This window comes from Poecilia reticulata, chromosome 20 (genome assembly GCF_904066995.2).
Source record: "Poecilia reticulata chromosome 20, P_reticulata-male-v2, whole genome shotgun sequence".
Lineage (NCBI taxonomy): Eukaryota > Metazoa > Chordata > Actinopteri > Cyprinodontiformes > Poeciliidae > Poecilia > Poecilia reticulata.
The window spans coordinates 1-136561 of record NC_088849.1 but is presented as its reverse complement, the minus strand read 5'-3'; the positions used below and the strand labels follow the sequence as shown (position 1 = coordinate 136561).

The 136561-nt window shown below is 41.1% G+C and overlaps 1 protein-coding gene, 3 long non-coding RNA genes and 1 pseudogene across 13 annotated transcripts; 3 read left to right on the top strand and 2 right to left on the bottom strand.

Annotated features, from left to right (window-relative positions):
• Positions 1–7173: 7173 nt before the first annotated feature.
• Positions 7174–14158, bottom strand: LOC145549400 (uncharacterized). 2 transcript variants are annotated; one of them, XR_014085360.1, is made up of 6 exons: positions 14030–14158; positions 13820–13855; positions 13591–13685; positions 13406–13489; positions 8286–8357; positions 7174–8202 (listed from the first exon to the last, which is right to left on the bottom strand). It is a non-coding gene; the product is annotated as an uncharacterized LOC145549400 (long non-coding RNA). The 2 variants fall into 2 exon arrangements; XR_014085359.1 differs by having other exon boundaries at positions 7174–8137.
• A 9687-nt stretch (positions 14159–23845) lies between these two features.
• On the top strand, positions 23846–111388 carry arhgef4 (Rho guanine nucleotide exchange factor (GEF) 4). Of its 9 annotated transcripts, XR_536409.3 has the most exons (13): positions 23848–23955; positions 24194–24463; positions 64752–64903; positions 87596–87775; positions 87953–88153; positions 88673–88852; positions 88969–89201; positions 90031–90160; positions 90271–90402; positions 103655–103898; positions 104080–104152; positions 104493–104570; positions 110696–110713. XR_536409.3 is itself a non-coding variant. In XM_008438224.3 (12 exons), the coding sequence occupies exons 1-12, from the start codon at positions 23868–23870 to the stop codon at positions 110845–110847; spliced, it is 2043 nt and encodes a 680-aa protein (XP_008436446.1). In that variant the 5' UTR covers positions 23846–23867; the 3' UTR covers positions 110848–111388. The 9 variants fall into 9 exon arrangements, 6 of the variants coding, with proteins under 6 accessions (XP_008436446.1, XP_008436447.1, XP_008436448.1 ...); XM_008438224.3 differs by lacking the exon at positions 104080–104152 and having other exon boundaries at positions 23846–23955; positions 110693–111388; XM_008438225.3 differs by lacking the exon at positions 104080–104152 and having other exon boundaries at positions 23849–23955; positions 110696–111388.
• On the top strand, positions 41443–43827 carry LOC145549500 (uncharacterized; annotated as a pseudogene).
• On the bottom strand, positions 67389–71046 carry LOC145549325 (uncharacterized). Its single transcript, XR_014085252.1, has 2 exons — positions 67909–71046; positions 67389–67497 (listed from the first exon to the last, which is right to left on the bottom strand). It is a non-coding gene; the product is annotated as an uncharacterized LOC145549325 (long non-coding RNA).
• An 18443-nt stretch (positions 111389–129831) lies between the features above and the next one.
• LOC145549468 (uncharacterized) lies at positions 129832–132090 on the top strand. The gene is made up of 2 exons (XR_014085460.1): positions 129832–130224; positions 130450–132090. It is a non-coding gene; the product is annotated as an uncharacterized LOC145549468 (long non-coding RNA).
• The last annotated feature ends 4471 nt before the right edge of the window (positions 132091–136561 follow it).

Genomic DNA, 136561 nt, shown 5'->3' with positions numbered 1-136561 from the left:
GAGATGATATGTGGAAATGTTTATTATTAAATCTAAAGGTCATTATTATGTTTATTCAGTTAAAAATGTTAAACTATGAAAATACATATTCACCTCCAAATCATGACTCCACAAACTATCACTATTGCTTCTACATCTTCATCCGTGTTTGGTTATTCTAAATTCCCGTTTGCTATGTTGGGGGTTTTACTGGATTATCCTCTGGAATCGGGATGTTCGTGACTGGAATCGGTTCGTGTTGCTCCTGCCTTGGACACACGAACCGATCGAACCTGTTGGACTTTTATCAGCTCTGTGGTCACAGAGGTTTGGAGAATCGGCCGACATTCTTAAATCTTTCCGTCTAAACCAGACTTAAGACTCACAACCGCAGCCCAAACGCTCTGACTCTGGTCGCTATGGTAACGTTTATATATCCCTTCAAAATAAGATACAGAAGCGCCACAAAAACGAACATTTTGCTTTCGTGAAAATTTTAACTCACGATAATGACTAACGGAGCCCTGAGCTTGTTTCTCTGCAACCAGACGGTCCTATCAGGGGGTGATGGGAGACAATGACACCTGAAGTGTTGCTGATATCCACAACCTGCTTGGTTTCTATGTGGTGAAGCAGCTTGAAGCTTCATTGCCTCATTAGCAGCCGGTCGCCGCATGTTACGCAGAGCGGCTTGTAATGTGGGACTCACCTGCCGGTCCGGGATAAATCCATTCTCCTGTCTCTTCTCTGGGCCTTTTCCCCTTTGCAAAGAAACTTTCCAAAGACATCTGATCTGTTTCTTACTCATTTTGCTGTTTGTGGGCTCAATGTTGGCACGCAAGTAACCAGACTTCCAATGATTCACTTCCTGGTTGAAGAAAAATCCACATATAAACGGCTTGTAGTCCAGAAAATACGGTAAATGAAAAAAAAAATCTAAATGCTCTCTGGTATTGTTCAGGGGGCCGGACCAAATGTGGAGGTGGGCCGGATCCGGTCCGCGGGCCGTAGTTTGGGGACCACTGCTTTAGAGCTTCCACTGCTCTAGAGTCCAGTGGCGGCATGCTTTTCCACCTCTGCATCTGACGCTTTGCATGACACTTGGTGATGTATGGCTTTGATGCAGCTTCTCCACCATGGAGAAGCTGCATGGTGGAGATTCTTAAGGATAGAGTAAATTTCACAACTGGATTTGTTGCACAGGTGGCATCCTATCACAGTTCCATGCTGGAATTCACTGAGATCCTGAGAGCGACCCATTCTTTCACAAATGTTTGTAAAGACAGTCTGCATATCTGGGTGCTTAATTTTATACACCTATGGCAATGGAAGTGATTGGAACACCTGATTACAATAATTTGTATTGGTGTACAAATACTTTTGGCAAAATAGTGTGTTACTGGATTGGACGTCGCCTGTTAGCCATTACAGCTAGTGATGAGCACCTATGCCATTACTATTGAGTCATGTCCTCAAAATTGTACTGGTGCAATGCAGGATGAGCAGGAATCTGCCACAAAAAATTAGATTTCTATAAAATGTGGCTCAAGTTAAAGCTGAGAATGTCATAATGGGAGCAACTCGCTTGACCCAGACAAATAAAGTTGATTTTAAATAGAACAATCTCACACTTCACTCGATGAAGTGTGAGATTCTTGTCCTGGAACCAACAGATCTTGATCGTAAGAGATCTGAGGGCAGGGAAGATGAGAAATAAGATGACGGTTTGTAACGAGACAGAGAAGTTGAGTGGATGATGCTTACTGGGATAACGGTAGTCAGCCAGGGAGGAGAGGTTATGTCACTGGAGTCAGGGTTGCTTGTGGGGGGAGATGGGGTGTGGTCTGAATACCGATTATCGGAGGAGAACTAGAGGTTGCTAAAGACTGCAGGAGGATGTAATGTTGGAGGGCGGACAGGTAACAGAGCACACCATGGGAAGAGAGCGGATCTTCACCAGTCAAGGATTGAGAAATCCGGAGACTCTTCTTGATATGTTACCGCCACCAACTGGTAAGGAGTGTGGACCACATGACAAAAAAAACAACAACTATATCCTATTAAACAACTTACACTGTTTAAGAAAATAAAATAAGGCCTCATATCCTCTACTTCCTGAATCTTTTTGTAATAAATCAACAATATCAAATTTCATTTTCATACTACTAAGGTTTCTAATTAACTTATTTCTTTGCATCAAATAATTCCTACAACTCAAAATAGCATGTTCCACTGTCTCATCTTCCCCGCAGTCACATTTCCCTGTCTGATGTTTCCTTATCAGAAATAATGACCTGTTTAGTCCAGTATGTCATAATCATCTCTTCTCTCCTGATTCTTTCTGTTCTTCTCATTTGTAAAATATTCTTTTGAATTTTATACAACCACCTTCCTTTCTTTTCTTCTTCCCATAACTTTTGCCACCTCTCTCTTGTTTTTTGTTTAATTATACTCTTTATTTCTGCTATACTAAAACATTAATATCTATCCTCACCCGATTATTAGTTCTCTCTTTAGCCATTCTGTCTGCCGTTTCATTCCCCTTAACCCCATGATGAGCTGGAACCCAAACAAAATTTACCGTTAGCCCCATCATATTGATTCTGTAAAGTGTTTGTCGTATTTCAATTAATATATCTGGTGTACTATCTGATTTATTATTTTGGAAACTGAATAACGAAGAACTAGAATCTGAGCAAATAATTGATTTTAATGCTCTGACCTCTTCCACCCATTGAACTGCTAACAGCAAAGCCAGCATTTCTCCTGTAGACACCGAGACGCCATCACTGATCCTTTTTCCTACTTTCATTTGAAACTGTGGCACAATAAATGCTATCCCTCCCTACCTTATTAGCTGTATGTTTTGATGCATCTGTGTAGATTTGTATATAGTTATAATATTCATTTAAGTATTCTTGTATTATATATCTATTCATATTGTTACATTTATCTTTGTTGTTCTTTTCTATAAAAGAAAAATCAACCTCAGCATCAGGAAGTATCCAAGGTGGAACTGCAGATAATGGAACTGCCTGACATATATATCCAACTGATTTAAATTAATTTCATTAACTTTAGAGTTATTATCTGTCCAAAGCTCTTTAATTGTTTCTTTTCCTTTTTCCAGCCATGTTTAAGTACTTCTAATGTTAGATGATCATTTCTTTGTCCCTGTAAATCTGACCAATAGTTTAAGGATAATTGATCCCTTCTAAGTTTAAGAGGCATTTCTCCCATTTCAACCTGTAAAGCTGCTGTTGAAGATGTTTTAAAAGCACCGGTACATAATCTTAAAGCCTGATGTTGAATAATATATAACTTATGGAGGTTTGAATCTGTGATGAGTGAAGATTACTGATGGTCAATGAACTATAAAATAAATCTATCAACAGCAAAGAAACTAAAGTGGACATAGCAATAAACCAAGAGAGGATAATACTAATCAAATGAAACTAAATGGAAATGAATGAAGAACAAAATGCAAGAATAAACTAAGAAACTAAAGTAAATACAGAGGAATAAACTGGTATGGCAAGACCTTTCGAGCAATAATTAATACAGAGACTGTATGGCAAGAATAAACAGACACTATTTCCACATAAAAGGTCAAATAATATTGTTGAAGTGCCATGGGTTTGTTGAGACCACATCTAGTACTGAGAATAAATATATCTTACAGACCATAACAGTAAAGAACTGATCACTTTTATGTTTTTAATTAGATTTGATATATTTATTTCTTCAATATCATTTTTCATGTCAGTGTTAATGTCATGAGGCTGATGACTCCATGACACTTTGACTCATTAGGATTTGATTAAGAACCAGATTTGTTCATTGTAATTTCTGTCCAGTAAAACTATTAATCTATAAATCAATAGACAGGTCTATATAAAGATATAATCCATGTTTCTGTCTCATATTTGTATGGCATTAAAAGGATCTGGAACTTTAGTTTTTCCACTGAAAGCTCTGGTTTGCACAATAAATGCCATGTGGGTGAAATTTTATGGATGATACTCTGATGTCCCATTCTCCTGAAGGCAGCACAGAGCTGCACCACCAGAAACTCACAGAAACACTGAAGAGAAGAAGAGCTATGATTAATGTAGTTACAGTTCTAACCATGTTTTAATGTTGCAGCTCAGTCGTTTGCAAATAGTTCAAAGTTTAAACTGGCATGTTGAACAACTTTTATCTGCTCATTTGTGGAATATTTAACAACTAGAAAATGGCAAAGAATAAGAATATATTCTCCACTCTGACTGGCTGCTGTTAGACCTACAGATTTTAACTTGAATGTTCATTACATTTTTCATGGACACCTGTGAAAATATTTTCTATTCCCAGGGCTCTTTTGTTCTCTGGGAAATTATTTTTAATGATAAATACAGAAACAAGAATAAAAATCAAAACATCTACAATAGTGATAGTAATATTAATGATAAAAAATGGTCAGTGTAAAGTAGCCTACAAATTCTTTGGTGGGGGCGGTGAGGGACCTGGATAAAGGCTGGGGGGGCGCTGGGCTGAAAAAGGTTGAGAAACACTGAGCTAGTTGGTAATGTTGCATGTTCTAAAACATTGACTGAAAGGCTCTTATTTAATGTTGAGGGGGTTTTGCCTGTAAGTCAAACCTTTAGGTCTCAGACATTTTACATTTTGTTTTGAGTTGAAATGTACTGAAGTCTTATTTAAGTTTGAGTGTTTAGCTTGTTAATTGTATTGTTGGAAGCCATTGTTTGCACTATTCAAAGACACTTTTTATTAAACTGTGGCAATAGCAACGCTATAGTAAATTTCTATCATAACTAAGTTTCAAGCTCAGGATTTTCTTTACTTTAAGCCCTGCTTTATATTCTCCACCTTGTACTTTGAACAATTTTATGCATATGGTATTGAAGAAAAATGTATTAATCATACTGCATTTTGTATTGCACAACTGATATGTCAGACTTTTTAATAAGCAATATGTGAGTGAAAGCGACATGTGAAACATGCACATTATTCCACGTTGTAAAATGTTTTGTAATTATAGTGCACGTTTTGAAATAAATGCATTTGAGAAAATCATTGCCTTTTTATTAAATGTTTATTTTCCAAATAATTTTTAAAAGTTCAAAACAATAAAGGACCTATTTAATATTAATTACAATTAACTCTTAAGAAGTTAAAGAAGTACTCTGTGAGAGTTAATATTAAGATCTAACACTGAATTAGTGTTAGTAAGTGTTAAATTATTAACTCCAGCAGGTTTGATATTTGACACTTTATAAGAGTTAAGGTACTAACTCTCTAAAGAGTTAACACTTTCTGGTGTGGACCCATATAGACACTTTAAAAGTGTTGAAATCAAATCTGACATAGTTAATTTGGGCCTCCTGGATTTGTTGTGTACGGTGTAATCTTTGTGTTTGAGCTGGGTTTGTTCACAAATACATCATAGCAAATAATAACCAATAATCAGTGGTTGAGTTTAAACTCAGCCATTTAACCTGTGCTCCCTATCACAGACTTCACTAAATCTACATTTAAACACTGTTAGTGATGCTGAGATTCTTAGTACGAGGGGGCCCTAAATCATGACTCTGTCTAAGGTCCCATATTACGTTGGGCCGGCCCTGCATGCACATCTCTGTGCTGGAATCTAACTGGAATCCCACGGTAGTCCTGTATGCCAGTTCACCCCTGCTTTTGGGACATTTTGATATATTTAATTGTAAGTAAGTAGGTAAAATCTATTTATATAGCACCTTTCACAGACATAAAAATCACAAAGTGCTTTACAAAAAAGGAAACACATTAACAATAAAAGAATATAAAATCAGTGAACAAAATTAACCAAAAGCCAGTCTGAAGAGATAAGTCGTGAGACATTTTTTAAATGCGTCAGTTGACTCGGAGCAGCGCATTGATAGAGGGAAAGCGTTCCAGAGCCTCGGGGCCTCCACCTGAAATGCTCTATCACCACGAGTTCTGGGAACCGACAGCAGCATCTGATTATAAGACCTCAGAGTCCTAGACGGACAGAGAGGCTTCAAAAGGTCCAATATATATTTGGGAGCCTCACCATGAAGTGCTTTAAAAGTTAAAACCAACATTTTAAAATGAGTCCTAAAATACACCGGGAGCCAGAGCACAGAGGCCAGAACAGGAGTTTTGTGATCTGTTCTGTGGTTCTAGTTAAAAGCTTGGCTGCAGCGTTGTGCACAGACTGAAGGGAAGCCATGGAGGATTTACTTATCCCCACTAAAAGGCCGTTGCAGTAGTCTGAACCAGAAAAAATAAAAGCATGGACAAACATTTCTAATTCCTTTTGTGATAAAACAGCCCGCAGCTTTGAAATATTTTTTAAATGGTAAAAACAGTTGCGAACCAACAGTTTGCAATGATTGTATAATGACAGAGAACTGTCGAAGAGAACGTCCAGATTTCTGAGGCTATTTTTATTCAAACGGTTTAAAAACTCACGATGCTTCCTGATTTCCGTGATTTTATCACCAGGAGCTACGATAAGCGTTTCAGTCCTGCCTGCATTTAACTGCAGCTGGTTGTCATTCAGCCAGATTTTAATGTCAGACAGTTCAGTCAATTTATACAATTCAGAGGATGGAAATGAACAATATATTTGAATATCGTCAGCATACACATGGTACGAGACGTTACTGTAGAGATTTAAAGTAAAGCCCAGTGGGCTTTAGTACAATAAAAAGAGGTGTGGGCCCAGAACTGAACCCTGGGGCCCCCCACAGGACAGCTGAGCAACATCAGAGTGAACATTGTTCATAAAAACAGGAAAAGGCCTGTTGTTGTTCTGTTGTTCTGGAGGTTGGGTCCAGAACAACAAACACAGTGAAGCTTCCAGAATCAGCTGCCATCAACACTTCACTAGAAACCGGAGATGTGCCGATCAGGTTTTTTCCTGCCGATACCGATCACCCATGAGGGCCGATCACCAATACGATCACATAATTATTATTGTTTTAATCATAAACACTACCGGTTACATTATGTGGAAAAAGGAACCATAAATTAACCTTAATTTAGACAAAAACTTGTTTATAATAACTCCCGGATGACCGAGCTTCTCACCCTATCTCTAAGGGAGAGCCCAGCCACCCTGCGGAGGAAACCCATGTGATGCCCACTGATGTGTGCCCACAAAAATGGAAATAAAAGGGCATGCGTTTCTTTAAATGTATATGGGTTAATGACGATGGGTGCAGTAACGGTGTTTCACCGGTAGGTGGCGCATGGGGATTCTGAGCTGCCTGTTGCTCGGCCGTTTTTCATAAGTTGAGAAATTGGCGTAACACACAGACTGCGTCTCCCGTGTGCTCATTTAAATACTGTTTTTCAGGTGAGGATAACCCTCAATATTTATGTTAAGAAAGTACTTTATTACTTGATACTGTTTGGGGAATGTTTGGGAAAATGTATTAACGTGTTGAGAGAGATAGGATGGGTTTTGTTGTGTTTCGGAGCCAGCAACGGCTGGAGGAGGTAGCCAACGAACCGTGATGCTAGTGGGTTAGCACACTGTAGCGGCAGGAAAGAGCGGGTTAGTGGGGATATGTATGTATGGAGTGAGTGTTGTGCTGTTTTCAGGTTCCATGATTTGTTTGTGTTCTGGACAGTTTTGAGAGGTTTAAGCAATGATTTAGTGCATTCACTTGGTTTGTGTTCAAAAGGTATTTATGCCAGTGCAGTAGCTTAATATACATACCCATGAAATGTCGCCATGTGTGATTAGATATGCATGTAGAGTGCGGTGAATTGAAGGTATATGTTACCATCCATGGAATTGTGACGAAATATGTTTATGATTGAATATGTCTAAATAGACTATAAATACAGTGAATTGCTGAACTCTGAAATGGGATGTATTGATGGTGGAATGAGCTGGTTTGTTAATAAATAAGTTGAGAAATTGGCGTAACACACAGACTGCGTCTCCCGTGTGCTCATTTAAATACTGTTTTTCAGCTTCATCTTCTGCTGCCAACGGGTCCGGAAACCTGGTACCCGTTACAGTTTTGGGGGCTCGTCCGGGATCCTACTCCCTGCCAGACTGGGATGTGGTTCCAGTGATACAGATGCTGTGGACCTCATACATTCCATCGTTCATCTCAGCGGATGAGGAAGGCGTCTTACCCTGTCCACCGGTGAAGGAAAAGACAAAGAGAGAAAGGGCTCCAGGACTTTGAATGGTGTAGTCAACTGTGGGAAAGAAGGAACAGCTATGGCAGACGGTGAGAGGAAAAGCTTGGTGTGGTCCATCAAGAAGGACTTGCTCAACCTACCTGCAGGTGAACTGTTCCAGATTGCCAGGTCAGTGGGTGCGGTTTCAGAGGTGGAGCCACTTCGTTCTGAGTCTGCAGATGAAGAGGATTGTTACGAGTACATCACCAGTTTTATGAGCAGTAAGACTTTGCTAGAGTCTGAGGACACTGGCATGGCTCATTTGTTAGAGCTAAGGGACCTTGTGGATGCAGCCATTCAGGGTCATGCATCTCAGCTACAAGTACAGCGTCCGGATGCCAGGATCACACAAGTTCCTTTTGTAAATCCACAAGGTCATGATGCTGAGTTGAAGGACAGTCAAGTTAAGGGTTTTATTGACCCTGTGGTAACATTTCAAAATGATCTTTTTACTGTAAGTGATGTAAATGCAGATAAACAGGGAATATTGATGGCTAGTGATGTGGGTAGCACTGACATACAGAAACTACTTGCTAGTTGTGAAGAGCTTAGCAAGCAGGTCAGACAGTACATACCCACCACCTCCTCACAGTCTGCATCACATCCACCAGAAAAGTCACAGAGTAAGTCGCAGAACACAGAGAGTAGAGACAAATTAAGCACACCTCTGGTTCAAGACGGTCTGATCTCATTAAGAGATCTCTCCTACCTTCATCGTAGAGAGTTTAAAATACAGGGAGGCCAAATTGGAGACCAGGGGTCGGACATCAACTACAACAACATTTGTCGCCAGATTGATGAAGGATTAAGGGATCAGTTCAGTGACACAGAAATTGTGAGGGCGGTCCTCAGAGTTATCAAACCTGGAAATTTTAAGGAGATGTTAATGAATAAGGACGATTTAACAGTAGTAGAACTTAAAGCCTTTCTACACTCCCATCTTGGTGAGCAAAGCAACACAGAGTTTTTCCAGGAGCTCATGTGTACCAAACAAAGGGACAATGAAACACCACAACAATTCCTGTACAGAGTCATTGGGCTTAAGCAAAAGATCTTATTGGCTTCAAAACACGCTGACACAGATGTTAAGTACAGTCCAAGCACAGTTCAAGACATTTTCATTCATACTGTGTACCAAGGCCTTGGGCACAAGCATGATGATGTTCGCAGAGAACTGAAACCCCTTCTAGCTGACTCATGTGTAACTGACGAAGCAATACTACGACAGATGAGGAAAATAATGAGTGATGAGAATGAAAGACAGAAACGTTTGGGGTCAGCTCATCGCCAGAGACCCACCAATTTACACAGTGTTCAGGCTGAGGCAAATGCCACCCAGTATCCAAGTGCAAAAGAGGGTCTAGGCAGAACACCACAAGTTGATGGGGTCCAACAACTAAAAGAAAAAGTTGAAAAACTCACCACGCTTGTTGAGTCATTACAAAAATTAACTCAACAACAAGCATCTGAACCAAATAATCAGCCACCAAGACATAACAGGGTCAAGCAAAAAGGAAGACGGTATGGCTGCATGAAGTGTCTTGAACAAAACCGTCCTGATTGTACCCATTGTTTTCACTGTGGTGAGGAAGGTCACAAAGCTGTGGGCTGCCTCCAGAAACCCACGCCGTGCCAGGGAAACTGGAGCCGGTCTCTGCCAGGGGACAGACAGTGACCGGGCCCCAACAGTCCCTACATGCAACAGACCAAACTGGTGAGTCTGAACAACAACATGCTGTACCCATCTGTGTACCCACACAAGACCAGGGACCAAAACACCACAAACACAGACAGTCAACCCACTTGACAAGTACAACCAGCCATAACTCATCAAACAGCAAAAGTGACTGTCTAGCCACGCTCATTGGGAGAAAAGCTTTAACCCAGTGTAGTTTAAATGGTTTTGCTGTCACTGCTTTACTAGATACAGGTGCTCAGGTGAGCATGATCGATAAAAGCTGGAAAGACAAATACTTACCAGAAATTATCGTCAAGCCACTCAGTGAAATACTGGATGATGAAGATGACCTAAAAATCTGTGCCATAGATGGGGGTGTTATCCCATATGATGGCTGGTTACCCATTACTGTTAACTTGATGGGAAACACAAATCCTGATCTGTCTATTAATGTTCCTTTCCTTGTCAGTAGTCTTGCCTTGGAAAGACCATTGCTAGGGTTCAATGTTTTGGAGGCAATGATACAAGAGCAGCCTCAGAATCTAGCTCCAACACTCACCAGCTTGGTGTGTAACGCCATTTCCATTCCAGTGGAGAAGGCCGAACTCCTGGTGAATTTTATCCAGACAGACAAGCTTACCATGCAATGGGGACAACTACGAACAGGCAAACAAGACACAGTCATTCCAGCTGGCCAAGTGGCCTGGGTCAAATGTCAGGTTCCATTTGACACCATTTTCCCTGACTCTGTTGTACTGTTTGAACCTGATGATGACAGTATACCCTTAGCTGAACTGGATGTGGGAGCAGGTGTTTTAGAGGTTCACAATCCAAACAGGCCCTATGTGGCTGTACCTGTTGGAAATAATACACAACATACTATCACTGTACCAAGAAAAACTGTTCTTGGCAACATTCATGACATTGATAAGGTGATCTCAGCAAGCTCAGCTGAAGCACCAAACTCAGTGGTGACTGTTAACAGTGCTACTCTAGCACCCACCAATCTCAGTCAGCCTTCATGGCAACCCCCTGTAGACCTCAGCCATCTAGATGAGGCTCAAAGGGCAGTGGTGAATGAGATGCTTTGTGAAGAAGCTGGAGCTTTTGCACGAGACAGCCATGATATTGGGTGTATACCCAGTTTACAAATGTCGATCACCCTCCAAGATCAGATTCCTGTAAGAGCCACCTACTCTTCTATTCCAAAACCTCTCTTTAGAGAAGTGAAAGAGTATGTACAGGAGCTGTTACTTAAAGGCTGGATAGTCAAATCCAAATCTCCGTATGCTGCACCGGTTGTGTGTGTTCGGAAGAAAGATGGCAGCCTGCGGCTATGTATTGATTATCGCCTCTTAAACAAAAAGACAGTGCCTGATCGACACCCACTACCCAGAATAAAAGACTTGACTGACACCCTTGGAGGAAATGCATGGTTTAGTATTCTAGACCAAGGCAAAGCTTACCACCAAGGTTTTGTTGCAGAGGGGTCGCGCCAATTCACCGCCTTTACCACCCCGTGGGGACTCTATGAGTGGGTTCGAATCCCATTTGGGCTTTCGAATGCCCCTGCAACATTTCAGCGGAGTATGGAGGAAATGTTAGGACCACTTCGAGATGAATGCTGCATTCCATATCTAGATGATGTACTCTGCTATTCCAAGTCGTTTATGGAACATGTCGAAGCACTCCGCCAGGTCCTACAGGCTCTCCAGCGTCATGGAGTGAAACTGAGGGGTGAAAAATGTAAACTGTTCAAGTCAGAAGTTCGATATGTGGGTCGTCTTGTGTCTGCAGAAGGGGTCAAAGTAGATCCCCATGATTTGGAAGCAATCCACACACTGACTAAAAAGCAACCAATGACAGTCGGAGAGGTTAGGAGGTTGGCTGGATTTCTCGGCTATTACCGCTCATATATCCAGGATTTTTCCCGGATTGCTAAACCGATCTATGAGCTGCTCCAGAATAAATTGGGTACAGCTCAGACTTCAGCCCGGAGTGGAAAGGCCAAACAACCCCAACTGCCTTCCAGAGCACCAGTTAGCTGGACCACCAAACACCAGGAAGCTCTTGAACAGCTAATTAGTGTCCTAACAAACCCACCTGTCCTGGCATATCCAGATTTTAGTCTACCATTTATCCTACATACCGATGCATCAGACCAGGGGTTGGGAGCCATTTTGTACCAACACCAGAATGAGAAACTGAGAGTGATTGGGTACGGTTCCAGGACACTCACACCAGCCGAACGCAATTACCATCTGCACAGTGGGAAACTGGAGTTTCTTGCTTTGAAATGGGCTGTGTGTGAGAAATTCCGTGATTACCTGTACTATGCCCCTCACTTTACGGTATACACAGACAACAACCCGTTGACCTACATTTTAAGTACAGCCAAACTTAATGCAGTTGGTCATAGGTGGGTGGGTGAACTCTCAGATTTTCGATTTGACATTAAATACCGGCCTGGGAAGTCTAATATCGATGCAGATACTCTGTCTCGTTTTCCTCTCGATATGGAGACGTATGGGAAAACTTGCACTGAAGATTTCCCAGCTGAGGCAGTATGTGCAACATGGGATGGGAGTCAAGCAGCTTGGCGCAAAGATGTAGCATGGGTGGCAGCACTCATTGCTTCTTCCAAAGGTTCTGACCAACAACACCATTCTGATCTCCCGACCATAAGCCACGAGGATCTTGTCAAGGCACAAAGGGAGGATTCAGCCGTAGGCCGGGTCAGAGAAATGAAAGCATCCAACATTACGTTAACCAATGGAATACGTAAAACAGTTGGCAGAGACACTCAGAAATTGCTGCATGAATGGAATAAACTGCGTTTGGAGAACGATCTCCTCTACAGATTTGTGGGAGAGAAAAAACAACTAGTCCTTCCTACCAAGTATCGACCATTAGCCCTGAAATATCTGCACAATGAGATGAGCCATGTGGGCACGGAGAAGGTGCTTCATCTGGCAAGGGACAGGTTTTACTGGCCCTTCATGGCTAGAGAAATAGAAGAACATGTCACTCAAAAGTGTTTGTGCATCAAATCCAAGAAACCTGTCACCTACGACCGGGCACCTATGTGTAGTATCACTTCCAGTTTTCCTCTAGAGCTGGTGTGTATTGATTATCTACACCTAGAAGCCAGCGTGGGAGGGTTTGAATATATATTAGTAGTGATTGATCATTTCACAAGATTTGCTCAAGCATATCCCACAAAAAATAAAAGTGGAAGGACAGCTGCTGAGCTAATGTTCAATGACTTCATTCCTCGGTTTGGATATCCATCAAAGTTGCATCACGACCAAGGTCGCGAATTTGAAAATAAGTTATTCCAAACTCTGCAGCTGTTGTCTGGGGTGAGCCACTCACGAACGACACCATATCATCCCCAAGGGAATCCAGTTGAGAGGCTAAATCGCACCATCCTTCAGATGTTACGGACTTTGACGGATAGTGAAAAACTGCGGTGGAAGGATCACCTTCCGCATGTTGTACATGCATACAATTGTACACGGCACGAGTCAACGGGCTACTCACCCTTTTTCCTTCTTTATGGCCGTCACCCACATCTTCCAGTTGACTTGCTGTTTGGTTTGGCTGGAGACAAAGAGTCAGAAACACCTACAGGATACGCAGAGAAATGGGCAGAGCGGATGTCACAAGCTTACCAGATTGCCAGTAAAAGTAGCTCAAAGGCTAGTGCAAAGGGGAAAGTGACGTACGACAAGAAGACAAAAGGAGTAACTTTGCATCCAGGAGACAGAGTTTTGGTCCGGAACTTCAGTGAACGTGGAGGACCAGGCAAATTGCGGACATACTGGGAGAAAACAGTTTACTTAGTCAAAAGGCAGCTAGCCAACAGCCCAGTGTATATTGTCTGTCCTGAATCAGGAGACCAGAAGAAGACCCGGACGTTGCATCGCAACCTCCTTATGCTGGTCAATGACCTACCTGTGGAAGAGACACTGCACCAAACAAGGTTGGTTCCTGCCAGAAAACAGACCCACAAACCAAGACAGAGAAATGACACAAGAACAGAGACTAAAGAGAGAAATGGTGAAACATCTGATTCAGATGATGACTCTCCCTCAGGATACTGGCTCAGGGCACCAGTACAACCGAGAGCCGAGCAAAGGTGTCTGTACGAGAAACCTTCCTTACCTACGACAACTTTGTCCCAAACTTCTGGGAGGAACCCTGAAACGGTGGGGGATGAAAATCAGACATTGATTGAATATTCACCTGAAGCCATATTGGAATCTCTAAATGATGCATCTGAACAAAACATGGATGAAACCATACCGGTCTCGACCAGACCTGCGGAAGAGGAGGAGATAAACCGATTCGTCGGGCCAGAGCCTGAAAATCAATTTATGATCCCTCCTGCTGGACTTGATCAGACAGAGGTCAGGAGGTCAACACGCAATAGAAGGCCCAGAAATTTCCTCACATATGACTCATTGGGAGAGCCATCAGTACAGTCACATGCAAATCTGAATGCAGTTTTTGCCCACCCAATGCAGTATTCATATTTACCTAGTCCACCACTTGGTACGCTGTATTCAAATTCATTTTTGTGTACTCAAGTTCCATGGCAACACCATACATACCACACACCAGTTATGAGCATAGTGTGCGGTTGAGAAAGCATAGCTAGTGAGATTGGGTTTAATGAGAATCTGTTTATTGTATTTTTTTTTTTTTTCATGTCAGAGCCATTTTATTTTTGCCGGGAGTGTGTGATGCCCACTGATGTGTGCCCACAAAAATGGAAATAAAAGGGCATGCGTTTCTTTAAATGTATATGGGGTTAATGACGATGGGTGCAGTAACGGTGTTTCACCGGTAGGTGGCGCATGGGGATTCTGAGCTGCCTGTTGCTCGGCCGTTTTTCATAAGTTGAGAAATTGGCGTAACACACAGACTGCGTCTCCCGTGTGCTCATTTAAATACTGTTTTTCAGGTGAGGATAACCCTCAATATTTATGTTAAGAAAGTACTTTATTACTTGATACTGTTTGGGGAATGTTTGGGAAAATGTATTAACGTGTTGAGAGAGATAGGATGGGTTTTGTTGTGTTTCGGAGCCAGCAACGGCTGGAGGAGGTAGCCAACGAACCGTGATGCTAGTGGGTTAGCACACTGTAGCGGCAGGAAAGAGCGGGTTAGTGGGGATATGTATGTATGGAGTGAGTGTTGTGCTGTTTTCAGGTTCCATGATTTGTTTGTGTTCTGGACAGTTTTGAGAGGTTTAAGCAATGATTTAGTGCATTCACTTGGTTTGTGTTCAAAAGGTATTTATGCCAGTGCAGTAGCTTAATATACATACCCATGAAATGTCGCCATGTGTGATTAGATATGCATGTAGAGTGCGGTGAATTGAAGGTATATGTTACCATCCATGGAATTGTGACGAAATATGTTTATGATTGAATATGTCTAAATAGACTATAAATACAGTGAATTGCTGAACTCTGAAATGGGATGTATTGATGGTGGAATGAGCTGGTTTGTTAATAAATAAGTTGAGAAATTGGCGTAACACACAGACTGCGTCTCCCGTGTGCTCATTTAAATGCTGTTTTTCAGCTTCATCTTCTGCTGCCAACGGGTCCGGAAACCTGGTACCCGTTACACCCATTTCGGCCGCTTGTACCCGTGATCTCGTTCTTTCGGTCATGACCCAAAGCTCATGACCATAGACGAGGGTGGGATCGTAGATCGACCGGTAAATCGAGAGCTTCGCTTTTTGGTTCAGCTTTCTCTTCACCACAACTGACCAGTACAACGCCCGCTTCATGGCAGACGCTGCCCCAATCCGCCTGTCGATCTCCCGCTCCCTTCTTCCCTCATTCGTGAACAAGATCCGCAGATACTTAAACTCCTCCAGTTGAGGCAGGACGACCCCCCTGACCCGGAGAAGGCACTCTACCCTTTTCCGGCTCAAGACCATGGCCTCGGATTTGGAGGCACTGAGCCTCATCCCGGCCGCTTCACACTCGACCGTGAACTGCTCCAGTGAGAGCTGCAGATCACGATCTGATGAAGCCAACAGGACCACATCATCCGCAAAAAGCAATAATGCGATCCTAAGGCCACCAAAACGGATCCCCTCAACACCTTGGCTGCACCTAGAAATTCTGTCCATGAAGGTAATTAACAGAATCGGTGACAAAGGGCAGCCTTGGCGGAGTCCAACTCTCACCAGAAACGAGCCTGACTTACTGTCGGCAATGCGGACCAGACTCTGACGCCGGTCATACAGGGACCTGACAGCCCGTATCAAAGGGCCCGGTACCCCATACTCCCGGAGTACCCCCCACAGGGCCCACCAAGGGACACGGTCGAACGCCTTCTCCAAGTCCACAAAACACATGTAGACTGGTTGGGCGAACTCCCAGAACCCTCCAGGACCCTGCTGAGGGTGTAGAGCTGGTCCAGTGTTCCTCGACCAGGACGAAAACCACACTGCTCTTCCTGAATCCGAGGTTCGACTATCCGACGGACCCTCCTCTCCAGGACCCCTGAGTAGACCTTACCAGGGAGGCTTAAGAGTGTGACCCCCCTGTAATTGGAGCACAACCTCCGGTCCCCCTTTTTAAACAGGGGGACCACCACCCCAGTCTGCCAATCCAGGGGAACTATGCCCGATGTCCATGTGATACTGCAGAGTCGTGGAAGCCAACACAACCCTGCAACATCCAGAGCCTTAAGGAACTCCGGGCAGATCTCATCCACCCCCGGGGCCCTGCCACTGAGGAGCTTTTTGACCACCTCAGCGACCTCGTCCCCAGAGATTGGAGAGCCCAGCCCAGAGTCCCCATGCTCAGCTTCCTCAACAGAAGGCATGTTGGTGGGATTGAGGAGGTCTTCGAAGTATTCCACCCACCGGCCCACAACGTCCCGAGTTGAGGTCAGCAGCACACCATCCCCACTATAAACAGTGTTGGTGCTGCACTGCTTCCCCCTCCTGAGACGCTGGATGGTGGACCAGAATCGCCTTGAAGCCGTGCGGAAGTCTTTCTCCATGGCCTCTCCAAACTCCTCCCATGCCCGAGTTTTTGCCTCAGCGACAACCCGAGCCGCATGCCGTTTCGCCCGCCGGTACCCATCAGCTGCTTCTGGAGTCCCACAGGAAAAAAAGGCCCGGTAGGACTCCTTCTTCAGCTTGACAGCATCCCTCACCGAAGGTGTCCACCAACGGGTTCGAGGGTTGCCGCCGTGACAGGCACCAACAACCTTGCGGCCGCAGCTCCGATAAGCCGCCTCGGCAATGGAGGCACGGAACATGGTCCACTCAGACTCAATGTCCCCCACCTCCCCTGGAACGTGTTTGAAGTTCTGCCGGAGATGAGAGTTAAAGCTCCGTCTCACAGGGGACTCCACCAGACATTCCCAGCCGACCCTCACTACATGTTTGGGCCTGCCAGGTCTGACCGGCTTCCTCCCCCACCACCGGAGCCAACTCACCACCAGGTAGTGGTCAGTGGACAGCTCCGCACCTCTCTTCACCCGAGTGTCCAAGACATACGGCCACAGATCAGATGAAACAACGACAAAATCGGTCATCGAACTGAGCTTTAAGCAGAGGTTCGGTGTGAGAGTCACTACCAGGTGGAGCAGAAGCAGCGCTCCATCTGTGAAATATTACTACCTGTAGCGCGTAGCAGCGGTTCAACAGCGAGAGCAGACCCAGTGTCTTACATGCAGTTTGAAGACTTAAATAATTTTCAATCCAATCCAATCCAACTTTATTTCTAAAGCACTTTAAAACAACCACAGCTGATACAAAGTGCTGTACAGTAAAACACAACATAACAATAAAAAATAAAAATAAAAAACCTCTTACAGTTTAAAAACAAACACATACAATTTAAAACTAGATCCTGTTGGAGTTGAAAGCCAAGTAAAATAAATGGGTTTTAAGACGAGCTTTAAAAGTGGACAGTGAAGGGGCCTCTCTGACCTGCAAAGGCAGGTCGTTCCATAACTTTGGGCCCATGACAGAGAAGCCCTGTCCCCTCTGAGCTTCCTCCTGGATCTCTGTACCTCCAGGAGCAGCTGATCTGCTGACCTGAGAGACCGATGAGGTATGTAGGGGTGAAGAAGCTCAGAGAGGTCAGCCGGGGCAAGATTATGTAGTGATTTAAAAACAATCATAAGAATTTTAAAATGAATCCTAAAATATACAGGCAGCCAGTGAAGTGAGGCCAGGTCAGGGGTCACATGCTCCCTCTGTCGAGTTCCTGTGAAAAGTGGTGCAGCAGCATCTGAACCAGCTGCAGACGACTGACTGACTCCCAGATGAAGGGAGTTACAGTAATCCAACCGAGTCGAAAAGCCTGGATCACTGTTTCAAAATGCTGCCTGGAAAGAAGAGATTTCACTGACGCCAATCGCCTTAAATGATAAAAGCTGGACTTAACCACGGCTCTGATTTGGCTGTCCAGTTTAAAATCACCGTCCACCTTAAAACCAAGATCTGTAATAACAGGTTTAAAATATGCCTCCAAAGGTCCCAGGTCAACAGAGGAGGACTCACAGGAGCCACTGGGTCCAAACACCATCACCTCTGTTTTGTTTTCATTAAAATTTAAAAAGTTCAAGGCCAACCAAGCTTTAATATCACTAAGACATGCCTGGAGATGTTTAATGGAATGGACATCCTTCTGCTTCAGGGGCAAATAAATCTGACAGTCATCAGCATAACAATGAAATGAAATCCCATGTTTCCTAAGTATAGAACCCAGAGGCAGTAAATAAAGTGAGAAAAGCAGAGGGCCCAGAATTGAGCCCTGCGGGACACCATAAGGCATTGAAGCAGCAGATGATTCAGAGTCACTAGTTTTTACTGAAATAGTTCTCTCCTCCAGGTAAGACCTGAACCATTTAAGAACAGTGCCATCAATACCTACAACGTGGTGTAATCGCGATATTAAAATGTGGTGGTCTACAGTATCAAAGGCAGCAGTTAGATCAAGTAGGATCAGAACAACATGGAGACCAGAATCACATGCAAGAAGGACGTCATTAAAAACTCTTATTAAAGCAGATTCTGTGCTATGAGGAGTTTTAAAACCTGACTGAAAAACCTCCAGAATGCCATTGTCATCTAAAAACTGTGTCAGCTGACAGTACACAATTTGTTCTAAAACCTTAGAAAGAAAAGGCAGCTTAGAAATCGGCCGATAATTAGCTAGAACAGTCGGATCAAGGCCAGGTTTTTTAAGCAATGGTTGCACTACTGCATGTTTAAAACTAGAGGGCACCACACCTGAGGACAGACTGCTATTTATAAGTGCAAGAACAGGCTGCAGTATGCTAGATAAAATATCTTTAAAAAAATGGTGGAGGGACAGGATCACGGGGGGAACCTGATGGCTTAATGTGGCCAACCACGTCCTCTAAAAGTGAGACAGTCACAGGCTCAAACTGATTGAAGGCAGCAGAGCAAGGGACTGAAACAGGGTCAGAGTCAGGAGTTGTGATAAGAGCCCTGGTTCTACCAACCTTTTCAATAAAGAAACGCAGATAATTATCACACATCAGGAGACGCTTCCAAACAGGCATTCTGTGGAATATGAAGCACAGAGTCAATGGTGTTAAATAAAACACGTGGGTTATGGCTGTTTGAGGAAATGATATTTGCCAAATATTCCGTTTTAGCCTCTTTAACTGTGCTTTGATAGAGACGCCAACAGTCTTTTAAAATCTGAAAAGTAACCTACAGTTTATCCTTTTTCCACCTTCGTTCAACAAGGCGACATTCCTTCCTTGCAGCACAAGTTCTGTCATTAAACCAAGGCTCAGGTTTAATCCTTGGCTGCCTGGTTTTTAATGGAGCAACCGAGTCCAGGATGGTTTCACAGGAAGAACAGAACCAGGACCAGAGCTCTTCTGTATCAGAGTGGAGGAAGTCAGATGATCCACAGAGCTGAAGAAAAGCAGTAGAGAACTGAGTGGCAGTGGAAGGGTTAATACTCCGACAGCGAGTTTTAACTGCAGTTGGTGTCAAAGTAACACTGAATAAAACAGGCAGGTGATCCGAGAACACAGAGTCACAGGTTTCCAGGTTAGTCACAGGCAGACTGCAGGAAATAACCAGGTCCAGTGTGTGTCCGTGCTCATGTGTAGGACCGGATACGGCCTGTACCAGGTTAAAAGAGTCCAGAAGGCTTAAAAAGTCCTTATATAGCACACGTGTATATTGAAGTCTCCAACAATAAGAACATGTTCATAGTTAGTTAAAATCCCAGATAAAAAGTCAGAGAAGTCGCTTATAAAATACTTATTATATTTGGGGGGCCGGTAGACGACAGCACAGAAAACTGGGTTTACGTGTCTCATCTCAAATGACGTAAACTCAAAGCTGGGGAAAGACGTCTGTAGAAAACACAGCTTACATTTGTAGTCCTGTTTTAAACAGTCACTGTGCCTCCTCCTCTCCCTGAAGCCCGTGGTGAATTAAAATAAGAACAGTCCGCCTGTAAAAGCTCAGATAGAGAACTGGACTCACCAACACTCAGCCACGTCTCAGTCACACACAAAAAATCCAGGTTTTAGTGACTAAAAAAGTCCCGAAGAATGAAAGTTTTATTCGCAAGCGACCTGGTGTTTACCAGGCCGATCCTGACAGGAACTGGATCCTGGGCTTGGACAGGTCGGGAAACCCGGTACAGCGGTCTGAGGGTTTGGAGACACCGTCGGTGAATGTTGATTCGGGAAGGGCAGCGATGTAGGCTTGAACGCCGACCACTGGCACCAAGCAGACATCGACGGGATCCAAGAAACGCCGAGGCACCCGAGAGCCCAGAAACGATCCATGTGACAGTCGGATAAAAGGAGAACAGTACGTCAGGTAAAACTTCAGCTTCACCAGCCGGCCACTTCATCTACCGCGACGACGATGACGTCTCCGCTGTAAAAGCAGTGCAGGAACCCGGAACAGGTGACTCGGAATCTCCGACAGAAGCGGGGGCAAGGATTGTTGGCCAGCAACATCGAATAACAGCATATCCTGGGCCACAGGTTGGAGGTCTAGTAATGTGTTGCGATCATACACCAGCAGGGACTCAGCTCTGCAGATGATACAGGTCAGAAACAGTACAAACACAACCAAACGAGAGAACGACAGACGAGCAGCCACCACACACACCGCCGCCATCTTGGTTCCCAAGATCCCAATATACACGTGTATATTTTGCGGGTTATTTGTTTAGCTTTCTGACCGTCATGCTAATCCGGGTGAGTGTTTGTAGCTGTGCGCTGCTTTACCTGCTATCTGATCCTCCATATGTCTTTTTTACTGCAGTGAGCCTCGATGTAGCCAAACTCCGTCAAGTATGGCATTGTTTTTATGTCGTATTAGCTTCATTGTGTTGATGCATTTTGACCTGCTTCAATTTTCTGCCGCAACACGCAAACTTCCCCATTGACTCAGTGCGTTATAGTTCCACATCGCTTAGGATTTGTTGCTGCGCGTTTGTGCAGAGTGAAGGAAAGAGGAGACCAGCTGCACAGGCAGGCTGAGAAATGAGATGCAGGTGATCGGTTTGTGTGATCGGCAACAAGAGACCGTGATTGCCGATCACCGATCATACACTTTTTCACGGAAATCGGCCGATTATGATCAGTGGCCGATCGATCAGCACACAGAGGAGAAACAATGTTCTTTATTGTGTCAAATAAGATTTTTGGATTTCGTCCTTTTGATTTGATGAGATTAGCAAAATAATTGGCTCTTGCATTCTTGATAATCTCATTTAAGGAACTGATCAGGTCTTTAAGGTGGAGCCTGTGAACCACCAGATCAGTAGGTTTCCATAAACGTTCAGTTTTCCGGCATACTCTCCTCAAGGTCACTATTTCCTTATTAATCCAAGGATGGTTGTACACTGAACATTGCTCTGTTTTAAAGGTGCAATTAAGTTCAAAATGTCCTTACAGTAAATGTTAAAACAAGAAACTGCTAAGTCCACATCCAAGGAGTTAAAAAGTAAGGAAGCAGGTGTGATCAGTTACGATCCTTTTTTGGATCGAACGACTAGGAGGAGCAGGATCAGGGCTGAAGGACACATTGAAATATATGCAACTGTGATCACTGAAGAAAATGTCCTCCACATGAACATGTTCCACATTGAGGCCTAAAGAGAAAACAAGGTCCAAATTATGGCCTTTACAGTGAGTGCATGTACATGTTGAGTGAAGTGGAAGGACTCAGTAATGGAAATAAGGTCAGCAGCCACCTTACAGGAATCATCATCAACTTGTAAATTAAAATTACCCAAAACTAAAATGTTCTCCAGCTTGATGATGGAGGACAGCAGCTCAGTGAATTCAGATAAAAACTCTCCAGCCGCGCCTGGAGGTCTGTATACTAAAATACAGTAAAATAAGTTAAAAGAGCCAACTTTCATTATTTGTAGCTCAAAAGTGGAGAAAGGTGGTGGATTAACCAGTCTGCACACGGCCCCTAGTCCACCGCCTCGCCGCCCTTCTCGGGGTGTTGCAAGCACCGAACAGTTTCCTGGACAGAGCTCCCACAAATGAACAAAATTTGTTAATTCGCTTCATTTTATGTTAAACACATAAAATGAAGCGATTCCTTCGTAAACAGTTCACTCACAGCAAAAGACTTGTTAGTGATGGAACGAACGCTGAGGAGGGCCGTAGCAGAGACGAGAGATTAGCATCTCCTGCATCCATAGTCAGCGGCACGCAGAGGAGTGTTTGTGACGAAGAGAACTCTGTTGGTGAGCATGTAGGCCTCCATCCATGCAAGGCGAGTCAAATGCCGATGATAGGCAGGTGGAGGACTCCACCAGCCCGGCTTCCTGTCACTTGTCCGACTCAAAGCTGGATGGCACAATCCGCAGACATCGAGGTGGACACCACTGACCAGCCAAAAATCTGCGCAATCATCTCAAACGAGCCTGGACTCCGGCTCTAGATCCCCTTTTTCGTTTCTTGCTTCTGGAGTATGGCAGCAAGCACTCAGGTGAGTAGCAAACAAACGTAGGTGGACAACTCCCTCTGCAACTGCTCCAGCTGTTACAACAAACCATTAGCATAAAGACAAAATTGTGGAATGTCTTTATGCTGCGGTTCAAATTATTGGTACAGTATTTTTGCTGATGTGTGTGTGATATTTTGTGACCTCCAAATGCTTTGAGCCGAGTCTTTCTTTAGCAGCTGAGGTTCTGCAGTAACTTCTATACACAGCTGCTCACCTCCAGCCCAGATCCCGTCAGCAGCTGGATCTGCTGACTGAAAACAGTCTGAGTAACATAGAAAACAAAGTTGGAATAAAACTGTTTAAGGTAACTCTCCTCTTTGGCTTCCAGATTTTAAAGATGAAAGGAAAATTAGATAGAAAAAGGACTTTTTACAACAGAGTGATATAGATATTTGTGGAGAAGGATATGTGCATGGACTTCATATACAAATAAAGGTAAGCTCATACACAGCTTACAATTTTAATTTGGAAAAAGAGTGGGGAGTCTAAACAAACATTTACATTTTCAGAAATCAAATCATTTTAATATATAATGTATAAGATTATATATTATGCATATATGTGCAAATTTAAAGTAAAGTAAGTAGTAATAATAAAACAATATACAATGTATTATACATCATATAATACATTGTATATTCTTTTCTCTTTCTTTTCTTTTTCTTCCTATCATGTTGTTGAATTATTAGTTAAAGCATAATTAAAAGCTTTAATCAGTTAAGGTCAAAACTGAAATATAAGCTTCTATGTTGGACTGTAGATTTGTACATCTGACTCTAGAGGAGTGATGCTTCACCAGCCATGAGCCCCACTGCACATCACTGGTCTGTGTATATCCTGCGTTTGTGAGCCAGTCTTTCTGTCACTATCAGGCAAGCAGTTCTGTCGAGCAACACGAATCCCCCTGCGGGACCCCTAATGATTTCAGCTTGTGTGAGAGAGGGAGTGTGCATGCGAGACAGAGCTTTGTGAGGAAATGAAGGCATGCAGATCAATTTGCACAGAGAAAAGGAGATGCAGCAACGGAGGGAAAGGGCGCAGCTGAAAGTGCAGGGAGTGACAGGGAGGAGAGGTATGCTGCTACGACTCTCCTGTTCTGTGTATAGGCGGAGAAATCAGCAGGTTGATCGCAGAGGCTTATCACAACAAATAGTGTAGCAGATCTCAGACCAGCCACCTCCCCATCCTCTTCCTCCTCCTCTGCTTCAATCTCTTTCTCTTGGGAAAGGGAAACCTCCTGCATCTTTTTATTTCCCCTAAGTTCTCATTGCGAACTTCTGTCCCCCCCTCTCTGTTGTGCATCCTCACAGGGATGCGGACACAGCAGGGCTTGGAAGGGGGCGAGCCCCTGCCTGGGGACAGCTGTGGAAGCATCGGCAGCGGCAGCTCTGGACTGTCACCAGGGTCCGAGTCTGACAGAGGGAGCCCAGTGAGCCCTGTAATGGATGGCATGGTGGACGGAGGTCTTGGTGTGGGTGCATGTATGGGTGGAGGCAGAGGAGGAGGAGACAGCTTGGGCAGCACTTTGAGGGGGGTCCTGTCTCGCTATTGGAGCCTGGAGAGTCTGCACTCCACCACAGGTAAGGGTCTTGCGTATGTCACGGTTATAATGCCCCTTTACTGCAGATAAGCAATTTGCAGATAACATTTTTCCTCTGATGGACGCTCTGCACTTAATTTGACCTCTGTATTAGAACGACAACCTTCTGAGACGTTGCCTTCATCATTTCATGGAGCGTGAGGTATCCTGTATGCTTTTTGCTCACTGCAAATGAAGGCAATGTGCTCATGTTTAGACTGTGTTGACTATAGAAAGAGCCAGAAAGTATCTCAAGCATCCCTTGTAAACACAGTGCTGATCTCTAGCTGCAGTTTCCTCCTCTGGGTGTTGTCAGTGAGGCTCCCCAGTCAGTTTGTCTCATTCCATTATTGCATCTTAGCTCACTTTATTTTACTAGTTTAGCAGGCATCAAAGACAAAGATTCACACACAGACTGTGGAGACTGTGCAGTCCAACAGACCTATAAGAAACATGAAGATCAATTACATTTTTATATTATTAATAAAAATAGGATTTCTCACAATACTTAATATAGTTCTCTTCAATTCAACACAAATCTTTTTCATACAATCAGATGTTCTCCTGTACAACAGCACTTTTTCACTTTGATATGATTTTTACTTTCAATAAAATTCTTCTTAAAATATCTTTGACATCAGAAAGGGAAATCAGAGCTGATCACAGCTCAGCTCTGGTTATAGTTCTCAGTTATTGACTTCAGGAGGGACAGAAGCAGTCCACGACCAGTTCTGATTGGAGAGGAGGAGGTAGAGTTTGTGCAGACTTATAAATATCTTGGTCTGTGGCTGGACAAGCTGGACTGGACAAGTAACACCAAGCAGCTTTATAAGAAGGCTCAGACCAGGATGTACAACCTGAGGAGGCTGAGATCCTTTAACATCTGAGGAAGCTGCTGGCGTTGTATAACCAGTCTGTTGTCGCCAGCGTCCTGTAATGCAGTGGTCCCCAACCTTTTTATTACCGCGGACCAGTCAAAACTTGGACAATTTTTCTGCGGCCTTGGAGGTGTTGGTGTTCCCGCTAAATCCTACCCAATTTGGGTTGTCTTGGAGTTTTTATCGCAGACTCACGACCGCAGCCCAAACGCTCTGACTCTGGTCGCTATGGTAATGTTTATATATCCCTTCAAAATAAGATACAGAAGCGCCACAAAAACGAACATTTTACTTTCGTGAAAATTTTAACTCACGATAATGACTAACGGAGCCCTGAGCTTGTTTCTCTGCAACCAGACGGTCCATCAGGGGGTGATGGGAGACAATGACACCTGAAGTGTTGCTGATATCCACAGCCTGCTTGGTCTCTATGTGGCGAAGCAGCTTGAAGCTTCATTGCCTCATTAGCAGCCGGTCGCCGCATGTTACGCAGAGCGGCTTGTAATGTGGGACTCACCTGCCGGTCCAGGATAAATCCATTCTCCTGTCTCTTCTCTGGGCCTTTTCCCCTTTGCAAAGAAGGGGAAAAGGCCCAAAAACATCTGATCTGTTTCTTGCTCATTTTGCTGCTTGTGGCCTCAGTGTTGGCGCGCAAGTAACCGAGAGAAGGATTTTCAAAATAAAAGATACTCCAGACTCAAATAATACATAAAACAGAAATATTTCACTATTTCTTGTGCGGCCCGGTACCAATTGGTCCACGGACCGGGGGTTGGGGACCACTGCTGTAATGTGCTGCCGTGGAAGCATCTCTAAGGTAGACCTTTCCAGGTTGGAGAAACAAGTCAGATGGGCTGGCTCAGTGTTTGCCACAAAACTGAACTCTCTGGCAACAGTGGCAAAGAGGAGAATCCTACAGAAACTCAAGGCTATGATGGACAACACCAGCCACCCTCTGCACACTGTCATCAGCAGCCAGGAAAGCAGGTTCAGTGGGAGACTGTTTCTTCCAAAGTACAAGACCAACACACAGGAACTCCTTTGTCCGTCACACAATGAAACTCTTCAACTCCTCACTGGAGGTTGGAAGGGCTAACAGGAGTACAATAGAAACAGAATGACTATTGTTGGGCTGTTAATGTATTAAAAACAAAAACAAAACCCCATTAATTTAAGTATTTCATGTACTGTTTTATGTGTTGGTGCTGTGTGGGAGATGGGAACTGCAATTTCCCTGAAGGTAACTCCCAAAGGGATTGAAACTCTTATATACAGTATACCATCAAAATCTCTCACGTATACCATTAAATTAGCTTACATATTCCAATATGCTCTCAAATATAAGCCTTTCACACTTCATGAAAATATGTTTGTCCCTGAAGGAAAGTCTATACTGTTAAAAAAGCAAACTTTTATAAATAAAACAGTTGATCAAAATGTAAACTCCACTAAATTGATTTTAATTTTATTAATTAAATTTTATAAACATGCTTTTTCATTTATTTATTTTTGTTTGCTGGCAGAAAAGGTGCTTAGATAAAACTGTTGTGAAATTATGAGATGTGGAGGCCGAAGAAACTTCTTGAGGACTTTGCAGTTTAGCTCTTGTGGTTCCATGGGGCCGGGTGGAACCGGTCGCAAGTTGTAATGTGAACACGGTCGAAACCGTTCCGTTCCGTGCGAAAGCGCCTTTATTGTCAATGCACAAAGAAGCATAAGTGAAATTGGCAATGAAATGTCATCACTTGGCCACCGGAGCACACACAGAAACACAAGTGTGCCTTTAATTACATAAAAAACAAATAATGTTTTGCTAAATATATATATCATAGTATTTTTTGAACAGTCTCAGACAGTCTTCATGATGGGATTGTTGAGCAATCTGGTAGTCAGTAGGAGACGACTATTTCTGAATCTGGCTGTTCTGCAGCGGATGCTACAGAATCTCCTGCCAGACGGCAACTGGATGAACAGACCATGGAGAGGATGGGTGGAATCAGAGAGGATCTGGTTTGCTCTGGCTAAGCAGCGTCTGTGTGCAATGTTCTGGATAGGAGGGAGTGGAGCTCCAATCAACCTCTTCGCAGAGACTTCTAGTCCTCAAGGACAGGTGTCCAAAAACACAAGTCCCTGAATCAACAATTATTTCCTCAGTATCAAAAGTTTAATAGTTGACTCAGGTTGAAGTGGAGATGCATATAGAAATTGCAGGACACTGGTCCTTCAGGACTGGAAGTGATGACCGATGCCGTACAGGCATCCAGACTTAAGGTCAATGTGCTATTAATTACTCTCTCGTCCCACTAAACCACAGCATTGACTAAGGTGCTGCTGCTGTTCCACTGACAGACTTATTCTAGACACAGACAGGTTTAAAATGCAGAGCAGTGCTTGAATGTGAGTGACAGGTGGTTTGCGTAAATAATAAATAAAAATGTGACTTTGAGCCAGCATCAGACTTATGTCTGTGACAGTTGACCCACACAGACCTGAATGGTAACTGTTAGTTTTTGTTCATCCTTAACATTAATTTAGACATTTATTAGTGAATAGTTTAGATTTTTATTTTTGAAAATTATTTTCATTAGCTTGACTTTTTAGTTAACTATTTGAAGTGCACACATTTAGTTAACTTTATTTGTCAGTTCTTTATATTTTTGCTAAAAGCAACAAATTAATTTATTTGTTTTGAGTTACCAGTTTCCTTTGGAGCTGCTGGAGGGTCACAGAAGAGCTCCAGCTAATTGACATCCATATATGGCTGGCAAACCTCCTCAGAGGGTCGTTCCATTTGTTTGCCAGGGGACGGGGAAATTTGGTTTTCTTTAGTTTAATTTGACCATTTCTTTAATGTTTCTTCTATTTGGTAGTTTCAGTCTAATGTTTGTTTAATTTAAAGATTTGGTGTTGTATTGATTAGTATTTGTTTAAGTTTTTGTATGTTTAATTACTCCTTGTGTGTCAGCAGTGATCTGATCAGCCACTATTTAAGTTCCCCTCATGTCTTGTTTGTTAGGTCAGTTTTGTGCTTGAGTTCTTTGTGTTACTACCTGAGTTGGAGTTTGTTATGTTGACCTCAGTTTTTGGGCCCAGTTCTTCATTGTTTAATTATTTTTTAACTTTTTTGTAATAAATTAAGATTATTTTTGGGTTCCATTCAGCATCTAACCCTAATTTACAGATAAGGCTTCTGCATGTTGGTGTTCCCGCTAAAGCCTGAATATACCCAATTTGGGTTGTCTTGGCACTTTTCTTGCAGCCTGTGGCATTTTTCCTGACTGGGAACAAGAATATAACCTGCTGAATGTGACAGGTAGCCAATCAGAAAGTGCGGTGACGTAAGAACAGAGGGGAATCTATGGAAGTAAATATGTGCCATCAGAATTTGAATAGAAAATGCATTTGAAACTTGAATGTTGTATATTTGCGCTTACTTTTTCAATTTCAAAATTAGTTCAGAATACAATTTTGACCTAAAAAAAAATTCAGTATCATTATTTGTACACGTTTGCAATTTTCATTTGTTAAAAAAATTCACATTCCTATTTCAAAGTGACGAAATTTTCAATATATATATTTTTCAGTGTTAAAAAAATTTAGCATATAAAAAAATTCAACTTTTAAACATTCAAATGCAATATTTTCACTGTCCTAAAAATTCAACTTGCTCAAATTTGCTGTCTCAAATTCAACATCTAAAAATTCGCTGTACAAAAATGGCGAGGTTACTTCAGGTCACAGACATTAGCAATCGATGTCAGATTTCAACACCCAGCCAATCACATGACCTAAGCGTCATATTGAAGAAATACCAGCATCACCGAGGTCAGCGACCATGGAGGCGAACCCAAACCCAACGGTGAGTCTATGCTTTCATATTTCTGTAGGATATTTTATTTTGCGCATGAACTTTGATACATGATATTAAAGCTTGATTTAAAACACGGGTTTGGGCCGTTGTTAATCTTACGCCATGTAATGCTGGCATATTAGTTCTCGCTACCTGCTAGACCTCCACCCCCTTCTCTTGGCTGTCCTACACACAATTTTCCCCTGTTTTATTTAAAAAAGGAATATCACTTGCGCCAAGTCTAGAATCAACATACAAACAACTTTCCGGGTTGTTTGTATGTGTCTTAGGTGAGACTGAGACAGGCAGTCTTAATAAAAGTCGTAATTTTCCAGGAGATGCTACCGCTAATGTAGAAGCTAACATGGCTGCCTTGTGTGCTTCAAGGAGGGGCTGTGAACTCTTCAGACATTAATTATAACCACAACCCCATTCTGTTCATCTACTGTGTTGTTCATGTGACTTCATTTATGAATAAATTAATACATTTATGGTCATTATAGCGTCATCCAAACTACTGCTTCTCTTATCTGACAAGTGTTGATATATATTAATTTACATTCTTTTTACTTTGCGGTACAAAACGTCGTTCTGTTACCTAGCAACATTAGAAACGACCTCCTTTGTTTTTTCATTTGATTTTAACTCATTTTGAGAAAAATATATGCTTGCAAGTACAGCTGTTAACTTATTAAAATCATTTTAATCCCCACTACTTTGTATCTCCAAAATATATCTTTGGTTACAAAGAATGTTTGAGCTATGCTAAAATTTGTGATTAATGTTGTAATTATAAGCAAATTCTGATTAAGTTACACACCATTCAATTCCTGAACCCCACACTGCCTTGACAGAGGTACATTTTAATTGGATAATTTAATGTGTAGCATGTATACTATCATTCATTTAATTTGTAACATAGCAATCTGCAGTCATCAAGTACATTTTGAGTTCTCTTGATCCCTTTGTGTTTTCCAGGGTGTACAGAGAGCGGGCTTCCTCTTCAGGAAGAGTCAAACGTCACAGTACCAAATTCAAGTTGTGCAACCGACTGACGAACAAATGGCCTTAAGAGACGCAGTAAACCCAAAAGGCACATCACTGTCTTTTGGTTGTGACATTTATAATGCTGCAGTTCTGTTTTGTGAACAGTTCTTCACTCTGTGAAACTTGTCCAGTTTCAAAATTCAGCATTTATGAAATGTAAAGCTAAGTGCTGATCATATTACCACAAAGGTCAAATTTGTGCTTTGGAAAAGTGAATCATAGTGTTTTTATGGTAGACATGTTAAAGAACTAAAATGTTCTACATTTGTGAGTTGATTGTTCTTTTCTCAAAAGGAACCTAGTAGGTACAGTTGTGTAGGACCTTCATTTTCTTGCATTATAAGAATGGGAAAGTTAAGTTTGTCTAATTTCATTTATTTTCTAATACTTCAAGCATAGATGAACATTCAATAAAATATTGCATAAAAACAGTTTCCGTTTCATATTTCCTGTACAAACAGTGCTGACTCAGAAACTCTGAACATAGTTACTCTAACATTTAAGATTTACAGGGATGCTTGACAAACATTTCAGCTACTTAGTCGTCACTTCAAAGAACAACTTAATGTCAAGACTGCGGTGAATGATGAACAGTATTTCTAAAAAAGAAGAAAAAAAAGCTAATAATAAAATGACTTTGCACTGAGTTCTCAAAGAAGACCGAAGACTGTGTCTCGGCTGGCCTGTGGATTCCCCCAGACAAGCTGTAACGAGTGGATGAGGAAAGGGAATTCTGGGCCTCCCTATTTAGGCTGCTACTCCTACAATCTGACTCCGGGTAAGCGGAAGAACACGGATAGATGATGGATGGATTTATGTGCAGCTCAAACACTAACCCTAATCATTAGCAGTGTATTCCTTAACCTTAACAAAAGTTACATTTTCCATGCATTAGATGAGCCTTATGACCTCCATAAGGCTCATCAAGCTTCAGAATGCTAGTGAAAATGCAGGAAAATGTATAAACACACGCTCGCACACACAGCCAACTGTCCTCATCTCTGAGGCAGGAAGCAGTGATGGGAAGAAGGAAAAGTGTCTAAAAGCATCTATCATAAAAAAACCACACACTGGGCTCTGCAGAAAGTGGGTTGCCTTTATATGGCATGCCAAGCCTGAGGCGTCTGTTTTCCTACTTAAGTTGGAGTTGAAGCTCAGACCACAAATACAAAAACTACACTAAGTTCCATCATACTGTATTTAATAAAACCATAGATATGCAGTCATCAATTGAGTTCTTTTGCACAAATGTTGGATAATATTCTGGAAAAGTGGGATGTCGTGGTGGTGCAGCAGCTGTAAAGCATATAACACATACACTGTACCTGTCAAGTCTCCTGTTTTGGCAGAAATTACCACATTTTACCTCTCTTTTCTGCTGTGCTTCCATATTTTTCCATAAATGTCTCATAACAATAACTACCCACACCCTTGAGTCAGTAGTCTTCCACAACTCCCCTCCCACTCCACTCCCATTTTCCCACCCATCTGATATCTAAAAATACATTTCAGTTACTTTTATATACAAAACTTAAGAGGTATGATTTACAGAGGCCTTAGTCCTCCACGCAGCTGTTACGGGGGAGTCCTAGCCGGATGACCTTTGCCACATGTCTCCCCCTCTCTCATAACCCACTCCCCTGCCTGGAGACTGAAATATAGGCAGTGGTGGGAAGTAACGAAGTACAAGTACTTCGTTACTGTACTTAAGTACAATTTTCGTGTATCTGTACTTTACTTAAGTAGATTTAATAATGGATACTTTCTACTTTTACTCCACTACATTTTACAGTAAGTATCTGTACTTTCTACTTCACTACATTTCTACTAAACTGTCGCGTTACTCGTTACATCCAAGTCGCATTTAGCTTTTTTTCCGTCAAAATGTGAAGTTCAGGTTCTTAAGGTGGCGCCGTAAAATCCCAGCAATAACGTGACGTAGTGTCTGTTGTCACCCATCGGCTCCACCTTTACTCGCACGCGGAGCTCCAGACATGCGCAGTGGTTTCCTCTGAGCGGGAGGAGATGTCTGTCTAATGTCAGTAATATAATAGCTCTGTATAAATTGATATGGCGACATGTAAAATCAGCAGCTTCGCTTTCACAGACGGTGGGACTTCGTCCAACTTTTAGCATCACTTGGAAGGAAAGCTTAAAGAAAGGTAAGCTATGTGGACGTGATGCTAGCAAAGCTAGCTGTACAGAGACACATGATGCATCTGCGATGAAAAAAAGTTGACACTCATGAGCTGAATTACTGTGTGGAGGTTTTGACTGAGGTGTCGCATATATGGGACAACACTGTGACCAAAGTCTGCATTGATATGACATTCAGGAACGATCCGATTCTTCTGGACGGATCTTCAGTCCTAAACGACTGAAACCTCACCGAGAGCCGTTCTTTGTTCTTCTGTACACTGCAGTAGCTATATGTGTGTCTGTGTGCGCGTGTGTGTATATATACACACACTGGAGGACTAAGGCCTCCAGGCACGTGCAGAGGGGGTAGCTGGGGGGGCTTGAGCACCTGCCCTTTTTGCTCCTTGCCCCCAAGTGCCCTTTTGGTCAATCTTTTTGTATTTTTTTATTTATTATTTTCTAAGCCCCCTTGTGACACATAACATGTACTAAAATTATTATTATTTTTTTGTACAACATAATAAGCCCTCTGGTCACCTTGTTACCTTTGACCTTTAGCCCGTGACGCATGATGCAGTTGCCTCTCGCGCAGTGAGATAAGGCGGCTAACTGGAGCTCAACGTAGCGAACGTTCCAGATTACAGAACAGTTTTTGGTGAATAAAGTGGAGTAACTTGCTTCTTGTCAGATGACGGAAACGTTGAAGTATCGTTTCTGCTTCAGCTCGGAGTCGCGGTTTAAGCAGAGAGGTAATGAAATACAACAGACACTGACAGGCCTCTGCGTCTGCCTTTCTCTGAAGAACTACTGAGGGGAGGAGACAGACTGGTGAGGAGAAACTGTTCTTATCTACCGATTCACTATTTTTATCATACAGACATTAGGCTGTTGTTGTTGTGCTGTTAGCTAGCTGCTAGCTAACGACTTTGCTAGCAAACCAAGATAACTAAAAGCTTCTCCCTTGTATCTTTAATGATATCAGTCATTCTTTAGTATATATTATGCAATAAGGCACATCGCCCGTCCAAAACCTGTCATCTCCATAATGGATATATGTCAGATCTTCTAATTTCCTTTGCTGCATAATGTACATTGCATTTATTCTGGCGTTAGGTAAATGTATCTTGAAGGAGAATAACACTTAAATAAAAGTCCAACAAGGATATTCATTTAGAATTAAAAATAACTCACCCTGAATTACTATGATAGATATAATGAATGTAATTAAAGTGACATTAATGAAGGGGAAAAAACTCAACCAGACTTTAAGTTTAGTTTCTGGTTCACAGAGTATGAAGTTAATTTTTTCCCCAATTATTCAATGGAAAAAAAACTAACCTCAGTTTAGTCAAATAAAATTGTAATCAAAACTTTTTGGAATTGTAATGATTTCTTTCTAAAAACTGTTTTGTTTAAAAAAAACTTTAATTAAATAACAATTTTTTGTCTTGTGAACGTAAAAAGTTATTTGCCAAACATAAACTTTTATTTGCACACATCAGAAATATTTTGTTGTGATTTTAGTTCCTGCTCACGACATCATGTGAGAATCACAAACAAAACTTTGACTCACAAACAAAACCTTAGAATAGCAAGAAAAGATTTATGACAAGCGCAAATAAGTTTGTTTTGCATGACACAAAAATGTGTGATTTAAATGTTTAAAAAAGGTTTTTAAGCAAAACTCAGTAGGCTTTTCTCATGGTGACATGCATTAACAATTCTTTTTTCTTTTTTCTGCAGTTCCACCTTAAAGTTTGCTGCAGCTCTGCTTTCCTGAATGGACCGTCTTCATCTCCACTGCAGCAAACAGGCAGCTCTGTTTTATAGATTACAGTCACTAAAAGGTTGCATTGTGCCCTTGTTTATATTTTTAATAGTGTAATTCTGTAAAGACAAAATATGTCTGGTGGTCCAGCTCTGATTTTCATATCTTGCTAAATTGCGGGTTTGAATATTGCAAAACTTTCCTATAACAAAATAGACCTGCAGAAAGAAATTACTAATAAAATATCTTACATATGCATAGTGTTATGCTCTATGTAGAGATTCTCCTTAGCTTTGATTGTATCTCTCAAAATGTTGTAATTTATCATTGTTTATTAAACTTTGAAAGCTGAGAGGCTGTTAATATTCTGTCCTAAAATACGGTTGGATGTGCCCTTTTTTTTTTTGGGCACGTTCCCCTTTAGTGGTCTCTGCACGGGCCTGAAGGCATATATATATAACACACACAGAGACATTTATTTATTTAATTGTGGAATAAGTAAAAGTTGAATGTATGAACGCAGAGCATGCTCATTGATTTTGTCACCTGTCATGGTGGCAAACATGGCAGCAGGAGGGAGGATGAGAACAGTCACGGTGCTCCTGCTTGGTTACTTCTTGCGCCATTGGACATTGTTCATAGTTGAACGTTGTTTACCGTTAATTGCTATGTTTCATGGTTTAATGGTGCAGACAGTTGTGGTTTCTGACATGGACAATATGGGCAACTGCCCAGGGCGTTATTTATATAGGGATGGCAGGAGACCTCTGCAGATTGTAGCACAGCGATGAAAGCAAAACAGAATGAAATGAGTTTTAAGTGATACTGGTCAGCTCTAAGTATTTAACATCTAGGTGTTTTTATGGGAATGTGGATCTTTCAGATCAATCTGGGAACCAATTTTGATAGGTAAACTTAATTTTATTGTCATTTAGCGCAGGGTGCTGGTCTTGGTCTCAGGTTCGGTGGTCTTGACTACAACTCTGCTGCGTGGCTCCTTGGTTGCCTCCCCTCACCTTCTTTCCATCCCCTTTCAGTTGGATTTGTTTCTAAATAAATGCCACTAATGAAGTTCATGTTATGTTAGGACAGGAGACGAGATGTTTCCATCCCTGAAATTATGATTCATAGAATCACATATCTAAGTCTAAACTGTTACAGAGAATAAACACAATAAGAACATGTTTAATCTGTGGCATTGTTTATTAAAATGGCACATTTCTGATGTATTAAAATTCGGTTCACTTAATGATATTAGCGATTAGGTTATGTATTCAGCAAGTACTTTTACTTTTAATACTCAAGTATTTCTAAAAGCCAGTACTTTTTTACTTTTACTTAAGTAAAATGTTAATGTGGTACTTTTACTTTTACTTAAGTACATTTTTGAGTACTTTCTCCATCACTGAATATAGGTGACTAGAGCTGGGAAATACCTTTAAAAAATGTAATAAATTTTAATCATCTCAATTTCAAAGATAAATAATACTTCATTTATAACAGTAATGCACAGCTGTTCAATTCAATTTAATCAAAAAATAATCCTAATGCAAAAATAAATATTGTTGTAACTGATATCAATTCAGATTATTCTAAGATGTTATGCTTGATGTTGTTAGACTAGTAGGTTTAGGCTTTAGTAGTGCGATGATATGTATGTTATTAATTCAGATTTTCCTCCATAACATCTCTTTCTATAGGATGGCCCACGAAAAAGTAGCCCTCGTTACTATAGTATTACTGGCGGCCTTCCACAAAGAAAGAAAGAACTTGAAATGCCAAAATCTTGACTCACTCTTTACAGAAAGTGCTGGAAATGATCCCCTTGTGCGTCAATGCAGTTTTGGGTGCGCCTTAACATATTGTCATATATGCAGGGGTGAAAGTAGTTTTAAATTCTTGGGGGTACTATGACAAAAGTGTGTTTGTGCGTAATATATATATATATATATATATATATATATATATATATATATATATATATATATATATATATATACTGTAGCTGATCTCTCAGGAAGTTTTGATTCAGTAACTCAAGATTGTCTACTTTGATGCAACCTGCATTTGACTCTGAATGAATATTTTTTTCTAGACGTTATTTGATATAGGCAGTGTTGTGAGGTTTATTTGACTTGTGCAAAATTTATGGTACTGAGAACCTTACTGTTAATTATTTTACTAATTTCAGGTTTTTCAGTTGTCCTTTTGACTGAATATCTGCTGTATTATGCCTGCAAATATTTTGTAATTTATGTCTAATTTAGGTGAATTTATTGCCAGATCATGTAGCAGTATTTATACCAAAACTGAAAAATTAACAGCCAATCCAGGTGATTGGCCTCATGAGTGATTGGTATCGGGATCGGCAGCAAAAAACCTGATTGGCCCATTCCTACTAGAGTGTGAGTTAAAATGCCTAAGCACAAATCTAAAAGCCCACTGCTGTTTTTACAACAGATTGTACAAAAGGCAGAAATGAATGAATCTGTGATTCCTCACCATTTTCTACTTTTTTGTTGCCATCCACACCTGGTGATCTGGAAGATGAAGTTCCAGCATCCCTCTCAGCTGAGACAATCTCTTCTTTGGTGTCCGATCCACTGTCCACAGACATTTTCTCTGGAAAATTAAGTATCAATAGCCATCAAATTAAACAATGAAGAATTGCATATGCTGCCAGCACAGTCTTAGAGATTTTCATTTGTTCTCTTACCATTCAAGTGAGCAATTTACAATGGGAAATTATGATTGAATTTCCCAAAGATTAAAACAAGCAAAAAACACTACAATTGGAATATGTAATATGGAAAAATGCTGGCTGAGCTATTTATTTATTTATTTGATGTACAAAAACATCAAAATAAAACATGCCATCCCAGTGGGTCAAATTAAATCTTCACTAATAAATCATGCCAATTTACCTTGTGGATCAATGCTGATTTCATCCAGATTTCTTCCTTTGTAGTTGGAGAGCTGTCCTCTTTCCAGTGCCAGCAATACTTTACTGATTTTTGCCAACTGCAATGTCCCTTCAGGCAATCTATAATACTGGCGGTGAATTCTAATGTCATGCCCAAGGAAGTCAGCTAGGTCGTCCATTTCATTGTCCTTTAGGTTAAGAACCTTTGACATGGTGGCCATGTGCTTCCTTAGTTTGGTTGAAGACAATGCTCCAGGGTGTTTTGCTCCACAGTTTTCAGCAATTTCACGAATAATATCCGATCCTCTGAAGTGACTGAGAGTCTGTGGCCTTCCAAACATGTATGGATTCCCATCCAACACGTCACAATTGCGCCGATTTTGGACAAGCAACTCCATTGATGATGCCATATCAGGAGTGAGGAGAATGGGAACCTTTCAGCCACGTTTGCCTTTAATCTCAATTCGCTGGAAGTGCTTACACAGCTTCTTTTCAAGTTCTGACAAAGCAAGCTCCACATCTGGATGGGTGACAGAGGTATCTCTCAAGGTGAAAGCATTCAGTGGCATCTTGGATACTTCTCCCTCTCTTCTCCGGTTGAATATTATCACCTCACAAAGCGTGATCTTGGCAAGTTCAGCCCAGTTCTTCTTTACAGTTTCTTCCTTCATATTCCTCTGGCACTCCATCCTTTTTGTGTCAAGATACTGGTGAATTTTCCTAACGTCTTCAGCAAAGGGAATAAGCTGAGGAGCATTCCACTTAGCCTCATTCAAACTCCTAAGGGCATGGGAAGAGACACACTCGCTCCATCTGGTCTCACAGATCTGTTTGAAAATTTGCACATTGTGCATGGTATTCTCATTGCCTGAGATGATAGCCTCACATTCAAGAACATTTGCCACTTTCTTGAGGTTGTGACCCAACTTGAGTGCTAAAGATGGCGTTTTGAAGACATTTGTTCTTTCATCCAAGCCAGCCACTTTCTTAACTGCATCTATAACATGAGGGGAGTTAGCTGGCACAAAGAAGTCTGACAGCGTCTTCAACTTGCCATCTTTCTTTCCTTGTAGAACAACTCGTGCGGTCTCACGCATCTTCTGTCGGATGTATTCGTGTCTTGTAACATCTTGACCATGTTTGTTGAACAAATGTTCTCCAAATTTCAAGATGCACTTCTCACTTTGGACAACTTTTGCTATGTCATCATGGTGCATATCAAGAACTAGTTTCCAAAACTGTGCATTGACATTGTCTGGCACTGGCTCTGCATATTTGCAAACGGCTTGGACTCTAGATGTTCCTGGCTTCAGTCCTTTTACTTTTTGACTGAGATAACACCTTTGCATGTGTCTCCATAAGGACCTCCTCTTGAGGTAACCCTCACAGTTGACACAATGTAAGTAGTCACCAGCTTTGGCGCATTTAGTGGATTGTTGGCGAGGAATAAGTATTCCTTTTCCGTCTTTAATGACTTTATTATTGTGTGCACGATTTCCTTTGTTTCTTATCAAGGACAGCTGCAGCCTTCGTTCTTTAGAACCTTTTGGGCATTTCAGTGCACTTTCCACTTCTGGCATATCACTGTGTTTTGCTTCTAAATGACGTGCCATTTTGCTGTAAGGTTTGCTACAAAATGCACAGTAGTATCTTTTATTATAAACCCTACTGCCATCTTTCTTCTTCTTTAAGGTCATTACTATAAGATCACCTGAAGAAGATTCTCCAGGATCTTTCTGATCAACTGAAGAAGATTCAGTTGGTTGGACTTTAAGAGAATTTTTTTTGTGGCCTCTTTTTTTCTTCTTGACCTGTGTAATGTCTGCTGAGCCGTCACTATTTTTAAGACTGTCAGTGTCATCTTCAGATTCTTCAGAATCAGGAACATATTCTTCTTCCGTGATATCTGAACTTGACAGAGAGTATTCTGAGTCGCCACTTTGTTTAGCTAAAATTTTTAAAAAAGAGAGAGATTACTTGATTATTTCTCAAACATACGTATAAACAAATTGGAAGAAGTTAAATATATGGAACTAGTTTTAAAAAATTAATTAAAAAGGAAATACTCCCAATACTAGTATGATTTCTTTTTAATTTTTTGGTGCTTATTAGCTCAAATGTTTTTCCAACATTTTTAAGCATTACCAACATAACAGAGCACCACAAGCTCCATCTGGGCCCAGCTCAGATGAAGCAACTACACCCACTGGAGTATGCTAGTCATATTCTACGCAGCACATACAAACCAAGAGGTGGCGCCCTGGAGCCCACCGCATACACCAACCATAAAAGATAGTCCCTGTTGCTCAAGGTGGTTCCTGATCTCGAGTGAGAGTGCATACACTTTGAGGTACCTAAATACGGGCAGGGAACCAATCATGGTGGGCCCGCTGCCTCAAAGAGTGAACCCACAAAACCCAAGAAGTGACAAATTTATCGGCACATGGCAACTAACAGTTCTTGGATAGTTTGTTTTTGAATACTAGAGAAAAACAAAAGAAATTTAAATCCAGAAAAAACAGAATGTCTTACCTAAGTGAGTCTTAACATTAGAAAAAATTGTGATACTGTAAAAAAAAAAAAAAAACAGAAACCAAATACTTCTTAGGTTATACTATGATATTTATAGATAAGTTTACAATCACACAGTCAGTTACTTCTGTTGGTGTTGGACCAACGCTCTCATCGGATGACTTTCAACTCCTAAAATTCACAAGTTTGACAGTTAAAATGCGTCTAGATGGGAGCGTATGTTGTTCTAGAACCTGAACATAGTTCTCTGCATTAATGGTCCTTTCCAGACATGCAAGCTGCCCAGGCCACCAGCACTCATGCAACCCCAGACCATCAGTGATGCAGCTTCTGAACGGAGCGTTGATAACAACTTGGGTTATCCTTGTCCTCTCTGGTCCGGATGACATGGCGTCCCAGTGTTCCATAAAGAACTTCAAATCGTGACTCATCTGACCACAGAACAGTCGTCCATTTTGCCTCAGTCCATTTTAAATGACTCCTGGACCAGTGCAAACGGCTGAGCTTGTGGAGCTTAGAAATGGCTTCCTCTTTGTACTGTAGAGTTTCAGCTGGCAGCGGCGGATGGCCCAGTGGATTGTGTTCACTGACGATGCTTTCTGGAAGTATTCCTGAACCCATGCTGTTATTTCCTAGACAGTGACATTCCTGTTTGAGGTGCAGTGACGTTTAAGGGCCCAGAGATCATGAGCATCCAGTAGAGTTTTACGGCCTTGACCCTTACGCACAGCAATTCTTCCAGATTCTCTGAATCTGTTGATGATGATAACTTAAAAGTCTTTGCTATTTTACGCTGGGTAACACCATTCTGGTATTGCTGCACTATCTTTCTGCGCAACAATGGGTGCGTTCACACTGCGGCCTGGGGTGACCCAATTCCGATTTTTTTGCCGGGGCCAGTAAATGCGACCTGTATGTCTTCTGTTAAGTGTTCAGTTTCCTTTTTCCAGCCACTTATTGCTACTTGTCCCAACTTTTTTGGGATTTGTAGACACTGTGAGGTTTTGAATCAACATATTTTTTCTTTAAAATGTTACATTTACTCAGATTAAACTTTTGATCTGCCATCTATGTATGCCATCTATCTATCTCCACATAATTACATTCAATTTTTATTCACAAATTGTTTAGTGTCACAACTTTTTTGAAATCTGGTTTGTATATATGTAGTATATATAGTATATACTACATATATAGTGTAGTATATATAGTAGTGTAGTATATATATATTTATATATATATATATATATTTATTTATAGATAGATATAGCGATAGAGAGGGAGAGGGCGAGATAGATGGAGATTATAGAAAAATTTGTATATAAATAAGATGATTGAGTTAAACCTGAAATGACGAGTGAGGCAGTTCTTCACTATATTTTCTAATTATTTTTTAATATAAAACTAAAAACGTCTTATTTTAATTAAATTTTAGGATTTAATTTTGATATTATATATATGTTTTTGATATTTTCTGGTTGTCTTCTAGAGGTCTCCCTCTGTCATCCAGAAGTGAGAGAAGTCACTGGAAACAGAGTTTTTCAGCAATGAGCACAGCAAATTAGTGGGGGAAAAAGAAAAATGTGATTTTTCATTAGGTTTTTATTGTTGAAATTATGCATCAGATCTGGTTGCCACTTTCTGGTTCTGTTCTAGAGGTGTCCCTCTGACACCCAGTTCTCTTACCTCACCGCTGTTCCCAGATATAGTGACAGCACAACTGCAGAGTAAGACACAGAGAGCTAGCCATGGAGCTAGCCACACAGTAAATAAGTAAAGTACAGCGATATATTTGTTTTCTTTCTTCCGACGTCATGAAGTGACGAGCTGAACTATAATTTAACTGGACACAGATTTTTTTAAGGATGACACAAAAAAAGTAAAATATTATACAGGACTTCCTTGCTTTGTCATTTTATTATCATTGTTTAACACTGTTAGGCCTTTTCTGTCAGTATCATTGTTTAACACTGTTAGGCCTTTTCTGTCAGTATCAAAAAAACTTCCACAGTTTCAAATGGTTGTACTCACACTAATGCGTCTAAGACTCGATCTACCTGTTCAGCATCTTTGCATCTTTTCAATGTCTCACATAAAACTCTGTCTTTGCTGACACCCTTGATGTGTTGTATGCACACCTTAAGCCTTAAGCCCATGGTAAACTGGCCTGAGAGGCTCAGTTTACAAGCCACAATGCCTCCTCAGTTTTTGGAAACATTTGGAAAACATGTAGCAATTATTGTTGACTGTTTTGAAATAGCCACAGAAAAACCCTCTAATTTAAAAGCACGTGCACAATCCTTCTCCCGGTACAAAGGCAGACACACTATGAAATATCTTATTGGAATAACACCACATGGGTCGATTTCTTTTATTTCTAAGGGATGGGGTGGACGTACTTCAGACAAGCACATTACAGAACTGTGGCCTTCTCTCCAATTTATTACCTGGAGACATTGTGTTAGCGGACAGAGGCTTTGATAATAGAGACAGCATAGGAATGATGTGTGCTGAGTTCAAAATGCCATCATTCACTAAAGGGAGATGTCAGCTGGATGCTAAAGATGTTAAAGACACGCGAGCTTTAGCTCACCTCACAATTCATGTGGAAAGAGTGATTGGCTGCATGAGGAACAAATACAAACTGTTACACAGAACTGTACCAATTAGGTTGCTGCTTACATTGAGGGTGAAGAGGTGACACTTCTTGACAAGATTGTGTGTGTGTGTGTGTGTGTGTGTGTGTGTGTGTGTGTGTGTGTGTGTGTGTGTGTGTGTGTGTGTGTGTGTGTGTGCTGCAGCTTGGTGAACATGTGTTCTAGTGTGGTTGTAAAACCTAAAGCAAATGAAATCTGAACATGTTGATATGAAACTCCAATGCTGCACTGATAATTAAAATGCAGATTGGAAAAAGATTTTCTGCACTCATTCTTTTGAAGTATTTGTAGTCAGGACTGTTTTACGTAAAATGTAGATAGAAAAAATAAAATTGTATTGTTCCATTCATGATTGTGTTGACATTTTTGTACAGTTAGCACTGGTTGAAATTAAACATTTCAGAGTAAACAATAAAGGTGACAAGTAAATATTATGAAATAAAACAAATATTTATCTAAAATGTGACTATTTGACATATTTCAGTTAAGAAGTGAACATGTAATGAAATAGATCCTGTCCTAGCATTTTATGTAAGTGAACATTACAGGTAACAAATGTGTCGACCATCTGAGGTAATAAATTTTATTGAAAAATTGCTACACAAAAAAGTGCAAATATTAGTCTAACAGTCTGATTTACATGCTTCTTGACAAGATTGCTAGACTATATCTCCCTTGAAGCTGGAGTACGGGTGAAATATCTACCTACAAGTTCTGGAAGGCAAATATTTTTAAAGAAGCTTTGTGCTTTTTGTAGACGTGGTTCCCAGAATTCCTGATCTGGAAAGACACGGACGACAGCCATGTCTTTCTGGGTCCATGCAACGAGGTCACAGTGGTTTGATTTTGTCACAAAAATCTCAGTTTGTATCTGTGTATAGTATGGATGATGTTTCTTCAGGTGAAGTTCATTGCTAGACAGCTGAAGGAAAACGTTTTTGTCGTTTGCATCCACGGCCTCCTGGACGAAGGATGTCCTGTATTTGTAAGGACACTTTATCTCATTACCACAGCAGTCACATGTTGTGAGTCCATCAGGAGAAGCTCCAAGTTCAGAGAAGTCAGTGTTTATGATGAAACCACTCGATTTAACTTTAAGATTTTTGTGACAAGCTCTAATTTTAATGTAGGCCTTTTGTGCATCACCCTCATGATTCACACCCCATTTTGTTTGTACTGTAGACACGGTGTTGCCTGGGTTGCACACCTGTTTTACAACTGTTAGTGCTGGGCTTTCCAAACTGGTGGCAAATACAGCATGCATAGAGGATGCTGTAATTCATCCAGCTCGACATTCATACCAGGCTTTTCAATAGCTTCTGCCTGCTCATCAGTCACTATTGCAGCATCTTTGTATTTTTCACAGAACAGCAAAAGAGCTGACAAATCATGGGAGTGGATGTTTTTGTTGTACAGAGATGCAAGTGACTGAGGTAACATAACTGACTGCTCTGCTGTGTGTGTGTCAAGTTTTCTTCCGGTTTGGTTTACTGTGTGATCCCCACTTGAAAGGGATCGTTTCCACTGTAATCTTTGAACTGGATTTCACTCAGAGACTTTAATTTCATTGACTCATCTTTATTTTTCATGATGGTCCACATAGCTCAAATCTCAATAGCTCAATAGCCCATAGGTGAAAAACCTCAAAAGAAACAGAAACACATCTATTACATTCTGAAATTAACAAGGTAAATACATTGTGAAATCAGATTTCTACCCTTTCAAACCGATTATTTCAAAATAATAATAAATAGAAAATATTTTAGAGTAAATTTAGCAGCAATAAATAAATTAGCATTTTTATCAATATTTGTTAAATACCCTCACAAACATTACAACCAGCATTTCCCTTTTTCTTTCTACTTTAACCAATAAACACCAAGTGTATTTTCCTTCTTTTTCTTTTTTTTCTTTTCAACCTAGTAACTTGACCTCAACTAGACTAAACAACTTAATACAACAAACAATTCAGCATGAGCAGCAGCATTGAGCCTTAGCTTAGCATTGAGACAGAGGGGAGTGGTTACCTAGCAGTTCACCGGAACAGTGTGTGAATAGTGTGTAATACTTCTCCATTCCTGACAAACCAACAGCCTTACTGTGCTCTAATAGCGTGTCGAGCAGAGGACCCAAATCTTCCAGATTTGCAGGTGGGATTTTTCTTTTTTGCGGACGGCTTCTTCTGGCTGGTGTTGAGACTTTAAGGATTTTTTTTGTCAAGTATCTTCTTTTGAGAAGCTGAAGTACTGTAGTCAATTTTATGGCCAACTTCTGTGTGAATCTTTGTCAGATTCCCAGGTAATATCCAGTATGGTGGCTCATCTGTAACAGTTTGTGTGCCTCGTATCCTCACTGTTGCTTCCACCTTAAAAAGTAGGGCACCTATATTGGTGCAGGTCTCTGCTCCCCCTGCCATGCAGGTGCAATGTGAACAGTCAGCAGTGCCAGAGTTGCTCAGGATGACCCATGGAGTTAATAGTGGCTCATTGGGTCTCTGAGTGCATAACCTGCAAACACACAACTGAAATGAATGAACAGACAGAAATATATATACACGTGAACCTAGAACTAATTGTACTATCTATTATTCCAATCAACATTTTACTATTGACGAATAACCATGACATTGTAATTTCAAAGAGGTTATGAGTTACAAAGCGAGAAGTGCTGGTGGATCTAGCAGCTGCATATTTAGGTTTATATTGTACATACTTCAGATGTTATTTGCCTTTTTATAACTGTATTTTCTTTAATTGTACATGTGTAAATGACAAGTTAGTTCTCTAGGTCTTTCTATCATATTAGACAAGCTGAAAGGAAGTAAAAATGCAGTGGAATTGCCGACATTTAATTCAAACTTGGAGCTTCGCAAATCAGTTAGTACTTTAATAATAACACATTTACACTTTTTAGTACTCATACCAAGAAACATTCTGATTGACTGTAAAATAATGTACTTTAAGAATGTATATAAAATTAAGCAGCTCAGAGCTTACCGTTGTTCGAACCACAACGTCGCAATCCGGGGGGTAAAAATGTCCAAATCAGGTACCCGCCATTCGTAAACTGGACATGTGCCTCAACTGATTCGCGGTGTAAGCACTGACACCACAGACCAGGTAAGCAAACATGTCTGGGAATGTCAAATGAGGTAAATGATCAGGGTTTCTGCTCCAACTTTTTTGATCTCAAATGGGTCGTCTTGTCCAATTTTCGCTATTTTTTCCGTGTAGCGTTTCTTGGCTTCTGGGAGACGTTTTTCGCGATATAGCCCACTTTGTTTCAAACTGCTTTTCAGCATTGTGGAAGAGGAGAATACAGCGCTAACTCGACGAAAACACCGGAAAAAATGTATTTTGGTCTGTGGACCCCAAAGATGGCGCCGAGCGACGTAAACGTCATACGCTGTGACGTCAGCTCCAAAGCTCTATTATGCCATCAACACATCAGTAATGCGTTACTAATTCTAACATGTTACTATTTGCAATCCAATAATCAGATTAAAGTTATGCATAGTATAATGACCATCATTCCAGGATGAACACTCACTTTAGAATTTGCCTCACAACTAGCAAGATAAATAATCTGGTAGCACAGACAGGCTACCAGATTCTGATATGTCTTATTGGTCAAAAGACATTTGATTATTGGTCAAAATGCATTGATATAAATTGACTGGTAATTGAATTGGTTCTACCTCTTTCTAAAACCAAAGTAGAAAACGGCTCATAAAATAGGACTCAGCAGTTTTAAACTCAATACATCAGTTTGACCAACAAAAATAAAATCTAAAAAACAAGTTTTGTTCTTCTTGAACATCTCTCTACATCAGTGCAACAGTTTGATCTACAAAATAAATAAAAATGATACTTTTCACATCTAACAGACCTTTAGCTCCTCACTGTTAACTCAGTCTCACTTCCAGCTCTGCATTCAGTAACTTACCAAACATGAGCCATAAAAACACTGAGGCAAAAACCTAAATGTTTGTTTTCCTGTCATTTTCAGCTGAAAACATTTAACTAAAATATCTACAGATATGTGTTTCTGTCTCTGCCTCCCTCTGACTCTCTGCAGCCTGATGTTCCTGCAGGGATTCATGGATTTACAACAGACACTACAGTCATGTACAGTGTCAGATTGTGAACTAAATGTAAAAAGAATGATCATACAGAATGAGAATTTAAACAACTTCATTTTCAGATATATATACATTATACATCTCAACTCTATTTACTGTGTAGCAAAAATTTTCACAGATTTATTTTTAAACCTCTCCTCAAGCACTTTTCTTATTGCCTCCTAACCATTACCCTTATAACAACCCCTGGCATAAAGTATGGAATCACCAGTCTTGGATGAGCATTCATTCATTCATTCAGACATTTCATGCTGTAAAACAAACTCGGATCAAAAACATGATACAATAATAAGGTCATTCCAAAGTGCAACTTGTTGGCTTTCAGGAACACTCAAAGAAATGAAGAGAAAACATTGTGGAAGTCAGTGAATGATACTTTTATTGACCAAGCACAGGGAAATAAATATGGAGTCACTCAATTCTGTGGAAAAAAGTGTGGAATCACTCAAATTGGAGGTAGAAATAAGAACACACCCACATCTATTTCCTTTCCCTAAATGGAGACCTGCTCCAGATGAGATGTGCCCGTTAGTCTGCAGTTAAAAACACCTGCAGTCATGACGCCTTGGAGGGCTGCTGGACAAAGTGGAGTGGCAAGAACCATGGCTCCAACAAGAGAAATGTCCCTTGAAACAAAAGAAAGGATTGTGAAACGTCCTGAAGAAGGTAACCCTTCACTCATGGTTGCTAAAGATGTGGGCTGTTCACAGTCAGCTGTATCCAAGATATGGACCAAATACAAACAGCATGGAATGGCTGTTAAAGTCAAGCGTACTGGTTGACCAAGAAAGACATCAAAGCGTCAAGACAAACAACTTAAGGCCATTTGTCTTGAAAACTGAAAAATTACAACTAAACAGATGAAGCATAAATGGGAGGAAGCTGGAGCCAATGTATGTGACCGAACCGTAAGAAATCGCCTAAAGGATATGAGATTTCAATACAGGAAAGATAAACGAAAACCAGCATTGACACCTAAACATAAAAGAACAAGACTGCAATGGGCTAAAGAGAGGCAGTCATGGACTGTGGATGACTGCATGAAAGTTATCTTCAGTGATGAGTCAAGAACCTCTATTGGACAAGGTGATGATGCTGGAACTTTTGCTTGGTGCCGTTCCAGTGAGATTTATGAAGAGGCCTGCCTGAAGAAAACAACCACATCTCCACAGTCCTTGATGATATGGGGCTGCATGTCAGGCAAAGGCACTGGGGAGATGACTGTGGTTAATTCTTCTATCAATGCACAAGTTTACATTGACATTTTGGACAGTTTTCTCATCCCTTCAATTGAACAGATGTTTGGAGATGATGACATAATTTTCCAAGATGACAATGCATCGTGCCATAGGGCAAAATCAGTGAAGGGATTCCTTGAAGAAAGACACATTCAGTCGATGCCATGGCCTGCAAATAGTCCAGATCCCAACCCCATTGAAAACCTGTAGTGGAGATTGAAAAAAAATGGTCCACAAGAAGCTGCAACGCTGATCTGGCAACTGCTATCAGAGAGTTGGCACCAAATTGATCCAGAATACAGTTTGTCACTCATCAGTTCATGCCTCAGAGACTGAAAGCCATTATAAAAGCCAAAGGTGGTGCAACTAAATACTAGTGATGTATTTTGAATGGTCTTTTGTTTATGTGTTTTTCATGATTCCACACTTTTTTCCTCAGAATTGAGTGACTCCATATTTATTTCCCTGTGCTTGGTCAATAAAAGTATCATTCACTGACTTCCACAATATTTTCTCTTCATTTCTTTGAGTGTTCCTGAAAGCCAACAAGTTGCACTTTGGAATGACCTTATTATTGTATCATATTTTTGATCTGAGTTTGTTTTACAGGGTGAAATGTCTGAATGAATGAATGCTCATCCAAGACTGGTGATTCCATACTTTATGCCAGTGTGGAAATAATGAAAGAAATATTGAAACGTTGAAATAAATCAACCTGACATCAGTCTTCACCTGTTCTCCTTTCTGATTTTATTGAAATTAATATAATTTTTATATCTTCACACTCTGAAACTCCACCTGGCTCTCCTATGTCTTCACTGACCTGCTCCTCATAATAAAATAGTTTAGTTTATTTAAAAATTAAAAACAGTTAATACATATTTCAATAAACTAAATGAAGATCTCACCAGAGCTTCTTCACCTTTCTTCATCATTCTAGCTCTGCTGTTCTCCTAAATACCTAAATAATATAATATATCATATCATATAAATACATGTTAAGTGGTCGAGTATGATCAGTTGTTGGTCACTTTAAAAAGTCTCATTTCGCTGCTGTTTCAGTCTCATTCTAAATCATTGTGACTAGACTAGTTAACTTTTAAACAGTTAGCAGTAAAATTTTGGACATGTAACTATTCAAGAATTAAAACCGCTTAACCAAAAAGATTTAGTTCTATGAAAGTAAACTGACAACAAGATGTTATAACCGAGTGATATCCATGGCAACATTCCCGACAGACAGTTCACCTCATTCAAACAGAGTTTCTCTGACTCCGTCTGCTGCTGCCTTTACTCTGAGCCGTTCAGAGGGGGGAGGGGGAGGAAGCGCTCTGCTGAATGCGCTGTTGTGCGCCTTCAAAGTAAAAGCACGCCAGTGGAAGATTTAAAAATTCTTCGCAACTGCGGTGAAATTATTGGGCAGGACGAATGTGACTCTCTCCAATATTGGGGGGGACATGTCCCCCCGACCCCCAGCTTCCTACGCCTATGCTGGTGAGAAGGCTGAATGGTTCAGAGCACTTTCTCATTGCTTGCAGACATGTTGCGCTAATGAAAATGCAACCATTACGCTTGAATTGGCCAGTCTCACACAAATCCATATCAGTCATTGTGAAATGCTCTCTGTGATGGCATGTCTTTTTCACTAACTGGGTGATTCATGACTACAATCCCAAATCAGGTTCACAGTTGAGTCAGCTACAGGATTTTTGTGGTCCACAAAATCTTTCAGGAGAGAAGGGGGAGATTCTTTTATTTATTAACTTATTGTACTTTTATTTCTTTGTGTTTTCATGTATATGTATTGAATAAGAAATGTGAAAATAACACTAATTCATATCCCAGTTTATATTGTGATGGGTGGCAGTAATAATATGATTTATGTAAAACTTAAAATAAAAAATAAAAATCACATACTAATTGAGTGGAATGTATATACTGTAATCTGCTGCTCTTTTCCCCACACTTTGAACACTGCAGCCTATGCTATGTCCTGGCAGTATGCTTTTTTTTTCATGCCCCCAAAAACATTAACAGGAGACTAATCAGATTTATGTGTGGTTCGCAGAGGTCCGATAAAAGGTAAGGTAAGGTAATCTTATTTATATAGCACATTTTCAACAACAAGGCAATTCAAAGTGCTTAAAACTATGTGACGAATCAAGAGCACTTTCACAATTCAATGACCGATGTTGTAAATCCATCATTTGTATTCACACTCATCATGGAAAACACTTGAAAAGCATATGATGGAGCTTTTAAGGTAAAGGTGATCAATCTAGCGGTTGATGAAGAAAATCGAGCTGCTGCACGTAATCTTGAAATAAATGAATTGATGGTGAGACGGTGAAGATGCCAGCCTGACAAACTGAGTCAATGCAAAAAGATGACGAAAGCTTTCAGAGGTAACCATATAAAGATGTCCTGAACTTGAAAACTTTCTTGAAGATTGGTTTGACACACAGACAGCAAGCTGCTGCTGTTTCCATCATGCAGATCCGACTGGAGGCTTAAAAAAATAAAAATAAAGCCACTGAAATGAAAATCAAAAGAATTTAGAGGTGGGACATCACGTTGTTTTAGATTTGTGAGATGAAAATGTCTGTCCTTTAGAGCACACACAGCTTTGTGTCAGCAGGAAAACAAAAATATAACTAAATATGCCTAAATGCTCCCCAACAAAAACACTCACAAACATCCCTGGTGAATACAACAAAGGAATAAAACTCCACTAGTCTCTTGAATCTAAATAAAAGCTTGGAACCCAGGGACAGCATAGGTCCCTTTTTAAAATGAGCCAGAGGGCTAGATTATAAGAGCTCCCCTTCCCTAAACAAAGCCCAAAACTACTTTTAATCAATAATAACTACCAAAAAGAAATCATTCTGAAACAAACAAAAAATGAAACAGTAGCAGGTAGAGATGTGCCGATCAGGTTTTTTCCTGCCGATACCGATCACCCCTGAGGGCCGATCACCGATACCGATCACATAATTTTTTTTATTTTTTATCATAAACACTACCGGTTACATTATGTGGAAAAAGGAACCATAAATTCATCTTAATTTAGACAAAAACTTGTTTTTAATAACTTTTTCCAAGAAGAAAACTAAACAAAACAGGCATTGTGCAAATTGTACTGCTATCAATAATACTATCTTTAACAGACTGATAACATATGGAGGCTCTGAAGAGGCTAAATAATGCAAAGAGTCAAAATAAAACCTCTCAACATTGCCAAAAAATTCAAGTATAAAAGGCAATACAGGATCCATTACAATAAACAATCCTGAGTTACTGAATGAAAACTTCCTGATAGCATGGCGGCTAGCTGATTACTGCTAGTTCTGAGTGGCTGTTTCTGACTGAGTGGAGTAATACGTATGTATAATGTATTTTTTAGGTTAGATGCTGCAGCTTTAAACAGAGGTTCGGTGTGAGAGTCACTACCAGGTGAGCAGAAGCGGCGCTCCGTCTGTGAAATATTACTACCTGTAGCGTAGCAACGGTTCAACAGCGAGAGCAGAACCAGCGTCTTACATCGCAGCTCCAAGACTTAAATAATTTTGCGGGTTATTTGTTTAGCTTTCTGACCGTCATGCTAATCCGGGTGAGTGTTTGTAGCTGTGCTGCTTTACCTGCTATCTGATTCTCCATATGTCTTTTTTACTGCAGTGAGCCTCGATGCAGCCAAACTCCGTCAAGTATGGCATTGTTTTTATGTCGTATTAGCTTCGTTGTGTTGATGCATTTTGACCTGCTTCAATTTTCTGCCGCAACACGCAAACTTCCCCATTCACTCAGTGCGTTATAGTTCCACATAGCTTAGGATTTGTTGCTCCACGTTTGCGCAGAGTGAAGGAAAGAGGAGACCAGCTGCACAGGCAGGCTGAGAAATGAGATGCAGGTGATCGGTATCGGCAACAAGAGCCAATGATCACCGATCACGCACTTTTTCACAAAAATCAGCCGATTATGATCGGTGACCGATCGATCGGCACACCTCTACTAGCAGGCCAACCTACACACAAAAGAGATAAGGTTAGGCAAGCACCTTAAGTAGCCAAACAATACTAATAATTGGCCTTTACCTCCTCTAAAGTGAAACCAGTCAACGGCGCTGTTTGTCGCTCCCTCTAAAACGAAGTCACCTTCAAAGATCAAGTGGAGGAATTAACAATAATTCTAATTCCTTTTATTCACATAGGTTCTAAACCCAGCTGATTAAAAGCATGTGGCTTTCAATCAGGTGCACTCTGTAATCCAGAATTTATGGCATTTGTATGTGTTAAGTCGTTTTTATGGATAGTATTTGTATATAATGTTTGTAACTTTTGTTTTATGTTGCTACTTATCATTGGGGGGGCTGTATAAGGGGGAAAGATTACGACAATTCCAAGGGCCCTTGACCGACAGAAGTTGATTGACAGCACTAAGACCCTCCTCCTGGTTCTGATTGGTTGCAAAGTGCTACCCCCTAGCACAGAGTAAAAATATTTGCGGGGTTCAAATGACCTTGGGCCCCATGTATAAAAGAGTGTGCAGTTTTCACACTAAAACTTGTACGGACAAATTTAGAAAGGTGCGGCGCACAAAAAAATCAACCTAAAACCTAAAGTCACGTGCACCTTTCCTTTATAAATCCTAATTTGTGGGAAATAGAGCGCAGCTGCTGGTCCGCCCTGTCGCCACCCATAAATACATATGTAAATTAGTATAAATACTCGGAAGTCTCCCACCACGTGAAGCAGTAACCATGGCAATGTCCTTGTTTGAAGCAGTATGAGTATTTATAATAATTATATATTTTTATTTAAAAGGTGCTTTGAGGGCACATAATATCACCTCACAAAAATTTAATAATACATTTTAAAGGAAAAAAAAATCATTTTTTTTCCATTTCAGATGGATAACTAACGACAACCGATGACACACCCTGAGCAGCTCCTTGTAAATTATTTCCACACTAAAAGAAGCCATAAGAAACACACACGTCACAGTCACTTCAGTTCAAATTGCAAGTGCCATTTGGCCAGTTCATCATGTCGATTGAACATGTGTGCCCGACATTTGTGGCAAGTAACAGAAATAACGAAACGTTCCCACATCCTCCCACCCCACTGCAACAGTGTTTGGTGTTCTCAGAAGCCCTGGGTTAGCAGTGCCTTTGTCTTTCAGTCTGTGATTTGTGTTGTTAGCTGGGCTAGAAGATGCCCATGAATGAAACTCCTCCCTCTTTGAAGACCAGCACACATCATCACTCAGGGTGTTATGTTGCCCTCATCAGGGCAGTTCCTGTAACATCTCTAGCCCTGATGATGTCTGTGATTGTGCAGTTAAATTATTAGGTGGTGTATTTATCTATTCACTCATATTGTAATGAGCCAGATAAAAAATGCTGTTCATTCTTAGAGATAGAACTAAATTCAAGTCTTGTTCATTTGTGCCCTTTATCACTAAAGGTTCTTACTTTTTGGAAAAAGCTGTTGAAAGGCAGATGACAGTGATGCCTCTGAAGTCTGGCAGCAGGAGTATTTTTAGCTCATCAGGCAGGTAGCTGCAAACACATCAAAGGATTATTCTGGGATTACAAGAAACCTAAAGCATGGGTTCTGTGGAAGCAGCCGGCAGTTTCAACATTATTTTTTATTTTTTTGTATTTTAAAAGAAAATGCCTCAAGTCTCTGGAATAGATGGCCATATTTTCAGAAACGGCATTGCTGCAATATATTGCATAAACTGTTATATTCGTCTACATGTGGAATGGTAGTAATAACAGCACAAGTGTGGTGTGTTCATATTTGAGTCAATGATAACATTGTTAGATTGTGAAAAATGGCCCTAAAATTGGACTGGTGATCCCCTTATGGGTAAGCAAGGTACTGCCAGAGCTGAAGTTGAGGTCATGGTGACTGACTACAAGATGTTACTCTACTAATGAAGATCGAACATTAAAAAAATGAAACCTTCGCATGATTAATAAATCAAAGAGGCACTGGAAGCATTGGCTCTCATCTTAGTGCTATTTGTTTTAATATCACTTGTCATTTAATGTAATGCATTTAATGTATGAAGACTGATTGAGGAAAATAAAAGGAGCTGGGGTGGAAGGAGGACGTGTACGGATTTGGTGGGCTACTGAGATAGCTGCGCTCCAGAGTGAGGAACGAACGCCCGGTGTAAAGTCCAGAAAGGTGGACAGAAGGCCCAGCACAGAGGATTAGCGCAGAGGGGAACCTCTGCCTGCGCCTGTGAGTAGCGCTCTTGTCTTTTTTAGCTGGATCGGGCTGAAAGGGGCAATGCCAGAGGAGCGAAGCAGTGCTGGAGCTTTTATAGAGTCAGCTGTATGCCGGCAAAGAGGAGTACACTGCAGATAGCTCACCTCCACCAGACACAGCACAGCAAGTGGAGCCCAATCTGTGGCTCCTGTTACTTTTTAAAGTCCTAAACTGGGGACTTTAAAAACAATTGTTAGATTCTGGATTTTAGCTGAAAAACGGGAAAAACTGTTTTACGGAGTCCGTCACAAAGGTGAAGGTTAAACAGCAAGTTAAAAACCCTTTTTAGCTTGGTGTTTCCTTGGGTATTTGAGTTGTTTGCTCCCCCTTGTATTTAGAACTGGGTTTGAGACCATTCCTGTCACAGTAGCACTGTTGCCTTCCAGCAAGAAGGTTTTGGGTTGAAAATCCTGTCCTTGGGTCTTTTTTTTTTAGTGGAGTTTGAATGTTCTCTCTCTGTATGCAGGAATTCTCTGTGTTGGATTCCATTTTGGTTCAAGGACTATCCATACACTACTAAGTAAGTGCATCTTCAAGCATTTCTTGTGCTGGAAACACCAATGCTGGAGACAATACTGCCAAATCGACACCCTGCGCTCCAGAGTGAGGAACTGATAGAACTGATCCCCACTATAAAAGCAAGACCTGAATCCCAAAGCCCTGTCTGGGGAGTAAGCCTCCAACAGAGACACAAGAGCTCTAAACTTATTTCTTTTAACCTGCTGGCCAGGAAGAACATTTGTTTCAAAAGCTTTTAAGACTTCACAGGATAACTTCTAGAAAGTGGTCTGCTTTCCCCATGTTTCTGCATTCCCATTGAGAAGCAAGAGGTGTTTTGACACTACGGTCTACAGAGGCCTGCTGTGGCACGAGGCTGGTTTGTACACATTTATTTTTTTACTTTCTGTTTTAATAGAATGGTGAGAGGACTCTTGCCTGGTCACCTGGATTTCCAGCTAAGTTACCAAACGACGATACTTCATCAGGATGAATAATATCACTTCTGACACTGTGGCCAGTAACATTGAAGCCCCGCAAAGAACGGTGCTGTCACCCATCTTCTTCACTCTGTACACCTCAGACTTCTGTTATAACTCTGAAATGTATCATATTCAGAAGTACACTGATGACACTGCCATCATGGGGTGCATCAAGGACAGTGAAGAGGAGTACAGGAGCCTGTTGAGGGACTTTGATGTCTGGTGCCATAGAAACGGCCTGCAGCTAAACACTTACAAGACCAAGGAACTGACCATTGACTTCAGGAGGGACAGAAGCAGTCCACGACAAGTTCTGATAGTTCTGATAGACTGAGGAACTCCTTTGTCCCTCGTACAATGAAACTCTTCACTCCTCACTGGAGGTTTGAAGGGGGTCTAACAGGAGTACAATAGAAACAGAGGAACTACAGGATTGGGCTGTTAATGTACTTTTAAAAAAATTAAAGTATTGATGTATTGTTTGATGTGTTGGTGCTGTGTGGGAGATGGGAACTACAGTTTCCCTGAGGGTAAATCCCAAAGGGATTAATAAAGTTTTTATCTATCCAATACTCACAATATTAAAAAATATTAATATATATAAATATATACAATATCACACAGTCTGTTAAATGTGTCAAGAAAACACTTATAGAATTAGAACTGCAAGGAGTTGTAATGGGCTCCTCACCCAAATGGGTTGGACTGGTGGTAATGCACATCTTTAGTTTTTTTGTCTATTTTTTTTAAGCACCATAAAAAAGAAAAACAGCCGTGAAGTCGGGGAACATATAGAGGGTAAGTACATATGCAGGGTGGGCCATAAGTGTCCATACACAGGAGAATGTAAAATGTATAATTTTTTATATTTCAGACACCCAAGAAGATGCGTTTGACAAAAAAGCAAAGAATTGAAATTATATTGATGGCTGGATTGAGAAGCCGTCGCATGGTTGCACAACAGAAAACATGGAACGAGTATCACACACGACGCTGTGGCAAAACTTATTTGCAAGTTTCAGAAAACTGGAAATGTTGCAGATCAACCACAAAGTGGTCGAAGGCCGATGAAGACACAACAGTTAGGATACTTGCAGCAATTACACAGAGTTCCACAAAAATAAAAATGGTTGTAAAATATAAAATGTTTTTTTATATGCATGGAAACTTATGGCCCACTCTGTATAAGCAAACTTACGTTGGTTCCAGAAATAGTTATTTTATCAATTTTATTGTGGTTTTTATGATTATTACTATAACAATCATTCAACTTCATGTTATAACTGCATGGAAGCTCTGTTTGTTGCGACTTAATTTAGTTTTCTTCATAAACTTAACCTGATTTTAATTAAGCTCCGTATGACAAAGACTTTGATATTGAGGCTGTTCTAACTCGTTTATTGTTTTTATCTTCCAACACATTTTTGCAGTCTAAGCAAATAAAGATAAAATAGGAAGCCAGAGAGATCAGGTGTTAGAAAACCTAAAGACTTTCCTGTCTACTTTTCAGGTAGTTTGTCTCCTTAAGTCCACACTTATAACAGCTTCATAGTTGATGCCAACATCAACTGATTCTATGATGTTGCTGACTATTTTTTTCCACTTCTAACAAACAGGCAAAGAAGACAACTATATACATGTTTTTTCACTCCAGGCATCCTGTCCCAATCATCATCATTTCTGATGATGTCACATATGAGTCGGCAACGTCTTAAAATTGTAAATCGTACTTTTTTCTTTGCCATTTTTCTGTACTCTTTAAACTAGAAATGCTTTCTCTGTTTAATTGCTCTATTGTTCTTTCTAAGCTTTTAAGTCTTCACAGGATAATTTATAGAAAGTTATCCTGTAAACCTGTAAAAGCAGGTTTACAGAAACTGCTTTTACAGGTTTCTATAAAGTACAGTGGTCCAGTGAATGGGAAAGTTCTGTCGTTGATCCTCACTGTTCTTAGGAAGGAGAAATGTCAGGCGGTCTGCAGTAATGCTGTGACATTGGATTAAAACAATACTTGGTGAAATATTTTTTCACATGTCCTCTAAATCGTACCTTTTGTTTTATTGTGCTGATTTTCATAAGCTTGTTTATAAACATTTAATATATTGACAATTTGTACAATTCTGTGACAGTATATTTGCAATGTACTCTTGAAAAATTTTAATATATTGAATACAGAATGTAATTTGTTTCACCTGGGAAGTGTGTAATTGATCTTTCTGTGTTCTGGTACCTGATGTGTTTGCAGTACTGTGGTGTGTATGAAGCATGCAGGGTTTCCCCCAGTGTATTATAGGCCTGGTGGCCGCCATGCTTTACTAAACCCGCCGCCAGGCTAAGTCTTTCTTGTTTATGTTTTTAGGAAAATAAGGGGGGGAAAAAAACGAAAAAAAATTTTTAAGTCTGATTGCAAGTGTCTCTATTGCTCTGAGCGTTTCACTGGCGGATCAGATTTATTTCTAAATTCCTAAAAGATATGTTCATCCACCTTAATCCTGGGAGGCTTACTGGGGAAACGATGATGGGTATTACTTCCGGTGCCCACTGGAAGTAGCAGTATTTTGGAGTTCCGAAATATTTGTTAAAAATATGAGGGTATTGGTATGCTCACCAGAATATGTCTGTAAAATGGGGAAACTCTGTATCATCTTCTTTTTATGTGGGTAATGGTGTGCGACAAGGCAGCATTTTATCTCCTTGCCTTTTTAACCTGTATATGGATGATTTATCTAAGCTGCTGAATCAATGTAGGACTGGCTGTCGGGTTGGTAATCGAACCATCAACCACCTGATGTACGCTGACGATCTTGTGATATTCTGTCCATATAGTGCTGGTCTGCAGCAACTGTTAAGGGTTTGCTCTCAGTATGGGTTACAGTGACATTAAATACAATGCAAAAAAGAGCAACATCATGATTTTCAAGAGCAAAGAAGACACTAAATTATCTTTTTCTGACTTCACCTTGTCTGGCAGCATCCTCCAGGTCACTAATGAGGTCAAATATTTGGGACATTACATCACCGCTGACTTGTCTGATGATAAAGACATTTACGGGCAGCGTTGTACTCAATATGTGCAAGCTAATATTCTTCTTCGGAGGTTCTCCATGTGCTCAGTATCTGTCAAAATTGCACTTTTTAAGGCATACTGTACTCCAATGTATACAGCCCACCTGTGGCGGCGTTACAGGAAAAGCAGTATGAATAAACTTCAGGTCGCTTATAATGAAGGCATGAGGGACCTGCTTATGGTGCCGCGATGGAGTAGAACCAGTCAGATGTTTGTGAAGGCCAATGTACCAACCTGCGCTGCTGTGCTTCGAAACATTATGCACAGATGTATGTGTAGATTAACAGACTCTGCAAACAGCATCATTCAGACTTTGACCAATCCTGTTCAAAGCTCAGTGAGATTCTTCTCGCTTGTGAAATCACTGGCACATTAGTTTATATGTCAGTGATTAATTATTTCATTATATATTTTTTCATTTTATTGTTCTTGTTTTGTCTGTTCATGGACCATAATTGTGTCTAAATAAAGAAGATTGATTGATTAATTTGCAGAGTTTTTGGCTAATCTATATTCATGATGGAAGTTACATCTCTCTTTTCGGTTATTGTACAATATTTAGTAAAACTTGTTCACGGACACACTGTCTGCTATCAAAGAGCTGCACAGTACAGAGGGTTGTAATTGAGTTTAATCACGGGGGGCGACAGGAACGTTTTACGTTTTTTAACGGAATGACCGTGAATTAGCAGCGCTGCTAGCAGCTCGTTTCTCTGAAGAACTGACAGTAATAAAGACGAGAAAAGCAGAGAAGCTAGTCAGACTTCTGAGCTACCGTTCTGCGCCGACAGTGTAAAACACCAGAACTACATAAGATTAGCTTGGTGAGCTGTGAATTTTTTTTTAAAATAAAAAGTTCATAATTTGAGTCTTTATCATAATGCCAGGAATATTTTTTTTATAAGAACATAAAATATCTGGAAGAAAGCCCACATCTGCATCTGAAGCAACTGAGTCAGTGAAGTAGCTGACTATGCTAGTGCGGGTTATTTGTGGCCATTTCTTCAAGTCACCATCCCTCCCTGCATTAGCTGTAGGTAGCGGTAAAACAATATTGCCACATGTAAACTGTGTTCCCACATATTTTATAGCCTAAACCCTCTGTGGAAAGCCGGTCAGCGAGTTGCTAACATGTAAACAAATGGCGGTTCCAGGTTGCAGCAGAAGTCACACCCATTTATCATGTAAAGCCTCATGGAGGTCAGGAATAAGGTGGATATAAGGTATGCATTTAAAGCCGGACCAATCACAACACTGGCGGCGCTGCGCGTTGCCTCACGCGTTTTCTCACGCGCTGCATCAACTGGATGTCTTAAGTTTATCTCAGCGTGGATCGTGTGCACCTCCTTTCATTCAAACTGAACACAGGCTGACTTGTATGGATATTTACATCAACCCCCTGTGAGGAATTATGTTTCCTTCCAGAGTTTTTGATCAAGGTAGGAGTTTAAACCCCACCGCGTTAGCTCTGGCTGTGCAGTTTAGGTAAAGCTAGCCACGTCGTCAAAAATGACAGTAAAGCCAGCCCGCATTCAATTTTCACGTGCACCACAGCGCAGGACGTTACGGCACCCTAATTTACCAGCTCCTGTCAGAGTAAAAGCTCACATCCAGTTCATGTTTGATCTACTGCATGTAGATTTCCAGAAGCTTCAAGTTTAGACTTTGTATTTATGCAGTTGCAAAAACAAAGAATGTATCGGAAATAATTGGGGACATTAAGCAATGCTGAAAAATTCTCTGCGTTCAGCAACTTCTCTCATTTCTGGGTGGCAGAGGGACACCTCTAGAACAAAACCAGCAAATGTTTAATTTCAAAATAAAAGCCTATAAAAATAAGACGTTTTTATTTTCCCCCCTAAGTTGCTGTGCTTTTACTTTGAAATTAAACATCAGATTGGCTCATCATGCTCTGCTTACACGTCAACAGCTATTATGTTTAATTAAAAAATGTTAAATTATTTAAACACAATAAATAAATTGATAGAAATGGGTTGATTATTTGTATATTTATTGGTACAGAAAATGATTGTTTTGAAATGCAAAAGTTTTTGTTAAAGAGACTCAAGTCAATTTTTCTTTAATTGTGCTTCTAAATCACAACTAGCCCTCAATATTATTAATGCACCTAACACTTGTTAGAAAATAACTTTTTTATTTCCATGTGTTTGACATCATTAGAAAGCTTATGCAATAAGTGAGTTAAGAGACTAATATTTTAATTCCAGGTTGCATCATATATAAAGATGTGTTGTTACAGGGGCAACTTCAGGGTAGGTGGTCCCTGACTGTTAAATAGGTTAATTGGTCCTCAGCCTGAAAATGTTTGAGAAACACTGGCATAAGTCCTAAGTTGCCACTTTAGTCCAATCACTCAAAGAATGTTATGCAATGATAATATTTAACATTAACACAACCCGCTATTTTTCGGTTCGTAAACATGACGGTAGCAGTTTTAGACACGTAGCACCGACAGAAATAGCCATCTATTTGTATTAAGGGTAGGGAAATCACAGTATCACAGACAGTCACAACACCATCGTCTTGCTAGGTTTAGTCGATGACTCTTTGCTAGCCATTTCTTGGCACCTTAGTATGAGTTTTTGTTGGTGGCTTGGCATTGCAAACGTATGTACGTAATCTTTATAAGTTCTTAAAACTAGTTAGTACTTTTTGCGTGGTGAGCGGCATATAGCTCTGATTTCAAAGTAAATTAGCTGCCTCAAGGGCGGAGCTCCCCATTCAAGCTGCCGTCTTGATCGCCTTCATCACTGGACTCCTATTTGATGGTATTCAAAGTTCTGATTTGTACTTAACTCTGAAGAATGACTACGGCTGATGTGTTCCACTAATGCAAGAAATTTCTTTAGGATTGTGGAAGATAGACTTTTGTGTTAAAATCAAACTTTAGAAAAACAGTGAGGCATATGAAAACATCACCATACATACAGTGCATGACATGTCCAGAACAATTAAAAAAAAGGATCCTGAAAACTTGAGCTCATTTGGATGAATGTGTGATTTTCTTGGATGAACCTGTGATTTTTTTTAATATACATCAGTGATTCTTGAGAATAGGGACAAAACAGGTCCTATGGATAAAGCACAAAATTTGAATAAAATATACACAAAATATAATTTTTTTAAATATCTGACTAAACTAACCTGGGTCATGTGAGCACAACAATGTATATTTTCCTGGTGTTTGCGGAATATTTTTTTTATTTCAATCTGAAAAGACTCAGATGAGAAAAGGGAACAATTAAAAGATTTAATGACAGGAATGAATAACAGTTCTTTGGCGCTCGGACCCCGGTAGCTGATTTGAGCTGAGATTTGATGTGAATTAGGGATGCTCTCCCCTGGGACCTGACACTGGTAGTGGTGGTCAGGAAAGGGTGTTATCCTAGAGAGCCGAAGGATGTGGGAGGAGAAGGGGTGGTGGTGGGTTGAACACAGCTGGGAGGCGGCTGACGGCTTGGGTGTGGATCCTTTTATGCAGAGCCTGATTGCTGATTGGACGCGTCGGGTGAGGTCCAGTGCTGAGGTTGGAGAATGAGCTTGACGCAGATGGGCAAACGGAGGGGGCGGAGTCTTCCAGCCTGAACTTAACTATTGGCTACATTTTATACATTGTAGTCGGTGGATGATGCCTGTAAAATCCCTTGTCCAGGAGCAGAACTCAATACATTATAATAGCTTAAAACAATTAAAGAAATACTAAAATTATATATTATGACAAGTATAAATAGTCATATACATAATTATAAAAGTATCAATAAATTGAATTAATAATTTTTATATATTTTCCAACTCAATTGAAATTTGTCCCTAGTTTTTGTCAACACCGTCAGAAATGAAAAGAATGTAAAAAAAAATCAGGCATTATTGGGGGCACCAGAACATGTGAGGACCCCATGACCACTTCCCTTCTCTTCCTTTGCTAAGAGGGCTAGTTAGCTCTGGTTAGCTTATGTTATTCTTTAGTTTTTTCTTCTTTTTATTCCTACGTTGTTTGTCACAACCATGATGTGTCAACACCATAACTGACAATTTACAAAACTTTGATGAAATTTTGTGAAATAAAAGCTTAATTTTGGTATAATGTAAAGATTTCATGGACCTGATGAGCTACAATACAATGACAGTCTTCAGAATAACATCATATTAATTGAGGTAGTTTGGCATTTCATCAACTCCGTCAAATGTCAACTCCATCAGAGTTTTTGTGACTCTTTCAGTGAAATTGTTGTCAAATTTCACTTAAATGTGCAGTTAATTAATTTTAATGTATTTCACATAAATTGCATTACTTTATATGTATCATGTATTTTATTTTAGGGATTTTAAAAATCATTTCATATTTATTTTTGTCAGATGGTGATGACAAAGTTCTGGGTCAGGTCAATTAAAAATGTAATTTTTAAAAAAAAATTGCAACTGGGAGCCTGTACCTTAGCATCTTCACATTTCCAAAACATTATTTGTCATATAATGTTGAGAAATAATTAAAAAAAATATATGGGAGAATTAAAACCCATTTTGTCCCTATTCTCAAGAATCACAGATATATTTTTTGATGTTTGGAGGTCAGATGAAGCATTTTTTCCTTTTTTGTAAATAACGCCCCCTAGTTCAACCAAGGTCAGTATAAGGTAAAGTCTTTGTGCAACGTTTAGGGTTGGGGTCACCTGTTTTTGTAACAAATTTAGCAATTTTACAGTGTCACATAGTGATGGATGATGACAAAAACAAACGAGACATGGTTAATATTGTGTTTGTACTTCCCAGTACAAAGAAAATAGCAACATTTTATGGTTTCAAAATGATGGAAAATTGAGTAGCAATGTATAATTAGTATTATGTTATAATTTTTAAAAAAGTGCCACTATAACCTTTATATGTCTTCTTGTGATAGGTTTTGGCTAATTCATTCTTAATGGCTGTCTGCTGAAAAAAAATCCCACCAAAAATCTTTTGAACAGTGGCTCATCTGCTGGAGAATCTTTCTAAGAAATTTAATTTTTCCCACATCAGTTTTCCACATCTTCAAGTTTTGCAGTTATAAGCTGAGACATGTATAACTGAGTAGAAGTGTGAGTACTGAACCTGGATACCAAATAAAAGTTTTAAGTTTCAGGGGGCTATGAGTTTCAGAGGAGAAACATAAGAATGTAAAAACTAAGTAAAAACAACAATAGGGTTCTCTGCTCCACTGGCAGCAGGCAAATGGCCATGCCTTGCATGGGCCGTGCGCTCGCTTCCGCGGTCTCAGAACCCTGATAATAACAATAATGGAAATGTATACAAAAAAAAAAGGGTTCCCTGTTCTGCTGGTAGCAGGGTAACAGCCATGCCTTTCATTGACCGTCTGCTCATTCTGCAGGCTTGGAACCCTAATGAACCTTTTAATCAATTGTATCTATGTTAAATTAATGTTTTTTGGTCATAGTATGATTTGTATACTGCTTTGTATTCCATAATATGATTTGAATATATTTTTCTGTGTTTTGTGTCGTTTCACTTTCACACTTTTTTGCATTAAATCCTCTTCAGTTGCAGCAGCAGCCTGTTCCCGGAAGAAAGTGGTGCAAGACACAGATTAGCTAACTTAGCAACAGTACATATGCCCACAATGTGCAAATGTACATTGATGCAGGACTGTCATGCATTTGAAAGCTCTTGGAGCAGAAAAAAATCCTGAAAAATTGCCTACTCAGTCATTGTGCACAGTGGTCTGGTGAAGCCCAGGTCAAGAGAAGTGCAGGAGTGGGGAGATTTGATGGAGGGAAGGTGCCAGGGGGCAAAGAACCCATTAGAAGTGACTGCAGTTTTAGTATCTCTTGTTTTTTTCTACATGTACAAAAATAGAAAAGATCCCTAAAATTTGCCAGTTTGTGCTAAAATTCTCAAAATAACGCCAAATAACCAAACTTGCTTCTGCTTTATAATGGATTTTTTTTCATGCTGTTCTATTGAACTATACATGTGGAAAACAACATTAAACATTAAGAGCACATATTTTCTACCATAGTGCCACCTACTTGTGTATGTGCCTGAATATTTATACTTAAGTATTAATGTCGGTATTGAAGCTGGATACCTAATAAACGTTGTAATGAGTTACAGTTGGTAGGCTGTAGTAGTAGTTTCAGAGGATAATAATAATAATAATAATAATAATAATAATAATAATAAAGAAGACCAAAAGCAATAGGGTTTCCTGGTCTGGGCTTCTGTGGGCTCAGAACCCCATAGAATGGAAAAATGGAGTAAAATCAACAGGGTTCCCTTCTCCACTGGGAGCAGGTAAACAGTCACACCCTCAACTGGTCGCCACTCGCTCACATACACTAATAATGCAAAATAAACTCATAACAAAATCAAACGCTTTTCCCTTTGTTTGCTTGATTGAAAGAGAAATTAATGGTTATTTTGTTGTTTAGTATAACTTGCATTGTAAAAAAGCTCAATACTTTTTTATCTATACAGTTTTTAAATTTATTAATAAATTTATAAATTCTCAAATTTGTTTGGATAATTTCCAGTGATCTTAGTAGTTACTGGGATAATTTATTCAAATAAATTATCCAAAGTTATTTGGATACTTTGCTGCGTGAGGCAACAAAGGCTTTGTGGGTGAACATTTCTACATTAAAAAAAAACAGTTTTGCTCATGACTGTAAGTTGATCTACTTTGTGTTGGCTTGTTAAAATGTGGAAACCACTACTTTTACTTTCCCTGTTTTGATTTTTTTTTCACTCATCACTCCTTTCCTTCCCTATATCAGCATTGGTTGTTCCTGATGGGCCACTTGAAAAGGTCGGGCATGGAGACCAATTGGGCAGTGAGGAGGATTTCTTGTACGAGGAGTTTTATTCTTCTGGACATCGATTTGGACACCCAGGAGGAGGTGGAGGAGAGCAGCTGGCCATTAATGAGGTACTTATTTGGAGATAATTCCCTAACTGGTAAATTATGGGTTTTCACCAGTATCAAGATCAACCCTCTGCAACTCACAAAAGCCATTTACATTTTATCTCCATAATACAGAACAAGTTACCAGGAAAATTCCTCCAATTTCAAAATGATAAGTTCCACAAGGGTCTGTTCTTGAGTAAGTTATTGGGTAACTATGTGCGTATGCTGAGTTTTTGATTTCAGAAAGTCAGATAGCCATTATGCTGAATTAACTTACTCTGTGAAAAAACCCAGTTTGTCCTGTAGATGCTGGAGAGTAAATACTCTGGAGAAATATCCATCGGCAGAGGGTGATCAAACCGGGATTAGTTTTATCATTCCCAGATTAATATGTTTTTGAGCTTTACTGTTTGTTCTTCACCACAGTCAATTTAGCTCAATGAAATTTCAGGCTGCACTAACTTATGTAATTACAGTCTTTGTTTTACACTTTGTTTGAATGCCAATCATTGTGACTTGAACATTTGTAAGTAACTATCTGAAAACTGGGCTGTACTGCTGTACTGTGCGTCTTTATGGGTCTTTTCAGGAATCGAAAAAAGCCAAGCTTTTGGAGTTGAACTTTTGTGTCTTGGCTCCCAAACGGCTAATAATTTTTTATCGCCTCAACCCCCATAACCCCAAACATTAACATAACTTTTCATATAGGAACGTTTTATATGATACATCTTTTTGTTTTCAATGTCCCCTATATGAGAAGCCTTATACTTAATTTTATGTATTGTTCTGTTATGAAAACAGACATTCTTACTTTTCCATATTTTAATCAAACTTATTTTTTAACAAAAACAAATGGTTAACTTATTTGGCATGTTAATAAACTATATCTGCAACCAAATCCACCAAACAAACACATAATAATGATATATTATTATGATATCTTTAATCTTCACCCAGATGCTGCTTCTCTTTTATTGCTGTCAGTTTATATTTATGGGTTTTGCACCACACTCTCCTTGTCATGAAGTTGAGGTGAGGTGGTGAGAGAGAACGCAGACGGAGCCCAGGGTGCAGATGAATGATGATGAATATTTAATGATGAGAAGCTCACAACAGTCCAAGAACTGGCAACACGGCAGAAACGGAGGCTAAGCTCATACATACAGAGCAGCTGGAACTAGAGCCAACATCGACTCAGGGCAAACAGTTCAACTGACGACGACTAATAGTACAGACTCTTAGGACTTAACAGTTCAACTGAATAGACTAAAGGTCAACAATGAACGACATACGACAAGGATCTGATAAAGAACAGAGACAACAGGTGGGCTTAAATACACACAGGGTAATTAGAGAGACTAGACATATCTGGGAACAATCAAGACGGCACAGAGACTCAGGGGAAAACAGATCAAAACAAAGAAAAACCTCAAAACTAAATACACAGAAAAACACAGATCCTTACACTCCTCTTCACCAATTTCTGTTTACTGAGGAAATACGCTCAACTAACTTGTGAGCTCGGTATAGGGGGGTTAAAGTTATGACAATTCTAAGGGCCCTTGACGACCGGGGTCCTCCACAAAAAACAAAAACAAAAAAAAAATTAAAAAAAAAGTTGGGGCCCTGTCAATTACTGTTATTGTGTTTTTTAAAAATTGTTTTTAGCAGTAAAAATTAAATGTTACCCCTCCCAGACCAACAAAAAGCACACATATATATTTACACTGAACTCCCCCCTGGATCAGCATGAAATGGTTTGTTCCTGCTTGGCGCACTTGACGTGACGTTTTCAACAGCAGTCAGTAGAAGACAAGAACCACTGTGGCAGTTACTATCATAGACATAAACACGTAGACGCCTCATGGAGGGTCGGCCCGTTGCTGCGAGACGTCACAGCGTCCGCCATATTGAATGTGGAATATGTGCCAGTAGCTAATACAAGTGAATGGACCGAACTTTCTACAAAGTGTTTTAAGTTGATTCCTGCCATTGACACATTTTCTCACACATGAATATATTTGGCAATCAAAGAAATCACTAAAGAAAGTTTCTAACTTTTGATGTGATTATTGAATTGTTTTGGGGCATTTCTGAATAAAGAGAACAATGTTTTATTAGATAGAAATGATTCTGATCATTTTTATATTGAAATTGATAAACAGACACACTTTTACAGTGTTTTATTAAAGAATATATTTACATAATTCCATAATTTAATGTGCATTTAACATTTCAAGACAAGAAACAAATAATTTTCCTGTATTTATTTTTTATACATTATTGAGAAATGACTTTTGATTTATAAATCAGTCATTGTCAAACATTAAACTACATATTTTTCTTACTTTTTTCCAGATAATAAATATTTATTACAGTTTGTCAACTCTGCTATTGACAGCAGAGTGAAAATAATTCTAACAGAGTTAATTATTTTTATTTCATTACAAAAGCTACATTAATACACTAACACTTCAGATTGAGATCTTTAAAAATACACAAAAAGTGAAAGAATAAAACATTTATTTATTATACTGGGAACACTGGTCACAGGCTTCAGTCTGCTGGTCACACTGGGAGAACTCAATGACTTCTGAGACGTCCTGGTTCACAGGCTAAAGCCAAGTATAAAAGAGAAATTATCCAAAAGTGAAATAGAAAATACATACACGTTTCCTTCATATTCAGAAAAAGACATTTTCAGCACTTTGGGCTCTGACTCGTAGCATCTTTATAGCTAAACACCGACATGGTGAAGCTGAGCTGGAAACAGACTGAAGACCAGCAGCTCCAGCTCTGATCCTGACTGATCTTTACTCACTAAATCCTCTGGTTTTTAATGAACTTCTCCTCTAACAGCAGTTTTTCCATCAGTTCTCATTAGAAAACAGTATGAAAACGTTAGCTGCTACGCTAACAATCAGCGATTACTTCGGGCCAATTTAGTTACATAGGAAATATTTCTTGGTTGTTTAGAAGCGAATTTCTGGCTGCAAAGTCAAGTAATTCTGATCTTTCATCCTTACCTGTGGAAGGTAATGCCAATGAATCCAGTTTGTTTCGTAAAACGGTTGAAACACACAGCAAAGGACTTAAGGAGCTCCGATCGCCCTGCTGCCACATAGAAGATGGCGACGCTGTTACGTATGACTCAGCGCTCCATGAGGGGTCTAGTATTCATGTCTATGGTTTCTATGCTGCCTAGAAAAATAATGAAGTCAAGTTTTCAAAAAAATAGAGATAAGAGAGAGAAAAAGACAAGAGTGTGAATTTGTAACCCAGTTTTTCTCTAAGAGAGGTGAGTAGACTGTGTGAGATTATCAACCATTCAGCAAAGTTAGCCCAGCTACAGACTACTGTTTGCTTCCATAGCACCACCATACCATCATAAGCCCTCTTCCTCCCTCTGTCCTAGTGTAAAAGATGAGCAACACTGTGTCCTATGACAACGTAGTTAGCATCATTCCAGGGAATCCATAGGGATTTCTCTGTCTTTGCTCTTTTTACAATTACACAACAAAACATTATATTTGTTGCTGACAGAAATTCAAACAATCTTTATAAAATGATAAGAAAAAACATCCTCCTGTCTGGACTCCAGCCAGACCACATAGTTTTACCTTGGCTTACGTTTAAATTACAGATATACGTTGCCATGTTCCTCCTTAGTGAGATTAAAGCTGCAGTATGTAACTTTTATTAAAAAAAAAATTCACATATTTGTTAAAACTGTCATTGGGTTGTGACAGTATGGCATGAGAGATAATTTGTGAAAAAAATATTTCCTCTACCTTCTCCCAGTACTCTCTTGAAACAACCAATCAGAGGCAGGAGGCGGGTTTTAGCGCTGTCGATCACAATCTCGTGACTGCTCATCCTTCTTTCCCCTCGCTGTGTGCCATGCTGCAGCTAGCATAGCACAGAGCTGTGCAGATTCAAACTGTGAATGCTCAGTTTAGTTAGCATAGCTACCAATGACAGCAGATAAACAGTTTTCCTGTAACAATAGGTTGTTTCTCTGCCATTAGCACATTTAGCAGTGAGTGAATGAGGTTGATTAACAACACTAAGACGCTCCTTCTGGTTCTGATTGGTTGTTTTTGGATAGTAGTGCAGGGAGGAGGTGAAGGAGATAGTTTTTTTTCCCACAGATTATCTGTCTCATAGCAAACCGTCATAACATGGTGACAGCTTTAACAAATATGGAGATAGACTCAAGAAACTTTAACAGTCGTTGCGGAGGGGGGGGCCCAATTAAATTTTTTGTCATGGGGCCCAAGATTCCTGGCGGCGCCGCTGCTTGTGTCTGTCTCCCTCTCTATTTTCACATAATAGTATGATCTCATATCCTCGCATGTGATTTACTACAAGGCTGCCATGCGAATTAAAACAAAGTTCCGCCGTGAGCAGAGATGACTCCATTCATCTGAACCACCGAAGGAAGGAATTAAGCAGAAAAAGAGGAAAAAAGTATGGAGACGTTGCTCTCCATCTTCCACTCTCTGTCTCTATAGACAGACAGAGAGTGGTGTGGGTGTTGCACTTTTTTCCCTTCGGAAATGTTTATTGATACTCAAACAGTTAATTACAGCACCAACTTTCAGAATAAAATTTAAAAAAAATTCCCATTAAATTAGACTAAAAAAAGAAAGGTGGGACATTTAAAAAAAGTTTGTGTGTTTAAAGTTGAGCAGGAACAGGGTGACTCCCAACGAAGCTGGGAGCTGTCCCGCTCTTCCAAACAGCTGGTGATGAGAGGGGATCCCGCTCTGATGCTCCTTCCTGCCTGTGGTAGTCCTTATAATAGGGACAATTGTAAGAGAAAAAATGATCATGAGATGAAATCACTGCTCTTTCACTTGCACTTGTATTGAGCGTGGAGAAGAGAGCACCAGTCCCCCTAGTGGACTCTTTTGGTTGTGGCACTAACTCACCCCTCTTCCAGACAAAGGATTTAATGAAATATTTTGCACATTTTAAATCAAACTAAGTAATGCAGATAATGAAAATAATTGAATCTAATATTAATCAGGTCAAATTAATCAATATTATACCTTCCAAAACTTGGCTCACCTGGAGAGTCAGGCCGCCACTGCTGGGACTTCTGATCTTTGTCCAAATGAGCGCAGAGGTAATGCTTCATTGTGGCTGTGTCCTTGGCGCACCACCTGCAGCTGATGTTATTGCTGCTGCCGTTCGGATGCACGGACGTCCTTGCCAGCAAGTTTCCGGAGGTTCCTATGTGGGGTCTTTAATGGTGGCTAGGGTGATAACATGCTGTGGGACTCCATAACCGCTCTGACATGGACAATCCCATGAGCCACCATCCATGACAGGTCCTGGAGTCTGTTTGGAAAGACGGGACGGCTCATATTTGCACCAAACTAGGGTTTCTCCATACGGGAGGCTACACAACTGAATCACTGGCTCCTGGCCCTGAACAACAGGAATAAAAAAGTGATAGTTAAATAAAAAAATTACATCTGTCCAGACTACAACTATAAATAAAACCATGTGTGCCAATTTTAAAAGTTTAAAAACAGCCAGTTCAGATGTTGTCTTGTGAACTGAGTTCTTCCTCAACCTCCCACGGTGGTGGAAGTCGGGACTGAGCTCTGTTCCCCCTTCAGGTTCTCGGATTCGGCCGTTTTTCTACAGCCAAATCCTTCATTGAGTCCTTCGAGGTTGAGTGCTGAGCTATATTCAAGAAAAGGACCTCATTGGGTGAACAGGAGGGGAAAATCCTGGATTCCTCCCCAGATGATCCATCTGAGATTTCCTCCAGTGTTCCCCTTTTCTCCATTATGATGGTTGCGTTTTAGGACAGGGCTGATGCCGGCCTCTTTGCCAGCTGGGCATCAAGGACGGGGGAATCATCGCGACTCTCTGATCGTATTTCCTCATAATCCAAACTAGCTCTGCCATCAGTTTGTAGATCCCCTACCTCACTGGATGTTTCGGTGTGGGGGACCACTTCCTTCCCCTCTTCTTTTCCCGCCTCTGCTCCTCCAATCAGAAGACTTGGCGTGAAGTTTGAATTTTCTGGCCCTGCAGCATCAATTAGTTCATTTATCGGCTCACCTTGGCCTGCCTCCTTCTTTTGTTCCATTTCTTTTCTGCTCTTTAATTTGTTTCCAAATGATTTGGGGCAGTCTTTGAACAAATGGTCTGTTCCCACACAGATAACATTTACAACTATTTGTACACTGTTCAAAAGTGTGTCCTACTTCCCTACAATTTCCAAAAAAGATCTTATCACATGCTACAGCCAATGCATGCAAATGACCATGATCCATGCATTTGCGGGACAATTTCCCATTGCTTAATGGGGACCCGCCAAGCGCAGTTCCAGATGCCATCCGCATCCCACACCTTCATAGCCTGGCCTTTCAGAGTGCAGTATCTACCCAGCCACATACAAATGTCTTCAGCAAAACAATGTCGCAACAAAGGACATATTCTTTGGGGACAGAGAAAATAAAGAGGAAGAAGAGAAAAAAAATCTAAGATCAAGGTATGTTCGCAATTTTCTTGGTACGGAACCCCCTAAGGGACATGGAGGATATTTTTTCTCTTGCGTTGCGATCCCTCGCAATACTTTTGCGTTACTTTGCAATAGGTTTTACATTCTCTCGCAATAATGCATCAGTTCATGCGGCATAACTGAATACTGAAAGTCTTTCTTACGGTGGCCACCGTACCTTCTGGTACAATATAAGGTTTCTATAAAGATTGTCCATGTATGTTAATATTCTGTTTTATACCTGGGATATCTAAAGTTTTATACCTTTTTCTTTTTGATAGAAATGCACCACACACATATAAACAGAAAGTTCCCATAAGAAGCAAAGAAAGAAAAAATACATCCAAACTATTTGGATTTCTGAGTTATTTTCAAGGGGTAATAAAGTTATCTAACAGTTTTGATTGTGTCTTTTTTGTGTTGGTAGTCTGAATGGTTAATATAAACCCGTTTTCATGTGTAGATCCATCTCTACCTTATACAAATAGACAAACATGCAGTGAATTCAATGATTTTCAATCAATTTTTTGCACCTAGGAGATAAGAATATATAAACACGTTTTCACTGAGGCTCTTTAAATGTGTATGTATTTGAAATTTTAAACTGACATTTGTGAGAAACCTAACGGTCCGTTTTAACAGCCACACATTTATGCTGGCATCTTTGTATTTGTGTGAAACTGAGTTTTAACTTTTAAACAAGTTGATTCTCGTGGTTGATCTGAGATGGTAGTTGTTAAACAGACCATAGGAGAGAAGGTCGCTGGTTATGAAGTTTGTTATAAAGTAAACAAATTTGTTGCTATTTTACTAAGTAAACCCTAATTAAATCTGACTGTTTAACCTCCATAGCAACTTGGCTGGAAACTGCTTTGGAGATCAGAAAAGCTCAGAGGGGTTAACTTTACATCATTTTTTTTATGTTGACACCTCTGAGAGATCTAGAATTGTAAGGTTGTTTAATATCAAGGTGAAGAAAACTCAGTAGATGCTGGTCAGCCCTTAGACATCCAGAGACCCCATAAATGATTTAATTGTAACACAGACCATAGATCTAAAACTTTAGCAGTCATTTATTGACAATGACAATGCTATTAAATTTGATTTAATGCATTCAGCAGAAATAAAATAAAAAACTTAATTGTACATTTAAGAAGTTTACTTTGTAAAAGTGCCAAGAATCATCTTGGTAGTTTGATTGTTGACCATGGCTACCATATGGTCAAGGTTTCCCCCCAAAAAACTTGCTAAGCCTGGTGGTTGGGCGCAAGGGCAGTCATTCATCCACCAGCCCGTCATGTTTTTGAGTTAAAAATTTTTTTAAATTGACAGGAAATTTGAAATATCACTTGATAATTGAGTTATTGAGCTACTGAAAGATTGGGAGATTAATACCTAAACACCAACTATAAAGCCTTAAAAAATGCAACAAATTTAAAGAGATTTAAAAAAGTAAAAATTGCTTATCGCCTGTTGTAGGCACAAATAAAGCCTGATGGCCCGCCATGCTTAAAATACATTGGGGGAAACCCTGATGGTGCTATTTGTAACCTTTGTGTTTGAGCTCAGTTTGTTCACAGATACAGTAGAGTAAATAATAGCCAATAATCAGTGGTTGATTTTAAGCCTGGCCAATTAACCTCGGTCCCCTCTCACAGCACAGACTTCACTAAATCCATATTTAAACACTGATGTTCTTCGTAAAAGGGAGGGCTAAATCTAGATTCTGCCTAAAGCCACATGCCTCCTTGGAGCAAAGCTGCATGAAGACCTAGCCGATGCGATATGATGCGCATCTCTGCGCTGGAATCTATCAGTTAGGCATGTGCAGAGGAGGGCAGAAGGTGTGGGCGGAGGGGGGTTGAACCCATGCCCCTTTTATCTTTGATGCCCCTAGTGCAGTTTAATGATTTTTTTCTTTTGATTTATTGATTTATTTACTTATTTATTTTAAATCTGCCAGGAAGCCTGTTTGCTGCCCTGGCTCCAGACGAGTTTAACGCGGGGGCCATTAGTTTATTGTGGGGGGGCAAAATGAATTTACGTAGAAATAATAATATTACTCAAGTAAAAGAAAAAGGTACAGTGCAGTAAAACTACTCACATAAGTAAGTTTTTTTCCAAAAAAGTTAATGTAACAAGTACTACCCACTTTTGAACATAGACAAAAAAACGCTAGTAGCGTACAGGCTACTTGTTAACAAGCTTAATGTGCTGTATTGATATTAGCTAGTCATCTTTTAGCTAACATTACCTGTATCCAACAGCTTTACTCAATTCAGCCGATTAGTTTGGGGGAAAAAACTGCAAAAGTCTTTGCATTTGCTGGTTTACTGCCATGATTCTAACACACACCTGAGTAGCTCTGCCCAGCAGCAGCAGGTCTCCTTCGCTGCCCCATAGGCGTAAACCCAGTATGAGCCTCTTAACGCTCATGTTGCGTTAAAAGGCAGCTCAGAAAAACAGGTCATGACTTGTTAACAATGATTAAACTGTTGTAACGGCTGAAAAAAGGCTCAGTTATGGGAAGTGTGGAAGCCCCTACTGTATCAAATTGATATAGGAATTACAGAGTTGGCCACTTTAAGGTAAAAACAACAAACAGTTTCCAGTCCAGGGGGGACACGTCTGACTCTGTGCCGCCGGGTCTGCCTGTTCGTGCCCCTCAACGACAGTACTTAGCCAAAAAAACAGTTTATAAAAATAAATTAATCTGCCTTCCCTCTGTCTAATAATGCCTTTGAACAGATTCTCATGTATTGAGAATGATGGGGTGACATACTTGTGCCATAAAATTAGCATATGACAATAAAAAAAGTTTCCCGGGCAAGTTTTTTTCTTAGTATTATGCTGAATGATATAATATAGCCCAGCTTTACACAGAACATGTCCCAAGGAATTACCTGTGTTAGTGACACCCATGACTGTAACAAATTTTACAGCACTGCTGAAGTTCATTCATTTTTGTCTCTGTGCACCACCCACGTTCGTTAACCCAGTTTCAGGACCCGACCAGAACCCCTCAGTGTAAATTAGCTTGAGAAAGTATGAGATTTGGTTATATAAAAACAGGCTTTAATGCCGATAAATGATCAAATGTTACAAGTCATATATGTCATAGAAATGGCACAGATACAGTGTTGCATTCACCATCCAGGGCTGGACCACACGTAGCTCTCCTTAGGGCTTAGCTCACCAAGTGAGACATGGACTGTAGCACGAGTTTAGCTTTTAATTCTTCTCTGCAATCTGTACCCTCCAACGGCAGTTTAATCAGTTTCTGTCTGTTTACATATGACTGGCTGCAGTCACACATAAACATGGTTTTGTAAGCTGCAGCGTGTGCGTGTAAGCAGAAGAGGAGAAAAGGAGGAAAGAGGAAAACTCATACTCATGACAGCACATATCAAAAATGTTTTTGCAAAACAGAATAAAAGGCAAGTATTAAAGTTTAGCGTCACTCATGCCTCATCTTGTGGGCTTGGCTTTCAAGAGACGTTGTGAAACATGTTAAATTAGGATGATCAAAATTCTGCTGAGTTGCAAAGAACGTTCAGCCAAAACTGAAGAAAATACAGAAAACATTAATATATTTGGTCAGATTTACGGACAACTTTCGATTACTGGTGAAACTTGCAAGTTTGTGCAAAATTTCTGCTAATAGCTGTGGTTGCAACATCACAACTCTCTGAAGGGACTGATTAAACTCAAATCCATCTATACACACATGCACATGCAGGCACTCACACACATATTCTGAATTGTATAATGTCACTACTGTCACTTCACAGATAGTTAGATTCTTATTACAAAAAGAAGTCTATGTTTTTTCCTTGCACTTAGATTCACACGTCAAATGCGCAAGTCCACTTGAAAAATGTGGTTTAGACGTTCTTGATCTCGAGTGAGAGTTCATACCCTTTGAGGTACCTAAAGAGGCTGAGAACCATTCGTGGGGAGCCCACAGCCTCAAAGAGTGAATCACCAACCTAAGAACTTGTGCGTTAACAGCTTAATCTTTTCATTATGTTATACAGCAGATAATTACTAACACTGAGTATTATATTCCCAGCAACTATGCAGTTACAAAACAGCACACACTTTTGTTTTAGATCAGTTTTTTATCCTGCATGGCCTCCTCTAGACCCTGCCCCTCTTCCTGTCAGCTCCTTACCCTACCCCCACTCTGCTTGAATCCCTCCCATGGGTTGTTATGCCCTTGTCTCAACCAGTCCGGTATCCAGGATGTGTTGACACACTGCACATTCTGATTGGCTGCCAGTGATGCAGGGGTGGGCACAGTTAAAAAGGAGGAAAAAAGACTCCCGATTCTGGTTGTTAGATGGATGGTTGAGGTAGCACAGATTCACGCAGCACTGAGCTCCATTTTAGAGTGAGCTCATAACAGAGATAGAAGGTACCGAGATTGAGAGATAGGAAAAAGCTTCAGAGAGAAAAATGTTCAGCCAGCCTAGAGCACTAGCAGGACAGAGTGAAAGAAGAATGTGCTAGAAAAGCATCGGACTGATACTAAGAAAAAGAAGAGAACAGAAACCAGGAGGCATGATCATGTATCGAGGAGAAGGAGTATCCCATCCCCCAGTTTTCATCCTCACATCCTGACCAAAGGGAGATTGAGACGAGGAGCTCAAAGGACAAGAAATCCTAAACTGGCTGCCGAGCGAAGAAAACAAGAGGGGAGTTTCCTGAACCCTAAAAGAAGAAAGAATCATTAAAGGAATGAATGGTGCTGAACACACATAAATAGCTTTGCAGATTCACACACAGATATAGATAGGCACATAGCCTCCACTGGCAGGCCGGGGCAACGCTGAGCATCGGCAAAGTGGCAGGAGAAGAAGGGGAGGTGACTGTCGGAGCCGAGCGGAGGTGGCTATCTGTTTTAGAAGACGACAAAGGTAGTCAAGGAGTGGGACAAGCTGACGCGGTGTGGTGTGGAGGCTCAGTGCTCAGAGAAAGGCGACAGGGAACAGGCGGTGGTGCTGAGGAGGAAGAGGAGGAAACCAGGGGACTGATGGCTCGTGGCAATGGCTCTGGGAGGTGGAACAGGCAGAAGATGGGATTCTTTAACACCCTTCTGCGCTGTAACCTACCCCCAGACACCCAAAAGGTGGTTGTGTTTGTCATCATGATGTTGCTTATTATCATTAATGTAGTGCTCATGTTCCTACTCGCCTTCCAGTAGACTGCACACACACCTATCCACTTTCTCTCTCTGAAACACATGCTCAGATAGAGACACATAGACTGTTACACCTAGATGGGTGAGGAGGCGAGCAGATAAACTGAGACACAAGAAGAATCACCGTATTATGAGAACACTGCGTGGATCGATGTGGGTGTCCTGTGGTGTCCATCATGCCAGCAAATCACAGGTACAACTGGAGGAATGGAAGATCATGTAGAGTAAGAATGCATGACGTTTCTTCATATGTATTATCCAAAATAACTGGATTCTGGTAATAACCTCAGCTTGTTGGTTGGCTGCTCTGAATTACACTGTCTCAAATCCTCAGTTATGATGATGGTGATGATGATGCAGTGTGTTTTCATCTCAGCTGAACTGTTTTTGTATTAGCTTATTGTATTTTTATATTCTGTCTTACAGCTCCCTTGAAAACAGTACAAAAACTTACACCTCCATATGAGGTTGAAGTGCTGAACCAATAATCTGTAAAACACACATTTTGCATGTAGTTACGGTTCCGACAAAGTTTGGTTCAAATGCAGATATTCAGTTTATGAATGAAATTAAATTCTCAAACAATAGTTACTATTAAGTAATTTGCTCTTGCTCTGAAGCACTGTTGCACAGAAGATCAGCAAGATAATAGCTATTCAACAATATAGCTCCTCATTAAATGTTGTAAAAGCATACAACTTTACTGCATACTTTTATGTAATCCACTGAGATCAATTGGTGACTTGAAAACTGCAGCGTTGATCTGAACTGTGAGCTCTCTGTCCTTATTGCTGTGCTTTAAATGTAAGCAAAGTTGTGCACTTTTATCAACAGTTGCTCAGACCTTAGTTGCTGAGCAACTGAAGGCACTTTTCCTCTAGACTGCCTCTTGCTGATATTAGTCCCAGTCCACCCTGATCAGATTTATTTCCATTAGCAGATCCAGCGCAGCTCTGCCTGGCTTTTCTCTGATTTTTGTACCTACTTCAGAGGTAGTACTAGCAGAACCATGCCAAGAGCTGCACCGAGGCGATTTGATTGACAGCTGAAGCTATTCGTGAATTGGCTCATGATTACCTCATGGCAAACTTTAAACGATATTATAGTTTAGCTGTGGAACGCAGACTGTCTGCTATCAGAGAGCTGCTCAGTACGGAGGAGTGTAATTAGGAGTATTACTATGAGCAGCGCCAGGAACATGTGTTAAATTTTGCAGCAGAATGACCATGGTTTAGCAGCGCAGCAAGCTGCTTGTTTCTCTGAAGAATGGGCAAAAATAAAAAAAAGAGAAATGTTGCAGCTGTGGTCATTTTCTATCGGAGCTGCGGTTTTGCTCTGGCAGTGTGAAACACCGGAACTACATAATACTACCTTGAGATGTGAATTTTACTTTCCCTCTGGATTAAAAAATTAAATACATTTCATGTATAGCTATTGGCTTACATCTTTTAACTTCACTACCCAAATCCAGAAGGTTGCACAAAAATAAAGCGGCAGAATATAATTATAATTCTATGCTTAGTGAAATAATCAGCTGATCTGAGTCTTCATCATTATGTTTGCGTCAACAATGAATTTCTAAAAGACAAAATGAAACCTGGGTTTATTTCAGTGCATCAGAACCACAACCTCGAGATTCTCCATTGCTGAGTGTGGGTGCTAACATCAGCAAAGAGTTGAGCTCAGCTGTTGCATGCTCATGGTTCGCCCACAATAGTGAGGAATAGACCTTATAATGGTTCTGGGGTCGAACGAAACCACACACTTAGTGTTAGTGTCCGACTTGCTATTGGAAAAGCACCCACATTTTTCAGACCAGATATGGTGAAGTGACTTCACACCCTATTCAGTTGATAGTAGGGTGTAAACGTTCTGTGTGTAGATCACAGAACGAAAAAATAATCTGAAAGGAACCTTTGTGAAAAAACCTGAACCTGTGCTAGTTTCACATTTTCAAAGAAAATTGAAATTTCTCCCTATTTTCTTCAATTTTTTTATATTTTACATTCGAATGTGTTGAACCAGAGTGCTGTTCAGTCAGTTATTGCTGGTCATTGACTCTTAGGTAACTATTGCATAATGAAAATAATATTGGATTTTCATCTTTTATCCATCAATCCATACATCCATTTTCTGCCGCTTATCCGGGGTCGGGTCGCGGGGGTATAGGGCAGCCTTGGCGTAGTCCAACTCTCACCGGAAACGAGCCTGACTTAGTGCCAGCAATGCGGACCAGATTCTGACACCGGTCATACAGGGACCTGACAGCCTGAATCAAAGGGCCCGGTACCCCGTACTCCCGGAGTACCCCCCACAGGGCCCCCCTGGGGACACGGTCGAACGCCTTCTCCAAGTCCACAAAACACATGTACACTGGTTGGGCGAACTCCCATGCACCCTCCAGGACCCTGCTGAGGGTGTAGAGCTGGTCCAGTGTTCCACAACCAGGACGAAAACCACACTGCTCTTCCTGAATCCGAGGTTCGACTATCCGACGGACCCTCCTCTCCAGGACCCCTGAATACACCTTACCAGGGAGGCTTAAGAGTGTGACCCTCTGTAATTGGAGCACACCCTCCGATCCCCCTTTTTAAACAGGAGGACCACCACCCCAGTCTGCCAATCCAGGGGAACTGCCCCCGATGTCCATGCGATATTGCAGATTCGTGTGAGCCAACACAACCCTACAACATCCAGAGCCTTAAGGAACTCCGGGCGGATCTCCTCCACCCCCGGGGCCCTGCCACCGAGGAGCTTTTTGACCACCTCAGCGACCTCGTCCCCAGAGATTGGAGAGCCCAACCCAGAGTCCCCATGCTCAGCTTCCTCAACAGAGGGCATGTTGGTGGGATTGAGGAGGTCTTCGAAGTATTCCACCCACCAGCCCACAACGTCCCGAGTTGAGGTCAGCAGCGCACCATCCCCACTATAAACAGTGTTGGTGCTGCACTGCTTCCCCCTCCTGAGACGCCAGATGGTGGACCAGAATCGCCTCGAAGCCGTACGGAAGTCTGTCTCCATGGCCTATCCAAACTCCTCCCACGCCCGAGTTTTTGCCTCAGCGACAACCCGAGCTGCATGCCACTTCACCCGCCAGTACCCATCAGCTGCTTCTGGAGTCCGACAGGAAAAAAAGGCCCAGTAGGACTCCTTCTTCAGCTTGACAGCATCCCTCACCGAAGGTGTCCACCAACGGGTTCGAGGGTTGCCGCCGCGACAGGCACCAACAACCTTGCGGCCGCAGCTCCGATAAGCCGCCTCGGCAATGGAGGCACGGAACATGGTCCACTCAGACTCAATGTCCCCCACCTCCCCCGGAACGTGTTCGAAGTTCTGCCGGAGATGAGAGTTGAAGCTCCGTCTCACAGGGGACTCCGCCAGACATTCCCAGCAGACCCTCACTACATGTTTGGGCCTGCCAGGTCTGACCGGCTTCCTCCCCCACCACCCGAGTCAACTCACCACCAGGTAGTGGTCAGTGGACAGCTCTGCACCTCTCTTCACCCGAGTGTCCAAGACATACGGCCGCAGATCCGATGAAACGATGACAAAGTCAATCATCGAACTGTGTCCTGGTGCCAAGTGCACATATGGACACCCTTATGCTTGAACATGGTGTTCGTGATGGACAATTCGTGACGAGCACAGAAGTCCAACAACAGAACACCACTCGAGTTCAGATCGGGGGGACCGTCCCTCCCAACCACGCCCCTCCAGGTCTCACCGTCATTGCCCACGTGAGCGTTGAAGTCCCCCAGTAGAACAAGGGAGTCGCCAGGAGGGGCCCTCTCCAGTACCCCCTCTAAGGACTCCAAAAAGGGTGGGTAATCTGAACTGCTGTTCGGCCCGTAAGCACAGACAACAGGCCCTTCCGACAGGTGGTGAGCCCATTGGAAGGGGACCCACGTCTCCTCTTCGGGCTGAGCCCTGCCGGGCTCCGTGGGTAAAAGCCCGGCTACCAGGCACTCGCCATCATGCCCCATCTCCAGGCCTGGCTCCAGAGTGGGGCCCCGGTGACCTGCGTCCGGGCGAGGGAAAACCAAGTCCAATGTTTGTCTCCATCATAAGGGGTCTTCAGGCTGCGCTTCGTCTGGTTCTTCACCTAGGACCTGTCTGCCTTGGGTGACCCTACCAGGGGCATAAAGCCCCAGACAGCATAGCTCCTAGGATCATTGGGACACTCAAACCCCTCCACCACGATAAGGTGGCAGCCCAAGGAGGAGGGTCTCATCTTCTAAATATACCTTCATTTGTATTCAACAATAGGACAGCCTATTTTTAAATTTATATTTATGAACTGTTTTTCCTTTATATGACTTGGACGTTGCTCAGCAACTAAAGTCTGAGCAACTGTTAATAACAGTGCACAACTTTGCTTACATTTAAAGCACAAACATATAAATTTTTCAAAATGTGCATCAATATTGATTAAGACAAAATTACACCTTACAAAGATATATCTTAAATGTACATAACATGAAATTATTCTTGTATGAGGTCTTGAACCGTGACTCAGTTGCTTTAACTGAGTTTCTTTTAAACAGAGCAGTTAAACATTGACTGCTCTGCTTAAAAGTGCTGATGTTTTTAGGGACGTATTTCCTAAAAACATTTTGCTCATCTGCTTCCCCATCCCTTGATGTTGTGTCCATGAAATGGCTGTCAACATGGAGTTGGAGTCTGAAACCCTGATCTAGTAGGTGCAAGTCAAGTAAATACTGAACAGCAGAATGTGCAAAATAGTATAAAGCATTTCAAATATTTATCTATGCCAAATATTCATCTATAATTGAATACAATAATCGTCTTATGAAAATAATACAGAGTAAACTAAAGATGGATGTCTGAGCATCAGGCTGCAAAAATATACCAATTCTTGCTTTTTTTGTTTTTTAAATGAAATTAATATTTTATAATTATGCGTTCTAAAAAAGACCCATTGCTGCTTCTGTTGGCTCCATATGTCAGATCATGGGGGTAGGTGACTGGGTAGCAGTTGTGTGTGTGTTTGGGTGTGTGTGTATTTTAATGCAATAAGACTGACATATTGAGATTTCTTTGCACAAGCCGTGTGCAGCTGTTTAGCATAGCAGCATAATGTCTACCAAAGAGACTGTGATGTCATGTAATGATACTGGAGATTTTTTGGCAAGGCTTTAGTGGCTAGATGGTGTGTATATGTTACTTAGCTACAGCCACATGACCTGTTTTTCTCATTGGTATGAAGGATTAGTGTAGCTGAAAATTAGATCATACGGAAATAATGTCTGGTAGTGTGAGGAACATTTACAGGGTGTCTTTTCAGCCCCGAAAGAGCTGAAGTTCTGATCTGAACCATCATTAGGAACTGTGTATTTGCAGGAAGAAAGGTTGGCCAGCATTACAAAGCAGTTTGTTAAGCCTGCAATGAATCTGTTAGGTGTGCATAGACAATTTGAGATTTAACGACTGCAGGACTTTCATCACCAACATTATCTTCTTTTTCCATTTACTTAATTTTTCTGTCATACTTCTTCCTCCCATCAATATTATCCTGTCTAAAGTTTTGTTCCCATTGCCTATTGATCTTTCATCATGTAATGTTACCATAATGAGATAAAATCAGAGTTTTCCAGATCTGACACAGCACATGTAATTGCAAGGTACACAATTCTGGTCAGAGATTTACATTCACTTATCCAAGCATGGGATTTAAATAGTTCTCTAAAACTGCAATGAAATAAAGAAAACAAGAATTGGACAAACACATTCTAATTTGATATGAATTTTATCCAATACAGAGTTTTCCTGTGACGTCACACTTCCATGAACGTTGTAACTGACAGCTATCTTGACAGGCTATGGAGTTTCTATGACAACAATAAACAAGCCAGAGCTCACCTGGTTCCTATTTAACCTAATATAAACAATATAAGTTCATTACAACTACTTGAGTACTCTACCCACCTGTGACAAATATCAATAATATTTACTGTAGTTCTTACTGCCAAACTAGCTAAACAAGCTTAGTTAATATAACTGGGTGCACTATGCATTGTGCATGGGGTTATGCATAGCGTGCATCTTACCAGGTGTGAGTAGAGGGAGCTTAAGGCAGACTTACCATAGTAAGATGACACAATCATTCTGGTTCAGACTTGTGGGAACTATGTATAGAGGGATTATTTATTTGTAAAAAAAACAACAGCTGTGTGTGCAACTTGACTGCAGAAAGAGGAGACTGGCTTTTACACTCCCACTGGTTGCCATGGTTACCCACATTTATCTTGCTGTTTTAACATTAGGTAGCATGTCAGCATACTACAGTTGCTGGTCACAGCATGACAAGTTATGCTACCTAATTGACATTAGTGACCCATTAATGACCTCACACATTACATCGGTGTTTCTCAATTATTTTCTGTTATATCCCTTCTAGGGATCATAATTTTTTTTTGCGTGCTTTATTGTTAATTTTCCATTAACAATAAAAAGATAGGTTTCGTTTATTTCCTGGCCTTTTCCTGTGAGCTACAGTTACTTGCTTATGATTGAATATTAGGACCAGGCTCTGAGTTTTTGATTTGGGTTTTGAATATGAGTAAAGTTGGATGAGAATAAAGTCGTAATTTTATAACTTTTCACCATACTGCACTAAATTGCAGAATACTAGGGGTCTTGTACGGTTATAGTTGGCACTGGTTTAACTAATTAGTAAATGCTAAATCTTTTAGCAAATCAGAAGCAAATTTTCAGCCCCAGGACTTTAAAACAACTGCTTAAACAACTTGTTATTTAATAGAACAAGACCTGCTGGTTACTGTTGGATTTAGAGGAATAAAATGTTCAACTTTTTTACTCGTTGTTTTCCTCTAGTCTTCCGAATCCAGAGTTCTTCATGTACACAGTGAAAAACACACAAAGAACAACAATTCACCATTCAACTTCAGACATATCCTCCTGACTACCAGTAGTTTATTTTTGTCCTCTGTAGAGGACATTTCTAAACTTGAATATCTCCCACCCCCTGTATTCTACTGAATTAATTCCTTTTGGTATCTAGAGACATTTAGGGCTTTTCAATGCTACCACATGTGACGGGGTGGGACTTTTGTACGTACCTTTTTCTCATTCATTTTATGGGAAGAGACAAAGTAAGTGCATAAAACTTTTTATCGTGCAAATTACTAGTGAGTAAAAAGAAGAACTTGATACATGTGAAGTAATGCAATTTATGTAAAATAGATTAAAATGAATGAATGAGGGCACATTTAAGTGAGATTTGACAACAATTTCACTGAAAGAGTCTCAAAAACTCTGATGGAGTTGACAAAAATCCAAACTACCTCAATTTATATGATGTTATTCTGAAGGAGGCCATATTGTAGCTCATCAGGTCCATGAAATCTTTATAATATACCAAAATTAAGCTTTTATTTCACAAAATTTCATCAAAGTTTTGTAAATTGTCAGTTATGGTGTTGACACATCATGGTTGTGACAAACAACGTAGGAATAAAAAGAAGAAAAAACTAAAGAATAACATAAGCTAACCAGAGCTAACTAGCCCTCTTAGCAAAGGAAGAGAAGGGAAGTGGTCATGGGGTCCTCACATGTTCTGGTGCCCCCAATAATGCCTGATTTTTTTTTACATTCTTTTCATTTCTGACGGTGTTGACAAAAACTAGGGACAAATTTCAATTGAGTTGGAAAATATATAAAAATTGTTTTTAATTCAATTTATTGATACCTTTATAATTATTTAGATGACTACTTATACTTAATTGTCATAATATATAATTTTAGTATTTCTTTAATTGTTTTAAACTATTATAATGTATTGAGTTCTGCTCCTGGACAAGGGATTTTACAGGCAGCATCCACCGACTACAATGTTTAAAATAAAAAAATATTCAGCAAATACTTGGAAAATATACATTGTTGTGATCACATGACCCAGGTTAGTTTAGTCAGATATTTGAAAAAATTACATTTTATGTGTATTTTATTCAAATTTTGCGCTTTATCCATAGGACCTGTTTTGTCCCTATTCTCAAGAATCACTGAGATAGACTGAGGAGAGGGAGAAATAATGATTAAAAACCTTAATAGTATAGAAGAGATAGTTCATAATTTTAATAAATATTTTGTAAGTGTGGGGCCTAAGTTGGCTGAAGAAATCCCAGAGCCCACATTAAATAACACATTAGTTAGAAATCCAGACTCCATGTTTCTCACAGCGGTGAAAGGAAAAGAGATTATAGATATAGTGAATAAATGTAATAATAAAAGGTCAACTGACTGTGATGGTACTGACATGATAATAAAAAAGTTGATTGTGGACATTATTCAGCAGCTAACATATCTGTAATCTGTCAATTCAAACTGGTATATTTCCACAAAAAGTGAAAATTGCAAAAGTCATCCCACTATATAAATCTGGGAATAGACATCATTTTAGAAATTACAGGCCTGTTTCATTACTTCCACAATTCTATAAACTTTTGGAAAAAATATTTGTTACTAGAATGGATAGATTTGTTAGTAAACACCAACTACTCGCTGAGGGTCATTTAGGTCACAAAGATCCACAGCGATGGCAGTTCTTCAATTAACAGAAGAGGTGACCAGTGCATTAGATAAAAAGAAACCTGCTGTTGGGGTATTGACTTAAAAAAGCATTTGATATGATTGATCATGAAATACTCATAAAAAAACTCGTGCGTTGTGGTCTAAGAGAAGTAGTTTTGCACTAGCTGAAAAGTTATCTCAGCAACAGGCAACAATTTGTGCAATTGGGTGATTTCCAGTTTGTGGTGTTCCCCAGGGCTCAGTATTGGGCCCACAGTTGTTTCTCTTATACATAAATGATATATGTAAGGTTTTCAAAACACCTAATTTTGTTTTATTTGTACAGATGAAAATTTACAGCAGCTTTTGCTAGAAATTAATTTAGAGTTATGTAAACTGAAAAGTGGTTTGATATTAACAAATTACCACTAAATTTAGATAAAACCAAGTTTTAAAGGGCATAGCGATTTACAAATAATAATTGATAATGTGACTGTGAAGAGAGAGACTGAAATTCTGTTTTTGGGAGTATTGATTCATAATAAGATCTGTTGGAAACCTCATATTAAATATATTCAATCTAAAATAGCTAGAAGTATTGCAGTTCTCTCTGATGCTAGAACATTTCTAAACTCCCCTGCGCTTCAGATTTTTTACTGTTCACTTATTTTACCATATCTAAGTTACTGTGTGGAAATTTGAGGCAACACTTACAAAACTTCACTTCAACCACTGTGCACATTACAGAAAAGAGCCATTGGAATAATTCACAAGGTTGATTTTTATTGTCATACCAACAATTTATTCATAGATTCTTATTTCCTGAAACTCACAGATTTGGTAGAGTTTCAAACTGCACAGTTTATGTATAAAGTTAAAAACAAACTATTACCAGAAAATATTCAAAAATTATTTACTGATAGAGTGGAAGGATATGATTACAGAGAAAACCTCAACTTCAGAACTTTGAATGTTCGAGCAACAATGAAAAGAATGTGCATTTCTGTCATTGGTGTGAAAATCTGGAATAAACTCACTAAAGAGCTAAAGCAAAGTCCAAGCATGAGGTATTTTAAGAAAAGACTCTAAATGGTTATTAATCTTTTGATTAAGGATGATCTTTTGTATAAGGATGAACATCTATGATGAATTTGGCTGGGAATTAATGCGTTGTGGATGACTTGGTCAGTTGGGTGTAGGTCTGTGTATGTGTGTGTAAATATATGTGGGTGTGTAAATAGGTATATATTATTTATGTATATATGCAGATAGATGCATATGTACATATATGTGTGTAAAGAATTACTTTCATCTGGTTCAGGAAATATTACTATAGTTATTATTATTTAATTTTTTTGTTGGAAAGGATACTTGAAACAGGAAGACTATGCTATGAATGAATGGAAAAGGGGTATAATTATATAAATTAAACTTCATCATACTCCTTTTCAGACTCAGTCACCAAATAAGTGCTGTATTTCCATGTACACAACTTATTTGTATTATTGTATGTATATTTGATAGTAAGGTATTGTATTTATTTATTTACACTTTGTTGATGAAATGTCTGAAATAAATTAAGCGAACAAATTAATATTAACCTAAACTACATAAAAAATGCATCTGAATAGCCTATGCTAATATGATTATAGTTTTACAGGTAAAATTAGTAAGTGACAGATTTATTTTTAGTGCTGTCAGTCAAAAAAAAGTCCAGCGCAACCTCTGGTCCTTATTTCTTTACAAAACCTAATAAAAAGCATTTTGCATACTACACTGAAATTTGACCAGTTTCTGTTTCCTGTTGAGAGATGCATCCTTCACTATCTGTTTCTCTTACTACTGGCTCCACTTAAAGATGAACAGCAGCGCTCTCTTCTGGATGGTATTAAAACTACAGTACTGAAAGAAGATCAAAGACACGTTATTAGTCGATTTAAATTAGTTTTAATCTACCAAACCATTATTCAACAATTAATTGTAAGTTGATTAATTGCTTGCATGGTTAGACAAGTACTAGGGATGCAAACAATCCCTGTCACTATGTCACAACATAGTAACAGTTTTAACAAATACATGTAATTTTTTTTTCTTTATAAACGTTACATAGTGTGTAACTTTATATCCTGCTCGCATAATGTACCATGTTTAAGTTCAGTACTTTTAATTGACCCTGAAGTATAAATTCATCATATTTATGATAATTCTGTAATATCTGCGACAAGGAAAGTTTCCACTAACTTATAATTTCACAGATGGGGAGTACCCCTTAACTTTTTCAGCTAGCTGGTTTTAGAGTCACTGATCACAAGAGAGATCCTTCTGGACTGTTTTTGTTTTACGTTTTTGCTTTATTGGCCTGAGCAGTTTTCATGTGGTTTTGTCTCATTGAATGAATTCCTACATAATCACAGTTTTTTCTGTTCTGAATTTGCAGCTGATCAGTGATGGCAGTGTAGTGTATGCTGAGGGCCTTTGGGACCATGTTACCATGGACATCCAGGAACTTGGCTTCAAGGCTGGTGATGCCATCGAAGTGATTGATGCCACAAACAAGGAGTGGTGGTGGGGCCGCATCATGGACAGTGAGGGCTGGTTTCCTGCTAGCTTTGTACGGGTGAGGTCATCTCTGCTGGCAGTACTATTTCATTGTGATTGCTAAGACCAACACATATGGAGTCTCAGCTTATTACCAATATATCAATTGTTTGTTCAGCATGTTTGATACAAGTAAAAACATATAAGGTAAGTTATATATTTTGCCCATTAAGGATTTTAACTGTATTCTCTCAAGCTGCGTGTGAACCAGGATGAACCTATGGAGCAACTTTCAACCCATCTGGAGGAGTCCCAATGTGGAGATGGGGATGGAGCGGATTTAGGTTTGTCATTAGGCCCTGGGTTACCCTGCAAAGAACAGATGAGAGCCAACGTCATCAATGAGATCATGATCACAGAGCGAGACTACATCACGCACCTGAAAGACATCTGTGAGGTCTGAAACTAGACCAACTTGAATTACTTTTGGATTTGCACTCATTTCATTTAGTTACATTTTTTATATAATAACTAATTTCTACAATTATGCAAATTACATTGTTGCTTATTGATTTCAAATATTTTTCTACATTTAAGAGAATCATGTTAAGTAACTTAAATGTGTTCTACATATGTTATTTCTGAGCTTTTCTTTAATTTATTTTTATAGTACAAAATTCTGTCATTAGTGAAAAGAGATCATTTAACATGCTAAAATCTGAATAAAATAAAACCCAACACTTTTTAAAATGGTACTTCCTGTGGATAGACATAACGTCCTGGGTCATAGCAATAGAGTCCAAGCCGAGTGTATGTTTCAGCAATAGAGAAAATGGGCTTTAAATTTAGAGCACTGTCATGGCAGGCAGTTTAATTATTTCTTCCTGTTCTCAGATTATGTTTTTTACTTTTTATTTTCGGAGCAAAAAGCTCAGTCCAGTCCAGCCATCTCTGATCCTTATTATGTTTTTCTCAGGGTTACATCAAACAGTGCCGTAAGAGGACAGACATGTTTACTGAAGAGCAGATTAGAACCATCTATGGAAACATTGAGGAGATATACAGATTCCAGAGAAAGTTCCTGAAGGGCCTGGAGAAAGAATTCAACAAGGGGCAGCCCCATCTTAGTGAGATAGGCTGCTGTTTTCTTGAACATGTAAGATAGATGTTCTAATTTACTTTTAAAGCAGGTTGAAATCTCTTTTGACTTATTCCATTAGGATATGTATTTAAGATTTGTCTTGAATCATGTCTTCATGTCTTGATGTCCAGCAAACAGATTTCCAGATTTATTCAGAGTATTGTAATAATCACCCCAACGCCTGTGTCCAACTCTCCAAGCTGATGAAAGTCAACAAGTACGTGTATTTCTTTGAGGCCTGTCGATTGCTGCAGAAGATGATTGATATTTCTTTAGACGGCTTCCTACTCACTCCAGTGCAGAAGATCTGCAAGTATCCATTACAGCTGGCTGAGCTCATCAAATACACCAATCCTCAGCACAGGTGACTGGTTTTAATTGCTGTTTACAATGAGCCAATATTCTACATCACAAACATTAACTTTTATGTGTGTCATCAGAAAAATCTAAAAACCTTGAAGTTTAGATTGGAGTTTGCTTCTTAATGTTAACTAAAATACACTATAGCTACACTTGATATTTACAGTAATTATTTACATGAACTGTTCCACAGTACTTCATATATGCCTTTGGAAAAATGTATTTGCTCCAAATTACCTGAGTACGATGGAAGAATATTTGTGTTTGAGGGAGATATTTCTTAGGGACGCACCATATTGGGCTGATATTTGATATGCCCTTTGTACAGCTCTCACCTACCAACATAGATTTTAGCTGACTTTGATTTCTCTTTGAAAACCAGAATAACTGAATAATTATACTGATACTTTCTGGGGAACTAGAAAATTGAAGTGGGTTAATATGAAATATAGTATTCAAGGTTTCTCCCCAGTGCAGTGGTTTCAAACTTAAATCCTCGTGGACCAATCTCCTGCAACTTTTAGATGTCTCTGCGCTTCAACACAGCTGGTTCCAATTTTAACTCATTTGATTTATTTTTGCACTCCCACAAAGTAAACTTGCCAACTCATTTAAATTTTAAATGAACAGTTAACTATTTTAGCCTATATGGTGGACTGCCTATGCTTCCCTACCACTGGTTTTAACAAGTTTTGTGGTGGAAAACCTCTATGGTCATTATTCAATGTTTTCCTGGTGAGTCTTCAACAATAATTACCTTTAAGTAGGTACTTTTCATTAACTTCACACTTCTGTTCCCTAGTATTTTTTTTACATTCCTCTTGGATTTGTAGGGACTACAAGGATGTGGAGGCAGCCTTAAAAGCCATGAAAAATGTCGCCAGGATGATCAATGAGAGAAAACGGCGCCTTGAGAACATTGACAAAATTGCCCAGTGGCAGAGTTCCATAGAAGACTGGGAGGTTTGAAGTGATGAATTGTTCTGAAATCTGTTGCATGATACTGTAAAGTGTACCTCTGACAGGTATGAGAAGCAATTAGCAGCCGTGTAAGTCTGTTCTGATCCATGCAGGGTGAAGATGTTCTGGTCAGAAGCTCTGAACTTATCTTTTCTGGGGAGATAAGTAAACTATCCCAGCCACAAACTAAGAGCCAGCAGAGAATGTTTTTTCTCTTCGACCATCAGATGGTTTATTGCAAGAAGGTACTTTTGTAATTTTCTTTTTCTTAGCATATGATTAATAAATGAGGAACATCGCTTTCTTGGCCTTGTGTGTATAAAATTCAGTATCAAATATAATCTTCGCTCCCAGGAGCTCAACAAAAGTTATTTTCCTATGGTACATGCCACCAGTTGCAAAATGTCTTCAAAGACTTTTGAGAAGTCAACTATTCAAGTAAAAAGCGGTTTCATAAAGTAGAATCAGCCAGGTAGGACAACAACTCATTGCATTACATTAATGGCATGTTAAATCACAAAGTAGGGTAAGCAGTTAATGAGGCACACGATGCACAGAGGTCACCAACCTTCTGCAAAGTCAATAACAACCTTCTAATTTCATGTGGCCTTATGAATGAAGTTGAGACATTGCGGAAAAAATAAATGTGATTTGCAAATGCTTTCAACCTATATTTAATTGAAATTCACTACAAAGACAAGATATTTAATGTTCAAGTGGATAAACTTTTTTTTTCTTCCAAATAATCACTCATTTGTGAATGCCTATGTCTGAAACACATTCCCAAAAAGTTAGGACATGGCAACGAAAGAAAGCTTAGGAATGCTAAAAAATATATTTGTTTGGAATATTCTACAGGTGAATATGTTAATTGGAAACAAGTGAGGGTCATGACTAGAGTATAAGTTTCCTCTGGGCTGATGTGTCCACTCTTCAAATTGTTTTTGGAAAACATGGGCGTTGTGTCCTCAGAGTCAGGGAGGAAAAGAAAAGGAAAATATCAGCATCTGTGATGGTGTCTAAGATCATAGTATGTTAGTGTTGATGGTATAGGTACATTGCAAATCTGTGAAGGCACCATCAATGCTGAAGCGTACATTGAGGTTTGGAAAAAGATATGATTCCCATCCAACCAACATCTTTTTGAGGGAGTTCTAGGATGACAAAGCGAAGCCACATTCTGCACGTTACAAAATTCTGGCTTCAAAGTAAAAGAGTGTGTGTACACCATAAAGTTGGAGAATTTAATCATCACTTGTTGATAGTCACAAAAATCTGTTTAATATAAGCCAGCACATAAATTATTAGTATTGCAATGTATTATATATGTTGTTTATATACTGAAATTGACCAAAATACCCTGTTAAATCAAAAGAGAGAGAAAAAAAGGAAACCAAAATTCGGACAGCGTTTTACCAGGGGGCCTAAAGTGAGGAGCCCCGCCCCCTTGCTCTTCAGACAGAATTTGGGGAAGAAGACGGCGGTCGTTCTTTTTTTTCTCACTGTAGCTGTTCATCTTTACAGGTTAGTGATATGAAGCTGGTGAAAACTGTCCCCCTCTAAAATGTAAAGTAACAAGTTAATTCGGAACTTATTTTGTAATCACATGCAAAGACGTGCTTAAGCATTAAAAAAGAGTGATTTCTGCTGGGATCGCAGTTAGCTTTAACGGTCATATAACGGCCGTTTTAAAGATCGCTACATGTATCAATAAGCTCCGTTCCACTCCCCGATCCAACAATGGTGTCCTGACATGCATTGTGTTTGTTATCTGTTCAAAGGAAATATTTATTATAGATGTTACAACTTTCCCCCTGCTGTGTAATCAATTCCACTGTACAGTCAGTTATATAATTATTCAAAGCCCATTAGAATTTAAAGTATATTTGATCATCTTAATATGTCCATGTTAAATTATTTAACCAAGAACAACATCATTAATTCTTTCATAATTATTACAACTCAAAGAAATTAGTGCCCTTAAAATTTAGCTGCAATTGAGAAATTGGTGTTTTTTAATGTAAATCTGTGAGCTTTAAATTGATTGGTGAATTGTTTTGATTTGGCGTTTTGATGTTCTCACAGTTGGTGGGAGCTGATGCTATTCACTGAGGTGAATGCTATGTGGTTGTTTGAGAACAACAGGACACAAGGACATGATTACACAAAGAAATGTTCATGATTTCAAGAATTTGTAATAAAGAGACAGAGTTTGGGGAAGAAGACGGCGATCGTTTTTTTTTCTCACTGTAGCTGTTCATCTTTACAGAGAACAAAGGAGAAGCGGAGAGACATCAGACGAACAAAAAAAACATCATTTGTTACAATTGTCCACTATGAGCTGAGCCGAGACGTGTAACAAACTGTGGGGGCTCATCCGGCATCTCTCCTCATCAAAACCATTCGGAGAAGATCCAGAGATACCAGAACCACGTGACCAAGGTGACAGTACACAGCTGAAGACCAGGAGTCAACCCGTGGGTGTCCTTGGTGAGAGATCAGAGTAGGAAGGAACCGCAATCCTCCACCGGAACTGCGCTGCTGATCCTGAGGTCAACGTATGCTGATCACCGAGGAGCCACATCGCCGATCCAGAAGACAACTCACTCTAGCTGCAGCTGAGCCATTTTGCTGCAGTGGCTCAGCAAAATGGCTTCATCTCTAGTTGAAGCTGAGCCAAGTTGTTGATCCAGAGGACAACGTACGCTATCTCCAGAGGAGTCAACTCATTGATTTGGATCACACCATCACGTAATTTCTCAGAGGACTGAACTGGAGGACTGATCTGTAGTAGAACCAGATACCATGGCAAAAGTTTGCAAAGAGTTAATATGGAACATCAAGAAACAACTTTTCAAACTCTCAAGCGACAATGTTTATCAGGTGGCAAAAGACATTGCTATTAATAGCCAGCATGGAGATGAACTGGACCCAAACGATGAAGAAAGCTGCGTGGACTTTGTCACCTCCTTTTTGCAGTCTGATGCCTTTCTCAAGTGGGAAGACAAAGGTATGGGTTGGTTGCTGGATTTGAATGATGTGATATATAAGCTAATTAACGCTGATGCTACTGATAATTCTGGAACGGGTGTGTTAAATGATGTTTGTGTACTTCTTGCACCTAGTCACACTCAGTCTGTAGCAATCAAAACACTCCACATCTCAACCCCAAGCTCACTGTAACAGTACAGTCATGCAGTCCCAACCTGACTCTATTACCCAACCCAACAAAAAAATTTGGTCGGTAGAAGGACTGAGACAGGTGTATGAAGAACTGGGCAAGAAACTCCGACAGTATGAATCTATTGTGACCCCACCAATTCCAGTTTCTCTCCACCAAGTTGAGTCATAACAGGCCATAAATGACCCCAGATCAACCCGTGTGTCTGAAGGACCTCTCCTACCTGCAGTGCAAAGATTTCAAAGTACATGGTGGTCAGGTAGGATATCAGAGCTCTGACTTAAGCTACAACAACATCAGTAAACAAATCAATGAGGGAGTAAAAGAGGGTTTCACAAAGGCAGAAGTGGTCAGGGGGGTGTAGAGGATCATAAAAAAGGAGCCTTTAAAGACATGCTCGTGAACAAAGACTCAATCACTGTATCTGAGCTCAAAGGCTTCCTCAGGTCCCACCTTGGTGAGAAAGCATCGACTGAGATGTTCCAGGAATTGATGCGTGCCAGGCAATTAGACCAAGAACCACCTCAACAGTTCCTGTACCGCATGATTGGGCTAAAACAGAAACTCCTTTTTCAAACTCGGCACACCAGTACAGACGTCACATATGACCCCAAGACCATCCAAATTGTCTTTCTCCATACCATATACAAGGGTTTAGGAATGAAACATGCAGACCTCTGACAGAGATTGAGGCCCCTGATTGCAAAACAGCCAAGTTACAAATGAGGAAATCCTCAGTCAAGTCATGAAAATCATGAGTGATGAGAATGAGCACCAACGTAGACTGTGCCAATTCCCTAGACAAAAGACGACACAAGCACACAGTACCAAAGTTGAAACAGGAGGTGATTACAACGAGTCACAAGACGCAGCAGCAGACAGTAAGAATCTCCAGACAATAGGACAGCTCACTGCTCAAGTTGAGGCTTTGACTCAGATGGTGGCTTCATTGATGGATCTGCATGCAGCTAACCCACAAGTGTCTCAGCCTCTAACTAGGTCAGCCCATATGCAACCACACCCTCCCTACCAACCATCCTCAAGAAGCGGCCACAACCTCTGTTGAGGCAACCTGCAGCTCAGATGAGGGGCAGGGTGGCTCGTTGCCCTGTGTGTACTGAGCAGAACTCACATGAGTGTAACCACTGCTTTACATGTGGAGAAGCAGGCCACAGGGTGATTGGTTGTTTGAAGCGAGTCAAGCCACAGGGACTCAGTCTCTGATGAGGGGCACTCAGAGACCGGTGAGCAATTCCAGTCCTGAGCAGTAGATCAAGCGTCAAGTCAAATAGCAAGATGCCTCCAACAAAGACAATGTCAGGAGCCTCATACACCTCTCAGCCAGAGAACAGTCGCCTGTAAAGCACCCCTGGAAAGAAAAGCCTGCTGAAATGCCTGCTTGATGGCTACCCGAATACAGCCTTATTTGATTCAGGGTTGCAAGTGAGTATAATCGACCAAGAATGGTCAATTATACTCGACCATCTCTCACTGTCTCACTGTACAATCTCAAATTGTACAGTGAGACCCCTTTCTGAGCTATTAGAGGAGGAACTCAGTGAGTTTCACCCATCCACTGTACAGCACTGAATGGCCTGTAACTGCTTAGACACTGTCAACTTAGCAGGAAACGATGACTCCAACCTGACCATACAGGCTCTTTATCTTGTCAGTCAGCTACCCCTGCCCCAGCCCTTCTTGGAGATCATTAAAAGGAAGGAGTCCTCAGGTGAGGCTGTTGCCACTGTGATCAGTCTCCATCATGAGGCATTTGGGATAGAGGAGGAGCAGGTGGAGGCCATTGTGAGTTTCATCCAGGTGCTGCTCAGGGCATATGATGATCTAGTCACAATAAGAGTGGGTAGAGACCACACTATTATTCCCCCTGGCAGAACAGCTCATGTGTGGTGCAGGGTACCCCCGAATTTTAACATCTCTGACCATTTTGTCATATATGAGCCTGCAGAGGGGAGAACTGCTTTAGGACACTTGGGTGTGGGGGAGGGCCTCTTAAAAGTCAATGAGGTCAGGCGACCATATGTTAAAGTGCCCATCTCCAATCACTCAAAACATGAGGTCACCCTACCCAAAAGAACTCCCCTGGGAACCATCCAAAATGGCATAAAGGTTCTGGAGACCAACACTCCAGGGTCCCACTAAAAAAATGGCTGCAGTTAAGGTCAATGGAGTTACATCCTCCAGCTGCTCTCCAACTGACTCCTGGCTCCCTCCTGTCAAGATCAGTCACTTAAGCCTCGAACAACAACAGGTGTTAAAGGAAGTACTCTGTGAGGAGTGTGGCACCTTCTCCCATGACGGTGATGACATTGGATGCATCCCTTCTCTGCAGATGGAAATTAGGACTAAGGATTTTATCCCAGTCCAAAGAGTCTATGCATCCATTCCAAAGCCATTCTACAAAGAAGTGAAGGAGTATATCCAGGAACTTCTGATTAAAGGTTAAATTGTGAAGTTTCAGTCTCCATACACAGCCCGTCATATGTATCAGGAAGAAAGATGGATCCTTACAACTTTGTGTTGACTACCGGCTCCTCAACAACAAAACTACCCGACCGCCACCCCCTATCTAAGACCTCACTGACTACCTGGGTGGATATGCTTGGTTCTCGATTCTGGATCAAGGGAAAGCGTACCATCAAGGCTTTATTGCCGAAGGATCAAGGTACCTGACCACGTTCACAACCCCATGGGGTCTGTACGAGTGGGTCCGAATACCGTTTGGGCTGTTGAACGCACTGGCAGCTATTCAAAGGAGCATGGAGGGGACACTTGATGAGCTGAGAGATGAGTGCTGCATTCCATACCTCGATGATGTTTTGTGCTTCTCCAGATATTTGAAGAGCATGTGCAGGTGTTATGCAGAATCCTCCAAGCCTTGCAGTGCCATGGTGTAAAGTTGAAGCCAGAAAAATGCGAGCTCTTTCGCAAGGAGGTCAGGTACATTAGCCGGTTGGTGTCGGCGGATGGAGTAAGGATGAACCCCAAAGATCTTGAAGCAGTACAAGCACTGAAACACAAGACACCACAAACAGTTGGGGACATCAGGCAAATGCTCGGGTTCCTGAGCTATTACAGAACATACATGCAGGATTTTTCACGTATAGCCAAGCCCCTGTATGACCTGCTTCAGTCAAAGGCCGACACCTCTCAGCTTAAGTTGCCACGGGGGAAAACAAAAGGCCACCAGCAGTCCTCTCGAACCCCAATAAAGTGGACCAAAGAACATCAATAGGTGCTTGAGCAGCTCATTGTCCGACTGACCAAACCCCCAGTGCTGGCATACCCCGATTTCGACCGCCCTTTCACACTTCACACTGATGCCTCCCAAAAAGGCTTGGGTGCGGTTCTCTATCAAGTCCAGGATGGAAAAAATGAGGGTGATGGATATGGGTCACGCACACTGATGCCAGTGGAACAGAATTATCACCTACACAGTGACAAACTCGAATTCCTGGCATTGAAGTGGGCAATGTGTGACAAGTTTCGTGATTATCTGTTCTATGCCCACATTTTACAGTCTTCATGGACAACAACCCACTCACATACATCTTGAGCACTGCCAAGCTTAACGCAGTCAGTCACCGGTGGGTGGGGCAGTTGGCCGACTTCCACTTTGACGTCAAATACCTACTAGTTAAAACTGCCATTGATATCGACACCTTGTTGCGATGGCCCCTGGATATAGACACCTTTATGGCTGAATGCTCTGAAGAACTATCAGAGGACACTGTTTGTGCTGCATGGGAAGGAAGCCAGAGAGCTCAACAGAGAGATGTGGCCTGGGTGGCAGCCCTCAACTTATCACCTCCTAGCCAACCCCAGTTTGAGGGTCTGCAGACAGTCGGTCACGATGAGCTGGTGAGGGAACAAAGGAAAGACCCCGCCATTAGAAAAGTTGTGGAGTTGAAACAAGCCAAGCCACTAACAGAGGATGAAAGAAATAAAGTTGTTGGACACACAAGGAGGCTGCTGAGAGAGTGGGGCAAATCATACCTGGAGGATGACCTGCTCTACAGAAAAACTGCGAGTCGACAACAACTGGTTCTGCCCATCACATATAAACAGTTCTGACTCACCTCCACAACAATATGAGTCATGTCGACGTTGAAAAAGTGCTGAGCTTGGCAAGGGAGCGATTCTACTGGCCTTTCATGAAAAGCAATATAGAGGAATACATCACCAGGAAATGCTTTTGCATCAAACAGAAGAAACCAGTCACAAATGAAAGAGCTGCAATGGGAAGTATTACATTGACTTCACTTCTCGAGCTGTTATGCATCGATTTCCTTCACTTGGAAGCCAGCAAGGGTGGGTATGAGTACATCCGGGTCATGACTGACCACTTTACCAGATTTTCCCAAGCCTATCCCACCAAGAACAAGGCTGGTAAGAATGCAGCCAACTGAATTTTCAATTATTTCATCCCAAGATTTGGGTACCCGGCCAAACTCCATTATGACCAGGGTGAGGAGTTCGAGAATGAGCTCTTTAAAAATCTCAGATGATTAGCTAGTGTGGCCCATTCAAGAACCTCCCCATATGACCCCCAGGGCAATCCGGTCGAACAACTAAATTGTACCTTACTGGAGATGCTCCGGACTCTGGGGGAGAAAGAGAACTGGAAAGATCACCTACCTCATGTGCTTCATGAATACAACTGTACAAAACATGAGGCCACAGGGTTCTCCCCGTACTATCTGTTGTATGGTTGATGTCCTCGCCTCCCTGCTGACATCCTCTTTGGCCTCATAACAGACCAGGAGGCCGAAATCAAAGAATCAAGTGGGTATGCCGAGAGGTGGGCTGGAAAAATTACAGAGGCATATCGGATAGCCAATGCAAACAGCCAACAATCCTGCTTAAAGGGAAAGACATACTATGACAAGAAGAGCAGAATTGTCATCCTTCAGCCTGGGGACAGAGTCCTGGTACGCAATCTCAGTGAACGTGGGGGCCCTGGAAAGCTGAGAAACTACTGGGAGCAGCAGATCTTCATCGTCAGAGAGCAGATGGGTGACAACCCCGTCTACAAAGTCAGCCTGAGGGAGGAGGTCGGCCAGTTTGCACTCTGCACCGAAACCTACTGCTACAAGTAAACAATTTATCATAGCCGGTCCAGAACCTGACTACAAGAACAACAGGGTCACAAAGGAAAGCCAAAAAGAGTTCAAATGACCTTCAGACCAGACATGCTGTATTGCACTCAAACACAGATGACTCTGACAAAGAGGAGGATGAGGAAGCACCTCGTTACTGGCTTCGAATACCTGTGGAGAGACCCAGACCAAATATTCACCCACCTGACCAAAATTCTACCGATGCTTTCCAAGAGATAGCTGAAGAGAATGAAATCAGTTTGATGGAAGCAATCCCGACCGAACCTGGACAGGAAGGAGAGTGTGTCAGAAGTGGAAGGCAGGGGTCAAGCAGAGGAGATGAACAACATGTTGAGGAGCTTCAGCCCACATTCCTGGAGGACATACAGTCTGCCCCTCAAGAAGACAATACTCCTACACATTGACACGGAACATCCAGTCCCCCTGAGACAGTCTACAAGAGAAAGACGGCCAAGATATATGTTTACTCTGGGTCAACCAGCTTACCAGCCACGCCCCACTGTGAATACAATTGGAATCCAACCAATGCAGTGTATGCACCAGTGTTCCCCCCCCCCCATATTTCCATCTTATCCAACCACCACCCATTAGCCCCTACCCTTACCTACCTGTTATGTATCAAACACACTGTAGATAGAACACCTGGGAAAGATAGTTGAATACCTGAACCATACATACATCATACATTACATATCCATCTACTGCAAAACATACATCATACACTGCATACTCACCTGGTGTGACCTCCAACATACAACACTACACTTTTTTGTGCAGTTTTGAAAAATTTATGTTCAGTCAAGTTATTTTGGAGACAGTCAGGAGCCACCTTTGTTTGTTGGGAAGTGTGTGATACACCATAAAGTGGGAGAATTTAATCATAACTTGTTGATAGTCAAAAAAAATCTGTTTAAGAATATAAGCCACCACATAAAATGGTTAGTATTGCACTATTGCACCTTATCGTGGGGGAGGGGTTTGAGTGTCCCAATAATCCTAGGAGCTATGCTGTCTGGGGCTTTATGCCCCTGGTAGGGTCACCCAAGGCAGACAGGTCCTAGGTGAGGAACCACACAAAGCGCAGTCCGAAGACCCCTTATGATGAATACAAATTTTGGACTTCGTTTTCCCTCGCCCGGACGCGGGTCACCGGGGCCCCACTCTGGAGCCAGGCCTGGAGGTGGGGCACGATGGCAAGCACCTGGTGGCCGGGCTTTTACCCACGGAGCCCGGATTGTCCATTACGAACACCATGTTCAGGCATAAGGGCGTTCATATGTGCACTTGGCACCAGGACGCCCTAGGCCGCAGTTCGATGATTGACTTTGTCATCGTCTCATCGGATTTGCGGCCGTATGTCTTGGACACTCGGGTGAAGAGAGGTGCGTAGCTGTCCACTGACCACTACCTGGTGACGAGTTGGCTCTGGTGGTGGGGGAGGAAGCCAGTCAGACCTGGCAGGTCCAAACGTGTAGTGAGGGTCTGCTGGGAACGTCTGGCGGAGTCCCCTGTGAGACAGAGCTTCAGCTCTCATCTCCGGCAGAACTTCGAACACGTTCCGGGGGAGGTGGGGGACATTGAGTCTGAGTGGACCATGTTCCATACCTCCATTGCTGAGGCGGCCTATCGGAGCTGCGGCCGCAAGGTTGTTGGTGCCTGTCGTGCTGGCAACCCTCGAACCCGTTGGTGGACACCTTCGGTGTGGGATGCTGTCACGCTGAAGAAGGAGTCCTACCGGGTCTTTTTGGCCTTTGGGACTCCTGAAGCAGCTGATGGGTACCGGCGGGCGAAACGGCATGCGGCTTGGGTTGTCGCTCAGGCAAAAACCCGGGCGTGGGAGGAGTTTGGAGAGGCCATGGAGACAGACTTCCGTACGGCTTCGAGGCAATTCTGGTCCACCATCCGGCGTCTCAGGAGGGGGAAGCAGTGCAGCACCAACACTGTTTATAGTGGGGATGGTGCGCTGCTGACCTCAACTCGGGACGTTGTGGGCCGGTGGGCGGAATACTTCGAAGACCTCCTCAATCCCACCGACATGCCTTCTGTTGAGGAAGCTGAGCATGGGGACTCTGGGTTGGGCTCTCCAATCTCTGGGGACGAGGTCGCCGAGGTGGTCAAAAAGCTCCTCGGTGGCAGGGCCCCGGGGGTGGATGAGATCCACCCGGAGTTCCTTAAGGCTCTGGATGTTGCAGGGTTGTGTTGGCTCACACGACTCTGCAATATCGCATGGACATCAGGGGCAGTTCCCCTGGACTGGCAGACTGGGGTTGTGGTCCCCCTGTTTAAAAAAGGGGACCGGAGGGTGTGCTCCAATTACAGGGGGATCACACTCTTAAGCCTCCCTGGTAAGGTCTATTCAGGGGTCCTGGAGAGGAGGGTCCGTCGGATAGTCGAACCTCGGATTCAGGAAGAGCAGTGTGGTTTTTGTCCTGGTCGTGGGACACTGGACCAGCTCTACACCCTCAGCAGGGTCCTGGAGGGTGCATGGGAGTTCGCCCAACCAGTCTACATGTGTTTTGTGGACTTGGAGAATGCGTTCGACCATGTCCCTCCGAGGCCATGGTCTTGAGCCGGAAAAGGGTAGAGTGCCTTCTCCGGGTCAGGGGGGTCGTCCTGCCTCAAGTGGAGGAGTTTAAGTATCTGGGGATCTTGTTCACGAATGAGGGAAGAAGGGAGCGGGAGATCGACAGGCGGATTGGTGCAGCATCTGTACCGGTCCATCGTGGTGAAGAGAGAGCTGAGCCAAAAAGCGAAGCTCTCGATTTACCGGTCGATCTACGTTCCCACCCTCATCTATGGTCATGAGCTTTGGGTCATGACCGAAAGAACGAGGTCACGGGTACAAGCGGCCGAAATGGGCTTCCTCCGCAGGGTGGCTGGGCTCTCCCTTAGAGATAGGGTGAGAAGCTCGGTCTTTCGGGAGGGACTCAGAGTAGAGCCGCTGCTCCTCCACGTCGAGAGGAGCCAGTTGAGGCTCGGGCATCTGGTAAGGATGCCTCCTGGACGCCTCCCTGGTTAGGTGTTCTGGGCACGTCCCACCGGGAGGAGGCCTCGGGGAAGACCCAGGACACGCTGGAGGGATTACGTCTCTCGGCTGGCCTGGGAACGCCTTGGGATTCCCCTGGAGGAGCTGGAAGAAGTGGCTGGGGAGAGGGAAGTCTGGGCCTCCCTTCTGAAGCTGCTGCCCCCGCGACCCGACCCCGGATAAGCGGAAGAAAATAGATGGATGGATGGAATTTATTATATATGTGTTTTTTTATATACTGAAATTGACCAAAAATACCCTGTTAAATCAAAAGAGAGAAAAAAAAGGAAACTAAAATTCGGACAGCGTTTTACCAGGGGTCCTAAAGTGAAGAGCCCCGCCCCCTTGCTCTTCAGACAGTTTGGGGAAGAAGATGGCGGTTGTTCTTTTTTTTCTTACTGTAGCTGTTCATCTTTACAGAGAACAAAGGTGAATTGGAGAGACATCAGACAAGAAAACAACAACATAATTTGTTACAATTGTCCACTTCCAGCTGAGACGTGTAACAAGTGCAGATACTAGAATGCCTTGATAATAATCCAGGCCCGTCTCCCATTGAAATGGTGTGGTGCATGATGAAGCTTAGGCATAAATTCAACCTGTGAGACTCTCTTCAGCCTTCCGGCATCATTAATTACCACACCTGCGCCTCAGCCAACCAGCACCGGATCGCAGCTCTGCCCCAGCCAATCACCTTGCAAGAGCTCCTTCAAAAGGCCAATCCACTAGGTACAGCCGTGCTTCGACCCACCTACTCCCTGTCTCCACCCTCATCCTCCCGGGAATCTTTCAGGCTCCCTCCAGGCTCTTTCCTCTCAAGACTCCTTCCTCTCCAGGCTCCACTCCACCACCAGTGTCTGGGCCCAGGGGAAGACTACCCTTAGCTTCGCCTCAAGCTCGCGGTGATTCTCAGCACGCATGTCTTCTGCCGGTGTCTGAGCACCAAACGTTTGGGCCAATAAAACTTTCTAACTACTGTTTTTCTCTGTGTGAGTCTCTACATATTGAAATGAAGTGCAAATTATGACAATAGAAACCCTGGACTGTTGAGCAACTGAAGTTGTTCATCAAGTAAGAATGGGAAAGAATTCTACCTACAGAGCTTTGTGTGCTCAGTTTGCACACAAGAAAAATTATGTTAAACAATGATAAGCAAGTCCCTGTCCCAACTTCTTTGGCTCGTGCTGCAGGCATCTAAGACCAAATAAGAGAGTATTTAAAAAAAACAAAAAAACAATTAAGTTTATCTATTTGAACATTGCATATCTTGTCTTTGTAGTTTATGCAATTGAATATAGATTGTAAAGTATTTGTAAATCACCATATTCTGTTTTATTTATGTTTGAGTGACCATCTGCCACAACCGGCTGGGAGTTTGAAAATATAAAGGATACACACTGATCCAGGTGTACTTTCTATATTCAGCAAACAGCAAAGAGCAAATAACAGCAACTTCTTTAGTGGTTTATTTAGGAGACAAGTATAGCTAAACAGATGGGCTCTGAGGCAGTTTTCAAGTCAATCGGGTGGTAGACAGCAGTTATCTACCGTCTTATCCACAGCAATATTTCATTCAATTACTTTGTCTGCTACGGAGGCAAGATTAAATACTGAAAGACACGAAGTTACAGTGGCTCAGCCAATTCCCCCCCTCCTGGAAGGTGTGGCAGCTAAATAGAAGGCCAAACTAGGTGTGTTGCTTTGATGAAAAGAAAAAACATACAGCTCTGGAAAAAATTAAGAGTCCACTGCACTGAACCCCATTGAAAACCTCATGGTTATTCCACCAAATATTGATTTCTGAACTCTTAAAACATTTGTATTATTGTTTCTAAATTAATATAAATTGTTTTCTTTGCATTATTTGAGGTCTCAAAGCACTACATCTTTTGTTTTTGGAAAACATGGGCGTTATTTTGTTATTTTGACCGTCTCTTATTTTCTGCAAATAAATATTAACTTTTTGCTTGGAATTTCAGAAACATATCAGTAGTTCATAGAATAAAAGTACACTGTTCATTTTACTCAAATATGTATCTATGAAAAGTAATATCAGAAAAACTGATAATTTTAAGTTGTCTCTTAATCTTTTTCCAGAGCTTTTTAACGTTCCCATTTCTAACAATTGGTTGCTAAACATTTTGTCATTTTAGGATCTTCTTCGCAGGGACATACTGTACTACAAGGGGCGCATGAATATGGATTTAATGGAGGTGACAGATTTGGAAGATGGCAAGGAAAAAGATTTTAATATTACCGTAAAGAATGCACTAAAGCTTTGGGCAAGGAGTGGCAATGAAGTCCACCTCCTGTGTACCAAAAAACCAGAACAGAAACAACGTTGGCTTCGAGCTTTTGCTGATGAGAGGAAGCAGGTCCATAATGATCGTGAAACAGGTTTGATAGTTTATGTCAATGCTTATGTTGTCTAAGAAATTTGAAATTGGAGGTCCATGTATAAAATTAAAAGTAATGTGGAATTGTGAAGTTGAAGGAAAATTGAAAAAACACAGCTCTGTCAGATGTTCAAACCTTGGAATATTGCTGTAGAACTTAACCCTGCTTTAAACTTTCACAGAATGTTCTCCCTGAAAACTGCTGAGTTTCTTGATGCTGGATGTTCTCTAACAAACTTCTGAGAAACAGAACAGGTGCATTTCTACTGAGACAAAGTTTTTTTAAATCAGGCATCGTTTTCCTTGTACTTCACTATTCTCATTATTGTCACTATTGAGTTAAATGCATTTATTATAGAATTATTAGACACTTTTTATCCATGTTTTAAGTGTCTGCTGTAAAAAGTGATGACCAGTTGTCAGGGGATTGTTATGGGGCGATTCTGTCAGATTGATCTAATATGATTAAAAATACCACAATAAAACAATGTGTGAAACTATTTTTCATGGATAATTAGAATGTAGACGGCTGTGAGAAATATGTTCTTCAGCATGGAAACATTTTTTCTTACAGGAACCTTTTTTTTCTTTTAAGGCTTCTCTCTTACTGAAGTCCAGAAGAAACAAGCTATGCTGAATGCCTTCAAAAGCCACCCAGCTGGGAAATCTAAAGGTATGCATTTAGGAGTTTTAACACACTACTAATTTTCATTTGATTTCACTGGTTAGGTGCCCCCCAGAGGGTATGAATATTCGAACTACAACTGGATAGATTGTGTTAGTACCCTGCCAGCATGCCTAGGTGGGCCCCATATGGGGGAAAGGTGGGCAGACATATGGGTTCTAACTTATGTTTCCACTCCCCTTTTGAGGCCAAACAGTTATGATCAGACCAGTCCTCCTACCAATATGTAACACAGCTGTAGCAGGTATAAGTTGCTCCTCATTTCTCATGTACAATTCAGTTGTCATGGTGTGTAGATATGGAGCTAAAACTGTCTCATAATTCACAAATGCACAGACTAAGATTCACAAATGCACAGGACATTTGCACAGGATGACATTCACACTTACAGCTCCCTCTGGCCTGTGAGTTGCGCTGTGTGAATTTTGAGACTCCCCTGACGTCTCAAAATTCACAGTATTTTTTTTAAATAAATGGTCTATCTGATTGGGTGATCAGCAACCAATCAGATAGCTTCCTTGATTCAGCCAGTCATATGAACAGAGCCCCACAGTAACTTATTTTTCAGCCAATCACATTAACCCATTCCAACAGCGCTGTAGCTTTGACAAAGCACCGACAGTTTAGTCCTCAGCTTGGCTTCTGGCAGCGACAGAGGAGCGGTAAGTGAAATATCTAATGTGTTAGCTATTTATCTCCATGTTATCGTTATTAATGTCAATCGATTTAATTGTGCAACTATCATCACAAGTTAGCAATCTTCAGCACACCTAACTCCTATATTAGCGCATCAGCAGAGCTCTGAGTAAGCTATGCTACCGAGCTATGTGAGCACTGCTAATAGCATCAGACTGACATCTTTCTACATAGCTGAAAAGGCTTTGTATATTATGAATTCTTATAAAGCCCTGATACTTAAATGATAAATTATCATAGCAGTGTAATAATTCACTTACGTCACGCTTAGGGTAGTTTGTGGATGGACCAAAATGCAGACAAGAGCAGGGAGCATGGATTATGTTGAATGTTTTAGGAATAAAACTAATAGCTTATAAAAGTCACTGGGAATGCATGGAGCCAGAGCAAACATGGACAAAGCAGGATTAGACGAGATTTTACTGGAGGAACCAGCAAGTAGTGTGAGCAGGAGAAGGGTTTAAATAATGCGAGTGTCCTAGAACAAAAGACCTGGGGTGATTAGCAAGACGATTGCAGACATGAGGGGAGAGAGTAGAAGACAGAATGAGGAGAAAGATGAAGAGAAAGTGGCACGGGGGTGAGGAGAGATCACCAAGGGGACTAGGAAATGAATGCAACAGTAAAACAAAACTTAACATAGGAAACATAATTCAAGTAGAATAACTAAGGATAACTAGACACAATAAAAAAGGACTGAACAAAAAAACAGAAGGTAAGGTAAAAACTTTATTAATCCCATAGGGAAATTAAGATTGTCTCTTGCTCACACATTAATTCACAGCCACACAGCATTAAGAAAAATTGTACACAATATACACGCATTAAAAGTGGTCTAGTAAAGGAATTTAAATACAATAAATACATTAAAAATGCTAATTACTCCATCTCCCTTCCTTAACCCTCCCAGAAATTGCAGCATTGTAAAACCTAATGGCCCGTGGGACAAAGGAGTTTTTAAACTTCTCAGTTGAACATCCCAGTGAGAGAAACCTGTGACTGCAGGAGCTCCTCTGATTGGAGAAAACAGTATGCAGGTCTTGTGTTCTCCAGGACTAAGCTGAGTTTAGACAGTGTCCTCTGTTCCACCACTGTCTCCACAGACTCCAGGCTCACACCGACCAGAGCCAGCTCTGTGGATGAGGCGGTTCAATCTCTGTATGTCCCTCTTCCTTGTTCTGCCCCCTCAACAACAGCATCAAATATAACAGTAGACACAATAGACTTATAAAACATGTACAGGAGCTTAGAGCACACATTGAAGGAGGCCAGTCTCCTCAAGAAGTACATTCTACTCTGTGCTTTCTTGTACACATTGTCTATATTGGAGAACCAGTTCAACTTATTGTCCAGTTGTAGGGCCAAGTATTTGTATGTGCTGACCACCTCTACCTCAATGCCATCAATGAATAAGACTGATCTAGCCAAAATAATAATAATAATAATTAAAACTAATGAGCACAACCCTAACGGAAGTATAATTAAGTAATCAAAACACCAAAACAACCCAAGAGCCTAACATCCAGTTGTCAATGTTCAAATGAGGGAGTCTGCTTTCTCTAAATCATTGCAAATTGGATAACACTTGAATTGTTTTTATCTAAGGTTAATTGAGAAGGTGAAATTAACTGTTTATTATGAATTGTTTGGTATATATCTATATCTATATATTTATATACATGAGTGACATGTGGTGAGGTTCACAGCTGGTGAGGCACCAACTTAATTATTTACAAATCTAGACCCCCTGCATGTTATTGTTTACATTAGGAAATTTCATGCATGCATACAATGCTGGAGGACAAAAAGACAATTCTTTAACATGTGATGCTTAGCCGTGCCGCCGCTGCAGAATAATTCAGTTATCTCAATCAAACTTAGACATGTAGATATTATTAATTTCGTGCCAGAGGTGTGACCAAGTCACTGTGTTGCAAGTCTCAAGTCAGGAACCTTTAATTTCCAAGTCATTTCGAGTCGTTTTTATTTTTATTTTTTTATATAATTAGCAATTATACATAAAAATCAAATAATGGACCATTTGTTCTTTTTAAAATCTGTATTTATCTCAAATGATAGAACATGTGCAGCTGAACACAAAGTATAAAAAACATTTTTAAATTGGACCTCTTTATTTCGCAATTCTGTTAAACTTGATATTCAATAAAAAAAAGTTTTAAAAAAATTAAATAAGTATATATGAAGTTATCACAAGTAAACTCAGGAGGTCTGGTGCTTTTATTTTTCTGCTTTTATTTCTAAGTATGTTAGTTTCATTCCTCCGTAAATATGGGCCAGTTATTCTAAACACAACATTTGGGACAGTCACTGTATTTGGTCTGTTTTAACAAATAAACCACATGAAAAAATCAAAATCATTGCAAATAATGTGAAGTGGTTTTGAATTTGGATGTGATGGTAAAATAAATATCTATCAGGCCCAGTGGGTTAAATCTACAGCCAATTTCACATCTCAATATTGATAAAAACATGTTGTCAGAATCACTAAACACAACATAATGAGCTCATTATTTTATGTCTTACTCAGTTAACTATCCCACTTAGTGTTATATTCAGGGTCAGTGAGATTGTACAATTTTTATTTTTACAGAAATTTTTGAAAGATGGCCAAAAAAAGGGATTTTGTATTTGTTTTTCCAGCAAAGCTACTTGGAAATGGGTTCTGTGGACATGTGACAGTCAGTCAGTGCATTAAGTCAAAAACAGTTGACTTAATGCACTGACTGCAGTAAACAATATATTGTCAAGATAATTTCCCAACGTAGATGTCTTCAAATACACCAACCATCCTTAGATGCTACTGGACCGGCTCATCATCATGATGGACAGAGAGACTCTGTTCCCTGAGTTCAGGTTCAGAATCTGCTTTCTGTTCCGGAGCCCCGCTCACCATCCACCGGCTTCCTGAGCTAATAACACGGTGCACATTATTAGTGGAGTCATTTGAAGGACCGGATTTATGGTAAACCATCACCAATTTATTCCGGAGTACACATGCTAACACGAAGTTAGCTAAAGTCAACTATCTTACAGCAAAAGAAAAGGGCCACCTACCGTCTTTGTGAAGCTTCAAATGCCGGACAAAGTTGGACGTCGTGGCATCTCCATCCGATATTCTCTTCTTACATGTTTTACAAGTTGCAGTTCGTTTTTTATTCGAAAGTTCATAACCTACTTAGCCAAAAGAAATTACTCGCGGAAGCATATTCGAGCCGTTATTTCGTCTTTCATTCCCTGAGCTCTGCAGCGTCGCCGCATTTTTTTAAATGTCCAAATCCTGTTAATTTGATTGGTTGAGCTGCAGCTACGCACACATACATACATAATGAGAGGAAAAACAGAGGGACGGTCTGCGCATATTGATACAGAATGAGTGAAATTAATTAATGACGCCACTTTATAAATAATGTGTTTTAAATTTTAAGACTGAGTAAAAAATATCAAGTCTTTTCAAGTCAAATCGAGTCAAGTCCCAAGTCAATGGCATGAAAGTCAAAGTCAAGTCCGAGTCTTTAAGCATTTTTTCAAGTCAAGTCTCAAGTCGTGATTTTAACGACTCGAGTCCAAGTCATGTGACTCGAGTCCCCACCTCTGTTTCGTGCTGTGCTTAACAGCAAAGGGAGAACCCGTTAAAGTACAACTCAAAACCACGTCTTTCTCGCTCTCTGTATCAGCACAGCTACTGTATGGCTAGATCGCTGTTACTGTCTCTTACTTTGCTGTTGTGGAGTCACAATGTCTGGGTTCATGAGCGCCTCCTCCCATGAGGCAGGAGAACTGCCTGCCTCACCTCGAATCTGTTCTGTGCTGTTTCTGATCGCTCCTCAGCACATGAAACACGTTACACACACAGTTAGTGACAATAAAAACACAGTACATTAAATACATAAGCTAAATTATGGAAAATCAGTTCATACATTAAATGTTTTTAACCATTTTATTGGCGACGTACAGACAGGAGGAGCATGCTCTCAGAGTGGCAGCCAGTGCAGTTGGCGAGAGGTTGGGCAGTCCCAGGTGAGGCTCAGCTTGCTGCTGCCTCACCAGCTTCGCTTCCAAGCATTTGAATGGGAAAATGCGAAAATTCACCGATTTTGAAGAAAAAAAACATCAGATTTGGTTAAATTAAATGGAAAATAGGTACTTTATAGTACAAACCACAGGGTGAAAATATCTTTATAAATGATTTTATTATTATTGGTGCCTGCCATGCGTGCAGTGCATAGGGAGAGTAGTGGCTGACTCTGCCTCCATGCATTGCATGGCAGGCACCTAATGTTCTACACCCAATAGAATATCTATTTATTTATTTTTCTTCCATTACCATTAATGCGGCTCGTACCGCTGCGTGCACCCCCACAAAAGTGGTATCAAAACGTTCAGCTTGATCCCGAGAAGGGAACTATTACTTTTAGTGTGATTATGAATTGAAATGACATAAATTGATAAAAATGAGCAAAAATCGAGGCTGAGTGTCTCACAGAATCAGTAATCTTTCTCTCTGAAACACACACACAGCACAGTGGATTTCTGACTCCAAAACTCTTTTTAACTCCCCCTCACAGACACAAATATCGCCCTATTGGTCTAAAAGTCGGTCATGACATAGATACACATGCCTGCTCCCGTAAAATGTTTTCAAAACTTTGCTAGGGCTTATGGTTTTTTGTCAGGGTCCTTGAGACCAAAGCTGGGTGTCTCACAAGTATAGAATCTCTGTCTCCAGCAGACACAGAGAGTCAGCCCAGGTGCATATAATTAATTACCATAGCAACAGGTCCCAGCCAGAGGCAGTGAGTAGTCTCACAGTCGCAGAGAGAGGTCTCAATGCATTGTGGGAAGAATACATATTTCCTGTGACTATTCATATTTTGTTTAGATAAAATTATTATTTCTCTGAATTTGAGTGTGAATTAAAATCCTTAGTATGAAGGCTGACAAATTTCGAGAAATAAACAATTACCGACTGTCTTTATTTATTTTTTTATATTTTGGACCGTGAGTGAGAACCACATGTGCGAAGGTTATAGTCGTCAGTCTCGGACTAAATTGATGCTGGGTTCAGCCATTTTACTGTTGCAGTGAATCAGATCAGCCATAGAAATATGGTGATGATCTGGGAAGAGCTTCAGTCATTGGACATTGGTGATGAACCAAATAAATCTTATTAATAGTGTGTGTGTATGTTTCCTATCCATTTCAGGTGAAAAGAGCAGTCCAGTTGTGCAAACTATAGCTAAAATGTTTGGTTTAAGCTGACAGGCACACTTTGGCAGGCCCTGTAACATTTCTGCAGGAATTTTCTAGTTAAATATTATTTTTCCATGATGACAGGTGTCGCCCCTGACCGCATGTCACTGATATATATATATATATATATGATTTCCTTTCAGCAGTGACCAGGCCATACTGCGACTTCCTCCTGCGTCAGAAACATCCATCCTTACCCACTGCTCTCCCCCAGCAGCAGGTCTTCATGTTGGCCCAGCCCAAGCGCAAAACCACCTTCTGGCATAACATTGGGAGACTGACACCTTTCAAGAAATAAAAATCAAACCAGAAAGGAGAAGCAAAGTTGTGAGAAAGAAGAGCTTGTGCCTCCATAGAGCCTTTTTAATTGTTCCGCTTTTCTTTCCAATGTATAACCCTAACCCTGGAGGGATTTGTGGACTTGTATAGATAAAGTGGACTATAATAAAGGTGAGACCATCTTTTGAAAGCACTTTATTGGTTGGATAACAATCAGACATGACAAGGTCTCCTCATTACCCTTGAGTTAAACAGTGACAATAAATTCTTGCCTAATGTACTTATGCTCCTTAAGACAAAAACTGACTGGTATTAATTCTATTGTACTGCTGCAACTTGTTGTGGGTCTTCTTGCTAAACTGCCTCTGTGAAAATGTTGCTTGGCAACAAAACTGTGTTTATTTCCACTGCTCTGGGCTTTTATTTTATAATTTAACAAAAATTTCAAACTTTTCATTGTGTGGTAGAATTTCATATTCATGCTTATTCTGTCTGCTTTAAAAAAATAAGGGAAATTAGCTGGAGAATAAAATTCCTTGTGTTTTCTCTTTGCTAATGTATAGGGTCTCTTTTACATGCTTTAAATATTCTGTGGACTGTTGTGTGTTGTTTTGGATTTGAATTTTCTCTCCTGATGTGCTAATATTCTAATCTTTCCCAAAGAAGATTAGAGTACTTCAGTCTAAGGTCAAATACCCAGCATAACCAAAAACACCAGCAACACATTCCAGCAGTCTGATCCTTGACCTCTCCACATCACTGAAAGTAAACCATCTATTCTATTTTTATTTCACTTTATATTTTACAGTGTGATCTGACATGCATAAATATAGCCAAACAATACAAGCTCAATAATAAAATCCTTATTATATTTCGGGGTGTGGTGCAAGGTGGCAATAATAGTAGGAGTTGGTCCAAAAAGCTGACATACAATTTCTTCAAACGAGTGACAGGAACAGTTACAGGTGCCACCCTCCACTTCTCGCGGGTAGATTATCATGAGACATCGCCGACTGTTAGATTAAGCACAGAAAATCTAACGTTCGGTCAGAAATTATGTCCTGCACAAATACCTCTTACTAGTGAGCGAGTGAATGTTGAAGAGACCGAAGTTGATGGTTTTATTGTGATTGACAACAAAGTTAGCTGACCGAGCCAGGCGGGCAAACACACTGTACTCAACGCCGTGTTCCTCAGTAGACAACGAATATTACAGCAGGTATATTTAATGGAGTTAGGTCTTTCACAGCAAAAGATCCGGCGAGAGCCTCGATGGGTGTATTTTGGATGGTGCAGGTGGAAAATATGAGCTGATGGTAGTAACCCATGCATATGTAAGCAGATCTTAAAAAGCTCTGTGGCAGAGTACTGGAACAGTGCTGTCATGGTGATGGACCAAAAACGGCACAATCCAGGGTAATATAAACCTCACATAGCAGCTCCAAATAGTGGCCGGAGACAAGGCATGGGCTAAAACTAAGCGAAGGATAGATGTAGTTTACTGAAAAAGAGGGCTGAATTAACAATCAGTACATAGATAACAAAAGCAAAGTCAACAAAAACAATAAAATGAATAAAAGACCTTAAAAACAAGTCAGGGAGCAGCATCTGCAACAACACAGCAGCATTCACTGTCACTGGAAGTGCAGTGGTGTGAAATTCAATTTGATATTTTACTTAATCACAGTTGCAATCGAGAGGCTCATATGACTTTATCGCAGCAAAATAAGTGCAAAAGAGAGAATTTTAGGGTTTTCAACTTCGTATTCTATGTTCCACCTTATTTACTGTCTAAACCAGTGTTTCTCAATTCCTGTCCTCAGGCCCCCCTGCCCTGCATGTTTTAGGTTTTTTCCTTTTGCCACACACTTGGATTTAATATTTTGGTGATTAACAGGTATTAAGAGAATAAAATCATTAACTTCGGGCTCGTTGTATTCTCTTGTGCTCCCAGATTCAATGATTCCATGCGTGGAAACAAAAGCCACACAGAGATGACAGCGTCACAATAATCAGCATTTATTCAAGACAGATTCAGACTATCACCAGAAAAGCTCATCACACAACATCAGAAACCTCAAAGCACAAAAACACATGAATTTACCTGAGAAAAGGAAACGACAGACAGCAAAGACGTCTTTGGAGAATTGCAAGCGCAAATCTGATTTGTTACTCTGTGTGTAAAGTTTTATCTTCTTGTATTTAATTTATTGAAATAAGGTGAATCTTTGCTCATCCAACCAGGACCCGTCTCTGACCCTCTCTAAAGCTATTTGCTCCCCTTGTCTAAGCAGAGCTTCTCCAAACTCCTGCTGGTTTATGGCCTCCACAGATCAGTGTGAAAAGCTGGAACTTCCTACTGATTGTTTTCCAGACAGACAAACAGCAGATCAGAGATCTTGGCAAACAATCTGCTTTAACTACAGTAAGATAAAGATCAATAGGCTAAAATAAGTTATAATTTTAAAACTATAATTAGGCTATTTCAATCAAGTCATGTTAAATTTTAAAACTAGCTTATTTTAAATATATTTTCTTAACACAGGCTTCCGCAGTACTTGATGGTCATGCAATCATTTGAATCAGCTGTTCTGGAATAGAGGCACATGTAAAACATGCAGAGCAGGAGGTCAGTGAGGACTGGAATTGAGAAGCACTGGTCTAAACACAGAATGATGAAGATGAATATCATTCTGGTGATGTTCATCTTCTAGTGGTTTGAAACTAGAATCCAGAGCTGTGAAACTTCAGGTTCTCAATTTTTGGATCTTTTGCCGAGATAAAGCCGTTTTGGCCCTTTCATGAAACACAACATTTAGACTTGGTTGTAGCTGCAAACCACTAGAACAGGCACATGCAGAGGGGGGTCGGAGGGGTCTTGAGCCCCTGCCCCTTTTATCCTTTACGGCCTAGTGCCCTTTTTGATTTTTTTTTTTTATCAAGTTTTATTTTTTTTAAAGTTGTGTGTCAGGAAGCCTGTTTGTGCCCCTCAACAATAATATTTAGCTAAATATAATAATTTTGCAAAATTAGTGTGGCTGCTGCCCTCAGTCTAATGATGGCCCGGTCTAATAATGAGGATTTTCAGTTTCTCTGCTTCAGTGTTGTTCAGACACCGGGTCCAAGGTGAGGAGGAGGGGGACGAATCTGTATTCTCTAACTATCAAAGTATGGACAATAATTTTTTTTGACAACATACAGTTTGTACATAAAAATATAGATCTGATGTTGAAGTTAGAAAATCCGTTTATATTTATTTTTTGTCCTCGCAATAAGAAGAAATATGAAAAATGGTCAAAGACCATCTGCACAATACAAAGGCTATACTGCTTCCAGCCCCCGAAACAGAAGCAAACACTGTACGTTCAACCCCATAGGTGAGTGTGTGCCTAGCTTGGCAATCCAAAGCAAGGCTGCCTTTGTTCTCTGGCCCCTGGTCCAGTTCAGATTGTGTTCCAGGACCCTCGCCGAGCCCCAGCCGTGCTGGATGTAATGCGAGCTCAGCAAGGCGTAGGCCTTCCTCACCATCCTCCGGGACACATCTTACTCATGCAAAACCAGTCGGGCCAGCATTGTATTTGCCGTATGACCCACAAATCTGGTTCTGCAAACCGGGCAACTAATTAAATAAACACAATTTTGTGTTAGTGGGCCCCCGCCAGGTGGGATTAAATAAACTTTGTTGGTACAATGATTCAGCAGCCATTTTTGGTGTCTGAAGCATTGCCCCTGCCCAGTTGCACTCGGCTCCATCTGGGATCTGATTTTGACATGAATGTGATGGTTGATAGGTAATTTCCTAGAACCTACATAAAAGAACCACAGACAACGTATATGAATCTTAAAGCTTTTGCAAAAGAGAAGACTCTATCAACTGCTCCTCTGAGCCGTTCACAGAGCGTTCTGAAGATCTTTGGGTAGAGCTTGTCTTTTATTATCAAACTTCAAAGAAGGAGGATAGGTAAGATAGACAGCAGAGGAAAAACAGCAAAGGTCGTACAACATTTACCTAAACAACTAACAACCCAGTTCCAGATGCGACATCTGACCTACGGTCTGAGCCCGGTTCAAATCTCGGTCAAACTGTTTCACATGAAGATGAACAGACAGTTGTGACCCCCAGGTTAGTTCATACACACACTATAAAAGAGAACACTTTAAACTGACTAACATTAGACTGAATATGAACTAAAGTAACAACAAAATGATAATGCCAAAAAATCTCTATCAATGGTCCCTCAGGTTTCTGTTTGGTCTGAAAGCAGGTATGACCCTCCTATCGGTCAGCCTTCCACTGAGAGACTAGAGTCCTACAAAATTCTTTCTCAAACCTTGGGCCAGATTGACGTTAGCAGGTGAGTAGGTGCTGATAAAAGGAAGTGTCATGGTTCCATCAGGCTGCTTGGATTCAGAAAAGGACCTCAAACATCTCCTTAAGAAGAATATAGGTCTGATACCCCCTGCTCGACAAAGCTGCGTACAGAACCCCAACTGCTTCATAAAAATCTGATTTTATGAAGCCATGCTATGTGTCCAGTATAAAAATCAGAGTTAAATCGAGTTAAATTGAGACTTCAGTGAGTATTTGTGCAGGATCATGTGCAAAGTCTCAAACAGAATTATTGAGGAACCCCCATCAACCTTTTATTATCAAAAGATGAATAAGGAATTGAAATTAGACTGATTTAAAGTTAATTAAACCTTTATTTCTAAAAGATCACCAGAATATGGTTTTAAACCAAGTTAAATCCACCTTTTATCTTCTCTTCTTTACTATTTCGGCTTTTAGTGATGCTAAAAGAAGGTATATGAGTAATCTGACCCCGGAAAAGAATTACCCAGTATTAGCTGCAATGGTTCAGCAGCAGCCTCACGTGTTCTCTGTGATTAAAATGGCAGCATGCAGCTGTAGTACATAGTAAATAAGGAACCGTAATGCACTCCGGGGAAGTCCAGCGGCCATATAGTCCAAGCCTGATTGTTCGTTCGGGTTCTTTGCCGATCTCCAAATTGTTTCAAAGCTCGTTCTGACCTATCAAGTTTAAAAGACAAGTTCATGCTGAATCCAACGGTATAAAGTTTAACAGGGTTTGCATCAAAACTGTCAAACTAGAAGCGAATTTAAAGGCCCGACTGCTAAGCATGATGGGTAAATGAAGCGGACATGTTTGTAGTCCAAATCTGATTGTGTAGTGTTAAATTAGAGGAATAATAGAGTCAAACTTCCTCTAGTGTCCCAAAATTCAGGATTCCGCATGTATAAAGTGGAAACCATACAGAGAACAACCAGTCGCCATTCAACTTCAACCCCCTTTTCTTGACACCCTTGTCCCTCGGTGGGGTCAGGAGGGTTGCTGGTGCCTCTCCAGCTAATGTTCCGGGCGAGAGGCGGGGTCACCCTGGACAGGTCGCCAGTCTGTCAACTTCAGACATATCTAGGGTTTTATTCAGACAATACATAGAAAAACAGATCATCATCACACCCAAACCATCAAGAAGTCCAAACCATAAACAGACATTAATTACCCGAGAAAAGTAGAAAATGAACAAAATACAAAAAGAAAAAAAAGCAAAGGTGCCTTTGGGAATTGCTTGTGTGGCTGCAAACAAAGCAATTCAATTTGCTTCTGTGAAGTGGAGGTTTTTATTAAGAGGTGTCATCTTAATTTTAATATATGCATTGAACACCTTCCTTTAGCTCCACCCTATCCTCTCCTAAACCTCTAAGCAGTTTCAAATTACCTAGATGGGATGGTCTAAATGATTTTGTCACTTTCTTTGAGACCTATTCAAAACCAAAGATGAAGAGAGAAAGATCAAAGGTCCAGAGTGAGAAAAAGTCAGAGAGAGCAAAGGTCATTTTCAAACAGGGTTTTCTCATGTTGGTTACATCTGGAATCTCTCCTGTTCCTTTCTAAACATTTGAAGAAAGACCCTAGTTGTCAGAAAGAGGTTTATTTTTTTCACCTAGACCTCGTTTTGTTTTTCTCCAGGTTTAAGTGTCTTCCTTACCCCTAGAAAATCACCAAAGAATTTGACTGTGAACAGACAGAACGCATCTTTTCCATCCTGTTTTTTATCTGAACTGCCGAGCATCTGTTTCCTTTATGAGCGATTCACTAAAAAACAGATTCCTGCATTAAACCTAAAGTAACATATAGGCAATTTGGAACCCAATGTTCTTATTTTAAAACGCTGATTATTTAATATATTGTGCATATGGTTAAGTTTAAAACTAGCATATTTTAATTTTATTTTCCTCACAGTAGTTTCAGTCCTCAGCAGAAGCTCATTAGTGAAATTAAAAGTTGAATCAAGCTTCATATCAGGAAAAGGAGTTTTCAAACAAAGAATTAAAAGAGCTTTGTGAAAAACCGGAGTTTTAAAGACGGCACTCAGCCTTCAGAGGAGCAATCAAGTAACTGCAGTGCATTCTGGGTAAAACTTGCGGACATGTTTGTAGTTCTCATCTGATTGAACCGTTCCAGCGCTTGGCAGGGGTCACAAGTGGGAATAAAGGCTGAATCAAGCTTCATGTCAGAAAAACTGAGTTAGAAAATAAAGAAATTAAAAAGGAAATAAAATAACATGATGAAAAAAGGACTCCACAATCAAAATTCCAATCTTCAGAATAGGAAACAAGCAATAACCTTGCATCCTGTGGAAGCTCAGAGCAGAGACCTAAAGCTGAGCAGGGTATGTGCATTTGATCTCGGGGTAGCCATGTTTGTGTTTGGTGATGTGTTTAATGTATTTATCTCCTTTAGCTCCACAGATAACGCTCTGTTTGGCAGACCAATAAACCTTTCTGTCCAAAACTCTTAGTGAAGTTCCCAGACCTGGCAGACCCATTTCTCCTAATAAAAACAACAAGAGACATCAAGCTGGGAGAGGAGATCTACATGGACTATGGGGTGAGGCAGCACTCGTTTGGGTTGGACGGCCAGGGGATGATCTTAGCTGGATGGGTGAGGTTTGCTCACCTCCCCCAAGAGAAATAGTTTAGTCTTATGTTGACAATGTTCTATTCGATAATTTATCAGTTAACATTTTATTTTAATTTCTTTGACTGTGGTGTTGTAAAAAGTTCAGTTTTTGAAGTTTCAGTGTTGTAATTGCTCTTTTTTCTGTACTCCAAAGTTTAGTATGACTTTAAATTGTGTTGTTGCAATTAAAGTTTTTGTTTTGTTTTGTGCTTGCTGTTCCTTTTATCGTCCACTAGATTCAGGCATTGCCATGTCAGGTGAAATCTGTATCGCTGTGACAGCCATTTTCAACTTTAGCATTGCTTCCTGCTGCATAAAGATGGTCCAAATGAAACACACAGAGGTTTGTGGATTAGAACTGAGAAAATGGAACATATTAAGAGGTCATGTTCCTTTTGCAAGATATTGTAAATGTCATGTTGGGTTCCAGTTTCTTTACCCACATACAGAACACCACCAGGAGAATAGACAATCAGATAAAATTTATTTCAAAAATGGTGAGAATCCGAGTCTGGTCCTTGGGAGGGGCTACAGGGGTCGTCTGTTTTCTGAAGAGTAGTGAGAAGAAAATGGTGAGTTTGAGGTCATCAGAAAGATGGAATCTTTGAAACAATCAGAAAGATCTTACTTATTTTACAAGGAGACTTTAACGTAAGAGGAGATACTGTGGGCGTTCTTGGAGTGATTCAGGTTCCAGTGAGTTCTTGATAGAACTGTTTCTTTGTTGGAGCTGAGGAGGCCGCATGCGGTGGAGGGCGGACAGGTAGGATCAGGTGGGCAGGAGTCAGCTGACAGACGTCAAGGTGTTGGCAGTCAGCTCCTCTTATACGCCAGGATTATTAGCTGATAGATCACAGGTGCTCTGGCTGAGTCAGCAGGGATACTCTCCACATGTGCGGCCTCCAGTCGCCCTCTAGTGGATTAAAAAGGGAAGCAGCAGGCAGACAGAAACTTCTTCCCCCACAAACAAACAAAAACCCTGGTTCCCAACATGCAGGAGTAGTTATTTTATTTAAAAGTTTAATAGGATAGAATACAAGACTTTTAATTTTATTCTACCAAACTTGAAATTTTTCAAAATCTGTTTCTGCTCAACCAGTAAAAGCAACAAACATAAAAAAGAAATGCTAATTATTTCTGAGAAACATTTCAACTCCATATGTGATATTTTATTGGAACATCTTTATTGATAACTTTAACTGGAAAAGCATTTGGACTTTACCAAATATATGATAACTAATAAAGTAAAAGTGTCTTATAAAATTATTCACAGAATTTACCCCTCCAAAGTTTTTATACAATGTTTTAACAACAACATGGATATTATGTGCTCTTTTGTTAAGGAAACACAGAACATGTTTTATTTATTTTGGCCTTTTCTCTGTTAAATTTTTAAAAAGTATTTTCATTGTGATTTCTGCTTCTATTGAACCGTATGTCTCCATTTGTTTTGAACATGTATTGTTTTGCTTCATTAACTATCCAACAGCTAAAATTTTTTTTTATATTATTAATCGTATATACTTAGCCAAATGGCACATGCATAAATGCCGTTACACTAATAAAAAATACAAAATCACTTCTTTCCATTTTTGGCAATGATATTAAAACTATTTGAAATTCCACCAATACTAAAGCTATTAAAATTTGCACTTTATGTTCTCTTTAATATATTTATGTAATACTAGGCTGATGTACTGCCTCAATGTTTGTTGCCCCCTGGCGGTCATTATGTCACACTCTATGCTGTTTTTATAATATTATGTATTTTGTGTCTCAATCAAGATTATAAACAGAAAAAGACAGATGCATCCTGGAAGGCTTGCCATGTTCATGCTGGAGGAGAGAGAGAGTGGAGAGGTGAGTGAAAGGGTTTTAAGGTACTCCCCCTGCTGGCAGCCCCATGCATAGCATCATAAAACAACATGGAGCTATAATATACAAGTACATGGAAACGGAAATGAAAAATACTTCTACAAATAGATGTGCTGTGATTGGTCTTACAGTGTATTACAATAACATGATTGAATATATATATATATATATATATATATATATATATATATATATATATATATATATATATATATATCTTGTTTACTTATTATCATGCACAGTGTTGTAATATAATGAAATTTGTAATTTGTTATAAAATAAATGTCTTTTTAATCATTAATATTTGTCGGTCTGTTTAATTTGATTAGGTTTTGATCTGGATAGTTTGGAGAGCTCCATTTTCAATGACAGTCCTATGCTGCCATCTAGTGGAGGGTTGGGCATACAGGATGAAACCCACTTGCACATTAGAGCAAATAAAATAAACAAAAAAATGGTGGGGGGACAATCTTAGCACAGAGAATATGTGGAAGGGGCCTCACATACCCTCCAAGTTTGGTCGGTGTAGCTCCTTCCTTTTACACAGCTGCCATTGACCTCCATTCATTTGAGGAATTGCTCACTCAAAACAACTCCAAAAATATAAGTGCTCTTTTTACCAAACTTGGTTTTCTATGCTCCCTCCACCCCTCTGCCCTGCCCACCACATTTGGTGGTCTGAGCCAAAGACTCCTATTCATTTTTCTCTCTAGTCAGTCTGGCTAGGAATATAGAGCTGGGTTTTAACCCTCAGTGGCCTCTTTTTATATATATTTTTTCTTGAATTTTCTCTTTTAGGACATAAATTTACAAACATTCAACTTAACATTATAAACATCACATTCACTCACGCATTCACCATTCAAACCTGCATTTGTTTGATTCCAAAAAGACCCTTAAAATTGGAACAAAAACAAAAATTAACAAGTCAGTATATAAATAAAAACTGTAAACAAGACATCCATTCAAGACACCCATTATTAAGCTCCGTCTTCAGTCCCTATGATCCTCATTTATGGCTCCCACAAGTTCTCAAAGTCCCGCTGTTTACTCTTGGCGATGTATGTTAGTTTTTCCAGTCCGAGTGAGTTTGCAATTTCTTTCTTCCAGAGTCCCATGGAGGGCGCGTCCATGCTCCTCCAGCATAATGCAATAGATCTTCTGGCTTGAAGAAGTCCAGAGTCTATCAATTTAGTTTTAATCTGTGATTGTTTAAATTCCACTGGGTTTATTCCCAGAACACAGATTTTAACCTCTAATGGGACTTTCACCCTAAACAATTCAGATAGACACCTTATAACATCCTTCCAAAATTCCTGAATTTCAAGACATTCCCACATACAATGGAGAAGGGTTCCTTTTTCAAATAAGCATTTAGTGCAAGTATCTGGAATGTCACTGGACATATGATGAAGCCTAACCCTCAGTGGCCTCTTACTTCAACTTAGCCAGATTTTATTCCATTTTTATTTGTTTTTTAACTCTGTTTTGGAAATAAATCACTCTTCACTTTTAAAATGTCATCTCTGAGCCTCTGTTGGATGAAGGATTTGCTGCTCTGAAGACTGGACTTTAGTTTTAAGCATCTACTCTTTTAACCATGTTTTATTTGATTTGATTTTTATTCAAACTCAGTTTTTAAGACAGAAATCACAGCACAGATTCAAATGTCATCTCTGAGCTTCTGCTATTTGCCAAAAATGTGTGTAAATGCCATTCTGAACATCAGAAATGGCCTTTAAAATGTCTGTCAGCATTTCAGCATTTCCCAGAATGCATTGCATAGTGGGGCTTCAAATTGTAGCTTGTAGTTCAACTGTTTTTGCTGCAAACCTTAACAAACCATGTACTGTTGTGATCAGAATGAACTCAGCGGTTGAACTGGATGACTTAGAATGAACTTGGAACCATGTAGAAAATCGGCACCATGACTCAGAATGGGGTGCATTTTGTTGAACTGCTGCCTGCTGATCATAGAGGACACATGACCCTGTAGCAGGTGCTAAGGTGTGTGGAGGGTGGGACGGACGGAGGCAACAAGCTAACAAGCAAACGAAGACGGTAGGAGCGATTTGGCGGATTGCATAAACTGTGCATTGACTGTAGCGGCATGGCTTCTACTTCAGGAGGGAATAGTGGTAATGAAATGGAATGGGTAATATCAAGGTCAGCAAGAATGAAAAGAACACTTAGGAAGAGACAAGAAAGGGAAAGAAGTTGGTCGGAAGAAAGTGAAGCCAGAGAAGAAACCAACAAAAAGACAAAAACTAACGACAGTACGAATACAAGAGAAAAGAATAACTGGAATAGAGAAGTGGAATATAAGGCAATAGTGGAATTTAAGCAAGAAGGAGGATTTATCCACCCAATTAAACTGACTAGAGCAATAGAGAAAGAGATAGGAAAAATTAAAACGGCTAGAATCATGAGTAAAAAAAGAGTGCTTATCTATGCTAGCAACGAAACTCAACAACAAAAAATAATCAGAATGGAAAACTTGATGGGGGAGAGAATCAAAGCACATATTCCAGGTTCCTTAGCAAGGCTGAGGGGAGTGATATCAGGAGTCCCAACAGAAATATCAATGGAGGAGTTGAAAAAAGAAATTAAAGGAGGAAAATTAACAGAGGCCACCAGGATTAAAAGTAAAAGAGATGGAGAACTCAAAGATACAATGGCAGTAATTTTGCAATTTGAAAACCGCATGCCAGAAAATATTCAACTAGGATATCTGAATTACAGAGTCAGAGAATATATCCCAAAACCCCTCAGATGCTTCGCTTGCCAAAGAATAGGACACATCGCAAAGAATGTAAAGGAAAACCCAGGTGTGCAAGATGCGGAGGGCCACACGAATATGGAAAATGTGAAAAGAAGCTAAAATCAAATGCTGTAACTGTGGAGGAGAACATAGTGCAGCATATGGAGGATGCAAATACAAAAGGAAGCTAAAGTAGCTCAAAGAATCAAAATAACAGAAAGAGTCTCATACGCAGAAGCCTTAAAAAGAGCTAGGAAAAATGACCCAAAAGAAATTAGAACAGGAGAATCGGAACAAAGAAACACAATTTGGAGTTCCAATCAAGGGCAGAATGAACAAAGACAAAGCTTAGCGCCAACAACAATTATTCAAAAACATGTTCACACAAATGTAAAGTGGATGAAAACTCAATGGTGGTGAAAAAGAAAACTTTATCGCATTTATGTGCCACATTATTAATGTCACAGTGCAAATGAAGAAGAAAAGTGACAAAATAAAAGCAATTGTAACAGCGGCAGGAAGATTCCTAGATATGAAAGAAATTCAAGCAGACCAGATTCACACCATCTTAAGTGCCACAGAAACGACAGAGAATACTCAGGAATAAACTCTCACAATAAGTATTCATATTCTTCAATGGAATGCTAGAAGTTTAATTACCAATGGACAAGAACTTAAAAATATATTTATGATTTAGAAATAATTCCTGACATAATATGCATACAAGAAACATGGCTGAAACCTAACCTAGAATTTAAAATCCCAGGATATAATGTAGAAAGACAGGACAGAAGTAAAGGTAGTGGAGGTGGATGTGCCACCCTAATTAAGGATGGAATAGCATATAAGAGAAACATAATAAATAAAGATATAGAATGTGTAAATATAGAATTATTTAAACTAAGAAAGTATGGAAATATTACATGTATAAACTATTACAACCCTTGTAAAAGTCTGGATAAGAAAATAATTACAGAAATTGCAGGAAATATAAATAAAAGAGAACTATGGTGTGGTGATTTTAACGCACATAATAGGCTATGGGGTAGCAAGAAAACAAATCATAACGGTATCATAATTGAAGAAATGATGGATGAAAGGTCACTGGTCTGTCTAAATAATGGAAAAGATACAAGAATAAATATATACAAAAATACAATGTCATGTCTAGATATTACATTAATAACCAACTGTCTTGTTAGTGCATGTGAATGGGATATTCACAGAGAAACTACACTAGGCAGTGATCACTTTCCAGTAAGCACAATAATTAATGACAATATAAATAGGCAACAAGAATTCATAATAACAAGATGGTGCTTTAAAAAAGCTAACTGGGAAAAATTCAAAAATAATTGTGAAAAAACCAGCCAAGAGATTTCACTAAATAATAACATTGAGGAATGCACAAAACAGATAACAGAACACATCCTAAATGCTGCAAATTTTAGCATACCAAAAATCAAAGTCAAAGGTAAGAAAAAAGTAGTCCCCTGGTGGAATGATGAGTGCAGTACAGCAATTAAAGAACGTAACAAAGCATTTAAAATATTACAGAAAAATTTAACAATCGAAAACCTAATTGAATATAAAAAGAAAAGAGCAATAGCGCGGAGAACTATTAAAGGGGCTAAAAAGAAAACATGGAGAGAATATTGTTCCTCAATAGGCTCAGAAATAAAATTACAGAATGTCTGGTCAATGTTTAAGAAAATGACGGGGAAAAGAAATGAAGTTAAAATACCAGCATTAGTTCGAGGACAGGATACACTAGTGTTAAATAAAGATAAAGCAGAACTACTAGGGGAGACTTTTGCTGCAGTACACAGTGGAGAACATCTTACAAACACTCATAGACAGCAGAAAATACAAAAATTAGGAAAGTATAAAAATATATTAGAAAAATGTCAGAAATGCAAGTCATCACTAGACATGAATATAACCATGAAGGAAATGAAAACGGTACTAAAAGGGACAGGAAACTCAGCACCAGGGGAGGATCAACTATGCTATGTTATGTTTCAACAAATACCAGAAGTAACATTGAAATTAATATTACAACTATTTAATAGAATATGGAACGAAGGTCTAATACCAAATAGCTGGAAAAGGGCAATAATACTTCCATTTAATAAACCAGGGAAAGACCCTACTAACCCTAATAACTATAGACCAATAGCCTTAACCTCGCAGCTAAGTAAATGGATGGAGAAAATAATAGTTAATAGACTAGGATATTTTTTGGAACATAAAAAACTAATAAAAGGATACCAGTATGGCTTTAGAACAGGAAGATCAACTATGGATGCCCTAGCCAGAGTATGTAATGACATAGAGAAAGCTCTGAAATGAAGGAAATAATGATTATAGTATTCTTTGACATAGAAAAAGCATATGACTCACTGTGGAAAGAAGGATTACTTATAAAAATCAAACAGATGGGAATTGGTGGAAAGATGTTCAACTGGGTAGCAGATTTCCTGAGGGATAGGAAAATAAAAGTTAAGATCGGAAATGATTACTCAAAAGAGCTTAATGTGGAGAATGGGATTCCGCAAGGAAGTGCAATCAGCCCAATATTATTTAATATAATGATCAATGACATCTTTTCTGACATTGATAAATGTATAAATTCTGGATTATACGCAGATGATGGAGCCATATGGATGAGAGGAAAAAACGTAAAGTTCATAGTAGAAAAATTAAAAAAGCAATTAAGAAAGTGGAAAAATGGTCATATGAATGGGGTTTTAAACTATCAACAAGTAAGTCCTGCTTTATGGTTATCACAAATAAAAGAAATATAAATGCAGGAACACTAACATTATATGGACAACCTATAGAAAGAGTTAAAGACTTTAAATATTTAGGACTATGGATAGATAAGTCCTATACATGGAAAACACATATAGAAAAGCTAGAAACTAAATGTAAGAAGGTCATAAATTTACTTAAGGCTGTGGCTGGAAATAACTGGGGTGCAGACAAAGAGTCATTATTAAACATATATAGGGCTCTTATGAGATCAATAATTGATTATGGCAGTTTCATATATAGAGCAGCAGCTAAAACAACACTACAAAAGATAGACAGACTACAAAGTAGGGCTTTACGTATATGTACAGGAATGGTAAAAACGACACCTATTAATGCTCTTCTAATAGAGACTGGAGAAACCCCGCTAGAAATGAGAAGAACAAAATTAGCCTTAGTATATTGGATGAAAATTAAAAGTAATGGAGATGAAAACATAAAATCTAATATAATAAAAAACTGTTGGGAATATACAAAATTCCAAAGTAATGGATTCGGATGGATGATAAATAAACTAACCAAAAAATACGGACTAGAGGATAAGGAAATAGCTCAAATTAATCCAATAAGTGTCATTCCTCCATGGATACTTCCTGAAACTAATGTAGACATGACAATTCTTAAAATGAAAAGAGACTGGAAGTTAAATGAAATAGGTGTAAAGACTAATGTATATTTAAGGGAAACATATTATAACTACCTTGAAATCTACTCAGACGGATCAAAAAATTCCAAAGGATGTGTGGGAATAGGAATAAATATACCCGAGTTTGAAATTAACATCTCCAAAAGAATATCAGACCACCTATCTGTTTTCACTGCAGAAATGATGGCAGTTATATTAAGCTTACAATGGATAGAGGAGGTTCGCCCAGACAGGGTGGTGATATGTTCAGATTCTAAAGCAGTTTTAGAAAGCATCCAGGGAGAAGGAAATAATAGAAAAGATCTAGTATTAGAAACAATACATAGTTTATTTAGATTATATAGAGGTGGTACCGATGTCCGGTTTTGCTGGGTACCAGCTCATGAAGGGGTTAAAGGAAATGAAAAAGCAGACAAATTAGCAAAAAGGGCCTTAGAAATGGCAATAACAATTAGAATTCCTTTTGGGAAAGGGGAAGGGAAATCATGCATCAAAAATAAAGAAATAGAAGAATGGCAAAAAAGATGGAATGAAGGAAAAAAAGGGAGAAGACTGTATAAAGTCCAAAAGTCAGTACTAATTACAAATATTAACGAGAGAAACAGAAGGGAAGAAATAATCATGACCAGATTAAGAGTAGGTCATACCTATTTAAATGACACCTTATATTTAATAGGGAAGAAAAATAATGATAAATGTGAAGGATGTGGGGAGAAAGAAAATGTAGAACACGTATTAATGAACTGTAGAATATATGAATCCGAAAGGGAATATTTGAAAAGAATAGTCAGAAGGACAGGACAAGAATGGAGTCTCAAAGGAATATTGGGAAATGAAGGAAACATAAAAGATATTTATAGACTAAGGAAAGCACTGTTTACGTTTCTTAAAAACACAAGATTAATAAATAGAATTTAAAAGATGTAGAGAAATGCTGCTACACACATGCACAGTAGGTGGCGGTATGCACCTTAAAGTTGCTTGCAATCCGCCATAATAGAAAAGAAGAAGAAGAAGAAGTAGAGGACACATCCCATGGTGGCAGCTTTTGGTAAGTTAATGTGGTCATGTATCCTTTTTGGATCACATAATATTGTTCATTCTAGAGGTCTTGCGGTGTATGATGGCACTAGAATGACTTTACTCATACTGGAGTGATGAATCCCAGCAGGTGCTTGGAGACCTGGAAGGCAGCAGCTTGCTGTGTGGCTGGTCCAGGTTCTTCTTCCTTGGGAGGATGGCTGGGTGGTAACACTTAGCTATGGCTGCTTTTGTTAATTTCTCTTGGTGGAACTGTAGCATGGGGAGCCGTAACAACATGGTTGAGATCTGCTGGTGCACAGTTCATGTTCATTAGCTTGGTGGCAAAGGTGAGTCAGTGCCCCACCAAGCAGACCATTGGCACTCAACCCAGACCAGACCAAAAGAGAATCAACGGAGAACGCTTCTGCTTCCTGGGCATGCCAGTTCCACCTTGCGGTGTTAACGGATGGCGTGTTTTTGAAACCAGGGGCGCGGTACGTATCAGCCTTCCCAGGTTCCGCCTATAGGAACAGCACGTGGGAAAGGTGACTCTAGGACTCGGGAGTCTTAAATGCAGTCCAGTCTATTATACCCCTACAAGACTAATTCTCAATGTTCATTACTTTGGACATTATTTGAAATAGGATCAGTCTAATATTTCAACATGTGGTAAAGTTAAAGCTATAATTAAAAATAGCAGAATTAAACTGATTTCACTACATAAGCCTCAATTTAGGTTAGATTTACTCATAGTTTAATCAATGTATAACTTAATCAGCAGAACACTTCAATAATCACGCTGGGAGGAGGCCTAGGAGAAGACCCAGGACACGCTTGAGGGACTGTCTCGGCTGGCCTGGAAACACCTTGGGGTTCCCCTGGAGGAGTTGGAAGAAGTGGCTGGAGAAAGGAAAGTCTGGGCCTCCTTTCTGAAGTTGCTGACCCTGGATAAGTGGAAGAAAATGGATGGATCCCAATTTAATTCTAATTAGTTTCATCCTTTATTAGATAACATTCTTAAGAGTGTATTTCATATATTCATCTCAACATGTTTTACTTCATAACCAAAGAAGTAGAAAACTAATCTGAAAATATTGAGTAACAGATGTTTTGGCATTGAAACTGCTCATGTCTGTTTTATAAGAGTTTGGAAAATATTTGAAGTGTGCTAATTTCTCATCAAAATCCAGATTGATGTACTGGGTCATTTCAGTGGTCAGGAAAGCTCTGTGGTTCAAAAACCAATTTGAGGCAATTTGAAATGAAAAACATGGATAGCTGATACACTGGTCCCATTTTCTTTAGTAAAATGTATCTGTATGAAAATGAACACATCTGTTGTTCCTGCCTTGGGAAAATGCAGGGAGGATTAGATGGGAACTGTTAACTGATTCGCAGTGGTTTCTAAAGGTAATAAGACTTTATTTGAATAAAATTCATAACTATTTAGAAGTTGAATGGTGACTTTTCTTTATGGTTTCACATTTCACATTAATGGACCTTGGTAAACAACATAACAGTTAAATTTTGTTGAGAAATAACATTTTTACTATCCAAGTACTTGTATCCACATATTGGTAAATAATTTTCAGAAGCATAGTAAATTATATATTTAAGACATCACATCAAACAAGACTTGACATTTTTTAACTCATTTTTTTTATTTATTTTTTTTCTGTCGTCGTAATGCAGGTCCCAGCCGAAGCTCGCCATCGGCCCGAACACCACGCTGGGAGACTGTCAGCGCGTCCTCCAGAGGGCTCAGCAGGAGATGACGGATGTCGTCAAAAGCATTCAGGGAGGACGGCACGTCACAGATATCGAGACGACACGGTATCGTTACTACTGTGAAGCCGTCCTTATCCTGAAGCTCCTGCTGAGTCCCTCTACCGTGGAGAACCTAACGGTTAGCAAAAAGCCTTCCTCCGAGTCTGGAAGAATTGCTATTGCAGTTTTGTGAACGTGCTTGTTTTTGCTCATCGCGTGCCCTTTTTTTTTGTTTTCAAGGCCAAAGAGTGGTTGGAACGGCGCCCGAGCAACGACGGCCACGTTATTGTCATTCACACGCCGTCTGATGAGGGGAAGCCGGCCACTTCATTTGCTTTAACGGAGGACGACGCTGTTGTAAGATTTATTCTCGTTTCTTTTTATTTTATTTCTTTGCCGCGGTACAAAGCACGACCCCTGGCCGTGTTACTCGACCGATTTCAACCGTCTATACTTCCCTTCATCTGCAGTTGCTGCAGGTCTATTTTCAGAAGATCAGGCCGGGGGCGCTCATCAGCAGAGACCTGCCGGACATCGGGCGGACCGGCTCCGGCATCAAGAGCGCCTCAATGGACGTGTTGCGGCTGCACCAGCAGTGAGTATTTGCCTCGGAATCACAGCCAACCGCCTGAACGTTGCCGTTGTAGGCGGGGCTTTTTCTCCTAACACGGCTTCTTAGGCTCAACGAAACGCTCCGTCTTCCAGTTACCGTCTGCCGCCAGTCTCCGGCAAGGATTTCCGCCACATCGCAGCCAGGGATGTGGCGGATCTCCCTGAGGGTGCCGCATCCGTCCTACGCAGCTATTTGGGGTTTCATGACGGCTCTGTCGTTCTCCCGCTCAGCCCTCACCAGTTGTCGCTGGTTTGCAGCTATCTGGTTACGCTGCGTGGGTGAGTGAGTTTGTCCCCGGCGTGCACATTGCTGTCTATCCGTGTGGCGACATGTTTTTTTAAACGGTTTCAATCTCTTCCAGTTCCGCGGACGCCGCCAAGAGGCCGGACGGCGACCCCGGTGAGGCGATGGACCTGGGGGCGTTTTATGCAACCTTCCCCGTCACCCTGGACGGAGAGCCGCCATTCAAGAAGCAGAGGGTTAACGCTGGATTCCCTGGCTCCAGAAAGCTTTTTGACAAGTGGCGGGTGGCTCAGCTGAAGCTGAGGAGGCGTCACCTCATGAGTGAGTTGTTTTCAGTCTTTTTTTGTTTTGTTTATTTTTCTCCCTCGCCCCTCCTCCTCCTCTGTCGCCCAGAATTGATGCAGGGTGCGTTTTGCTCTGGTCAAACCATATTTCTTTCTGTGTCCTAGCCAAATGGAGCAGGCAGAAGCCAACTTTGACTCAAGTCCAGAGATATGTCTCACGGTCCAAGTGGAGCAAAAACAGCGTTCCGGCAGGGGATTTCGTCAGGCTCTGGGCACCTCCCCCTCCAACTGGCCAAGAGGAGACGGACGTCGCCCGGTACGTCGGTGACCAGAGCTGGGCCGGCCTGGTAATTGCAGAGAGCCAGAGGCCTGGTGCTGGAAGAGGTGAGTCCATTTGGTAACACACATTTTTAAATGTGCTCGTTAGGCACCGTTAAACAAATCTGCTCAAAAAAGCACATATTTAAAAGGCAATTTAGAAAATAAAGTTGTTTTTTTTAACTTTAAGCTCTGTTTATATCACCGTGTTATCGTTGTAGCAGCCACCTTGTTTACTGTTGAGGGGAGGGAGAAAAATAAATTTTAACGCCTTTCCGCTTGTTTTGACAGGGGTCTTTGCGACCAGGAATTTCGGCAAGGGCTCCGTGGTCTGTGACTACCACGGGCGGCTCATCACCGCTAGCGAGGGCCGCAAGATACTTGCCACCCTGAAGGAGGACGATGGCTCGTACCTCTTTTTTTTCAAATCAGGCAACCAGAACCTCTGTGTGAACGCCCAGCCTGAACACTGCCACTGCCATCCGGAGATTTCCACTTTTGGCCGGTTAATAAACCACTCGGCAAAGAGAAACAATTCAAAGTGCGTGGTGGCAAACCTGCCAGGACTGGGGCAAGCGACGCTCCTCATCGAAGCAGTCAGAGACATTGTAGCTGGAGAGGAGGTCCTGATGGACTATGGGGTCAGGAGGAGATCGTTTGGAGGAGAAGGGATGGACCTTTTGTGGTTAAATGAGTGAGCTGGACTCCATGTTTTTTTCCTGGACCTTTTTTTCTTTTGTAAATTGTTTATTATTGGTGTTATCATTAGTGTTTTCCTTGAAGATTTAAAATAGTTATTTTTGTAAATATATATTGTTGTTGTAAATAGTTGTTGTAAACAGTTCTCCTCTCCTCGGGCTGCCACCTTGTCGTGGTGGAGGGGTTTGAGTGTCCCAATGATCCTAGGAGCTATGCTGTCTGGGGCTTTATGCCCCTGCTAGGGTCACCCAAGGCAGACAGGTCCTAGGTGAGGGACCAGACAAAGCGCAGCCCAAAGACCCCTTATGATGACCCCAGCAACCTTGGATCTAGCTTTCCCTTGCCCGGACGCGGGTCACCGGGGCCCCACTCTGGAGCCAGGTGTGGGTACGATGGCGAGTGGCCGGGCTCAGAGTCGCCTCTCTGGTCAGGTGTTCCGGGCACGTCCCACCTTGAGGACGGCTCAGGGAAGGACACGCTGGAGGGACTATGTCTCTCTTGTTTATTTTCCCTAATTGTTTATTTATTTATTCGTTTATTTATTTATTTATTATATTTTTATTATTAGTTCCAGTGTAAAGTGTGTTGCGATTTATTTTCCAACTTAGTTTTTTTTTGGCGTGTGTTTTCCTGTGTAATGTAAAACATTTTTTTATTGATAGCCAGACCATGCTAAAATGTCCAACAAAAGATGGGAGTCGACGGTAGTAACACTTTATCTGTATTGATCTTGCTCGTTGTAGTAAATAATTATCATTTGTAACTCATCTTTCTACAGAAGAAGTCTCGACTGCTTCTCTCCAGTCTTTGGTTTTTGCACTATTGTTTACAGTTTTTGCATGCAAAGCATGCCTTCTCCTGCCACCAATCAAATGCAGGTTCCATGGTCTTCGAAAGGGTACCGTGCAACTCTGGATGTTGCAGATTCTTTCCCCTCGCTATGCAAATCTTCTCCAGCTGGCAGTTATGCTTTGATCATAGTTCGCAGTTGCATCAAATTATTATAAGATGTATTGTTGTGATAATGGTAAATATATTATGTAATTATATACTGATATGTTATTATATATTTGTGCCTATTATAAATGAGATAATCATTGTAATGAATGATTACATTATATATGCAGCTACTTTTAAAATGGCTGAAAGACAATTTTTTTTTTTACATTTCACAGCATGTCAAAGTGGAATTAAACTGCCATCGAACTCATTTCTCGGCGTGCTCCGAACCTGTTTGGTCTTTCGGTCTCTTTCTTTATATACTGCATTATTAATTTTCCTTTATAATGGCATGTTTTGATTTAAATGTAACATTTTCTTGTTTTTTTCTTTTTATACTTTTGCAAATGATTGCTTAGCTTGGTCCAATTATGTTGAATTAAGTATTTTGACGAGCATTTTTCCTGTTATGTTCGGAGGGTTATGGTAACTGGAAATAAAACCGCGTGGCATTACCACTTAACGTGGTCCCAGAGAGCTGAAACTTCGTGGGGGTGTTCAGTCCGACCCCATGGACCGTATGCCACCGCTTGTTCAATCCAGGCACGCCCCCGTGGGGTCGATCCGGACCCCCCCATTTCTAAAAACGGCACCGGCCCCCCAGCAAGAACCGTAGTAGCTGGAGCTATAAAAATCGGTACGTTTAAAGAGCTAGACGAGATCGCAAAGGCTGCCAAGCCGCATCGCGATCGGATCAAAATTGCCCTGTTGGTGGCCGTTAGAATATAGGCAAAATTATGGTTCCGGGCGGCCATTTCCCATTCAAATCAATGGAGCGATTTTTCTGGAAACACGAAATTCAAACACCAGGGAGACCCACTTAACGTGGTCCAACGGAGCTGAAACTTCGTGGGGGTGTTCAGTCCGACCACATGGAACTAATGTCACTGGTTTTTCAATTCAGGCACGCCCCCTTGGGTCGATCCGGACCTGGGGTCCGAAAACCGCACATGGCTCTGAAGGGCCAAGCTTTGATGCTAGAGCTCCAAAATTCGGTATGTGTGTAGTCCGAGACGAGATCGCAAAGGCTGCCAAGCCGCATCTCGATCGGGTCAAAATTGCCCTGTTGGTGGCCGTTAGAAGATGTGCAAAATTTGGGTACGCAGCGAACACTCTCCAGTTAAACCTATGGAGAAACCCAACATTTTTACCAGAATCTAAGTCCTGCTGCCTTACCAGGGGCACGAACTTCCAGGGCCTGCGTACTGCTGGGTGTAGTCCGAGGTGGGGTGCTTAAGTGTGGGTACACGTGCTCGGCCGGTGGGCCTGGCAGGCCCGGTTCTCAGTTGATGGCGAGAAAAAGTCTAAGTCCCAACCAGGGACCGGACAGGGGGCGCTCGGCCGGAAGAGGCTGGGGAGGGTAGCCTCTCCCCGGTCAACCCAAGGCCACATCGTAAAACTGAGTGGCCTTACCAGGGGCACGAGCTTCCAGGGCCTGCGTACTGCTGGGTTTAGTCCGAGGAGGGGTGCTTAAGTGTAGGTACACGTGTTCGTGTGGAGAGCCTGGTTCTATCGGGGGTGGGGGGGTTCCAAGACTGTGTCTGACCCCGGAGCCAAGTCTGGGTGTGGGCCTGGAGGTCAAGGCTATGTGGAGTTCCATGCAGCCTTGACCTCCAGGCCTGGATGTCTGTGCCTGGATGTCCAGGCCTGGATGTCTCTGCCTGGATGTCTGTGCCTGGATGTGCAGGCCTGGATGTCTGTGCCTGGATGTCTGTGCCTGGATGTCCAGGCCTGGATGTCTCTGCCTGGTTCTGCAGGCCTGGATGTCTGTGCCTGGTTCTGCAGGCCTGGATGTCTCTGCCTGGATGTCTGTGCCTGGTTCTGCAGGCCTGGATGTCTCTGCCTGGATGTCCCAGCCTGGTTCTGCAGGCCTGGATGTCTGTGCCTGGATGTCTGTGCCTGGTTCTGCAGGCCTGGATGTCTCTGCCTGGATGTCTGTGCCTGGTTCTGCAGGCCTGGATGTCTCTGCCTGGATGTCCCAGCCTGGTTCTGCAGGCCTGGATGTCTGTGCCTGGATGTCTGTGCCTGGTTCTGCAGGCCTGGATGTCTCTGCCTGGATGTCCCAGCCTGGTTCTGCAGGCCTGGATGTCTCTGCCTGGATGTCCCAGCCTGGTTCTGCAGGCCTGGATGTCTGTGCCTGGATGTCTGTGCCTGGTTCTGCAGGCCTGGATGTCTCTGCCTGGATGTCTGTGCCTGGTTCTGCAGGCCTGGATGTCTGTGCCTGGATGTCCCAGCCTGGTTCTGCAGGCCTGGATGTCCCAGCCTGGATGTCCCAGCCTGGATGTCTCTGCCTGGATGTCTGTGCCTGGTTCTGCAGGCCTGGATGTCTCTGCCTGGATGTCCCAGCCTGGTTCTGCAGGCCTGGATGTCTCTGTTGCTCCAGGCCCGGATTTCAAATTCGTACGGAACCTAGGCAAACTATATACTGGAAGAACCGGGCGAGTCCCAGGAGTGCCCCGGTGGTCTCCGATTTCGCCTAGGACGTTCCCCCGATTTTTAACGAATTTTTAAGCGATTTGCGCCAAAGCGGGCCCGGGGGGGGGGGCGAGTAGGCGGTCCGGAAGGCCCGGAACCGGGTCATGCCGTACACCGTTGGATCCGGGCCGCTCCGGGGATTACTAGGGTGGCCTCCGTTTCGCTCCAGGACCTTCCTGCGGTCGTCTATGGGTCTTTAACCGTCTACCGGAAGTCGGGTCAAAAGTACCCTTTCCCGCGGTCCAAACGAACCGGGACTGGCACCATCGTGCTCCTGGGATGCCCCCGGTTCGGGTGGTGTCACTCCCGGAGGCCTGGACGAAAGTCCCGGTTCCCTAGGCCCGGTTCTCTGTCGAGGGTCTCAGCCCTCGCTCATCCCCCGCTCAGCCCCGCCCGGCGCGAGTATCTTCATCGGCTGCTCCAACATCATCATCCTCAGCGCCACTGTCAGCTGCCTTACCAGGGCCCCGAAACACGACCCAGACCCCGAACGCGCGTTCGGATCCGGGCATGTCATACATCGTTGGAACCGGACGAGTCCCAGGAGTGCGCTGGTGGTGTCCGATTTGCTCCAGGACCTTCCTACGATTTTTAACGAATTTTTAAGTGATTTTCGCCAAAGCGGTCCCATTCGGTCCCCCGAAAAAGCGGTCAAAACGGACGGGAACCCTGGCATGTCATACCCCGATGGAACCGGGCGAGTCCCAGGAGTGCGCTGGTGGTGTCCGATTTGCTCCAGGACCTTCCTACGATTTTTAACGAATGTTTAAGCGATTTTCGCCAAAGCGGTCCCATTCGGTCCCCCGAAAAAGCGGTCAAAACGGACGGGAACCCTGGCATGTCATACCCCGATGGAACCGGGCGAGTCCCAGGAGTGCGCTGGTGGTGTCCGATTTGCTCCAGGACCTTCCTACGATTTTTAACGAATTTTTAAGCGATTTTCGCCAAAGCGGGTCCATTCGGTCCGCTTTCGCGGAAAAAAATGCACTTTTTCGGTAAAAACGCACCATGGCCCGATAGTCCGGAGTCCGGGGAACAGCCCCGTGCCATCCGTTTCCTTCTACCGCAAAGAACGACCGAGATATTAGCACCGGAAGGTCCGGTGCACACTAAAATGTCCGGTCTTTTTTTACTTTCACTTTCGCCCATGAAACTCGCCGAGGGTATTTCGTCACCTTACCCGGCAAAACACTGCCGGAACGATATGAGGAGAGAGTTGGAAAAGAGGGACTTAGAAGAAAAATGGGAAAGTGAGGTCTTAGAAAATTATATTTTCGGAAACCTGGATGTCTGGCGAGCCTATCTAAGCAGGTTTCAGCCCTCTTTTCCCCCATTTTAGTGCATTTTGAGCGGTTTTAAAAAAAAAAGTCTGCCTTTTCTCTGGAGAACCGGGGCTTTGGCCGACATGTCTCAGATTTGGCCGGTGAGTCTGCTGGGTCCTTCCGACGGGCCTGGAGGTTCTCTGGCTCGCCCCGGAGCTCTGTGGAAGGCAGGACAGAGCGGCAAGGACACCCTGGGCCCAGGCCGAAGGCGGTGTGCTCTGAGCGGACTCCGGTCCGCCCGGGGTCCCGCTGGAGGTCCTGGAGCTCCAGTGGATGTCTCCCACGCACACTTACACACACACAACCGACCGAACAGCACACGTGGCCTGCCATGAAGGGCTCCCGCCGGCCCTGGTGCTCTCAAGCACTGGCGCTTCGGCGAAGGGTTCCTCCAACCTTGCAGGTTCGCCTCTAGACCCGGGTACTGACAGTCTGTGGTACGGTACAAATGTGGCCTGCCATGAAGGGCTCTCGCCGGCCCTGGTGCTCTGAAGCATCGGCGCTTCGGCGAAGGGTTCCTTCAGCCTTGCAGGCCCGTCTCCTGACCCGTGCAGACGCGGGTCTGGAGGCATGTATGCCCGACCCCACCCGCTCCAGCCCGCGGTCGTACCATCGGTAGCGAGACCGAGACGTCCCGTCTGTCCCAGCCGTCTTTCACTGGTCCATCGCCGGTCGGTTCCAGTTGGGTATCGTTTGGGGGTGGAACCGGCCTCCGCAAGCGGCGGTGGCTCCAGGAGATCATAGAGTTTCTCAAACCCTGACGACGCACGACCTTTCGAGATGCATGCCCCGCGCCTCGGAGCCGGAAGTCGGCGGGCTCTCCTCCGGATAAAGCGCGCACCCACGCGGTGCGTCGCCGGAGCAACCTTCCGTCACCGGCCTGCCTAGTAGCATATGCTTTGTCTAAA

What these genes read in the sequence shown, in the direction of transcription:
- arhgef4 (XM_008438224.3), top strand. Translation starts at nt 23,868, where the DNA reads ATGCAGATCAATTTGCACAGAGAAAAGGAGATGCAGCAACGGAGGGAA. An exon ending in CCATAATGATCGTGAAACAG is followed by an intron (nt 103,899 to 104,492) that starts GTTTGATAGTTT and finishes TTTTCTTTTAAG; the next exon opens with GCTTCTCTCTTACTGAAGTC. An exon ending in CCCAGCTGGGAAATCTAAAG is followed by an intron (nt 104,571 to 110,692) that starts GTATGCATTTAG and finishes ATTTCCTTTCAG; the next exon opens with CAGTGACCAGGCCATACTGC.